This window comes from Carcharodon carcharias, chromosome 34, assembly GCF_017639515.1.
Source record: "Carcharodon carcharias isolate sCarCar2 chromosome 34, sCarCar2.pri, whole genome shotgun sequence".
Lineage (NCBI taxonomy): Eukaryota > Metazoa > Chordata > Chondrichthyes > Lamniformes > Lamnidae > Carcharodon > Carcharodon carcharias.
This window is the reverse complement of record NC_054500.1, coordinates 17,392,504-17,496,097: the sequence shown is the minus strand read 5'-3', so window position 1 is coordinate 17,496,097 and position 103,594 is coordinate 17,392,504. Positions and strand designations below refer to the sequence as shown.

At 44.5% G+C, this 103,594-nt stretch overlaps 1 protein-coding gene across 1 annotated transcript; it reads right to left on the bottom strand.

Annotated features, from left to right (window-relative positions):
* Positions 1 to 4,115: 4,115 nt before the first annotated feature.
* On the bottom strand, positions 4,116 to 39,270 carry slc1a5 (solute carrier family 1 member 5). Its single transcript, XM_041179185.1, has 8 exons — positions 38,485 to 39,270; positions 23,270 to 23,312; positions 21,993 to 22,082; positions 20,752 to 20,918; positions 15,342 to 15,575; positions 14,608 to 14,802; positions 11,294 to 11,428; positions 4,116 to 10,211 (listed from the first exon to the last, which is right to left on the bottom strand). Exons 1-8 carry the CDS (start codon positions 39,042 to 39,044, stop codon positions 9,977 to 9,979), a joined length of 1,659 nt encoding a protein of 552 aa, XP_041035119.1. The 5' UTR covers positions 39,045 to 39,270; the 3' UTR covers positions 4,116 to 9,976.
* Between the last annotated feature and the right edge of the window lie 64,324 nt (positions 39,271 to 103,594).

Here is a 103,594-nt window from a genome sequence, read left to right as displayed (position 1 = left end):
TCTAAGTCACTAATGTAGACTGTAAATAGCTGAGGCACCATACTGATCCTTGCGGCACTCTGCTAGTCACAGTCTGCCAACACAGTGATGTTTGTTTGAAAACCAAATTAAATCAGTCCTCCTGTCAGGCTTGCAAGCAGCAAATAGAAGGGGAAGGCGGCGGGGTGGAACCTAGAGACAAGTCACAGATCAGTGAAGGAGATTATATTTTAACAAGTGTCCAGGTGCCTCTCATGGGTCCCCCTGGTGTGGAGCTCAGCCATGCCAAACCTGTTCAATCTCTTCGTCATGCTGAGTTAACTGCTCCCAGTCAAAGCAGTAGTTAGAGTGCTACAATTTGGCCTTAGCACCTTTGAGCTGGTGGAGGGGAATTAATCAGGGTACCCACTACTCGAAAGTATGTGATATTTGGCCATTGAGTGGGGACAGGATTGAGGCACAGCTGTGAAGCCCCCTCCTCCAAAACGGTCAGCAACTCACTGTCTGAAGAAAGGTGACTTGGCTGAGGTATTGTAGGGCGTCCTGCCCTCGTGGAGCCTGTACCCTGGCAACAGCAAATGTTTGTAGGACCCATACCCTCGTAGGGTGAACACCCACAAAATCTGTACCCCAACAAGAGTCAGCACCTTCAGGAGAGGGCATTGGGCTTAGTGTCATTGGCAAAGAGAATGATTTTGTAGGGGGGGACATTCCAATGATTATTACATTACAGTAATGATTTACAGGCAACACATCAGGCACAGACTGAAAGAAGTTCATTGTGAAATGTCCTAGCAATGTTTATTTCTGAAGGCCTCATGACGGGCTGGCCAGAAGAGGGCCTTTGGATGAAAACATTCGCTAATTTTGTACTGCTGTTCCTGGCAGGGGTAATGTATTTTGCTGCAAGCTGATCTGCCACCTTAAGAGCCAGCTGCTGTTCGACAAACAGGAATGATTGGAAGGCTAATAAACTGAACTCATAAATATTAAGTTATAAATATATCTCACATGGGAGTTTCATGCGTAACCTATTTCAGGATCAGCTATGACTCCCAGAGAGAAACAGGGAGTGAATTGGAAGAGAGAAACACACAGGCAGAGACAACAAGCAAGAGATAGCAATTATGGAAAAGAGACTATTCAGCCCTTCCTGCCTCTGTCGACTCTTTCAAAGAACTGTCCAAATAGTTCCATTCCCCTGGCCCTTGTATGAGACACATGCATACGAAAAGGGAGAGGCACAAAAATGACCTGTGATGCAAACAGATGTAAGAATTTTAAAGTAGATTTTGCTATTATCATTTGCCAATCCCTACCTGCTAACAGGTTCTCTCTCAAAACCCTTCCAAACCCACGACCACTACCATCTCGAAGGACAAGGGCAGCAGATAGATGGGAACACCACCACCTGGAAGTTCCCCTCCAAGTCACTCACCATCCTGACTTGGAAAAATGTCACTGTTCCTTCACTGTCACTGGGTCAAAATCCTGGAACTCCCTCCCTAACAGCACTGTGGGTGTACCTACACCACACGGACTGCAGTGGTTCAAGGCAGCTCACCACCACCTTCTCAAGGGCACCCAGGGATGGGCAATAAATGCTGGTCTTGCCAGCGGTGTCCACATCCGGAGAATGAATTTTTTTAAAAATCCCACATATCCAAGGTTGCAAACCCCAAAAGTAAGAAGTATGGCTGCCCCTTTCGTCCCTCAGATAAGCCATCCCCTCTGGATGAGGTCACAAGTTTAATAGGCCACTCTGGTAGCTTGAATGACGGTAAGTTCAGGGAAACAATCCATCGGAGGGGACAGGGAGGAAGTTTTATTCTTAATATATTCCTGCATTGCAGAACAGTGACAACACTTCAAAAAGCACTTCATTGTGCCTTGTGAGGTTCTGAAAGGTGCTATATAAATGCCAGTCTTTCTTTGTGTCAGACACAGCTTGGTGGATAGCACCCTCACCCCTAAGGAGATACATACTTGCACTGGAAGCAGTTCAGAGAAGGTTCACTAGGTTGATTCCTGGCATGAAGGGGTTGTCTTATGAGGAAAGGTTCAGCGGGTTGGGCCATTGGAGTGTAGAAAAGTGAGAGATGATCTTATTAAAACATTTAAGATTCTGAGTGGCCTTGACAGGATGAATGCTGAGAGGATGTTTCCACTCGGGGTGAAATCTCAAATTTAAGAGTCACAGTTTAAAGATAAGGGAACTCTCACTTAACGAAGGGGGAACTTCTTCTCTCAAAGCGTCATCAGTCTATGGAATTCTCTTCCACAGAGAACAGTGGAGGCTGTGTCATTGAATATATTCAAGGCTGAGTTGGACAGATTCTTGATTGACAAAGGAGCCAAGGGTTATGGGGGACAGACAAGAAAGTGCTGTTTAGGCCACAATCAGATCAGCCACGATCTTGTTGAATGGTGGAGTAGGCTCAGTGGGCTGAATGGCCTACTTCTGCTCCCATTTCTTATGTTATCCCCAGTATGCTAGACAATATTGATCCCACACCAATCATTATTTAAACAATTATGTGGGCGTTATCACATTGCTGGCTCTGGAGCTTGCTGTGCACAAGTTGGCAGCCATGTTTCCTACATTACGACATTGACTACACTTCAAAAGGACTTCATTGGGGGTAAAGCGATTTGGGATGTTAGATGAAAGACAATATATAAAGTTTTTCCTTTTCATTCAACAACAAAATTGAATTTTCAGCTGACAACCAGCAGAGGGAGTTTCAGGACCGATCCACCTGCAAGAACGTGTATTTGCATAACACCTTTAATCTACTAAAACGTCCCTAAGCACTTCACTGTTAAGTGTTATTAAGCAAATTTTGACACTGAGACATATAAGGACAGGTGAGAAATAGCTTGGTCAAAACTAGACTTTGAGAGATGTTTTAAAAGAAGAGAGGGGTAGAGTGGCAAAGAGGTTCAGGGAGGGAATTTCAGAGCTTAGGGCCCAGGCAGCTGAAGGCACAGTTGCCAGTAGTGGAGCGAATAAAATCAGGGTTGCAGAAGATACCATAATTGAAAAAAATAGTGGTGATCTTGGAGGGTTGGACATGACAGCAGTCATTGCATTTCAACAGGTATTTGTTCAGCGTTAAGCACTGCGTGAGATCTTTTGATTTTTAAAGGATGTATATCAAAGCCAGTCTGGAGTTTCCTTACTAGTGGAGGCCCCATGGCATTGCTCATCATTAGTCAGTGATATGGTTAAAATGATGTTCTGAAAATGATGCCAGTGTGCAGCTCATTGTAAAATGTTATGTTTTGACTGACTATCAGGAGACGTGAAGCTAATTAGAAAGCAGACCACCTTCTAGAACCAAGAAAGAAAATGATTTGCACTGAAACAGTCTCAGGACACCCCAAAATGCAGTGTAGTCACTTGCACTGGTCTGGGCAAACCTGGTCACCAATTCATGCACAAAAAATAGATAAAAGGAAGCAATTAAAGCATTTTTGGTGGGTGCTGGTTGAGGGTTGAAAAAACGTCCAGCACACTAGGAGAAACTTTTTCTGAATTTTGTGCTTCCTACCCAATCACCCCATGTCCCATCCACCCCCCCGCCCACCCCCAGCTCCCCGCTACATAACCCTCTGAGAGGCAAAAAGCAGAGACAATGCCAGGACCAATATGGGAGAAAAAAGAACATTTCTGGAATGTTCCTCTGCCTCACGTGTTGAGAATCACGTCCAGGAGATCACGGAGACCTCAAGAGTACCACTTAATTTGTATTTATCTTCATCACACAGAAGGTAAGAAAAAAAAACATTGGAAATAGCAAGTCAGTCAGCAGCTGAAGGGTACATTAAAGTCTCATCTAGCATCCTGCTAAAGACCCCATGTCTTTAGTTAAAACAAAAGGTCAATAAGGGACCAAGGTCCTAGAATACAGGAGGCCACCAGAGCTGGAAGCATTAGCGCAAATGTAGCCTGTCAGGAAGGAGACTAGGGAAGCAAGAGAGAACAACATTTGGTTCCAATCCGTGTTGAGTCTTTTTGATAATCCAATTAACAAGTTTGTTTCTATCCTGTATAATACCTTGGATTAACCTGGTTTGGTCGGTTTTTGATGTTAATTGCAGCACTAAAAAAAAACACAATTTTTCCCAACTGGTTTGATTGGTGGAGGCATTTTTATTGTCCAGGCTTTTGATGAATTGTCCATATTGCCAAAACAAACTTCTGAGCCTAAGCCTTGACTCCACCCCAGCCTCCAGTCCATTTTCATACTCAGAGTGGGGAGGGGTCAGAAAGGCTGCCCAATCATATCTTTGCACAATTATAACATTTAAAAATACATTCACACACACACACACAAAATACAATTGGCCCGAATACAAAAGAGAGGGACACACTACCTTTCTAAACGCCAGTCAAATCAGTATCTGACACATGGGGAGTTGCTACACAGTCACAAAATGGAAATTTATAATGTACAAGGCACAAATGCACACAGGAAAACAGAAATACAACTGCATTTTAAAAAGCGCAAAACATGAAAGCGCTGATCATTATTACGCCCAGTTGTGAAGGATATATTGCCCCCTAGTGGAGTCAATGTACCCACACCTTAGGCCTAAACTTAGAAGCATCCAAAGCCTTTGGTCGACATGGACTGATAAGTTTGTACCTTCGAGCCTCTAGGGCCACAAGAATCCCTGCTCCCCATAATTCCCAGAAGCTCAAACTGTTGTTGTGAAGGCAAAGAGAGAAAATCCAAGGACCAATACAGGGGGAAAAAACCTCCACGCTCCCCAAAATTGAAACAGCACAAAATCACAGAGGCTGAGATGCACTGTGGGTGTACCTACACCATACAGACTGCATTGTTTCCAGGTGACTGCTCACTGCCACCTCTTCAAGGGCAATTAGGAATGGGTAACAAATGCTGACCTTGCCAGTTACACCAACATCCAATGAGGAAATAAAAAATGCTGCACCTCATGAGCCATGTTGTCAATATTTGATGACTGGATGGTGCCCATTAGCCTTAGTTTAGACACTCTTGCATTAGTCTATACACAGTTAGCAACTGTATGATAAGTTTCAAATCGCTTTATAGCCTTCTGGAGTCAACAATGACTTCAACCATTTACAATCATATCCACTGCTCCCACTGTTTCAGATAGTAGCTACTGGTAATGGCTCTGTTGTTGCCATTTATACCTCCTCTAGACTCATTTTTTTATTTACTTATCCCATTACCATCCATCTTCTGCCTTGCACCATCATGCCTTTTGTCATTTAATTTCTGCCATTGCATCACAAACCTTCTCTGGTGATCTTTCTTCCCCTTTCCCTGCGATGCTCAAAACCTGTTAAAAGCTCCAACTTCTTTCAGTTCTAACGAAAAAGCAGTGACACGAAATGTCAACTATGGCTCCCTCTCCAGAGATTCTCCAGCATTTTGTGTGTTTATAACAAGTATCAGGATCTGAGGAGGGAGAGGAGTCTGTGCATTTTGTGTTCGCATAACATGCAATGCGTGTCGTCATTGAGGCAATTTCATTGCCCTGATATATTTAATGTGTGATACTTTCAGCCGCGTTGCTTGGTTCCCAAGATGTGTTCCCCACACGGTGATCCCACAACCTCAATAGATCTTTCTTTTAATTCATTCATGGAATGTGGGCATCTCTGGCAAGGCCAGCATTTATTTCCCAGTCCTAATTGCCCTCGAGAGGATGGTGGTGAGCCGCCTTCTTGAATACATCTCAATAGCTCGTTGGGTCATTTCAGAGGGCAAGTTAAAAAGTCAATCACATTTCTGTGGATCTGGAATCACATATCGGCCAGTGGGCAAGGACAGCAGATTTCCTTGCCAGGAGGGCATTAGTGAACTAGATGGCTCCCTACAACAATCTAGTAGTTTCATGGCCTCCATTATTAATGCTAGCTTTTTATTCCCGTTTTATTTAATTAAAGAATTTAAATTCTTCTGCTGGCATGGTGGGATTTGAACTCGTGTCCCATATCATAATCCAGATCTCTGGATTACTACACCAGTAACATAACCACAATGTTACTGTACCCCTTAAAATGACCTCTTCAAAGACTTCTTGGAAGACTGTGTGCAATGGATACAAGGGGGGGATCCTGTTCTGTCTAGATAGGCTTAAAAGTTCCAATAGCAGCTCAAAACCTCAGAGTGAGCCTGTCACTGATGGCAAGGAACTACATGGTTGCAGCAGTAAGCACATTTTAAGTATAAGCCGTCTATTATTCATATTAGTAACATTGTACTAGTGTTATACAGCAACAGACCTGTAACCCCTGTACTGTACCCCAGTTTTATATAAAGATAGACTTGTACCTCCCAGTCCTATACCCTAGTGGTATAGTGATAGACCTGTACCCCAATGTTATATAGTGACTGAAATGTACAAGTACTGTACCCGTGTTAACAGTGGCAGACATGTATCCCAGTGTTATAATGACAAACCTGTACCCATCAGTGCTATATCCATGTTATACAGTGACAGTATTAAACAGCTCAATGTGCTCTCTCCTGAGACAACCCATATTTGAAATAAGCCAACCTTAATGGGTTCACATTGTTGAGTTCCAGTGAGTGAATAAGTTAAATTGTCATTTTGTTTCTTAAGGGAATTGGATAAATGCTGGAAAAGAGAAAATATTGCAAGGCCATGTGGAAAACTTGAGGGGCGTGGGATTACTTGGATAATTGTTTCAAAGAGCTAGCAGAGACATTATGGGCCAAATGGCCTCCTTTCATGCTACATGATGTGGGATTGTCTCTGTGGAATGATGCTATAGAGACAGGTGTAGGTCATTTAATGAGACTATAGCTGATCTCTGACATAACTCTGTAATCTTTGCCTGACTTTCCTTAATACCTTTGGTTAAAAAACAATTACTTAGATTTAAAATTCACAATTTTTCTATCAATCAGTTGGTGTTTGCAAAATAGAAGTTTAAATTTCTACCACACTGTGTGGAGGTGTGTTTCCTAATTTTACTGTTGAAAAGTCTGGCTCTAGTTTCTAGACAATGCCCCTCTCCCCAATCTAGTCCCAGACTCTTCATCGAGCCTATTTGTCCCCTTAATATCTTAAAAGCATTGATCAAATTATCTCTTCAACTTCTTAAATTCTACAAAGTACAACCCCAGTTTGTGCCATCGGTCCTCAACTTAACCCTCGCAGTCCAGATGTCATCCTGGTAAAACAGAAGCAAAATACCACAAAGCTGGAAATCTGAAATAAGAACAGGGAATGCTGAAAATACCCAGCTGGTCAGGCAGCACCTGTGGACAGAGAAACGGAGTTCCTGTTTCAGGTCTGTGACCTTTCATCAGTTCTGATGAAGAGGTCACATATCCGAAATGTCAAGTTTGTCTCTCGACAGCTGCCATCATTCTGGTAACCCTACTCTGCACTCCTGCTAAGGCCAATATATACCTCGAGCTTAAGGTCTGGTGCCCAGAACTGCTCGTAGCATCTCCAGATTTGGTCTAACCAAGGCTTCATATAAATAGCATAACTCCTACCCCCCTTGTATTCTAGTCCTTTAGATACAATAAAAGTCAGCATTCCTCTAGCTCTTGATTTTTGATTGGTCCATTTTTCAGCCAAAACCACAAATGGACAGCCTTGACTTAATTTTCTTTTGTGCTTCAAGACATTTACTTTCATAGGTCAAGAAAAATAATCCTCACATCTACAACATACGCATGCCAGTCTGTCCATCGGCAGACGACTCACACACTTGCTCGTGCTTTGCAATGTAATGTTTATTCCTTTAAATAGATCCCAATTTTCCTCCTTGCTGGTGTGTGCCAGTTTAAAGGAGAATTGGCTTAAAACGTTCAAAGCCTTTTCCCAGTCTCCTAAAACGTGCGGGAAATTCCCAGGATCCCAGGGAAGGGGATCAGCCAGTTATAAAACGAGTCCTAATGAAGGTCCGGGGCAGGGAGGGAGAGCAGAGTGGGGAGAGGAAGGCGGCAACATTAGTAAAAATGTTGTGTGTTGGGACGAAGGCGGACAGAAAGAACAGGATCTCTCCCCCTCCCCCACCCCACCGCTGCAAAAAGACAAAAAAATAGAAAATTTTGGAAATTGGGCAGGTCAGCAACAGAGAGGGGTTAATGGGCCTCAGTACCAGAGACTGACAGACCTGAAACGTGTGCTCCCTGCCTTTCAAGTGCTGACCAAACTCGGTGGAGACATTGGGGGAGACTTGGCCCTGAATCTCAGGTTGCCAACTCTGCATGGACACATCTCATCACATGACTTACTGCTGCCAATTCACCCCATCTGGTCAAGAGATTTTTTTCCAATCTCCAATATTTTTATAACTCAAGAACAAAACTGTTCAAGGAAAACAAAATTAATAAAAATAACCCACAATTCTTTTCGAAAACACTAGTAATGAACAGCTAGAATAGATTTCAGAGCAATTCCAAGTTTTCAAGTTTTATCATTTCTCCCTCCACCCTCTACTCCTTGCCCCGTTTTGTTGTGTTTTCTGCATCTTTCGTTGTCACTGCAATAATTATAATAGATCCTTAAAGGAGAGGGCTTGTTCCAACTAAACTCCCAAGTTGACAATGTGATGTTAAAAGAACAATAAATACCCTCTGCCCAAACCACCCCCCCTTGCCCTCTCTCCCCGACCCGAAGCCTGCGAAAATAAAGAACCTGCATTTATATAGTATCTCTCACAGCCTCAGGATGTCCCAAGGTGTTTGACTGCCAATGGAGTACTTTTGAAGTATCATCACTGTTGTACTGTAGCAAATGTAGCAGCCAATTTATGCACAGCAAGCTCCTACAAACAACAGTGTGGTAAACGACCAGATCATCTGTTTTGAAGATGTTGCCTAAGGGATAAATAGTGGCCAGGGCACTGAGAAGAACTCCTTGGGCTTTTCTTTGAGGTAGTGACTTGGAATCTTTTACATCCACTTGAGAGGGTAGACAGGGTCTGGGTTTAGAAAAGATGGGTACAAAAAGAATGACATCTCAAGCAGTATAGCACTTCTCTCAGGCCTGGCATTGGAGTGTGTCAGCCTAGACACTCTGCCCACAAGTGTCTGGAGTGGGACTTGAACCCATTCCTTCTGACTCAGAGTGGGAGCATGACCAACTCAGGATGTTCAGCTGAACTGTTTCTAAAGACTGCCTGGTGACATCCACGCAGTGACTACCCATTCACCCACATAACAGTCCACTGGATTCCAAAATAGTCCAGTGTGTGACACTTCAAAAGATACCATAATAAAGGCACTGTATAAATGCAAGTATTTGTTTTATTCCCCCGTCCCCCGCTTTGACTTTGTCTTCCTTTTCTTCCTGCCCTCTCCTCCACAAAGAAAGTCCCTTACGAAAGGAAGAAGGGGGATACAGACTGGTCATTCTGAGTATTAATTGTTCTCCCCACCTCCTCCTTTCTATGATAATTAAAAGAGAAGCACAGACACTAGCAATACAAGGAAAAGCCCACAACAGTAAGCCACAGCACAGCTGTGACAACATATAAGAGAGAGGAACTTCCAGAGGCACCATAAAACCCAGAGACAAATGCACTCCTGCTGAAGGCACTGTCAAGATACAGTGGAACTACAAGCCACTTCTAATACACTGTTGGTTTCTTTTTTTTTGGAGACAAAGATCAAAACTGTCCAAAGATGTCAAAGCAGATGCTTGTCAGAATCCCTTGCAGTTGATCATGAAATTTTGGAATTCATAAACCACCAGACCTCAGGCACATTATGGATTTCTAGGCCAAAGGATAGGTAGGTGGCGTAGAGTGACAATGATGGAGAAAATAATGCTAGGTATTGTCATTGACTTCTCAAAAGAAAACCTTATTCTCCCCAGTCACGCTCTTCAAACTTCCACAAGTTCATGTGAAAGGAAGAGGGCTAGAGGCTGAAGAACTTTCCAATTTTCCAAGCAGGGGATTCTGAAGTAATTGTCCATATGTGGATGCTCTGATCCACACAGCCAGGCCTCACATCACCGATTCCTTCTCCAGCGACCTACTCCCAGTTTCCAAGGTCACTTTCACATCTTCCTTGATCAGCGGTGATCCTTCCTCCTCAGACTTTTCCACTCCCACTGTTTCCGTTTTCACCTCTGCAAGCTCCTCCACCTGCAGCTTAGACTGCTGCTTGTCAGCATAACACTGGAGGAGCCCGGCTCCGAAAGCGTCGCCTTCCACATTGAGGACCGTGCAAGTGCGATCCCTGCAACGAATCAAAAACATACAATCGCAAAATGTCAGACGTGGCTAGATTGTGCAGGCTAAGCTCTTCTCAAACCATAGACACTAGCAGACTTCTCCTGCCACTGGCACTGAGGAACCATTTCCATTGGACACCATCAATCCTCAGGGGACAATGAGGAGCGTTGGCCAACTATTTAACCCTAGCAGGCATCACAAACGAGTACAAATGGTTGCTCAATATTCACTTTCCAGCCTAGCCTGGTGGGGATGCTGGTTAGCTTCAACAGTGGGCATTCTGGCTGATCCACCATTTATTGCGGTCTGTGCCAGTGTGTCAGTTGGAAGGAGATGAGAGGGGGGGGGCTAGGACTCAGTGCCTCAGTGCTCCAGATTGCAAGCTTATAATATTGTATGAAGTATATTTATTTATTTCAAATCATAATTTCTTGTTTGCTAACTGATGGTGGAGATGTAAAATGCTGTGGCCACAAGAGCAGGTCAGAGACTGGGAATTCTGCAGTGAGTAACCCATCTCCTGACTCCCCAAAGCCTATCCACCATCTACAAGACAGAATTCAGGAGTGCGATGTAATACCTTCCACTTGCCTGGATGAGTGCAGCTCCAACAGCACTCAAGAGGCTTGATCCCATCCGGGATAAAGCAGCCGCTTGATTGGCACCCCATCCACCACCTTAAACATTCACTCCTTCCACTACCGGCGCACAATAGCAGCAGTGTATAACATCTATGAGATGCACTGCAGCAACTTGTCAAAGCCTCCTACAACAGCACCTTCCAAACACATGACCTCTACCACATAGAAGGACAAGGACATCATATGCATGGGAACACCAGCACCTGCAGGTTCCTCTTTAAGCCACACAAAGTCCTGACTTGGAACTATATTGGCTGTTCCTTCACTGTCGCTGGGTCAAAATCCTGGATCTCCCTTCCTAACAGCACTGTGGGTGTACCTACACCACATGGACTGCAGCAGCTCAAGAAGGTGGCTCACCACCACTTTCTCAAAGGCAATAAATGCTGGCCTAGCCAGCGATGCCTGCATCATATGAATTTTTTTTAAAAAAAAGACTACTTACACTAGCCAGTCGACAGCGAGGACCAGTGAGATCTCTTGTGTGGGCAGCCCCACAGCCTCCAAGATGATAGCCAGTGTCAGCACACCTCCTGCAGGAATCCCAGCAGCACCGACGCTTGAGGCAGTGGCAGTTACTCTGTAAAACGATGATCAGCAAGATTAGAACGAGAGGACAGTGAACCAAGAATACTGGGACCTTCAGTCCCAAACCAGATGCACATTTCCCTATCTGAATGTGTTGGGTGTAGGTGAGCTGCCTTCTTCAATGTATTGGAAAGGCTTGCTAGGCCATTTTAGAGGGCAGTTTAAGAGTCTGGTGTGGGTCTAGAGTAATGTATGTGCCCTGGTTGTGTAAGGAAGGCTAGTCTCCATCCTACGGGACATTGGTGAACCAGTTGCATTTTATGACACTACAAAGGCTTCATGCTTCTGTATACTGATTTTTTCTTCTGTTTCCTTTTGAATTCCCATCCCCGCTCCAGTTCAAAAAAGGGCTAAGGCCAATTGTAGAGGCAATGATACAGGGTGCATGTGTGGTATAAACATGGTGCATGTGAACACACATATGCACATGAGGAGAGAGCAGAGTGTGGCTGGGGTGTGATGCATATCACAGTTCAGCAGCCTGTCAGCACTCAATGTTAGACTTGGCATCAGAGGCAGATTGGCACCTCCGGAACGATATGCCAAAAGGAGCCATTGCCTTCAATTGCCAACAGCTCACGATTGATGTGGTTGGCCCTTTTCGATCCAGCTTCCAGTGGCTGGATGCCGGTAGGGCAGAGATCAAAATTGTGCAGATTCCTTCTTGTACAGCCTTGTACAGACTGGAGGAGAGCAAGGGTGTTCCCCATTCCAGGCAGGTTTGTTGAAAGGTTTGTCATGGTTAAAAAATTACCATGGGAAATAATGATACAAGCTGCAAGTATTGACATCTAGGGTTTGACTGACTAATGTGAGTGGTTGTGAGTCACTAAGTAAACATTTTTCTGCCCACGTTTTCAAAAGCACAAATTTGGATTTACTTATTTTTTGGTAAGTTTCTTTTCCATCTCTCTCTCTCTCTGCTCCTTCACTTCAACTGTGATAACACTTCAAAAGTACTTCATTGGCTGTAAGTACTTTTAGGCATTCTGAAGTCATGATTAGTGCTATAGTAATGCAAGTTTTTCACTGCACTCATTGATGTCCTGTTTCTCGTTAACCATTTACACCCCCGTCTCCTCACTGCCTCAACAACAACTTGCATTTATACAGCACCCTTAACATAGCCTAACACACTTTACAGGAGTGTTATCAAACAAAATTTGATACTGAGTCAAAGCAAGGGTATATTGGGACATTGATCAAAAGCTTGGTCAAAGAGAAGGTTTTAAGGAGTGTTTTAAAATGTGGAGAAAGAGGTAAAGGGATTTAGGGAAGGAATTCCAGAGCTTAGGGCCCAGGTAGCTGAAGGCAGAGTCACAATGGTAGTACAATTAAAATCTGGGATCCGCAAAAGGCTGAATTGGAGGAGTGCAGAGACCTCAGCAATGTTTGTTAAAGGTGCTGTATGAATGCAAGCTGTTGTTGTTGAGGCAGTAAAGGGGAGGTATATATAGGACGGGTTTAAGAGGAATAGGACAACAGTGTAGGCAATGTTCCCCCTAAACTGTGCAGCCACACACAAAAAAAGGGTCCACACACACAAAAATAAATTGACTGTGCATTACAAAAACAATTTAGAGAATGCTTTGGTTGCAGGGCTAGAGGGGGTTATAGAGATAGGGAGGGGTGAAGCCAAGGAGAGATTGGAAAACCAAGGATGAGAATTTTAAAATTGACACGATGCCAGACCAGGAGCTAAATCAGAGAGCACAGGGTGGATAGGTGAAGGGGATGGTGCGAATTAGGATCTAGGCAGGTGATGGGTGAACAGGACAGAGGTAGCAGAGTTTTAGACAAGTTCAAATTTTTGGAAGATGGGTAGCCATCCAGACCATTGGAATGGTCAAGTCTAGGGGTCACAAAGGCATGGATAAGGGTTTCAGCAGCAGATGAGCTGAGGCAGGGATGGAGAAGGGAGATGTCACAAAGGTGGAATTAAGGGGTCTTGGTAATGGAACGGATAGCTGATCAGAAGGTCAGCTCCATGCACCATTCCCTACTGTAAATTCTTCTCCAGGACCTCTCAGTCTGCGACTCCTCTCTCCCCTCTCCCCTGGTCTCCCCTTCTGAAATATCTTTACTTGGCATTATCCAATCATTATATCGCAGCCTTTTAGGCCTGATGAAACCCTGCAATGTGACAGTTCTCCAGCTCCAGGATTGAACCCTTTATCCTGTGCAGGGTCAGAAGTGGATCCCATTCCTTTCCCCCCTAATGTAGTCTAATCCAGCTCCAAGCTGTAGGAGCACTCTCGCCTCCAAATCATAAGGTTCGAGGTTCAAGACCCACTCCAGGACCTGAGCCCAAAATCAAGGCTGATAGTGCAGCATACTCTTAAGCGCTGCACTGGACTGTCAGAGGTGCCATCCTTTAGCTGAGATGCTAAACCAAGGCCCCATCTAAAGAAAGTCAATGGCACTATTTTGAAGAGGAACAGGGGGAGTTTGGTGTGCGCAAAATTGGCTGCCATGTTTCCTACATTATAACAGTGGCTATACTTCAAAAAGTACTTCATTAGTTTAAAGTGCTTTGAGACATACCGTGGTCATAAAAAAAAGCTATATAAAAGTGCAAATTTCAACTTCAGCATGTTATCCGCTTGTGTATGTGTAGCTTACGATTCTCCACTTACAAATACCAAAACATTTGCCCCTCTCTCCTGTCCTCATTGTGTTGAAATAATGGCACAGAGACAATCCCTTTTCTCCTCCAGGACCATGTGCTGGCCCCATGTATCATCCCTGCATCTCACCACCGTCCCCCCCACCCTACAATAATTCACTTCATTTCAGCCCCAATTCCAACCTCGGGGATGCCCCACACAGTGGGCCTTAGCCCTGGATCAGTTCAGCCGCCAGATCTTCCTCCTCTGTCGCGGTTTGGTGTGAGATTTTCTGCTACATCGCTTAATATCTCCCTGCTTTAGAATCATACAGCACAAAATGCAATTCGGCCCATCGTGCCTGTTCTGGCCCTTTGAAAGGGCTACCAATTAATCCTGTTCCACTGCTCTTTCCCTCAAACCCCCGGAGATTTTGCTTTTCAAGTATTTATCCAATTCCCTTTTGAATGCTACTAATGAATTGGCCCTTTCAGGCAGTGCATTGCAAATCATAACAATTCACCTTATAAAGGCTTTATTTTTTATTTAAGCGAACAATACTCACAGTATCGTGATGATCTGAACAAAGTTGAGTGTGACATTGTTGAGCTGGGCGATAAACACAGCAGCGACACACTGGAAGAGGGCGGCACCATCCATGTTAACCGTTGCACCAATGGGCAGAATGAAGCGGCTGATTTGCTTACTGACACCATTATTTTCTTCCACGCACTTCATCATGAGGGGCAGTGAGGCAGAGCTGAGGGAGAGAAAGAGACAGGGAGGGAAGGGGTGAAAGAGACTAAGTTTCATTAAAAATAAGAACATCAGGAGATCAAATCCAATCTTAGCTCAGCACAATGTCAGTCTGGCTCAGTGTGTGGAATTCTGGAGTCAGAGGGTTGTGGGGTCAAGTCCACCCCATAGGCTCGAGAACATAATCCTGGCTGACACTTCCACTGCAGTACTGAGGAGGTGTGTTCTTGCAGGTGAGATGCTAAACCAACACCCAGCCTATTCCCTCAGGTAGATGCAAGAAACCCCCGGCACTATTCAAAAGAGCAGCGCCCAATAATTATCCCTCAACCAACACCATGAATAAACGCAGATTATCCTGGCCACTATCACATTGCTGTTTGCAGGCATTTGCAAATTGGTTGCCGCGTTTCCTACACTGTAACAGTGACTTTACATCAAACAAATCCTGCTGGCTGCATAGCGCTTTAGGGCATCCTTAAACCCGGGGGAAAAAAGAAAACAAATAATATTGCTCTCGCTCCACCTGGTTCTCCAACCTACCTGGATGCAGTTCCGAAGGCAGTGGCCAGGGCTGTGAAGATGCCCCACAAGAATCTGTAAGGATTTTTACGAGTAAAGATAAAGTAGATGAGGGGCAGGACGATTAACCCGTGAATGAAGTGCCCCACAATGCAGCAGCAGATGTACTTCCCCAGACTGGTGAAGAGCAGAAGGACATTTTCCATCTCCAGAATCTTCCCGGCAACCAGGAACATGATACCGAAAGGTGCGTACCTGACAAGGAAAGAGTATCATGTTACTGAGAGCGCTACTAGGGTGGACCCGTGCTCGAAATTGCCTCAGAGCCTGGCCTGTAAAGCCGATGTATTATTTGCATTCTCTTAATGTATTAATTACTTTTGAACCATGTAAATATTTCTTTATTCCTTTCATATTCATTAATGTGGAGTGTTACCCATCTCATGGTGGTAACATGGAACATCGAGATGAGGGAAGAACCCAGACTGAAGATATCTGAAGAACTGTGCTGAACCGCACCGTGGGCTCAAAATACAATGCATGATGGTTAATTTAGTCAAGGCAGAGCCTTGTCAGAATTAGCAAGGTCTGCAAAATGAATTTAACTGTGCAGGAGAACTGGCCTCGAACTGCGAGAAAGATAGACCCCTTTTGTGCTCGTTAGAGGTAGTAAAGATGTCTGTCTATACCAGCCTGGGGATTGTTAACAGTCTTAAGAGATAACAAAGCGGAGGCAGGCTGGCTCTATTCCTTGAATCATGGCCCAAGACATAAGAACAAGGGAAAAGACATTGATATAATTTAAAACCAATTAAATGGGCTTAATACAGGTTATTACCTTCTATGGCATGGGCCATAGTAAAGAAAAGGTATAAAGGGTCCACCCACATCTTTGCTGCAGTGGGTTAGAGTGATTCTAGTCAGTCACTCGGAAGTCACACAGAGAGAATTTGTCAGCAAATTGACCACCGAGACAAAAACAGAATTACCTGGAAAAACTCAGCAGGTCTGGCAGGATCGGCGGAGAAGAAAAGAGTTGACATTTCGAGTCCTCATGACCCTTCAACAGAATTGAAGGGTCATGAGGACTCGAAACGTCAACTCTTTGCTTCTCCGCCGATGCTGCCAGACCTGCTGAGTTTTTCCAGGTAATTCTGTTTTTGTTTTGGATTTCCAGCATCCGCAGTTTTTTGTTTTTACCATCAAGACAGACTGACTCACAGCGAAGCTAAGCAACTGGTATTATTGTGAATATGTACTATTACTTGGTGGTTTAATAAAGGTTTATCACCTTTAGTGGAACCTGCTGTTGATATCCAGAGTAGAGACAAGAGCCCTTAGACCAAGGAGAGGGTGTTGTAGACCCATCTTTTTGAATTCTAAAATTGCACTACTGGTTGGGTAACCCTTATCGTTCTAATGGCAGAGGCAAGAGAGCGTTAAATGGCTGTTGATTAACCACTATTGTTTCAAATCATTGATCTTAAGAATGATCGAAGTGCCACAGCAATAAGAAAAAAGGTCAGTTAAAAAGGCACTAAAATTATTAATAACAAATAGTTCTGAAAAATAATTGACAAGAGCGGTCATTAATCTGTTACTCATGCCACGCCTTAATGTATACATTCAAGCCAATCATCATTCAGTTTTTATTGTCCAAAACTTTGGGCCGTAAAGAAGATGGTCACCAATAATTCCAATGAGGAATTCAGAACAACATCTTTACCCAGAGAGAGTCGTGAGAATGTGGAATTTGCTACCACAGGGAGTAGATGAGGCAAATAGAATAGATGCATTTAAAAAGTCAGAGGAAAGAAGGTTCTGATGATAGAGTGGGATGAACTAAGGTAGGAGAAGGCTCAGGTGGAGAATAATATTGGCACAGATTTCTTAATCAGAATGGCCTGTTTCTGTGCTGCAAATTCCATGCAAGACAAAACACAGGACACCCTATTTAAACGTTTTAGCAAACAGATATTTCCAACCACCATGTCTCATTCTTGACCTTTCGAGCTCAAATCTTATCTCCAAAATTATTGACCTGGCTCTTCTCACATGGCTGCATTGTTCTGAAGTTCTCTCAGCTACATTTTCTTTCTATCTTTGCTCTTCCTGAGTTATGACTTTGCTTGGGTGCATCACTGTTATCGAAGATAGGCTCGAAGAGCAGAACATTAAACCACTTCTGACCTCCATGTGTCGTTTAGCCACAACTTCCGTAAATATTCTTACACTAATTCCTGATTTTATTTAATCTTCAAATTGACTTTTTCAGTTTGAAAGGGCAAGGATTAGTGCTGGCTTCAATCTAGCAAGCTAGAGCTCGCCAATTCAAATCCCACCATAATAAGATATTTGAGGGCAAATTAAATAAGTCTTAATTCATGGACAGGCACCAGAAAATAATGACCATGAAAAACTGCCAGATTGGTATAAAAACCCAACTGGTTCACTAACATCCTTTATAGTCAGGAACCTGCAACTGTTCCCCAGTCTGGGCCTACACATGACTCCATCCCATGTTAATTGATAGACTCCCAATGGATTCTAGTGTCCTAACTAGTTGCTCAGTTGTACAATCACTACAAATATAGGGTGCACACCCACTAATACCTTCTCATGAAAACTACAGATGGACAAAAACAGTCTTTCCAGTGATATCAGTAGCCAGAGAACACATTTTAAACAAAAAATTGACCTATGGTCTCATGGGGAAAGATCACACTGTTCAAAACAAAAAGTAGCTGAATTGCTGACAAATATTATATTGAGTTCTTCCCTTCTTGTCAAAATTTTATTAAGGCTTGCTATTGGTTAACTTGGATGAGACACAAGTATTTGAAAGTCCAAGGTTTAGCAAAGAGTAGGCAGCAGATTTGATGGAAGACTGAACAACACATTCTGGGGGTGGCGAGCTCACAAAGATCAATTCAATTGGTTGGCACAGAGATCCAAGGGCCTTTCCATTGCTTACCAAATTTGTTTACAATCAGACTAAAAGCACCGGCAAGGCTCTGTGGAATGGAACCCATCGGGATGGTTGTAGGATAAAACTTCTGTGCGTCACCGTGAATTGATCACAAACATTCAAAGGAGAATATGCTGAAGATTTTTGAGGAGTAAAATTCAGAATCATGACTCTGTTGACGGTAAACAGATCTGAACACCACTCCCTCCATCCCTGAATAATAGCCATATGTTTTATACTCCGGAAATCCAGTTGGTGAAGCATAGTACTGGAGCCATTCTCCGCTCGGTCGCTTTTATTTACAGAGTTAAACATTACAAGCTTACACCTCTGAACTCAATCACACCACAAATTCGATAAGCGTCTTTTTATGTGCTCAAGTGAAACCCCAGTTAATGCCCAACACCTGCATACACAGTTAACAATGTGGGAAAAGTACTGGCATCCAATAGTACACTAAGGGCTGCATCTTTCGGTCGGCAAGCAGGGAGTGAGGCCCGCTTGCTGACACGTAAAATGATGTCTGGCATGCATCCCAATGTCACCCCGCATCATTTAGATTTTCAGTTCGGAGGGGGTGGGGGGTGCGCAGCTGACCCAGCTGCACACCCGCCAAACTGTCAACAGCCACTTAAGGCCTTTGAAAAACTAATTAAGCCAATTAATGGACCTGCCCGTCTAACATTAAGGTTGGCGGGCAGGCCAGGAGACCAGGGGGGCTTCTGAAAAATCGTGAAACATCATCCACAGGCAGGATGAGGTTTCATGAGGGATTTAAGAATTTCAGAATATTTTAAAATAAGAGTTATGGACATGTCCCAACTTATGTGACAGTGTCACATGAAGGGACATGTCAGTAAAATTTTTTCTCTTCTTTAAACTGCTTTTCACATTTGAGCTGATCTCCCTGAGGCAAAGTGCTGTCAATTGCTGAGGCAATGTCCCCTCATGTGACACTGTGGCAGCACTTTGCCTCGGAGATCTGTGCGCTCTTTCACGCACATGCCGGCTCAGGGAATCTCACCCCACCCCCACCCCCGCACAGGGAGCGCACAGCACTTCCGAGCGAACATCACGCTGGATGGGCCTTAATTGGCCCGTCCACGTAAAATGGCGGCGTGCCCCCAATTGGGGGGCGCCGATCAGGAACCCACCCACCTGCGCCCGCTCCCGCACATCCCCCCAATGGGGGAGGGGGGGGGGAAATGTTGCCCCAACTCATCATGGCTTCTTCACGAGCATCTCTCAAACTTGCAACCTCCACAGCTTTGAAGGGCAGGAGTAGCAGGTGCAATGGAAGCCCCAACAATGGAAACACCTCCAAGTTCTCTTCGAAGTCACAGAGCCCATTCCAACTTGGGAAATATAACAGCATTCCTTCAATATTGGGGGATCACTCTCCCTGAGACTCCTGTGGGTGCACCTTCACCACACCACAACAGTGCAAGGCAGCAGCTCATTGCCACCTTCTCAAGGCTAAATGCTGGTCTTGCCATTAGTGCCAATATTCCTAGGCTGATGCCCCTCAAGCCTGCCCCACCATTCAATAAGATCATGGCCTCAACTCCTCTTTCATACCAACTCCTCATAGCCCTCAACTCCCCAACATTTCAAAAATCTACTTTGTGATCTAGCCTCTGGGGTAGAGAATTCCAGAAATTCAGTACCTTCTGCGAGAAGAAATTGCTTCACATCTCAGTTTTAAATGAGTGCCCCCTTATTCTGTAACTACATCCCCTAGCTTGAGATTTCCCCACTAGTGGAAACATCTTCTCAACATTTGCCCTGTCAAGCCCTCTCAGAATCTTGTACATTTCAATAAGAACCTCCTTCAACCTTCTACCCCTTCATCCCAGGAATCAACCCAGTGGCTCTCTTTTGAACTGCCTCCAATGCCAGTATGTCCTTTCTTAAATACAGGGACCAAAACTGTACACAGTACTCCAGATGCAGCCTCACTCAACACCCTGTACAGTTGTGACAATATTTCTCTATTTTTAAACCCTGACCACCTAGCAATACAGGCCAAAATTCCATTTGCCTTCTTAATTACTTGCTGCACCTGCATGCTAACTTTTTGTGTTTCATGCACAAGAACACCCAGATCCCTCTGTGCTGCACTTTTTTTGGAGTCTCTCTCCGTTTAAATAATAGTCTGCCTTTTGATTCTTCCTACCAAAGGGCATGACCTCACCCTTTCCTACATTTAACTCCAAGGGGCTGTAATACCATGCCCATGTGTCTGGGCCAGACAGGAAACATTGGTAGTCTAGCGCAGTGGAAAACGTGGACAGGACTGAGCTAGTTCTCGCTGTCACCAACACACACACACACAGCTTGCCAATCTGTGGAAGCACAGCTGTGTTGTGACAACTACACAGTCCAAGGAAGTTAGATTTTAATCCCACAACACTGTGGTACATAAGCACTCGATAAAACCAAGATACGGTGTGACCCACTTACCACATGATCCACGAGACCAGGACCATGGTGGCCTCGTTGAAGGAGCTGAAGAAACGGATCAGGTTGTCCCCTTCCGGCCCGAGCTTCCGCAGAGCGATTCCAAAGACAATGGCGAAGACAACCAGCCCCAGGATGTTCATACCATCCACATTGCCTCCTACAGGAATCTGGAGCAAAACGGAGACCATGAAAAGAAGATTAGAACTTACAGCTTGGGACTTCCTAAAATGCTTTACAGCCAATTAAGTACTTTTGAAGTGTCATCGCTGCAATGTAGGAAATATGGTAGGCAATTTGTGCACTGGAAGCTCCCACACAACAGCATTGTGGTAATGACCAGCTTTTTTTTTAAAGAAATGTAATGTTGGTTGAAGGATAAATATTGGTTCAAACACCAGGCGAACACTTCTCCTCAACTTTGAAGGTGAGAGAAATTGGGAAACATTAGATGCAAGGAGATTCTTTTCTCAGAGAACAGAGGAACTCTGAAATAGGCTGCTATTGTGTGTAGTGGACATCGATGCCGAATTTCTTCAAGCAAGAACGGAATCTGTTTCTGCCAGGGGTGGAGATCATCTTACAAAATAAAGAGTGTAGGTGTGTGGAATTATCAGGGGCAGAATGATTTCCTGAACCAGTTTCGATGGTTTTTTTTTTAATGGTTCAGTTGCCCATTCCAGGAGATCACATGATCTTTGGTGTGGTGAAAAATCTGTGCATTGTGAAGCACGGGTTATCACAATTGTGAGAGACAGACTGAAGGCACATGATCTTTTTCTGTCAGTGACCGTCCACACATCCCTAATCCAGGCTGACACTTCAACGTAGTACCAAGGGAGTGCTGCATGTCAGAGGTGCGGTTTCTCAGACAAGATGTTAAACCCAGGCCTTTCTGGTGGATGTCAAGTATCCCATGGATCTATTTACAGCACAGAATCAGGCCATTCAGCCCAACAGGTCCATTCTGGTGAAGAGAGAAGATATTCTTGTATCTTAGCCAACATTTCCCTCAATCAACGGTAGCAAATGAGTTGGCCATATGCCACATTGCTCTTTGTGGGAACTTGCTGTGTGAAAAATAGCTGCCATGTTTATCCATATACTAACAGGGACTGTACAATCTCGTAAAAGTAATTCACGGTGAATTAGGTGTGATGGGCACTATATGAATGCAAGTGCTTTTATAAGCGTACATGGACTCAGAATGGACCAGTTTTATTTGCCCTGTCTGTTGCACTCACTTTTAATTCTTCTTCAATGGTCCTGTTGATATTTCCAAACTGGTCAGTAATGTCCTTCGAGAATTTGATGACCTTGTAACTTGTAGCATACTGGGGAGAAAATACCATACATTCATGAGTCTCCAAAAGAAAACACTTCAACGATACAATAACTTTCATCAAAAGGTCGACCTCTTCAAGAAAAAAGAATTCTTTCCAATGATGTTGTGGATTTATTCAGTGTAGACAGGGTGAAGAAACGGCATTTCTCTGATATCCACACTCTCTCATCAAAGCCCATCCCTCTCATTCACTAACCCCTCGATCCAAGCCCTAACTATCTCATTGACAACGGTCCCTCTGGTACTCCCAACTCTCTCAAGCCCTCACTCCCATTTGAAAGTTATAATATTCTGAATGGACTTGACCGGATAGACACAGCGGTTGTTTCCCCTTGGCTGGGGAATCTAGAAGGCGGGGGCACAGTCTCAGGATAAGGGACCGTTCATTTAGGACTGAGATGATGAGGGGAAATTTGAAATTCTCTACCCCAGAGGGTTGTGGATGCTTCACTGTTGAATGAACTTAAGGCCGAGATAGATAGACTTTTGGTCTCTCGGGGAATCAAGGGACATGGAGAACGGGCGGGAAAGTGAAGTTGAGGCCAAAGATCAGCCATGATTATATAGTATAGTGCAGCAGGCTCGAGGGGTCGTATTGCCTACTCCTGCTCTTATTTCTTATGTTCTTAAGTCCATCTCTGCCATTCCTTAACATTCCTTTTTCCATTTTCAGGCTATGGACAACACTGGCAAAAGCAGCATTTATCAGTCATCCCTGGTCGCTGTGTGAAGGTGGTGAGGGGCCTTCTTCTTGAACTGCTGGTAGGTAGCGAATTTGATAGTACTGAGTACCTTAATAACTCATTTCATAGAGGAGTTAAGAGTCAACCACAGTGGTGTGGGACTGGAGTCACTTACCCAGACGGGGCAAGAATGACAGTTTTCCTTCCCTAAAAGACATTAGTGAATTAAAAGAGTTTTTAACGACAATCCTATAGTTTCATGGTCACTCTTACCAGGTTTTTTTAAGAAATAATTTTCAAATTCTGAACTAAATTCTCAAACTGCTTCTAGTCTAGTAACATAACTACCCTTTCAGCTAAAATGCTCCTTCCTCTATTTCGAAATTCCAATTTAGACAAATTAGACAAACACAGCATTCAGAGAATTCCAAATAATCTATCATGAAATAATTATCAGCCTCAATTTCTCCAAGCACAGTGAAACTTAACTCACCGACTCAAAAGCTGCTGACACAAGGTTAGATGGGAAGATGTTCCTGAAAGAAAAAAAAGAGCATAAAAGATTTTCTTCAGAAGATCCCGAACTATCTACACCACCTAAGTTATGTACCGCTCAGCAAGTGAAACATTACAAGCATATACCTCCTAACTCAACCACACCTCAGTTTCAATAAGTGTCTCTTCATACTGTTTTGTGTAAGTCTTTCTTTATACTCTTTTGAATATACCAATAAAATAAAATAGAACTAACAAATTAACTAATTAAAAAAATTGACAGCCCCTTAAAAGGGGTGCTGCAATGAAAGAAAACTTTAAAGGAAACTTAAATAATTAAATTAAAATGTTTCCAAGACTGATGAAGCACTCCAGCCCCTGCATTGCCCACCGGTCACAGAGGGCCTCCAGCGAAGCAGTGGACACCATGTGTTCCCTTTCTAGGAACACCCAGGCACAAATGTAGCCATGCAGGAGGAGCAGACAATCAGGCCAGTGATCTCCTCAAGCACCCACTGCCTGGACCTATTAATAGGCACTTTAGCCTGCCCCTGGGTCAGACAATGAGGAGGTCCTCCAACTTGCCCAACCCCTCCCACACCAGGTGACCAAAGATCAGGAACGTGGGGCTGAAGTACAACCAGAATTTGAGGAGCAGCCCCTTCAAATAGTCAAAAAGGAGCTGCAACCTCACGTAATCTATACACATATGGCACACGGACTCTGAGGCAAGTGTCTCTTTACACTCTTCAGCAAAAGCAAATAAACAAAAGGTCAAATTAACAAATCAAATTCAGGTCCCTTAAAGGGGCACTGTAACCAAAAACTAAATCTTAAAGGAAACTTAAGAAATCAAAATGAAATGTCGTTTTGGGGGCCAATGATGCACCCCAGTCCCAAATTAATTGAACTTACATTATACCAGCTGCCGTGGTGGGATTTGAACCCGTGTCCCATTAGCCTGTGCCTCTGGATCAGTAGTCCAGTGACATTACTGCTATGCCACCATCTGCCCAGTAAATTTGAGCTTTGAGCTTGGATATGTTCAACTAAACGTATTTGCTAAAGTGTAAAGTAAACCAACTGAAACTTTGGCAGTGGTGGTATTTGAACCAACACCTCTGCGGCAATGGGAACCTGAATCCAGCACCTTACACCACTCAGCCACGCTAGCTCACAAGCATCTCTTTATATATGCTCAAGTGAAACTCCAATTAATGCCTACCAGCTGCATATAAATTAGGCACAACTGATATATAATTAACATCCCAGGTATAATATACATCCCTCAACCAGTACCATACAAAAAAAATTATCTGATCATTATCACACTGCTGTTTGTAGGAGCTTGCTGTCTGCAAATTGGCTGCAACGTTTCCAGCATTCCAACAGTGACTACACTTCAAAAAATTCTTGGCTGTAAAGCGCTTTGTGATGTCCCAAGGTTATGAAAAGTGCCATGTAAATGAAAGTCTTTCCTTTGCATAGCCAAAGAAGGTTAAAATTTAAACATTCCCTGTTGGATTGTCAAGCACTATTAATGGTGAAAAACAGGTGAGCGAATCTGTGGACACAAAGTGAAGATATACAGCCAGATGCAGTAAAGGACTCCCATATATGAACAAAAGAGGGGGTGGGGGGAGAGAACTAAAATGAAATAATGAAAAAAAACACAAAAACCAAGAACTAAAAAGCAGAAGGTTACCCTAGCAACAGACAGAAATAATAAATGAGGAAGAAGCCAAAGAGCAAAGCTGTGCAATATCCCCACATATACAAAATAAAAGCTTTGCGTGCATCAAATGCCACACTGTTGGAATCTTTGAAGAGAGAGAAAAAAAAAGTCAGTCTTCCACTGCTGTTTCCACACCACCCCCCCACCCCCAAGAAGAGCCAAAGGCTTACAAGCACCCGCCAACCTACAGAGAAACAATTACCCTCTAGCTGACCCTACTCTTCCATCCACCCCTCCCAAAGTTGACTTGAAGCCACTTTTTTGACCATCTCCCCTAACTTTTCTATTATATTGCTGAAGAGAGAGAGACATGTTTCTGAAGCTTTTCGTCTTGCATTCATCTGGACAAACATAAGAAACCAAATTTCAAACAATCATACAAAAGTTGTCATTCTTGCATTTGTTCTGATGAGTGCAGGATGAAAAGCTTCAGCAACATATGTCCCTTTTCTGCAATTTTAAGGTTCTTCTGTTATAATGCGGTTACAATTTCACCCCTTCGAACATCCGAACAGGCGTTAATTTTGGTTGGTGGGAGGGGTTTGGGGATGCGTAGGTTAAGAGGGAAGGAAACAGCAACAACTCCTGCTCCTGATTGGGAGTCCATTGGCGAGCGTGCATGTGCATACACAGATATCAGCAGAGAACACTGCTAGAACACTGCTAAGTTTACTAGCAGAATAACCTGTCTTTGCCCACACATGGTCCTCTGGAACTGCACTTAGGCAGAGACCATGTTTTTAAAACTGGGATAATGGGTGGAAGTGGACCAACAATAACAACTATATATATATAAAAACAAAAAAACTGCGGATGCTGGAAATCCAAAACAAAAACAGAATTACCTGGAAAAACTCAGCAGGTCTGGCAGCATCGGCGGAGAAGAAAAGAGTTGACGTTTCGAGTCCTCATGACCCTTCGACAGAACTTGAGTTCGAGTCCAAGAAAGAGTTGAAATATAAGCTGGTTTAAGATGTGTGTGTGGGGGGCGGAGAGATAGAGAGACAGAGAGGTGGAGGTGGGGGGGTGTGGTTGTAGGGACAAACAAGCAGTGATAGAAGCAGATCATCAAAAGATGGTGATATTATCTAAACGAATGTGCTAATTAAGAATGGATGGTAGGGCACTCAAGGTATAGCTCTAGTGGGGGTTTTTTTTTATAATGGAAATAGGTGGGAAAAGGAAAATCTTTATAATTTATTGGATTGTTCCAGTGAAGCCCAACGCAAACTGGAGGAACAACACCTTATCTTCCGACTAGGGACTTTACAGCCTTCCGGACTGAATATTGAATTCAACAACCTTAGGTCGTGAGCTCCCTCCCCCATCCCCACCCCCTTTCTGTTTCTCCCTTCCTTTTTTTTTTCCAATAAATTATAAAGATTTTCCTTTTAATATCACCAACTTTAACTTTAACACCTATGTGTTCTATTGTACTATTGTCGTTGACATCTTTTGATGATCTGCTTCTATCACTGCTTGTTTGTCCCTACAACCACACCCCCCCACCACCTCTCTGTCTCTCTCTCTCTCCGGCCCCCACACACACACACCTTAAACCAGCTTATATTTCAACTCTTTCTTGGACTCGAACTCAAGTTCTGTCGAAGGGTCATGAGGACTCGAAACGTCAACTCTTTTCTTCTCCGCCGATGCTGCCAGACCTGCTGAGTTTTTCCAGGTAATTCTGTTTTTGTTTTCAACAATAACAACTAGTATTTGCATAGCACCTTTAACACAGTAAAACATCCCAAGGTGCTACATAGGAGTGTAATGAAACAAAATTTGACACTGAGCCACACGAGGAGATATTAGGACTGTGGACCAGAGGCTTGGTCAAAGAGGTAGGTTTGAAGGAGCATCTTAAAGGTAAGTGAGGGGGGTGGGTAGAGTGGTTTAGGAACCAGGATTTTTAATCACAAAACTGTCAAAGTGTAGGCTGCAGAGTTTTGCATTACTGTTGCTGAACTCTGGGAAGTTCTTTTTACAAACACTGCAACAGTTAAAATGCTTTACTCCAGTGTGAGGAAATCAGTTATTAAAAGGTAGTGATCCACCCACTCGTGACATACCTAACTTTGTCAACAATGCATGAGAATGTGTATTTACTTCCTGAATAAAGCACCAACTCTTTGCTTAGATATGCTGTTTAACAATGAGAGAATGGCGTGAGAAGCAGCCCATTCACTTCCGAACAAATCTGCATCATCATCATGACCTCGCCCCTTGATTTGATCTTCGGAATGAGGTGATTAACTGCCGGGAGAGCTGCCAAGGGGGAAATTGAATCCTGCAAAATTGCTCCCATTGTGGAATATAACAGGCGACAGATTGACATGGGCGATGTTTTTGGCACACTCACTTCTCCACCTAATATGCTGCTTTGTACCAGCTTCCACCTAATGGAGACTGGTTCAGGCAAGCAAATGTCAGTACAAGAGGCCATTCAGCCCCTCAAGCCTGCCTTGCCATTACCTGTTCAGTCTTAAAAATTTCAATTGATCCTCAGTGTCTGTACAGCATTAACGAGTCACCCCCAGGAGAAAAGAAAAGGGCACAGTAGCTGGAGAGAGGCATAATCCAGGGAGATCTCTGACCCTATTAGCCCACCAGTTGAATGAATTCATAGATTTTAATCACATGACCCCAGTGTTGCAAAGGATGAATCTGATCATGTTGCCGTGGAACACTCCATTCAGTTGGAACATGCCGCATCACCTGTCCCTTGTGGAAAAGTTTTGTGATAAAGACCTTTGGCCACAAGTCCAACAGCCAGTGGTCCACTTGCAATGCCTTCAAGACCCTGCGGGAAAAGGAGATGCTGGATCCTGTCAGACGGTTCCCTGCCGACCTGTTGTTCAGCAGAACGTCTCATTGATGGAACTTTCACAAGCACCGACACGTAGCTTGATGGCTAGCAGAGCCCTCCCCATCAGATCTTTCCTGAACGCCCCAAGCTACCCTTGAGGCAGCTACAGTGGGGAAAAGACCATCGCCTGCCTCCTCCTGGGACGTGTCTTTGCAAAGCAGGTCTGGCAAGAGATGCAGTGGCTTTAGTTGAGGTTCATCTCAAGTAGCCCCACAATGCATGACTCTGTACTCTATGGTCCGGTCCCAGGGGCGGTTACCATTCACAGGTAAACATCAACCGCACTGGAGGACCATCAACTCAACGAAAGGTGCTTTTTGACCTGCCCGAAACTTTTCAGTCTTCTAGTGCAAAGAGCAGTTGATGACAGAGTGTTATAGACTGGCACATTCCATGGTCCTGGACTGGATTCTGAGGGACACACTAAAGCTTGGATGTGACCACCACAAAAACTCAGTGGGCAAATACCAGACTAATGCCCCCTTGCCACAGTACAATGAGATGTTGAGCTGACCACACCTGAGAATGTTCGACATGAAAAGTAAACATATACTGTAAATATACCTGTGATTGTAAGTGTAGTGAGGCACCTCAAAGTGCCACATACTGTATTGAAAATTGAACCGCATAGCACTTTATGTAAAATATGGACTCATGTCATCTGCTTTTGCAAAATGCTATGAACAAAGTATATTTTTGAGAGCTCAAAAAGGATTTAAAATCGCAAAACCTCCTGTCTCTAATTACCCTGTCCAAATAGTCTTTCCTACCCCAACATCTTTTAACCACAGTGAGAAGAGGTATGAATTTTCCTCCTAGAGGGAGTGGTTGCAATGTGGAACTTGTCACCACACGGAGTAGTTGCAACAAATAGCAGAGATGCATTTAAGGGGAAGCTGGATAAACTCATGATGGGGAAAAGATTATTGAAGGATACATTGAAATGAAAAAAAAAGAGGGCAGGAGGAGACCATCGACCAGCTGGACTGCATGGCCTCTTTCTGTGCTGTAAATGCTACGTAGACCGAAAGCTTTCTCTCCCCAGGTGTCTCTTGCAGCAGATTCCATCTGTAATATCTCTCATTTTTAACTACTCCTGAAACTTGGCAATCCTAACCTGTTCCTCACAATCCATGGACGACACAAGAGTTGTTGTATCAATATTGAAACACCTACTGTTTATGTTTATGGCCTACAACCATCGTTTAACAACCAGAGGCCTTCCTTTTCTTTTACGGGAGTATTTACTGATGCTCTTACCCTCCAGTTTCTCTTCCTTTTGCCTCTCATACTGCAAATGCTAGCTGGGATACTGCCATATAGAGTGGTTAAAGCACGGAAGGCAGCCATTCGGCCCATTGTGTCGGTGCCAGCTCTCTGCAAGAGCAACCCCCTTAGTCCCCATTCCCCTGCCTGTTCCCTGTAGCCCTCCAAATTTTCTCTTTTCAGATAATTATCTAATTCTCTTTTGAAGACCTTGATTGAATCGGCCTCCACCACACACTCAGGCAAGCTACTCACTGCATCAAGGTTTCTCATATCGACTTTGATTGTTTTGACAAACACCTTAAAATCGCTGCTCTCTGGTTCTTGATCGTTCCACCAATGGGACAGTTTCTCCCCATCTACTCTGTCCAGAACCCTCATGATTTTGAGCACCTCCATCAAATCACAGAATTGTTACAGCACAGCAGGAGGCCATTCAGCCCATTGTGTCTGCATCGGCTCTCCAAAAAAGCATTATGACTCTTAAACCTTCTCCTTGAAGAACAGTCCAAGCTTCTCCAATGTACACACATAACTGAAGGCTCTCATCCCTAAAACCATTCTCGGAAATCTTTTCCTCTCTGAAGCCTTCACATTGCTCTGAAGTGATCCCCTCTTCTCTAGTCTTCAGCCTTTTGAAATCACAAGTTTGACATCTTCCTCGAGTAACTCACCCTCTCACTTTTTCCTTCAAAACACAACAGCTTGGTGTAATAGCAATGCCTTTAATAAAGACCCTTTAACAGGCGGTGTCATCATTGATGATAGCCTTCAATTTGGTTTCCCAGTTTTAAAAAGAAGTCTCAGAATCCTTCTTGCTTTTCCTTGAATCCACACCAACATACCAATGTCCTTTTGGTGGACACCAAGTGAGGCCTAGGTAATGAGTTAGGAGGACTCAGTTGCCAGGTTTCCTGTATTCAAATGCCTTTTACCTCTGCTGAAGTGCGCAACATAAGACCATTTTTGGACCATAAGGTCTTGCTCTGAGTACACGGTCAGTATACTACTCTAATAAGATGCCAAAGGCATGTCCTTGGAAATACAAGTCCATTGTTTCATATATCTCTGCTTCACAGGGTATGGGGACAATGGGCTAAATGGTCTCTAGATAGATAGATTCTATGTTGCATGTCAACTGTGACCCATTAGCGATGGCCACACCCAAGTCCTTTTGCTCCATTTTTTGTTCATTCATTCACGAGATGTGGGCTTCACTGGCTGGGCCAACATTTATTGCCCATCCTTAATTGTCCTTGAGGAGGTGATGGTGAGCTGCCTTCTTAAACCGTTGCAGTCCATGTGGTGCAGGTACACCCAGAGTGCTGTTAGGAAGGGAGTTCCAGGATTTTGACCCAGCAACAGTGAAGGAACGGTGATATATTTCCAAGTCAGGATGGTGCGTGGAAAAATTTTGGCTGCCCTCCCTTGTGGACTTGTTCAAAAATCGGTGCAGATTCTGTTACAACAGGAATGCCAAAATCCCCAGGCCTGCTATTTGCTGCATGGACATTTCTCTCATGTCACAATAGCATAAATTAAATTGCTTCATCAGCATCAGACTTCCCATGTAAGTAAAACAAATTCTTCCACAAGCAAATTTCATGCTCACTGTTGTGGCTGTCGGCACCTGGGCCTGCCCTTCTGCTCCTGACCTGAGCACATCATTTCAGCTGGCACTCCTAGTGCAGTACTGTGGGTGTTCTGCATTGACAGAGGTGCCATCTTTCAGGTAACACATTAAACAGAGGCCACTGCTGCCCAATCAGGTAAGTGTAAAAAGATCCCATGGCACTTACTTCACACAACAGCAGGGAAGTTCTCAAAGGCATCTTGAGGCCAAAATTTATCCCTCAAACAGCATCACTAAAACAGGCTATCTGGTCATCAACGTACTGCTGATCTTGCTGTGTGCAAATTGGCTGCCAGGTTTGCTGCAGTATTACAATAATATCTACACTTCAAAAAGTATTTCATTGGCTGTAAAACGCTTTTGGACATCCTGAGGTTGTGAAAGGCACGATCTAAACACAAGTCTGTCTTTTCTTTCATTTAGTTGTTTGATAGTTCAGAACTTGAGTATTGCTGCAAGAAGACATGTTGTTGAAGCTTTTCACCTTGCAGTCATCAGGATAATTCACAATACCAAATGTCAAGAGAACAACAATTTACACTTCACGAGAAGACTGCTGTTGGTTGGCAACTGGACTCTTGATAGGCAAAGGCATTGCCATGGAGAATGTCAGTAAACCGTTGACTGACAATTAATTGCTTGAATACAAACCAGGCAGGTTGACTCAGATTGGTCAAGGCATTGCCCTGGGAAATCAACCAGAGAATGGCTGTCACCTGCTTTGTTTAGTTAAAACAGGTGCAATGTGTGTACATGTTCTTTCTGTCTGCAAAGAACAGGGTTTAATAGTATTAATAACAGTTATATTTTTTAACAGTATTAATATATGGAGCGTCTACCACACGCAAGTGGGCCACATTACAAGCCCATGGATTTTCTCACCCAAAGTCACCATGTCGCTGACCATTAATATAACAGTGCATATACCAAATGTATTACACAATCACCCGTCCCTTGAGAAGTGAAGGAAAATGTTCATTCAAATTAGCAGATTTAATGTAATCAGCAAGAGAGCCAAAGGGAAGAAAAGGAGGGGTTTTTTTTGAGCTGTTATGATCTGGATCGTACTGCCTAAAAGGGTGGAGGAAGCAAATTCAATAATTTCCGTAAAAAGAATTGGATAATTATTTGAATAGGAGACATTTGCGAGACAATGGGTAAAGGATAGGGAGGTGGGACTAATTGGGTAGATTTCTCAAGGAGCTGGCACAGGCACGATGGGCCAAATGGCCTCTTTCTGTCAACCGCCTAAATAGCCAAGTGGTTATGGTACTGGGTTTGTAACCCCAAGATCAAGAGTTCAAATCTCACAATGGCAAACTATGAAACAATGTAACTTCATCTGAATAGGAACAGATGGAAACATGTTTGTACTCGAAAGAGTTACACGTATGAGCCTAAAACCCAACTTCAGATGGGCATCTCAGTGTCATTACCAAAGTTAACTTGATCAGACAGCCAAGTCAGAAAGCAGACAGTACACACACTGACTAATAATAGACCACGAAACTGAACAGTTGCTAGCCACAAGAGTTTTGATAGTTCAGGGGTGAGCAACTGAAAAGGTTACAAGAACACAGATGAAGCAACTTCTCGCTGTGGGCATGAAGATGGCACAGTAGACAGAGGGAGCTAATCCACATGCTCTGCCCAGAGAAAGAACAGGGTAATACAGATTTACTTCTCTGTAAACTAATACTGAAGTTCTGAAGTGTTACTTGACTGTTTACCCAATTTAATGTCACTTGACATTTATTAGCTTTCATGAGTAAATCCCACTTTTAAATCACAGGGACAGGATCAACTTTGCATGATTCTGCTGCTGATGTAAGAGAGGCAGGTGTTTCATTTGTACAGCGATCTTCCACATTCTCAAGACACCCCCCGAAGCCTTCCCCAGCCAATGAAATGCAGTCGCTATTGGTGTATAGGCTAATTAGGAACAGGAGGCCATTCAGCCCCTCGAGCCTGCTCTACCCTTCAGTTAGATCATGGTTGACCTGCACCTTAACTCCATTTGCCAATCTTTGGTTCCTTATCCATTGCTGCCCTTACCCAGAAAAAAAACTGGGTATGGTAAGATCCCACAAACAGTTCATGAAATAACAAGTTAAATCTTTGAACAACAGTAAAATCTTTAACGTCTATCGGACCTTAGGGTTGCCAACCCTCCAGGATTGCCCTGGAGCATCCAGGAATTAATAATTAATCTCCAGAGCACTGCTGCAGGCAAAGCCCAGGAGGAAAATCAAATGGACACAATAAATTGTGCATTTTTCATTTAAAAAAAATGTTAGTTTACTAACAATAAAAATACTAGCAATGGGGAAAAAGGCTGTCTGTTAGTCAGAAATCATCCAATCAACAAACAGAGGCCAGGGTGGCATTTCAACTGGAAAGGAAGATAAGATCACCATGATGTTGAACAGGTTGGACAACCAATCATGAGGATGGAGCAATCGGTAATGTGATGAAACTTCCTGGAATACGTGGAACCAGACTGGTCACCCTTAACCTTAACAGATAGATATCTGACCTTTGAATTAATGTGAAAAAGGAATTAGATATATACTTGAAAAGGCAAAGAATACCCTTCTTCTATGCTGTGCAATTCTAATATCTCATCCTAAATTTGATGAAAGGGATGTGGGAGATTATCCATAGATCCATTGGGGCATGTTAATTGTGTTTAATTATATGCAGGCAGGGGGGCATTAACTGGGGTTTCACGAGCAAATTTCGAGAGACATTTATTGAAACAGGGGTGTGTTTCAGTCAGGAGGTGCATGCTTGTGATGTTTCACTCCTTAAATAAATGTTAGACTGAGTAAAGATTGGTTCCAGTACTATCCTTTCTGGCTTTCTGGATTAGAACAATAAAGGAGGTACTCAATCCTTACATTTGCATTTCTATCTTTTGGTTCGCACTACCATCTGAATCACCCCGAAGAATTATGGCCTAGTAATATAATTCACAAATTTTCAGCAAGCTGTTGCTATTGTCCTAGCTTCTTTTATCATTGGTTACATTCTTAACTATTTAATCGTAGCTACAGAATCACTTGCAATGGCTTCTCTTCATGTTCTCACACCGTTACCTCCAGTGTCCCCCAAGGATCGACCCTTGGCCTCCTCCCATCTACAGGCTGCCCCTTAGCGGCATCATCCGAAGGCATGGCGCTAGCTTTCACATGTGCATTGACGGCACCCAGTTCTACCTCATCCCCACCTTTCTCGACTCCTCCACTGTTACCACATTATCAGACATCCAGTACTGGATGAGCAGAAATTTCCTCCTGTCTCAGCTCATCTGCTGAAACCCTCATTCATGCCTTTGTTACCCCCTAGACTTGACCATGCCAACCCACTCCTGGCTGCTCCCCCACATTCTCTGTAAACCTGAAGTCATCCAAAATTCTGCTGCCCGTATCTTAACTCAGAGGAAGTCCTTTTCCCCTATCACCCCTGCGTTCGCTGACCTACACTGGTTCCTGGTTAAGCAACGTCTAGATTTTAAAATTCTCACCCTTGTTTTCAAATCCCTCCAGGACCTCACCCCTCCCTATCTCTGTAATCTCCTCCAGCCCCACAACCCATGACAATATCTGCGCTCCTCTAATTCTGGCATCCTGTGCATTCCCTATAATTGCTCTGCCATTTGGCGGCCATACCTTCAGTTGCCTGGGCCCCAAGCTCTGGAATTCCCTCCCTAGCCCTCTCTGCCTCACTTTCCGTTTTTAAGACGCTCCTTAAAACCCACCTCTTTGACCGAGCTTTTGGTCACCTGTCTTAATATCTCCTTACATGGCTTAGTGTCATACTTTGTTTTATAATGCTCCTGTGAAGTGCCTTGTGGCGTTTCATTATGTTAAAGCTGTGATATAAATAGTTGTAACAGAGAGGTCAATAACCACAGGACATTAAAGCAATTAGAAGGATTAGAGGTGCACTGAGGAGAATTTTTTTTTCCCACCCAGAGGATGTCTGGTAGTCCTTGTCTGAAGGGGTTGGAGAGGCAGAAACCTTCATCGCATTCAAAAAAGTACTCTGATATCTACTTGAAGTGCCATGACCTACAGGGTTATGGACCAAGAGCTGGAAGGTGGGATCCAGCTAGATAGCTCATTTTTGACCAGCATGGACATGGATTGAATGGTCACTCTCTCTCTCTCTCTCTGTTGGCAATCTTTCCATGTTTTCTATCTTTCAACTGGGTACTCTCACAAATGCATACACTGTCCAAGGTGGTTCACAGGTCAGTGATCAAGAGCCAGAATGTTAGTGGTATGTTAATTATATTGTTAGAATACATGGGTGAAGGGCATTTATAATAGAGTACTTTGAGCATATATAAATAGGGGATAGCTGGGACACTGGGTTGTATGAGAGGAGAGCCGGAAGACTAAACAAGTCAATAAACTCTCTTAATAAAGAAAAGTTCTGTGGCTTGCTTTTGACTTCACCAATCAGCTTGGATCCTATTAATACAGGACACTAGACAAATGCCCCCTCCATGGCAGAGGGGCACTTGTCCTCAAGTTTTGAATTTTTTAAACAAGTTCAACTCCAACAACAAATGGAACCAGGTTATTGTAAAGTTTGATTTCCCAGTGCTGATCGTTTAAACAGAAACCCTAATAAACCCTGTTGGTGCTGACTTTGGCAAGTGAGAAGTAGGATTTTATTTTAAAAACCTGGCCTTCTGATGACCACCATTCACATCTTGATATTTAGCAGCGGCACCCACCCACAAAGAAAGCACCATCAGTTCCCATTGGAACTGCCTGATTAAGTCAAGCAAGGATACAGAAGGATAATTCACTCGCAATAAACTCTTATCTATTTTAAAAAGAAAGATTTGCATTGATATGGTGCTTTTCATGTCACAAAGTGCTTTCCAGCCAATGAAATACTTTGGAAGTGTCGTCACTGTTGTAATGTAGGAAATTCAGCAGCCAATTTGCGAGCTCCCACAAACAGCAATGTGATAATGTGCAGAAAATCTTTTTTTTGATGATGTCGGTTGAGGGATAAACATTGGAGAGGACACTGGGGAGAACTCCCCTTGCTTTTCTTCAAAATAGTGTTGTGGGATTTTTTAAAAATTTATTCATTCATGGGTGTGTAGGTGTCACTGGCTGGGCCAGCATTTATTGCCCATCCCTAATCGCCCTTGATAAGGTGGTGGTGAGCTGCCTTCTTGAACTGCTGCAGTCCATGTGGTATAGTTACACCCACAATGCTGTTAGGGAGGGAGTTCCACGATTTTGACCCAGCGGCAGTGAAGGAACGGTGATATATTTCCAAGTCAGGATGCTGTGTGGCTTGGAGGGGAACTAACAAGTGGTGGCACTTACATCCACTCTAGGAGGCAGTTGGGGTCGGTTTAACAACTCATCCAAAAGACAGCACCCTCCGACAGAGCAACACTCCCCTCAGTACTGCACTAGAGTGTCAGCCTCAATTTTTAGGCTCACGTATCTGGAGTGGGACTTGGACCTGGAGCCTTGTGACGCAGAGACGAGTTTGAACAGTAATCTGCCTGGTCACAAATCTTACCGTTAAATTGCCTTTATTACCCCTGCCTTATTTTTAGTGGTTTTGTTATTTCTATATAAATGTGTTGTTAACCAAGTAAGTTAATGGAGCCAGTTGTTGTGATCTGGAACAAACTTTCAGAAGCAGCTATTCAATAGTAACATTCAAAGGGGAACTGGGTGAATTTTTTAAAAAGCGCATTTGTATCATACCTTTCAAAACAAAATGTAACACTTTTGTAATGTAGCAAATATTTGAGGCAAAAACATTTGAAGGGCTTTGGAGAAGGAGCAGAGAGGATCTGAACTGACTTATGAGAAAAGGTTGGACCTCTAACCATTACTTTAGAAAAACGAGAGGCGATCTTATTGAAACATAAGATCCTGAGGGGACTTGACATGGTGGATGCTGAAAAGGATGTTTCCCCTTTTGGGCAAGGCTAGGGGCCTTTTTTTTTTTTAAAAGGAAGGGGTCTCCCAATTAAGATAGAGATGAGGAGAAATGTTTTTCTCTCAAGAGGATCTATAGAATTCTCTTCCAGAGAACAGTGGAGGCCCAGTATTGAATATTTGTAAGGCGGAGTTGGATAGATTCTTGACTGACACAGGAGTCAAAGAGTAATAGGGGGTAGAGAGGAATGTGGAGGTCCCAATCAATTCAGTCCTGATCTTATTAAATGGCAAAGCAGGCTCGAGGCTCAAAATAGGAACATAGGATTTAGGAGCAGGAGTAGGCCATTCAGCCCTTCAAACCTGCTCTGTCATTCAATAAGATCATGGCTGATCTGGTTATATGCAAATTACTGCGGATGCTGGAAATGTGAAAAAAAAACAGAAAATACTGGAAAAACTCTGCAGGTCTAGCAGCATCTGTGGAGAAAGAAACAGAGTTAAGGTTTCAAGTCCGCATGACCCTCCTTCTGAAGACTCAAAGCGTTAACTGTTTCTTTCTCCACAGACGCTGCCAGACCTGCTGAGTTTTTCCAGCATTTTCCGTTTTTGCTTATGGCTGATCTGGCTGTGGTCTCAACTCCATACAGCACCTCATCTTCCGACTAGGCACTTTACAGCCTTCCGGACTGAATATTGAGTTCAACAATTTTAGATCATGAACTCTTTCCTCCCCTTTTTGTTCCAATAATTTATATAGATTTTTCTTTTCCCACCTATTTCCATTATTTTTAAATTTATATCCATCCTTTGTTTTATCTCTTAGCCTTTTTAGATTCCTTACCCCCACCTCACCCCACCCCCACTAGGGCTATCTGTACCTCGCTTGTCCTGCTTTCTACCCTTAATTAGCATTTTCGTTATATATCACCACCTTCAACACCTCTTTGTCCTTTTATCTGTGACATCTTTTGGTTATCTCCACCTATCACTGGCCCTTGATCCAGCTCTACTTGTCCCACCCCCCCTTAAACCATCTTATATTTCACCTCTTCTATTTTTACTTAGTTCTGTTGAAGGGTCATGCGGACTCGAAACGTCAACTGTGTCCCTCTCCGCAGATGCTGTCAGAGCTGCTTGAGTTTTTCCAGGTATTTTTGTTTTTGTTTTGGATTTCCAGCATCCGCAGTTTTTTTTCGCTCTTATCTCCTCTAATTCAGATTCCGGAGTGAGGGTGGGACGAATTGGAGAGCTTCTTCAGCGCTGGCAAAAAAGGGGGCGGTGGGCAGACTGGCCTTCCGTAATTGGCTGTTTGCCCGGCACAGTGACATCTCACATAGCCTTTGGACGTGTCTCCCTGCCCACTCACGTGGCAGACACGATTGCATCAGACACGCGTTGGAGCCATTGATCAAGGTTGTTGCAGTATTTCGTTTACAATCCGGAGGCGGCTTCCCAAAAAGGAGAGAAGAGAAAAAAAAATGTATCGCAATGAAACATGGGCAGCGAGCCCTGGTCACATTAGCGCCAAATAATTACTTAAATTGAAATTCCATTAAGTCATTCAAACTCTCGTCACACTTCCCTCCCCCCTCCCCCCCCCCGAATCACGATGTATCCTTATATACAAACTTTAATTGAGTTATATTTTATGAAACCTCGAATTAAGATAAACCTTTGCGGATGTTGATTATTTAACCTTTTTAAGCGGAGTTGGGTGCAATGTCCGGGGTCAGGATGCCCCCCCGGGGGGGGTGTTATTTTTGTGTGTGTTTAAAATTACCTGGCGAGGTCCAGAAAGGAATCGGTGATTTCTTTAGGTTCTGGCAGCGAGTCTTCCAAGCCCGGCAGCGGGGCGCTAGCCTTGGCGCCGTCCCCCGGCTTGATGATGAAAGCCATGGTTACTCCAATGGCCGAGGCAAGGAGGGTGGTGAGGAAAAAGAAGAGCATGGCCCAGCCCCCCAGCTTGCCCAGGGCTTTGGGGTCCAGGCTGGCGGCGCCCGACACCAGGCTGCAGACCACCAGGGGGATGATGATCATCTTCAGCAGCCTGAGCAGCAGCTCCCCGGGGAAGGAGAAGTAGAGGACATGGACCCGGCTGGGCTGCAGGCTCTTCACCGACAGACCGATCACCACGCCGGTGATCACCCCAGCCACGGTCAGGATGACCAGCAGGTTGGACAGGACGAATTTCTTGAGTTTCTTCACCTTGCCGGCGGCCTGGGGCTTCCTGGATACATTGTTGCCGCCGCCCGACACATTGTTACCGTTTGTAGCCTTCTCGTCCAGGTGAATGTCACCATTCGAGATCACTTTCAGATCATCACCTCTTAAGTCAGCCATTATAACTCTTGCCTGATTTATCTGAGAACCACTTCGGGCCAGTTCGCAGAACGGTTCTAGATATATACTTCTTCACCTATATCGATTAAAAGAAAAACGCCGGCCCTTTCCCTTTCTCCGTCGAGGGCGAAATTCGCCGGAGGTACGACACAACTGCGAGCAGCAGCAAATGTGTTTGAAACTGACTCGCCGGGCCAGTACCACTCGGTCCACATTTCAAGGGTGGGTGTCGATATCATGTGTTGCTATCATTGGTGGGAGGAGCGCGGAAGGTATGACGCCAATCCCTTTCCCACCCACCTCCCCCCCCCCCCCTCCCGTAGAGGAGATTCGTGAGCATGGAGAGAACGCTATGTCCCACATCCCGCCACAGGGCAACGAAGGTAGAATTGCAGAGCCATAGAATCATGAAGTGGGTACAGAACAGAGGGAGGATCATTCGTATTAAAAAGTGGAGAAAGACCACCGTCTTAAGACTTTTCCGCCGTGGTTACATTGTAGAACCCCTCCGGCTCTAAGCCTGGCGTTGAGTCTACAACTGTAAATGCCGCATGAATCGCAATTGTATTCGGGCACCTCAGGGCAACATGCACTATGAAAAGTTGAATAGATAACACCTCCCTTAATGTCCAAATTGAAATGATTTGGAGTCTGCTTTTATACATTTAATGCACAAAGTATATTTTTGGGAAAATTAATTTAAAAAACAGAGAGTGCTAGAAAAACTCAGCAGGTCTGGCAGCATCTGTGGAGGGGGAGAGAGACAGGGTTAGCTTATGCTGTTGAAAAGGGGGGGAGGGTCAGGTTGAGCAAAAGGGAACGTTAAGGATAGTTTAGAGGGAAGGGCAGATTAAATGACAAAGATGCCATAGAACAAAAGACAAAGAGAGTGGTAATGGTAGTAGTAAAGGAATAAAGCATTGGGCCAGAGAGGGTGTTAATAGCAGAATAAAAATCAGCACTGTCTGAAAGCAAAACATGAGAATAAAATACCGACTGGGACTAGGGGAAAGAAAATACAAAATGGAGGACTGAATTCATGGTCTGAAGTTGTTGAACACAGTGTTAAATCCAGAAGGCTGTAAAGTGTCCAATCGGAAGATGAGGTGCTGTTCCTCCAGTTTGCGTTGGGCTTCACTGGAACCTTTTAGCAGGCCGAGGACAGACGTGTGGGCATGAGAGCAAGATGGCAAATTGAAATGGCAAGCGACAGGAAGGTCAGGGTCACACTTGCGGACTGAGTGAAGGTGTTCCGCAAAGCGGTCACCCGGTCTGCGTTTGGTCTCCCCAGTGTAGAGGAGTCCGCATTGTGAGCAGTGAATAAAGCAGACTAAATTGAAAGAAGCACAAGTAAGTTGCTGCTTCACCTGGAAGGAGTGATCATTCGTCCCATCATGTCTGTGCCAGCTGTCAGCAAGACCAAATCACCTGGTTCTATTTCCTCCCAACCTGGCAACTTTTTTTCTTTTCAGCCAATTCTCTGTCACTGTCATACGGTAGGAAGTACAGCAACCAATTTGTCCACAGCAAGCTCCCACAAACAGTAATGTGACAATGACCAGATAATCTGTTTTAACCAGGCTCATTGAGGAATAAGTATTGGCCAGGTGCCAAAAAAAAGAAAGATTTGCATTTATGTAGCACTTTTCACAACCAATGGACATTTCAAAGCACTTTACAGCCAGTTGGTACTTTTGCAGTGTAGTCGCTGTTATAATTTGGGGAATACAGGAACCAATTTGTTCACAGCAAACTCCCACAAACAGCAATGTGATAATTAACAGATTACCTGTTATAGCAATGTTGATGGAGGAATGAATATTGGCCAGGACACCAGGGAGAACTCTCCTAATCTTCTTCAAAATAGTACCAGGGGATCTTTTACATTAACCCAAGCATATTTAATGCCTCCCGAATCATACATTACAGCTAATGTCCCAGACATCAGGCCTGGGTATGTCCTGTCCCACCGACAGGACAGACCCAGCAGAGGTGGTGGCGCAGTGGTATACAGTCGGGAGGGAGTTGTCTTGGGAGTCCTCAACATTGACTCCATGGAGTCTCGTGGGATCAGGTCAAACATAGACAAGGGAATCCCCTACTGATTACCACCCACCTGCCCTCCCTCAGCTGATGAATCACTCCTCCACGTTGAATACCACTTGGAGGAAGCACTGTGAGTGGCAAGGGCACAGAATGTACTCTGGGTGGGGGACTTCAATGTCCATCATTAAGAGTGGCACGGTAGCACCACTACTGACTGAGCTGGCCGAGTCCTGAAGGACGTAGCTGCTAGGCTGGGTCTGCAGCAGGTGGTGAGGGAACAAACAAGAGGGAAAAAAAACCTACTAGAACTTTCCCTCACCAATCTACCTGTCACAATACATCTGTCCATGACAATATGGGTAGGAGTGACCACTGCACAGTCCTTGAGGAGGCAAAGTCCCATCCTCACACTGAGCACATCCTCCACTGTGTTGTGTGGTATTAGTGCTGTGCTGAATGGGATAGATTCAGAATAGATCTAGTAGCTCAAAATTTGGCATCCATGAGGCGCTGTGGGCCATCAGCAGCAGCACAATTGTTTTATGTCTCATGGCCCGATATGTCCCTCACTCTGCCATTACCATCAAGCCAAGGGATCAACCCTGTTTCAATGAAGAGTGCAGACGAGAGCATGCCAGGAGCAGCACCAGCCATACCTAAAAATGAGGTGTCAACCTGGTGAAGCTACGATGCATGACTACTTGCGTGCCAAACAGCGGAAGCAGCAAGTGATAGACAGAGCTAAGCAATCCCACAACCAACAGATCAGATCTAAGCTCTACAGTCCTGCCACATCCAGTCATGAATGGCGATGGACAATTAAACAACTCACTGGAGGAGGAGGATCCACAAAAATCTCCATCCTTAATGATTTGGGAGCCCAACACATCACTGCAAAGGACATTTGCAACCATTTTCAGCCAGAAATGACGAGTGGGTGATCCACCTCGGCCTCCTCCTGAAGTGCCCAGCATCACAGATGCCAGTCTTCAGCCAAATGATTCACTCCATGCGATATCAAGAAATGGCTGAAGGCACTAGACTCAGAGGCGTGAGTGCTACCTACTAAACCATGGCTGACACTCATAACTCCCCTATTCTTCTTTGAAATAATGCTGCCTGATCTTTTACTTCTGCCTCAGAGGAGCAAAGGGCCTTGGGCTTAACGTCTCATCCAAATGGCAGTGCCCCCTCAGTACAGCATTGGGTGTGTCAGCCTGGATAATGTGTAAGTTCCTAGAATGGGTCTGGAAGCCACAATCTTCTGATTCAAAGACAGATATGTTACCCAATGAGCCGCAGGTGACCCTGCATAAGGAGTAGGCAAAGTTAGAAAGACTAGAAACTTAAGAATGCATTGTTTCGTGTTAACAGCCTCTTTATTTAGCAAGTCAAGTTAAAGGGGAGGGAGGAGAGAGATCCTGTTAGATTTATTGATATCTGTGTATATCTGAGGAATGCTACCACCTGTTAACTCTCTCACACCTTCACATACCTTGAATTCATGGTTTGGTTTTGCTGTCCTCTGGGGAAGGTGGATAGAATACCAAAATATGATTCCAAAAGACCAAAAATTTAGAAACCGGAATATAACAAAAATGGAATTCGACTAGAGCAGTGATATTTTATATTGATTTAACACATCATTTGTTAATTTCTACATATTGAACAATTATATCTTTGCATATTACCATGTATAAAATTCTAACAGGACCAGACAGGGTAGATGCAGGAAGGATGTTCCCGATGGTTGGGGAGTCCAGAACCAGGGATCACAGTCTGAGAATACGGGGTAGACCATTTAGGACTGAGATGAGGAGAAATATCTTCACCCAGAGAGAGGTGAGCCTGTGGAATTCGCTACCACAGAAAGTAGTTGAGGCCAAAACATTGTATCAAGAAGGAGTTAGATATAGCTCTTGGGGCGAAAGGGATCAAAGGATATGGGGAGAAAGCGGGAGCAGGCTATTGAGTTGGATGATCAGCCATGATCATAATGAATGGCGGAGCAGGCTCGAAGGGCTGAATGGCCTCCTCCTGCTCTTAGTTTCTATGTTTCTATGTATGGAACTTTGTGTACGTATATATTAGATGTCAAAGAGTTTCATCGCTCCAAAACCTCCTAAAGTGATTCACACATGGTATGACTTTGAAGGCCACTGAATGTAATGTAACGCTTCTATCAGTGAGCTGAACGAGTAAGTTAACAGGATATACACAAAGGTCAGTCAGGGTGTTGTGTAACCCTTCAGCAGCACTGGGCTGTGATCTGCTCATTCCTGGTGATGGGCTCACACCCGAACAGTTATCATAACCTGTCCTTCTTTGAATTACAGCCATGGGATCTTCCTTATCCATCTGTGAGACTAGACACAATCATGGTTCAACATCACAGCCAAGGGATAGTATCTTCAACAGTGCAGCACTGGTGTACCACCCTAAATTTATATGCTCCCTGTGAAGTGGGACTCAAACTTCTGACTCATATGAGTGAGTGCTACTAGCTGTGCCATGGCTGGCACTAGTGTGAGCTTAGAGAGTGAATATAGGCAGACTGTTTGATCATGATGGTCAGTTCTGGCATCTGTACACTCACACTTTGTTAGAGTGCTCGCTGGACAGTGATTGGAAGCAAGAACAATGGCTGATGTTACTTTCCCTTCACCCAGAGGTGCTGAGGCAAATTGTAGCATTGCCACTGCTGGCCCCATTGACTCAGCACAGACTGGGAATCAAACCTATAGATTTATATCTGTCATTTTACATTGATCTAATGTCTTTCATGACCTCAGATCATCCAAAGCATTTTACAGCCAACAAAGTACTTTTGAAGGGTATCCATTCTTCTAAGAACTCTGGAGGAGAATTGGCACTGGTACAATTGGCCAATTGGCTTCCTTCTGCAGGGAAAGTTTTATGACTCTATTTCTGTTGGCTTTAACATTCCTGGGTTAGGAGGGGAAAGAAATTGGACAAAATAATAAAAGCAAAATGCTGCAGATGCTGGAAATCTGAAACAAGAACAGAAAGTGCTGGAAGAACTGGCAGCATCTGTGGAGAGAGAAACAGTTAAAATTTCGAATCCAATATGACTCTTCCTTGGAAATGAAAAAAGAAATTGGTCATTCTCCTTGGTTCTATTCCCACTGCACTTCTTCCTTCTGTGCTTGGCTCAGTGCCTCATCTGATCAGGAGGGAGAAATTGGAACCTGTTTTCTGCGCCCTTCTACCTCGTTTTCCTCATCTAAGACACTCCTTAAAACTTACCTCCTTGCTCAAGTTTTTGACCATCTGCCCTAATAGCTCCTTATGTGGTTCAGTGACGCAGCTTGTCTCATAATGCTCCTGTGAAGCACCTTAGGATTTTTTTACATTGAAGGTGATATACAAATTTTATGTTATTGTTGTAAAAGAGGAGCAAGAATGACCAATTTGGTGCCCGTAGGTGCCTGAAATATGCTTGGCACCATATTGGTTCAGGACAGTTGTTCCTATTGGCTATCCTTGAAAAGGTGTTAGACCACTTGCATACACCATATACTGATGAGGGGCCTAACGCACGTTCAAGGATCCTGCTCTGAAATGGGCCAAAACCTAGATGGTGCTTGGGCTGCACAAACTCCCAACTAATTTGCTTGGCGTTAACCAGCAGTCCTTTAAAGGAAGCCAACAAATTTCTCCCTACTGTCCACACCACCTCATGTTTTCAAACCTTACTTGCCTGGTGTCCCAGCTAATATTTATCCCTCAACCAATATCACAAGCAGAGATTATCTTGCTGCTGCTTGTGGGAGCTTGCTGTGCACAAATTGGCTGCCGCATTTCCTAGATTACAACAGTGACTACACTTCAGAAGTTTTTAGTGGCTGTAGCAGGCTTTGGGATGTCCTGATGTGGTGAAAGATATTATATAAATGCAAGTCTTTCTTCCTTTTATTTGAAATTTGAGCACATAATCCAGGCTGACACTCCCGGTGCAGTACTGAGGGAGTGCTGCTCTGTCAGAGGTGCCATCTCTCAGATAAGATGTTAAACTGAGTTTCTCCCCTTTCAGGTGGATGTAAAAGATCCCATGGCATTATTTTGAAGAAGAGTTCTCCCAATGCCCTGACCTGTAGTTATCCCTGAACCAACATCATAAAAAAACAGATGAACAGGCTATTTATTGCTCCCTTCACAGAGGCTGACTGACCTGCTGAATATTTCCACCATTTTCTGTTTTTATTTCAGATTTCCAGCATTCACACCATTTTGCTAAGCTCTTTGCTTGAAGGCAGGTCCAACCTACAGTACCACACCTCCACCATGAGTAGTGCAAGTAGGCAGGTCCCAAAACCACCCAGAATTGGGTTTTGAATCCTGTGCTGTTGACACCACTGTGACCTACACTGGCCATCCAGCTAGTTGGACCCTCCAAAGGAGCCTGGGTTGCTGTGGTAACATGCACTTTTACAAGCATATTGTAGTCTAGAGCTTTGGATAGTGATGATAGAGGCTCCACCATTCTTTCCATCACATGACTGATCAGGAATCTCTCCCATCCTTACCACCTGCCATTGGCATGTGTTGGAAGGAGTTACAGGTTGATACAGGTCACACAACGAATGCACCTTCCTTGGCCATCAAGACCTGGAGTGGGACTCAAACCTGGAGCTTATGGCTCAGAGGCAGGGACACTGACCCACTGCATCATTGCACCACTGGACCTCCATTCAATTCCTTATCTTATTGCATAAATGTATATTTGCTGATGATAAACACAGAATTCATTCAGATTGGCCTTGAACAGTGTTGCTTGATGTTTATTGAATAATGGAAGGGAGATAACAATGGCTTATTAACTCTAACCAGGAAGCTGAAACATACTCAATAGCAAGCAACCAGCAGTGCGACCATCAATTGCAGAAAATCTTTGCAAGGGAAAAGTGAGGCACTACAAAGATCTACAATTAGCCCGAGTATCCCTGTGGCCCAAAGGGGAGGAGACACAAAACCAGGTCCCTCGTCCCTACCCTGTTGGTATTGGTGTGGAATGGAGGGGAGCAGAAAGGATCAGGCTCAGCTGTGATGCCCTCCATGTTTGAATAGCTTGCCAAAACTCACAGATAACGAATGGCTGCTTAGGGGAGATGCAATCCCTGTGGACTTGTAGCCCCTGCAAGAGCCAGAATCTACAAAAGAGGAGGGAAGAACATGACAAGGAGGAAAATAGAGTTAACATTGAGACCTCCACTTTAAGAGGTTCACTCAATTCAGAGTCCAACACATGGCAAAAGCAGACGGAATGAATAAACTCACAAATTAAAGCCATCAGATACTTTTTGAAAAAACCTTCAAAGTGAGATAAATTTGTAACTTCCATTTCTTAGCAACAACTTTTCTTCTAGGAAGAATTTGGGCTCATTTTCCAAGGCACTGGTTCACTGTCACGGTGTAGCAAGTTCAACTGCTTCTCTTATGATTTTCAAGCCAAATGTTGTTCACGACCTTCGCCGTTCCTGCCTGCCCTTGTGACGAACTGGCACTGCCTGCTAACCAGCCTCACGGCCAAATGGTAGTTTGCGTGTGTTACTCGCCAATGATTACCGACAGGCTCTTTGAAGGAGGCATCATGGTTGAAGCCAATCCTCACTCCTGCTCTTAAGTTCACTTCCAAGATGTGAGTTACTGATCAGAGATCAGGAGCAGGAACGCTAACCAATACCTCCTCTCTTTGTGGGGTCAGAGTCCATCTGCTGCCCTGTTTTTGCATCCCACTTAGGGTGAACTAAAGTAGTATTCCAGGATTTTAAGAATATTTCCTACCTGTAGAATCCTGGTTCTCAACAGATGAATACAATGAGTCTCTGGGGGTGTTTTTAACACGTTACATCAATTGTCAACACGTTCATGGTCTAATGCCTTGATTTTAAAGTTATCATCCTTGTGTTCAAATTCCTCCATAGCCTTCCTCCTCCCTATCTCTGTCACCTCTTCCAGCCCTACAGCTCTCTGAGAACCCTGCACTTCTCCAATTCTGGCCTCTTTGATCATCCCTGGATTTTAATTGCTCCACCGCTGGCGGCCGTGCCTTCAGCCATCCCTGGGCTGCCAGCTCTGGAATTCCCTCCCTCAGCCTCTCTGCCTCCCCCTCCTCATTTAAGAGCCTCTTTAAAACCTGCCTCTTTGACCAAGCTTCAGGTCACCTGCCCTAATATCTCCTTATGTGGCTCGTGTCAAATTTGGTTTTGTTTTATGCACTTGAGAAGTGCAAGTTGTTGTTATTTGAGAATATATATGCACCTGACCAAGATTTTCTATGTGTTGCAATCCGGCCCTTTTGTTACATCAGCTCTCATTCAGTATTGCTCACTACCCATGGTGACATTTAGTCAGATTTTAACAGCTTCCTCTGAAAGCCAAACTTTGTACCATTGAATGACTCTGAACTTTCAAGCATGAATCTGTTGCACTTTCTGAAATCATTTTCCAGGTGCACTCCAGTACGTCAGACTACAGGGGTTGCTACATGAGAAAAGATTAGCTTCCATCTATTTCTGCCATCCTTGTCAGTTAGATTCACAGAATCACAGAATTATTACAGCACAGAATGAGCAATGCACCTAGTGCCACTCCCTGCCTTCTCCCCATCACCCTTCATATTCTTTACTTTCAGTGGATAAACCATTTCCTTTTTGAATGCCTCGGTTGAACCTGCCTCCACCACACACCGTCAGAGAGTGCATTCAAAACCCTAACCATTTGCCGCATAAAAGTTTCTCTGTATGTCTCCATTGCTTCTTTTGCCAATTACCTTAAACCTGCGTCCTCTCATTGTCGATCGTTCTGCCAATGGGAACAGTTTCTCCCTACCTACTCTGTCCAGACCCCTCATGATTTTGAATACCTCCTCAACTCTCCTCTCAGCCTTCTCTTCTCCAAGGAAAACAGTCCTAACTTCTCCAATCTATCTACTTAACTGAAGTTTCTCATCCCCAGATCCATCCTTGTGAATCTTTTCTACCTATCTTTAATGTCTTCATATTTTTCCTAAAGTGTGGCACCCAGAACTGGAGATAATATTCCAGTGTTTTATACATGTTTAACAGAACCTCCTTGCTCCTGTACTCCATGACCCTATTATTAAAACCTAGGATACTGTATGTTTTATTAACAACTCTCTCAACCTGTTCTGCCACCATCAATGATTTATGCACATATACATCCAGGGGCCTCTGTTCCTGCACCCCTTAGAATTGTACCCTTTATTTTATTATATAACAATAATGGAGTTGTAGAATAATCACACCACCCAATCTCTTATTAATGAGTCCACAACACACCCAGGCATAGGTGAGGAAAACCCTCAGTGACAAAAAGCTTTGAGAACTATAGGTTCAAAATCATCTATTCCTCCCAAGCATGCAACACTTTCGCATGCGCCTCAAATATCTTAATCCAAAATGAAATTTTCCGGAAGAATCTATCCAATGTTCAGAAGCCGGCAGTCAGAATGCCTGAGTATTAACAGGCTATTTGACTACAGAGTGCATCACAGCTGAGCCCTTTCATGTTTTTTTAAAAAATGCTTTTGTATCCCCCATCCCCTCTCCCACCCCTCCCCACCCCCAGTCCTTTCTAGCTTAGGAGAGCTCAGTCAAACTGTGGTTGCGGTTGCTCTGGGCATGGTCAGCTAACACAGCACAGGTCAGTGATTGGGCCTGGGATGTCCTGGGCATCTTGCACACCAGGCACCATACTGAGCTGTGGCTGAGGCTTTGAGGAGGAGGTCGTGTTGAGCAATACGGCTCGTCTAGATTCAGGTTTATCCTCAAGGCATTGTGCAAAGCAGTTGTACAGACATTCCTGGACAGATTCCAGAGTTCCAGCAGTTTGGAAAGAACGTGCTAATGTAAAACATTCCACAGATGCCTCAAATTGGTCAACAGTGCTCCTAATCCTTGTTTCGTTGTTTATTTTTCCATCACCGTGTCCAATGTCTTCTGGAAGTTCCAACCCATAATTAACAAAAGACAGGGCCTGCATTGATCCAGCATATTAGCACATCATTGAGGTATTCCAAAATGCTCCACGACCAGTAGATTGCTTCGGAAGTGAAGTTGTTGCTTGATTGGCAAACACAGCAGTCAATTTGCAAGACAAAAACAAAAATACCTGGAAAAACTCAGCAGCTCTGGCAGCATCTGCGAAGAGGAACATAGTTAACGTTTCGAGTCCGAATAACCCTTCAACAGAACTAAGTAAAAATAGAACAGAGGTGAAATATAAGCTGGTTTAAGGGGGGTTGGGACAAGTAGAGCTGGATCAAGGGCCAGTGATAGGTGGAGATAATCAAAAGGTGTCACAGACAAAAGGACAAAGAAGTGTTGAAGGTGGTGATATTATCTAAGGAATTTGCTAATTAAGGGTAGAAAGCAGGACAAGCAAGGTACAGGTAGCCCTTTTGGGGGTGGGGTGGGGTGAAGGAATCGAAAAAGGCTAAAAGGTAGAGATAAAACAATGGATGGAAATACATTTAAAAATAATGGAAGTAGGTGGGAAAAGAAAAATCTATATAAATTATTGGAAAAAAGGGGGGGGATCAGAGAGGGGTTGGGGATGGAGGAAAGAGTTCATGATCTAAAATTGTTGAACTCAATATTCAGTCCGGAAGGCTGTAAAGTGCCTAGTCGGAAGATGAGGTGCTGTTCTTCCAGTTTACGTTGAGCTTCACTGGAACATTGCAGCAGGCCAAAGACGGACATGTGGGCATGAGAGCAGGGTGGGTTGTTGAAATGGCAAGCGACAGGGAGGTCTGGGTAATGCTTGCAGACAGACCGAAGGTGTTCTGCAAAGCGGTCACCCAGTCTGCGTTTGGTCTCTCCAATGTAGAGGAAACTGCATTGGGAGCAGCGAATGCAGTAGACTAAATTGAGGGAAGTGCAAGTGAAATGCTGCTTCATTTGAAAGGAGTGTTTGGGCCCTTGGATGGTGAGGAGAGGGGAAGTAAAGGGGCAGGTATTGCACCTTCTGCGGTTGCATGGGAAGGTGCCATGGGAGGGGGTTGAGGTGTAGGGGGTGATGGAGGAGTGGACCAGGCTGTCCCGGAGGGAACGATCCCTGTGGATTGCCACCAGGGGGGATGAAGGGAAGATGTGTTTGCTGGTGGCATCATGCTGGATTTGGCGGAAATTTCGGAGGATGATCCTTTGAATGCGGAGGCTGGTGGGGTGATAAGTGAGGACAAGGGGGACCCTATCATGTTTCTGGGAGGGAGAGGAAGGTGTGAGGGGGGATGCACGGGAGATGAGCCAGACACAGTTAAGGGCCCTATCAACCACCATGGGTGGAAAACCTTGGTTAAGGAAGAAGGAAGACATGTCAGAGGAACTGTTTTTTTTTTTGCAATTTGCAAGGTCCCAAAATCAACAAGTGTGTGCATAACCATTTGATCTGGTATTTTGTTGATGAGGTAAGGTGAGAGCGGAATTTTAACCAGGAAACCGGGTGAACTCCTTGGTCTGTTTCCAATAGTGTCAAGGGAGATTTTCCTTGCATACAGCCAAGGATGGCCCCAGACCCTGTCTCAGATGCCTAGTGAGTTGTGCTAAATCAGGGCAATTGCAACACAATTAGATAGCTCTTTCAAAGAGCTAGTATAGGCACGATAGGCCTAATGACCTCCTTCTGTGCTATAAAATTCTATAATTCTGCAAGTGGCATCAGCGCTCCTGGTCTAGGGATGGAGACGGAATGGGTATGGGGCGTGGTGGGGAAGGGGAAATCAGTTCGGCTCCCACTCCTGAACCCTGTCAGGTGACCTCTGTTAGTAGTGTATCCGTTGTGTTTAATTATATTCGGGTAGAGCATATAAAAGAGACCCTTACTGAAACTGTGGTGTGGTTGAGTTAGGAGGGATATGCTTGTAATGTTCCACTCTATATGTATGACTGGCTGGCTCCAGTGCGATATTTCCAGATTAAAGCAACCTTGCCTAAAAAGATGAACATTGAGCTTCGCTGTGAGCCCTTCTACAGCAAAATAGCTTGCTGACACTTACTGCCTGCCCTGCTGTTCAGTCCTTTTTGTAGTTCTGGTGATGGCTCCTCTGGTTGTTATCTCTACTACAAGGTTCTGGACTTGTGAAAGTTCATGAAGAGATAAGGAGAGGGATGGACAGAGAGAGAGAGAAGATATCACAGAATCAGACGCCACTTTTACATTTGTCACTTCGTTCTGTCAGCTATGGCTCAGTGGGTAACCTTTTTGCCTTAACTCAAGAGATTTCTGAGTTCCTGGCACCAAGTGCCCCTGCAGTGGAAATGGCAAGGTTGGAGCTGCTTTGGCTCAGTCTGTAGAGCTCTTGCTATGGGTCACAAAACTCTTGAGTTTAAGTCCCACTCCAGGATTTAAACACAAAAGTCAAGGTCAGCACTCCAGTGCAGCAGGAGGCCTAGAAAGTGCTTCGAGACATCTTTTTCCTTTCCATAGTCCCATTCCAGAGACCTGAGTTCACAATCGAGTTGATACTCAAGCCAGCAGTGTCTGACATGCCATTACTGACACCAAAACAATTACTACTTTACTGTGATTCACCCTCCATCTGCAGGCACATGCTGGGACAGGGGTAGATGCGAGTTTGGAGTCATGCACTGTGGCAGCCAGCAGTGCCTGACATGCCGTTACTGACACCAAAACAATTACTAATTTACTATTATTCATCCTCCACCTGCAGCCACAACTTAGGAATCCATCAACGAGCGCAAGATTGGCCCTGCTTGTGTCATAGTTTCTACAAATCTCTGGTGAAGAACAGAGCAAGTCCGTGCAGCAACCTTGCAACGAGTTAATTAAAGAGGTCTTGTCATCTGAAAAAAAAATATCACCCAGGTTTCCTTTCCCTTCCAGCAGTTTTATTCCTGCTTTTCTTCTTTTTGACATTTTTCTGGGGTTTATGAATTTCAACTTTGGGAGATCAGAGGAGGGTGAAAACATAAACAGGAACAACTTGAATTTCCGTAGCACCTTTGACACACCGCAAAACATCCCAAGGCACTTCACGGAAGCAGTTATCAGATGATATTTGACACTAAGCCATATATAGGTGACCCAAAGCTTGGTCAAAGAACAGAACTCAGTACGCTCTCTGTGGTTCAGTAAAGTAGCACTCTTGCTTCTAAATCAGAAAACTATGGGGTCAATTCTCACTCCATGTCTTGCAGCTAAGGCTTACGCCACAGTGCAGTATTGTGGGAGAGCTGTGGTGTCTTTCAGATAAAATATTAAATAATATTCCCTGTCAGGTGGACTTCAGACATCACAATTGTGAAGAAGAGCAGGGGTCTCCTGGCTGATACTTATCCCACAATCAACAACATCACTAAAAACAGGTTATCTGGCCATTATCTCATTGCTGTTGGTGGGAGCTTGCTGTGCACAAAGATGCTGCTGTATTTCCTACATTACAACACCTCAAAAGTACTTCATTAGCTGTATAGTGCTTTGGGATACCCTGTGGTTTCAAATGGTGCTGCATAAAGACCCTTTTTTTATTAAAGCAAGCAATTGAGGATGGTCTAATCCAGTTTTTATTCTATTATGTGCCTTTTAATGTGCGTGAGGAGGTGCCCGACATTGAAGGATTGATGGCCACTGCATATTCTCTGAACATCCTTTTGGGATGTTGTATGTGTGGAAATAACACAAAAGGTTCCCAAAATTCACAAACATAAGCAGGAAGTGTTATAATAGGGAATGAGAGTGTATGACAAGCAGGATGGAGGTACCAAAGAATCATCCACAATTGCAGTGCACAGCTGTGAGAAACCAAACTGAAATTCATTTGTGTTTCTCTGATGGTTCACCTAGAAGTGCTTTTGTCTTTAAGTCAAAAACCCAAGCACCCCTGAGCCTGTAACCTAGGCTGACATTCCAGTGCAGTATAGAGGGAGCATTGCACTGTCTCCAGATGCGATGTTAAACCAAGGTTCGGTCTGCCTTCTCAGGTGGATTTTGAAGATCTTATGTCACTTTCTGAAGAAGAGCAGGTTCTCCCTGGTCTCTTAGGCCAACATTCCTCCACCCAGCAAAAATAGTCCAACTCATACACCTCCCGTTGTTTGGGCGATCTTGCTATGTGCAAAGCACTTGCCTAACACTCCCAATTCATCATTGGTGACACCTTGAGAGACATTTCTGAGAGTTGTAATTAGGCACTATATAAATGTAAGTCCTTCTTTCTTGATGTTTTAATTTACTTGTTAATTTTTTTTCCTTTTCTTTGGTAACTATTTCTCCACCAGTCTTGCCCCTTTAAAGAGTCCATGACAGGACCTCATGTCTTGTCCTGATAATGTGTCAATATTATGGATTCACTGGGGGTTAATGTCATGGTTGAGTGTGGGCTAAGGGACCATGTATCTGCAATTAGGGCGACAGGGTCCGGAGATCAATCTGCCTGACCGATGACCACTGATTTACACTCCCAATTTACTCAGCTCTATAGTGAGAACTCAAAAACAAATTTATCCACCACCTCTATGAGAATTGTTGCTTTCACATTTCCTTAGCTTGAAGATGCATGACAATCAAGTGAATCACATCACAATATATAATCATCTCATGTGTGTACATTATTGTGGTAAGAATGATGCTCCCTCTCTCGCCAAAAGAATAAGTTTTTCCAATTACCTTTCCGTTAATAATTTTTTTCCCATTTATTCTTTCATGGGATGTGGGTGCCACTGACATTTGTTGCCCATCTTTAATTACCTTTGAATTGAGTGACCTTAAAGCCATTTCAGAGAGTAGTTAAGAGTCATCGCTGTGGGTCCGGAGTCACGTGTAGGCCAGACCAGGTTAGGACTGCAATTTCCTTCCCTAAAGGACATTAGTGAACCAGATGGGTTTTTACAACAATCGATGATGGTTTCATGATCACCATGACTGAGACTAGCTTTCAATTCCAGATTTTATTAATTGAATTTAAATTCCATCAGCTGCCATGGTGGGATTTGAATCCAGGGTCCCCAGAGCATTAGCCTAGACCAATAGACTACTAGCCTAGCATTACCACTATCCACCATCTCCCCATCAGATAGAGTGTCCCTAATGGCAAAGTGGGAGGTTGGATGCAATAGAATTACTTGCATTTATATAGCAACTTTCCCAACCTCAGGCCATCTCAAAGCACCTTACAGCCAATGATTTAAGTGTAGCCACTGCTGTAATGTAATGTAGGAAGTGTAGGAGTCGATTTGCACAAAGCAAGCTCCTACAAACAGCAATGAAAGAAATGACCTGAGCGGCAATTTGTCATGTATAACCTGAGGCACTAGGTTATTTGATCTGAGGTTGGGGTGCGGGTGGTGGTAGGGGGTGCGGGTGGTGGTGGGGTGGTGTGGGGGAGTGCAGACAGCACTGTCAGTGGTGGCTTAATTATGTTGTTAAAGATACACAGGTGAAGGACTGTTTAATTAAGTACTTAGAGCACATATAAAGGCAGCCTGCTTGGACACTGGTTAGTAAGTAGAAGTTACAGATATGTAATGTTGCATTCTGTAAATCAAGGAGAGAATTTGTGTCTAGATTCATATTTCATCATCTGGCCTGGGATCCAATTGAGAAGTACCACAGCCAATCCTGACCACTCCTGAAGCCCACACATGTATGGTTTCTACCTGGGGTCACCAGATGGTGAGCAAAGCCTGGCTGTTTTTCCCTCTCCTCTGGCACTGGAATACTGAGGAAAATCATCTTGCCCTTCCTACCATCCTAACTAGATCAGTTAACCTGTCATAGATCTAGGGACCAAACTCATAGCCTCCAGAGCTGTATGGCCTCCCCATTGAATTCTAAATGGTTTCAAATATATTCCAATTAATTATATCAAACACACAGTGTGGAAACAGGCTATTTGGCCCAACTGGTCCATGCTAGCATTTGTACTCCACACAAGTCACCTCCTACCCCTCTCCATCCCACCCTATCAGCATATCCTTCCGTTCCTTTCTCCCTCATGTGTTTATCTAGCTCCCCTTTAAATGTGTCGATGTTATTCACCTCAACTACTCCCTGTAATTGTAAGTTCCACATTATCACCAGTCTCAGGGTAAAGATGTTTCTCCCGAATTCCCTAATGGATTTATCCATGACTATCTTATGTTCTGAACTCTAATTAATTTCTTTTGCCCCCTCCCCCCCTCCCCTCCCCACCCCCCACACACCAACCCCGACACCCACCCTTTGGATGTTCATCACCCATCACTCTTTCTTCCCAGCTCCTCAAAAATCTCTTTGTGCAACACCCTGTCCCTTCCCCCTCAGAGGATTACACAGGATATGCAACACAGAAACAGACCATCCAGCCCAACCAGTCCATGCCAGTGTTTATGCTCCATACAAGCTTCCTCCCACCTTTTTCTCATCGATTCTCTCACCATAACCCTCTATTCCCTTCTCCCTCATATGCTTGTCTGGCTTCCCCTTAAATGTATCTATACTATTCTCTTCAACCACTCCCTGTTTTATTGAGTTCCATATTCTCACCCATTCTTTGGGTGAAGAAGTTTCTTCTGAATTGGATTTCTTGACGATTATCTTAAACCAAAGGCTTCTAGTTATGCCCTTCCCCACAAGAGAAAACATTCTCCCTGCAGCCATGCTTAATATTCATCGTAATACAATTGCTATTTTGTGCAGAATTTAGCCTGGATTGAGTGATGGGGATTTAAAGAGACATTAAACAGGGACAGAAGCCAATGTAAACATATGGCTGCAGAGGAATGCGGACTTAATCCTACACTACAGCTGTGTGCTTTTCTTTCCAGTTGTTCTAGCTCCTTCCTCTGTCTGCAAACATCCGTGAATGAATCATTAATGACGTGAGCATCATTCAAGACTGCCTTGTGTTCTCTGTCCTCACTTCCTCATTGGAAGATATTTTCAGTGTCAATGAACTATTAATGAGACAGAATGTGATGCAGACAGATTGTGTGACTAGAATTATATTTTAATAGCCATGAATTTATAATTATGATTCCAGCGAGAGAGGTAGAGTAGGAAGATATTTTCCAGGCTCTCAGTCTCTGGTTTAAACAGAATGATGTTTCATTTTTGAAACCTTTCCATCTGAATCCTGCCTGTTTCTGACACTTACCCTGGCAAAGTTAGATTAGTTTTACCTTCGAAAATTACTCCTTTTACGCCAGCCAGAGTAGGGGTGGGAGTTGGGAGAGGGTTCGCTGTGCCTTGTAATTAATGCTAAACTATGGACAGTGCTTAACTCCCAATCCAGCTCCTAATTTCACATGCTGGCTATGAGACTGGGGGAGTGAGAGAAAAATTCTTATAAGGTTGCCAAAGGAAGAAATAAAATCCTTACCAAAATTATAAAAATAGATACCTGGTCATTATCACATTGCTGTTTGTGGGGGCTTGCTGTGCATAAATTAGCTGCTACATTTCCTACATAACAACAGTGACTGCACTTCACAAGTACTTCATTGGCTGCAATGCGCTCTGGGACGTGCTGAGGTTGTGAAAGGTGCAATTTAAATGCAAATTCTTACTTTCAAGCCTTTATACATTAAATTCTTGCACTAGACCCATACTCCTGCCCCACAAACCTTGCCTCCTGATGTGATGATTTTGGGTCATACTTTGCTATCATTGTTTACCACTGTAAATTGCTCAGTCACTTCCCATTCCCATTCACTTTTTCCAAGTAAACTGTCACAAGGACTCACAAGAACACATTGAGAAGAGGCAAGTGTACCAGTTGTTGGAATTTGGGCGCAATTAATCCTTTATCACCTTTTCCCAAACTTTGAAACAATTTGAAGTGATACCTTATTGATGTCAATGGTTTATTTTATTCAGCATAAGTGGGTCTTGACACATGCTGATGACCAAAGCACAGCAACATTCCCATTGCACTCTGGGTAGAAGCACATATCTCCATGTAATCACTCAGTGATGCGCCAGTCAATGTGGCACACACACATGTGGTCCCTCTGCCAGCCCTGTTCTCCTATGAGAGTCTGTCTGCGGGATGGTCCCAGCCCTCCTCTGGTTGAATTGCGCTCTCTCCCTGCCCAGGGAATCCTTTTCTCATCAATCTTTTTCAGAGAAAAGTCTATGGAGACTGGTTCAACTCAATCACCGCTTAATTTGAACTGCAGAACCTAATTGTAAAAGATGTCGCTGAACCAGATATGTAACCACCCAAGCCAGGTCAAGTTCTTAAACTCTTAGACTTCCCACACTCAGGCATCTATCAGCTTGTAAATGTTTGAATGCTAGTGCCTGGACAGATGGCCTTGGCACCCCAGTTATTTTGTCCCAGAAGAGCTGCACCTGAGCCTCCAGGTGATGCTTATCATTCAGTTCCCACACAGCAAGCTTTACTGGATTACTGCTGGAGTTTGCCCTTTTCCAACTGACCTCTTTTATGGGTCAATAAAACATTTGGTCAGTGAAGGCCCAAATCGGAGTTTTCTATCATATACCACCTCTCAGCTGCTTTTATCCAGAGTGTATTACAATCAGGATCAAAAGCATAGTTCCAGTATAACAACGAAATTAAAGAGAATGTACAGTCATCATTATATTTAAGTTAGTTTTCAATAATTAGCAAAAAAAAAACAGAAGCAGGGATTTCCCTGGATGTTTACACTGCATGGTCAGTCAGGTCTCATTCATTGTTCCAGATTTCAAAGCCCTTTCCTTCTGGTCCAGATTCCAACATGGATATACTTCATGGTCATCACAGATTTGGTTCAATTGCTATTGTTTTGAGACACTTTATGCAATAAATTAAACACAATATTGCTCGTTTCTTTCAAAGTGCTCCTGCTTTTGTCAGCTTGTAGTCAGTCAGCTTGTAAATAAATTGGACTGTTGGATTTAGCCTGAATGCAACAGTCTGACAACGTGGCATATACTACCTTTCAAAGTAGACATTAAAATGTGTAGGGCAGTCCACACAGTGCCCAATGCAAAGTGCCAAAGGAAGGGCTCATTAGTCATGCCATGGGAGGTCCTGTGGCATGCTATCTCATTTATATAGTAGAAAGCTGAAAGCTTCAATTGACAAGGTATGGGTGTCTTTTTATAGGGACTTCCTTCTTGTTGTTACAATGACTTAAGTGTTCTGGCAGAAAACCCAAACTGTAATAGGAGTGGTCATCTGAAACTCAGGGACCACCCTTCTCTTCATTCAAAGAATAGCTGGTTGCCAAGCAACTGTAAATAAAATGCTCAGTTTGTGTTTCTGCTTGGGCAAAACTGGTGGAAGGAGGGCAGGATGACATTCACCTCCACATGACGTCAAGTGTACTAATCCTGGCATTATTATAGGGGTCAGGTTAATTCAAGTAATTAAGTGTGACCCAGGCACCTCTGATTCACAGTTCATCTGTTGTGGGTGGGAAGCAGGGACAAATGTGTTGCTGCAGCTTTAAAAGATTGTATCTCCTTAATGGGATCAGCTCCATTGTAATGGATCAGGTGTTCAACATCAATTTGAATTTCATAATAAGGGCTGGCAGGTTTGCAAAAGAACAGAGAGCCCACAGGTTCTAGGGAGGAAGAGATGTTGGAGAAAGTAAAGCAGAGGGGGGTGGGTGGGTGGATGGGTAAAGGAAAGGGTTAATCAGACTGCCCTGAAGTTTATTGGATTTTCTTTTATTCTTTTGTGGGATGGGCATCACTGGCAAGGCCAGCATTTGTTGCCCATCCCTAATTGCCCTTTGAACCAAGTGGCTTTCCAGGCTATTTCAGAGTCAACCACATTGCTGTGGGTCTGGAGTCACATGTAGGCCAGGTAAAGACAACAGATTTCCTTCCCTAAAGGGCATTAGTGAACCAGATAGGTTTTTACAACAATCAATGATAGTTTCATGGCTGCCATTATTGAGACTAGCTTTATATTCCAGATTTTGTTAATTGATTTTTAAAAATTCTAATTTCCTCCGAATGCAGGAAGCATGGCAGCTAATTAATGCACAGAAAGCTCCCACAAACAGCAATGTGATAATGGTCGGATCATGTCTTGGTTGGGCCCAGGACAGCATGAATATCTGCACTGCTCTTCTTTGACGAGTGCCATGGGATATTATAAGAGCAGCAGGGAGCGTGGAGAGAACCTCAGCTGAATGGCTCATCTGAAAGACCAGCAGCGCAGCCTTCCCTCAGCACTGCTTTGGCGTGCTCAGCCTAGATGTCGTGCTGTAGCCCCCGAACCGTCAGCCTTGTGCCTCAGCGGCGGGCATGCTACTGACTGAGCCATCTAATGTGAGGGAACGCAAGCAGTGCTGAGAAGCCTGACTTTTTTGCCCTACCCTAGCCCAGGAGCACTCAGAACCTAAGCTCTCACCTCTGCTGGATCACCTAATTCAGTGGAAAGCATGAATCGAAGTTGGATATTTCATAGCTTTATTTAATTCTGTTCTCAACCTAAATTTTACACTTCCAGCAAAAAGCAAAACCACAGCAGCACAAGGGGAGATTGATGCTTTGATGTTACTGAGCCCTATGCAGCTAAAAATATAAATTCTAATCCTGTCAGGACTGATCAGCAAGGCTCCGGTAAATATAGTCCAGGACGGCGGTCTGTTTAAATTAATTTTTTTTTTCTCACTATGGGGTGTTTAATCTTCTCATCTGTCTTTCCGTAAGTCAGTTCAAAAAAGGCACGCCGGAGCATCAATGAGCAGCCACAGACACAGCTACGTCTTTTGAATAAGTGCTGCCCTTACTCATCGTGGAGGTCAATCACTTAAAAAGAGACGGTGATGCTAAAGTATGGTACCTTCTGCAACCTGCCTTCACAGTAACCTGGCTGCTGAATTGGGGCGGAGAACTGGGTCAACACGAAATATAACCAGGTTGTACAACTGCAGCTGACTTGCAACTGGCAATTCTTTTCACCCATGACCAAACTGAGAACCACCTTCCCATCAACCCTCCCTCTAAGTTGCAGGTGCCCGGCTGCACAGCAACTGGGAATGTGCCACACAATCTACGGCCCCTCTAAGACGTGCGAACGTGCAGCAACTTCAAAGGGATCACACAGTGCAAGAACCAATGGCGCAGAGCAAAGGCAAATTAGAGGGAACATTTTCACCCACTCCTACCCCAGATCTGTGAGCCTATTAGACCAGGAAAGTCCAACATTCATTTCTTCACCTGCGCTGAGGTATGTGATTGCAGTTGGAGTGTGGGTGAGGAGGCTACAATTGGCCTCGACATCTCTGATCAAAGGCAGAGAAAGTAGGAGTGTGATTGGTAAAAATACTTCTGCTAGAAAATGTGTGGTGTGTGTGTGTCTGTGTGTGTGTGTGTGAGTGTGTTTGTGTGTTTGTTTGCCTGTGTGTGTTGATTGATATAGAATCATAGAGTCATAGAGGTCTACAGCACTGAAAAAGGCCCTTCGGTCCATTGAGTTTGCGCTGGTCAAACAAGTACCAAACTACATTTTCCAGCACTAGGCCCATAGCCTTGTATGCCATGGCGTCGCAAGTGCACATCCAAATACTTCTTAAATCTTATGAGGGTTTCTGCCTCTACCAGCCTTTCAGGCAGTGTTTGTATGTGTTCGTTTGTTTGTGTATGTGTGTCTGTGTTTGACTGTGTATTTATGTGTGTTTGTTTTCCTGTGTGTTTGCCTGTGTGTGTGTTTGCTTGTGTGTGTGTGTTTGTTGGTGTGTGTTCATGTGTCTGTTTTTATGTGTATTTGTTTGTCTGTGTATCTGCGTTTGTGTGTGTCTGTATGTGTTCATGTGTCTGTGTATGTGTGCTTGTTTATTTGTCTGTGGTTGCCTGTGTGTTTGCTTATATGTGTTGTTTGTCTGTGTGTTTGTTTATGTGTGTTTGTCTGTGTCACAGTTGAATAGCTTGGTACCACTCATTGTCCAGTCCATAAGTGGGGATGGTATCGGAGGGTCTCTCAGCACCCCTACTGCAGAAAGAGAGAAAAAAGGAGATAAAAGGGGACCAGCAATACCCAGCCTTTTTCCACCTGGCCAGGGAGGAGAGGCGGACGTGCCTTAGGTCACCTTTGTCACTGCGAGTTCGATTGGAGATGAAGTGATGACATTTACTGATGCGGCTGTGGAGAAATAAGCAAGAGTTTTGGCAGACACTGTTTTCCTTTAATACCCACAACAGCTGAATCAAACTACAACATGCCCAGCTTCAATTCCACTTTAATTATGGAGATCAGATGTCATGTGCCTGGGATGAGGTCTACGTTTTCAGTCACCAGTGTGGACGTGGTCACGATGACCACATGCTCCAGCAACTGGTCTGAATTCTCTTTGCTTGGTGGACAATGGCAGAAGCAGAGATTCAGACAGGGGGTCGATCAACACCATTGAGTACTTGAAATATTCTTTGTGCATGCACACTTCAGTTTGCATGTTACTGCTCGTGTGCGAGTGTGCGTGCGTCTCTGAGTATGCATGTAAGTGTGTGCACGTACATGTGCAAACATGTATGTGTGTTCAACGTGTATGCATGCAGGCAGATGTGTGTGTGCCTAAAGCAGGGAAGGACTGATTAAAAGTTAGAACAGAACGTGTCCCAGTTTTACTTGACCCTTCATCAATAGAATGCAGGTGTTGCTGACAAGGCCAGCATTTATTGTCCGTCCCTAATTGTCTTTGAGAGATGGTGTTGAGCTTCTTTCTTCAATATAACTTGTTACGAATGCAATGTTTATTAAATTTTTATGTTTTAAACTGTCTCTTTAATTTAAGGTAAAATGAGGTAGCTTTGTTCTTAAGGAGGCAAGGGGGCTGAAGTCAAGAGTTACAGAGAGCAAGGTGCAAAATGTTTACATATGAAACAAAGGCAAGAGTAGGTGGGGCTGACTGTGGGAAGACTTTCTGCCTCCGAGTTTTTGGACAGAGAGAGAGAGAGAGGTCTCACAGAGACACAAGGCTGGTGTGGTCGGCAGAAAGGAGACTGTGTCTTTCTGTGGACTACCAGGCAGAATGCAGGAGGAGAGATGGTCTTTGGTCTAAGAGATGCATCCCATGGCAATCTAAGGAATTGCCGGGGAGAGCCTTACTGAAGGTATTCAAACGGTTACTTAGTAGTACAGAACTTGAAAAGAGAGATATGTTGTTGAAATTTTTCATCTTGAATGCATTAGGACAAATACAAGAATGCTAAATTTTAAACGATTATGCACCCTTTTCTCCTGCAATATAAATCGCAGTGATGGTTTGAAATTTGGCATTTTTGCATTTGTCCTGATGTGTGCAAGATGAAAAGCTTCAGTAAAATGTTTTTCCTTTCAGCAAAATGATGATATTCAACTTGGAAATTCCCTGAAAACTGAGAGAAGCGCCTTTTGATGGTCGCTCAACACTATGACTCAGTGAAACGGGGAGAAGTGAACCCCATGGAAGCTGGGAGTGATATTGGACTGGTTCCTGCAAAAACTGAAATAGGCAGTGGAGCATAACTGTGGCATGGAGTTTTCAGTTGTGTTAAAAGTTAAAGGGCAATATATTTTCTGTAGTTTAGTCTGTTAGATGCCTGTTACGTAGTGTTTAGTTATGTTGATTTCTGTTGGTTTGTTACAGTAAATGCATTAAAACTTGAAACCTTATCATGCAATTGTTTTAAGTTGGTCACTGGGAATTCAAACCTCTTTTTAAAAGTCGTTAAATCTATGGGGATTGTTACAAGTGAGCTTGCTAGGCCATTACAGTGGGTGGCTAAGAATCAATTACGTTACTGTGTGAGTTTGGCATCATATATAAGCAAGTACAGCTGACCTTTGCTAAAAGGTCAGACATGGGGTTGTTCGTTGATAATTACATAATGTTCAGCACCTTTCGTAACTCCTCAGATACTGAAGCAATTTGTGTCTAAATGCAGCAAGACCTGGACAACATTCGAACTTGAGCTGACAAGTGGCATGTAACATTTGCACCACACAACTGTCAGGCAATGACCATCTCCAACAAGAAAGAATTTATCCATTTCCCCTTGACATTCCAATGTATTACCATTGCTGAATCCCCCACTATCCACATTCTGGGGCTTACCATTGACCAGAAACTGAACTGGACTAGCCATATAAATACTGTGGCTGCAAGAGCAGGTCAGAGGCTGGGAATCCGCAGAGAATAACCCACCCCCTGACTCCCCAAAGCCTGTCCACCATCTACAAGACACAAGTCAGTAGTGTGATGGAATACCCTCCACTTGCCTGGATGAGTGCAGCTTCAACAACACTCAAAGTTTGACACCATTGAGGACAAAGTAGCCAGCTTGATTGGCACTACATCCACCACCTTAAATATTCACTTCCTCCACCACTGACGCACAGTGGCAACAGTGTGTACCATCTATAAGATGCACTGCAGCGACTCACCAAGGCTCCTTCAACAGCATCTTCCAAACCCATGACCTCTACCACCTCGGAGGACAAGGGCAGTAGGTACTTGGGAACACCACCACCTGCAAGTTCCCCTCCAAGACACACATCATCCTGATTTGGAACTGTATCGCTGTCTCTTCACTGTCACTGGGTCAAAATCCTGGAACTCCCTCCCTAACAGCACTGTGGGTGTACCTACACCACATGGACTGCAGCGGTTCAAGAAAGCAGTTCACCACCACCTTCTCAAGACAAGAAATGCTTGTCTAGCCAGTGATGCCTACATCCTGTGAAAGAATAAATAAAAAGACATTAGTGAACCAGATTGTTTTTTGTACAACAATCTGGTAGCTTCATGGTCACTGAAACTTGATTTTATTTAAATTCTAGATTTATTTAATTAAATTGAAATTTCATGAACTGCCTTGGTGAGATTTGAACTCATATACTCAGGAGTATTAGTCCAGGTTCCTGGATTAGTAGTTAAAAACAGCCACTGTGCTAATGTCCCCAAACACACATGGGATTAGAGTGAGCAGCACCAGTTTACAAGTGAGGGCCAGAACAGGCATGATGGGCCAAATATCCTCCATCTGTTTGTAAGCTATCTGATATGGGGGCACAGAGATTTAAATTATGAGGACAGATTGAATAAACTAAGCTTGTATTCCCGTGAGTTTAGAGGATCAATGGATATCTGTCCTCCGGCGGAGGTGTCAAGAATACAAGGGAACACACTTAAAATTCGAGCCAGAGCAAAATCAGTGAACATTTTAATCACATAAAGGTTAGTGGAAATCTGGAACTCTGTCTCCCAAAGGATGTGGTGGCCAGGGGTGTTTTCAACACAGATTCTTTGTTCAGTAAGGATGTCAAATGATATGGAGCAAAGGCAGGAAAGTGGGAGTTCAGATACAGACCAACTTGGATCTAATTGAACAGCAGAGCAGGTTCAAGGGGCTGAATGGCCCTATTCCCATTCATACATTCCAACCTATTTTGCCCATTTTTTAGTAAATGTTGCCGCTGTCCACACTGAGTCTGGCTATCATAGCAGCAACATTATTTACAGCCACTGGTTTTGTGTTAGCACACAGATTTGATCTGCCAATGTTTAATATCAGTATAAGGCAGAACTTGTATACCTTAGAGTAAACAACAACTTACTGGCAATGAGACTCTCATTCCTGAAATCTAATCAACATTTCACCCTGTGTGTCAAGTACACAAAGATTTTGGTAGATATATGATATAGAAACCAGCGACACTTCCTGTAATTTAGTCAATTGGTGACCTGGCAACACCGTGGTTCCTGTATCCATTCTAAATTTTTAAAAATACAATAGACGAAGGGTGCTAAATCAGGCAACTCAAACAACTACAAAAAGCACTGATAGAACCAGCGCTTCAGTGGAGGAAACTAACGTGTAGATAGTTGGTTTTCCTGTTAGAAAGCATGGGTGGGAGGTCTTTCCTGCTGCTGAACTCATGTTAAGAGGTTCAGAGTGCATTGACTGGAGCATCCAAAATGGTTAAAGAGCCCAATTTCTCACCCTGGGTCTTTAACACAAGTTCATTTTTATGTGAACCAGGTTGCAGGTTTCTCACTGCCGGGTTTCAAAGCTGTGATTGAGAAGAAAGAGAATTACATGTCTAGTGAGGTGGTGGTGGTGGTGGTATAGCAGTAAGGTCATTGGTTGAGTAATCCAGTGACTCCAGGCTAATAGTCAGGGGACGTGGGTTCAAATCCCACCACAGCAGCTGGTGGAATTCAAATTCAATTAATTAACAAAAGTCTAGAATTGCAAGTTTGTCTCAGTAATGACACTATCATCATTCTGGTTTTTCTAATGGAAGGAAGTTAGCTGGTCTGGCCTACACATGTCCCCAGACTTTTAACTGCCCTCTGAAATGGCCTAGCAAACCACTCAGTTTAAGGGAAATTAGGGATGGGCAACAAATTCTGGCCTTGCCAGAGACGCCAACATCCCATGAAAAAATTGTCTTTGCGCCTTTCATGTCCTCAGGTCATCCCAAAGTGCTTTACAGCCAATGAAGTACTTTTGAAGTGGTTACTGTTGTAACATAGGAAACACAGCAGCCAATTTGTGCACAGCAAGCTCCCACAAACAGCAATGTGATAATGACCAGGTAATCTGTTTTCGTGAAATGAGAACAGAAAATGCTGGAAAACCATCTGCGGGTCTAGCAGCATCAATAGAGAGAGAAACAGAGTGAACATTTCAGGTCTGTGGCCTTTAATCAAAACTGAAATATATTTGAGATGTAACAAGGAACAAATACAGAGGCAGGAAAGAGGGAAAGAGAGGAAAGAGCTAAAGAGAAGCTCTGTAATAGAGTGGAAGGCAGGATTAAAAGATAAAAGGGATTCTGGTGTGAGGCAAAAGTATTTGAGAAAATAAAGAAACAGAAGATAGGCCTTTTGAATAAAAGTAAGTTTTGTCAAATTCCCCGAACTTGTTCCATCATTCAATTAGATTGTGGCTGATCTGTAACTTAACTCCACCTATCTGCTTGATTCAATGTTCCTTAATACACTTGCCCAGCAAAAATCTATCAGAAATAAAAACAAAACTGCTGGAAATATCTGTTATTATCATTGTGGGTCTTAGATTGGATTGTCCATGAACTGGATTCACAGATGCTACTGGGGGCAAGGCTGTTGGAAACTCTACCTTTTATTGAACATTCTACTAACTATGCACAGTGCAAGGCTTAGCACGAGGCTCTACATAGAACTATCTCTCAGCATACTCTGATGTCATGTGACCCTACATCACTAATGATGTTGACTGTCTATTTACATAAATAACATAAGCTCTTTATATTATATTGTCATCCACCACCCACCCCACCCCACCCCGAGTCTCTGACTCTATTATATGCATTATTTACGTTATTCTACATCTCCCCCTGAAGTATCTGGGTGGAATTTTCCGTGCCCGCTGGCATCAGGCATGTTAAGCGGCTTGAGCAGACAAAATGGTGAGAAGGTCAAAAATCTTTTTCACGACACCATGAAACCAGTTGCAATTGTCCTCTCTGCCTGTCAATGACAGTCCACGTTTCCTGCTGTCGGGTGTCGGGAACTTCATTGTAATACATCTGTATATCATTATGAGGCCTGCCATAATCAACCCCCCATGCTGGATCATCCGCCCACATTGGTGTGAAAATACGCTGAAATGTTTCACAGTAGCATGTATAAGGCATGCACTTGGCGGGCTGCTCTAGGCTTGGGACTTCGAGGTTTGTTTGCCTACCTTGCTTCAGGCAGGACTTGCAGTCATCAGCGCCAGGCTTTTTAGGGGGCTCCCAGGAGGTCTCTACCTAGCAGGAGTGGGTGGCTTTTCAATGGCTGCAGGGCTAAGGCGTGTTTGGGGAAGGGGGAGAAATGGCCTCAGGCAAGTGAAGAGGTTGCAGGGTGAGGGCTGTATTGGAGAAGGAGGGTATCCCAGGGTGTGTGCGGGGGCACTTGTTGATCTGTGCATGTGGCCTCAAAATGGTGAGGGCTGAGGAGGCAGTCTCCAGAGGAGATGAGGCCAGATGGAGATGTGAGGGTGTGTGTGAGAGAGTGAGTGGTGATGCCCCTTGAGCTGGCAGTGAGTGAGGTGCCAGTGAATGTGTGATGGGCTTGTGAGTGTGTGAGTTTAGAGTGCTGAGATGGTTGCCTTACCCTGGCAGCACAGGTCAAATCATTCATCCTCTATCTGCAGTGGATGGCCAACCTCTTCTGTGCAGCATTGGCACTGACCACCACTGCCATCGCCTACCGAGCTGGATTGGTGATGTTGCTGCCCCTCCTGCGGCCAGAGCGGGCCTCCAAGGGCATCCGAAAGGCACTTGAGGGATGCGTCATTAAACCTGGGGCTGCAGTCTTCTTGCCTTTTGGGGCCATGTTTTCTTTGCAACACTCATGGGCTGGAAACACTGAGAGGTGCGTGCATGGGTATACTTTAAATGTGGCGCCTGGCGCGATGAAGCAACAAGGTGACGGCATGGCGTGCGAATCGGAACCCGTCTGCCATCGGGAATGCATAATTAATGCGGCAGGATTGGGGCAATATGGCGTGAGAAGCCACCATTGCGGCCGGCGGGTAAAAGGTCGTTTTACCCGCCCACTACCACACTTAGTTCAAATCTGGGATAATTCTGCCCTCTGTCTTCATCCCTGGTTCACAGAGATAAACATTGTGGTGGTTTCACCAATCTCCCTGACTTTGTTCTCAGGTCTCTGAGAGGTTGTATAGGATTCCACTCCTTCATGTTCTCTCTTGAACTCTGTGCAGTTGTATATGAATCATCGGAGACTATTGGTTCTCTGTTCAGGATGCCTTCCTGATCATCTGGATAGTTGGTCCATTCCATTGATGGTTTTCTTCTTCTACCAGTGCGTTTCTGTTTCCTGTCACTATTCCATTTTCAGTGTCTACAAGATAAGATTACAGATTTAGTGTTATTTTCCAAGATTTTGCCTTCTCAATTCTGGTCATGAATCCAGACTGATCCATCTGGTTGGAGTTCTGGTAAGTCTTATACCCTGTAATGTTGATCATAGTTTCCGGTTTGATTTGCATGATACCCATCTTCCTCCTCCCTTACTCTCCCTATATCTGCTGCTTTGATACATGGCATAAGCGTGTGTGGAAGAACAGGATGTTGAGTTCGTTGTTAACTCCCCACCATAAGTTGGGATAGAGCCAAGCCATTTGGAAGTGCTGTGGAACGGTGCTAAGTAGATATCATCCCTTTTCTTCAACAAAGCTTTTACCGTCCTTGCTCCTCTTTTGGCCTCCCCATTAGCTAGTGGGCATCTGGGTGACCTAGTTGTGCAGACAAGTCCATAGTCTTCAGTCAACTTCATAAAACATTCATTTGCAAACTGTGGGCCACTGTCTGAAATAATTAGATCTGGAATGCAATGTCTGGCAAAAAATTTATTTTAGTAATTTAATGACTGCTTCCAAAGTTGGACCATGAAGACGTTTAACCTCAATCCGTCTGGAGTAGTAGTAAACAACTATGAGGAATGTCTTCCATTGGAGCTTGAAGAGATCCATTCTGAGACATTCCCACGGTCTGGAAGGAAATGAGGATACCCCAAGTAGTTCTCTTTGCTCCTGGCAATAGGTTGCACAAGTAATGCAGCTCAAAATCATTTCCTCTAATGATTTTGCGATCCTTGGCCATCAAAGAGAATTTTGTATTCTAGCATGACACTGTAATAGGTAGGTGTCCCTGGTGTATTCTCTGAAGAGTCACAAGTCTGAGGACTTTTGGCATGACCAGTGTCTCGTCATAAATCAGCAATGCTGTCATTACTCAAAGTATTGTTTCAGGATGAGATCGTTTGGAAGATGTTCTGGCCATCCAGTGATGCAGCATTCTCTAATTTTAGCACATTCATTTGCTTTTTGCGCCTTTCGAATTTCATTCAGCCTCTGTGTTGTTGCTGGCAGGAATTTTGTAGTCGATGACGCTTGTGATTCGACATCTTCATTGAAATTGATGTCCCCCTGTCCAGCCTTTTGAACAGGAATGTGTGACAATGTGTCTCCTGTTGTTTGTTGTTTTACCTTGGAAATGTTTGTCTATCGGTTTCTTGCTTGATACAAGCTGTTCCTCCTGGTAATGAGCTTGTGGTTCCTTTACCTGCTGTTCAAGGGAAACCTTCCTGCTGGTTTTCTCCAGGCTTTCACCTTGTTCTATTAGGTTTTGGTGCTCCCACTTCACAGCACTTGTTTCAATTTTCTCAGGACCTCTGAATAATTTTGGATATTCTTTCCTGAATTCTATCGTTTTTTTCTCTTGGCTTCCCTATTCATCCACTTTATAGATGTGTTGTAGATCTGTACAAGTTTTTTGACTTAACAATGAACATTCTTGGTTGTGGATCACATACAAAATTTCTGAGATTTCTCTTCCTTTTACTGAAGTTTAGCAGTCAACTGACCCTTGACCTTCAGTTGAATGCCTCCTGGACTGTGCAGTTGTATGGTTGATGGCTGGAGGACATCTTGCCTTGGCCACTGTTCTGTATCTGAAAGAATTGAAACTCCTGCTCCAGTGTCTAATTTGAAGCTTGTTTTATATCCGTTGAGCATAACATCTGAGTTCCAACAGTTCCCATTTGATCCTGCAATTTCTCTCAAGAATAGCATTTCATTATCTTTTTTGTCATCAATTTCTTGAATGCTACCTGGTCTTTTTTTTTTAATTCATTCATGAGATGTGGGCTTTGCTGGCTGGGGCAGCACGTATTGCCCATCCCCTAATTGCCCCTTGAGAAGGTGGTGGTGAGCCGCCTTCTTGAACCGCTGCAGTCCATGTGGTGTAGGTACACCCACAGTGCTGTTAGGGAGGGAGTTCCAGGATTTTGACCCAGCGACAGTGAAGAAGCAGCGATATATTTCCAAGTCAAGTTGCTTCTCCTTTAATGTTAGGAGTAGGAGCTTTTTGCTGCAGCATACTGATTTAAAACGTCCTCCCCCTTTACAGGAATGCCACTCTGCAACTTTGGCAGGGCATTCTTTGTGCCAATGCAGCCTTTTCCCACCACCGAAAGAACACTGAATAATGGCAGCCACCACATCCTGTTCACTCTTCCCCTGGTTCCCAGTTTCCACCATGAGATTTATTTGTCACTTTGAGTAAATACCTGGTTTTGCTTTCTCACTTTTGCCTGCTATGTTAACTGTGTAGCTTTCAACTGGGTTAAATTTTCCCTCAACTGCAGAAAATCTGATAAAGTCTTCTCTATGACTTCGATAACAATGCAGTCCTGAATTAATTCACCTTTCATAGCTCCATATTTGCAATTCTCAGCTAGTCGATATAAATTGTTAATGAAGGAATCAACTCTCTCCTGGTCTTTTAAGTACGTCTATTGAACTTTTCCCTTTCTCTAATGGTGCTCCTTCTAAGACCAAAATAGGTGTCAAAGACTTTGATAACCTCTTCATATGTCGCTGTCTCCTTGTTTATCCCCTGTCTGACCGTTGCATCATCCACACTACTGCCTTTGGCATAGAGAAGGGTACTGACCTGTTCCTTGCTAGTCTTCTCTGCTAGTCCCGAAGCTGTTCTTTACCTGGAAAACCTACAATGCCAGTTTTTCCACTACTTGGCTTGAGTCAGGCTTTTCACATGGTCGAAGCACTCTAAAAAAGGTAGAATTTTCTCCATGCCTCTTTCCCTCACTGTAGTCTTTCTTCAAGTTCTGTTGACAATTTTCCTGCACTGTCTTTGTCCCACAATTTTTTCCCTTGCTGCTTCTTCCAGTCGCTAGGCTCTTTACTTGATGTTTTTTCTGTTGTGCCTTCTCCTGTCGCCATCTGTTGTCATTGTTGTGCGTCTTAGATAGGGCTGCCAATCATCTGGATTTACAGATACTGCTGGAGGCAAGGCTGTTAATAAAGTTTGCCTTTTAATGAACATTCTACTAACTATGTACATTACAAGGCTTAGCACGAGGGTCTACATAGAACTATCTCTCAGCATATTCTGCTGTCATGTGATCTTATATCACTGATGATGTCTATTTACATGTTTAACATTACTTCTTTACACCACAAAAAACTCAGTGGGTCAGACAGCATCTGTGGAGAGAGAACCAAAGTTAACCTTTGGTCTGTGACCCTCCATCAAAACTGAAATATGTTTGAGATGTTAACAGGGTTTTAAGCAAATACAGAGGCAGGGAAAGAAGGAAAGGGAGGAAAGAGCTAAAGAGAAGCTCAGTGATATGGCGGAAGGCAGGAGTGATTAAAAGGTAAAAGGGATTCTGGTGCAAGGCAAAAAAATATTTGAGCAAATAAAGAAACAAAAGATGGGTCTTTTGAATATAAATAAGCTTTGTCGAATGACCTGAACCAGCTCCGTCATTCAGTTAGATTGTGGCTGTCCCTGTATCTTAACTCCACCCATCTGCCTTGGTTGGGGAACCAAATCAAATAGGAAAATCAGCCAGGATTTGCCTTTGGTTGCGGGAGGAGTGTGTCACACCCCAGTTTTCCATCTCTCTACCTCCTGGGCTGGCGATACAGGGAGCATTGGAGCAGGAATGCTGCCTTCCTTTTTTCATTCATTCACAGGATGTGAACATCGCTGGCAAGGTCAGCATTTGAGAAGGAGGGGCTACCTTGAGAACCGACTTGTGAGGCCATTTCAAAGTTAGAGTCAACTGCATTGCTGTGGATCTGGAGCCACGTGCAGGATATATGGCACAGAAGCAGGCCGTTCAGCCCAACCAGGAGGTTTATGCTCCACTCGAGCCTCCACCCACCTTTCCTCATCTAAATCTACCATCCTAATCTTCTATTCCCTTTTCCCCCATGTGCTTGTCTAGCTTCCCCTTAAATACATTGGCCAGAATTTTCCCATCGGCGATTTAGGGACAGGGCCCGCTCAACGATGGGAAAATGATGCGGAATGATGTCGGGAGGAACCCCCGACGTCATCCCAATCCCTTTAAATTCTTAGGAAGGCGGGTGGACAGAGAAATCAGCTGTCCGCCCGCCGACCTGTCAATGGCCAATTGAGGCCATTGACAGGGTAATTAAGATAACTAAAGAGCTGCCCGTCCAACCTTAAGGCTGGCGGGCAGGCCAGGAGCCCTAGTGGGCTTCTGATAATACATGAAACCTCATCCACTAGCGGGATGAGGGTTCATGTCCGTTTTTAAAAAGTTTAATAAAGTTTATGTCCTTTATATTAACATCTCCCATCTCGTGTGACATTGTCACATGAGGGGGACGTGTTAATAATATCTTTAGTTTTCTATTTTTTAAGTTTTGTGCACTGTCGCAAATCTCCCTGAGATACCACTTAGTCTCAGGGACCAGTGCGCGCATGCGTGAAAGAGCGCTCTTTGACAGCTAGGGAAACCCTCCCCCACCCCGGCACAGGACGCGCTCTTCCTGTCGGGCAGGGCACTGGGTGGGCCAAACTCAAAATGGCGGCGGGCCCTGTTTCGGTAGAAGGGGTCGGCTGTCCTCCTGCCGCCAAGCCAGTGGGGCCCGCTCGCCAACCAAGGGCAAAACTCTACCCATTAATACTATTCACATGTAGGTTGGACTAGGTACATGTAGGCCAGGCTGGGGAAGGACAGCAGATTTCCTTCCCTAAAGGGCATGAGTGAACCAGATAGGTTTTTGTGACAATCTGGTACTTTCATAGTCGCATCACTTTTCAATTCTAGTTTCTATTTCATTCATTTAACTCAAATCCCCGAATTGCCAGGGTGGGATTTGAACTCATGGGCCTCAGATTCTTAGTCCAGGCCTCTGAACTACTTGTTTACACTGCCAAACATACTCCTAGCAGGATCACACCAGAGGTAAGAAGTTGGAGGCCGGTTATGATGTAATCAGGAAGGCAAGGCGAAAAAACAGAAGCAGGTAGCCATGGTAACAGCCCTCACCACAGTGATGTTCACCAAGTGCCTGAGTGCGATGTTAAAGGTGCTGTATAAAGTGTCATTTGCTTCTTGCCTTATTTCATTGCTTACAAGCATCAAATTCAATAACTTTGGGGCAAGTTCATGCACGAGAATGTCTAAAATGTTTTTACCAAGCCAGGTGGGGCTGGGGGTGGGGTGGGGTGGGGGAGCCAAGGGTTTATGGTGAGTTCTCAGCTTGTTGAATGAGGTAGACCATGTAAACGTTTCCTGCTGTAGCCTTTCACTCTGACTTTTGACTATAGGTGTTCAATCAGTAAGGAGCCTGTGTGGGCTACAGCCTGGGAGAATAGACAGCTTGCATTGCTCACACAACATTCCAACTGCCTTTAGTGAATCATGAAATAATTTTAGGAATTGTGCGTGCCTTTTCCAGCAAACCCCCCCGAGCCCTCCGCACAATCTCTTTATCCTTGGAATGACGTCAGTCCCATCACTATGGTAATAATGTGACTTTCTAGCCTGTTTTCAGCCCTCTTGCTTTTGAGAAGTCCTGCTTGAAATGTGACACAGGGTTGAAATTGTGCAATCTTCCCTGATCACTGATTGCTTGGTAACCTGTAAGCCCCCTTTCTCCTATGGCACTGATCTGATATCCCAACCAGTCTATTCCCATCCTCCTACTCACTCCCCACACCCCTTAATATCCCACCCAGTGCTATCCCACTTTCTCCCTCACTCCCCACACCCTTTAATATCCCACCTAGTCCTATTCCACTTTCTCCCTCATTCCTCTCACCCTTTAATATCCCACCTAGTCTAATGCCAGTCCCCTGCTCACTCCCCACAGCTGTTATTATCCCACCCAGTCCAATCTTTTTCTCCTGCTCACTCTCCACACTCATTAATATCCCACCTAGCCTAATCTATGCCACCCTGTCTGATCCCACTCTCCTGCTCAGTCTTGCACGTTCTACTATCACACCCAGCCCAATCCCTTTCTCCTGCTCACTGCCTACATCCTTTAATATCCCACCCAGTTTAATCCCACTCCTGCTCACTCACGCCCAGCCCAATCTCCTTCTCCTGATCACTCCCCACACCCTTTAACGTCCAATCCAGTCCTATCCTACTCTCCCCCTCATTCCCTACACCCTTTAACATCCCACCCAGTCTAATCCTACTCTTTCCCTCATTCCCCACACCCTTTAATGTCCCACCCAGTCTATTCCCATTCCCCTGGTCATTCCCCACACCCTTTACTATCCCACCCAGTCCAATCCCTTTCTCCTGCCCACTTCCCACATCCTTTAATATCCCACCCAATCTAATCCCACTCTCCTGCTCACTCCCCACATCCTTTAATGTCCCACCCAGCTTAATCCCACTCTCCCCCTTACTCCCTGTACCATTTAATATGCCAATCCATCCAATCCCACTCTCCTGCTCACTTCCCACGCCTTTTAATATGCCACCCAGTCTAATCCCACTCTTCTGGTCACTCCCCGCACCATTTAATATGCCACCCAGTCTAACCCCACTCTTCCCCTCACTCATGCACCCGTGGAGTAGTGGTATTGTCGTTGGACTAGTAATCCAGACACCCAGTTCAAGGGAAATTAGGGATGGGCAACGATGTCCACAACCTACGAAATAATTTAAAAAATAATATCCCACCCAGTCCAATCCCACTCTCCCCCTCATTCCCTGCACCATTTAATTTCCCACCTAAACGAACGCAACATCACTAAAATTAGATTACCTGGTCACCTGCTGTTTGTGAGAGCTTTCTGTGCGCAAATTGGCTGCTGCATTTCCTACATTACCACAGGGACTACACATCAAAAACACTTTTTGACATCCTATAGGTGCTATATCTTTCTTTTAACTAGGCAATGGAGAGCTACAAGGGTGTGATATAGCTTCATGACAGGGCTGAGGTAGCGATCTCTTGATTACAATGGTATTACATATGGAGAATAAGTGCCCAAGGTCTTTGACTATGAAAGGTCCTCAGAGCTGACCCTCATACTGACCTCACCCAATTACCACAGGGTTCTGGGGATGGTGGTTGGGACAAGGAACCCTGGGTGATTTTTTATTTCCTACACTGATCCATGGGTATGGAGGCGAATGGAGATGTCCCTACCATAACAAGGCGTTAATGAGTGCTACATGTCTGTTTTCAATCAGGAGAGTAAGTCAGAAAAACAACTTCATTTCTGAAGGCTGAAACGTGTTTTCCACTCCTCATCAATTATGGCCTAGGGGGCTCTCACTGGTATTTGGCTTTTTAATGGTTCCATCTGCCAATCTGATAACAACCAAAAATGTGCATTTATGTCAGACTTTGAAAAGGCAGGAACATTTTAATAAAGGTGAAGGGTAAACCAAAGAAGGAGGGTGACCAGAAACAGCTTGTAATTTTTTGCGTAGAGCACGGAGGACTTTTCCATGCGGGCTTCTGAATCCCACCATCATGGTCCAGTGCGGGGTCAGGAACCTGCGCCGTGAGGGAAACAGTCACGCAATGGGATTTTCCCTGGAGCGGTCGGTCAATGGCCGGAGGAGGGGCTCAATGTCCGATTAAGGATGGCAGGTGGGGTCTTGAAGCTGGGGAGCCAATCAGAGGTCTTCCAGCTTGAAATGGGAAGCAGGCTCATGCATTGGAAGCTAAATAAGCGAGACGGCACTTCAAAATGGAGGCGCCCTCTCTCCAACCTTTCAAAAGCCATTTAAACTCTAAAATGGCAATCGCAGCCAGGCCACAATTGTGTGGGGGAGGCGGGGAGGATAGAGTCCTTCGAAAGGGCACCCTGTGGCTGCCTCTGCATCCATACAGGCAGTGAGGGCCCTTAAGCCTGCCTAGAGCACTGTCCACCCCACCACCACCACCACCACCACCACCCCCTGCACTGCTGCCGGGAGGCCACATCCAGGCAGCTAAACAGGCCCCCGCCACCTGCAGGAACCTGGAGGCTGACTGGAAAATCCATGACTTGCTCGGATTGAGCTACCCGCCACATGCGGGTGGATAGCCCTGCCAGAAGCTCCATCCCATCTCCGTGAAATTGGCCCAGGGGCAGGATTGAGCCGCAGGTTATTTTCATTTTAGCCAGTGGCGCTTCTCATAGCATCTGGCACCATCACCGTTCCTGGCCCAGGCAGGGCCTAAAAATCAAGCCCAGCAAGGCGAGCTTTAAGGTGGCCTCACAGGAGGAGAGGGTCCTGGAGGAGTTTTGGAAGGGAATTCCAGAAAATGGGACTAAGGTTTGTCAAGGCAGAGCCACCAATGGGGGAGGTAGGTTTGATAGACGGGAGGCCCTGTCAGAGGAAAAGCAAGGTTGGAGTGATTAAGTTTCAGAAGTTAGGTGGAAGAACAAATTATATCTATATGACGCCTTTAACATAATAAAATGCCCCAAGGAACTTCACAGCAGTGTTATAGCACAAAGTGTGACACCGAGCTTAGTCATAGACATAGGTTTTAAGGAGGAAACCGAGCTTGAGAGCTCAAGAGCTTTGGGGAATAGTTCCAAAACTGTGGGTCATGACACCCAATGGGGTCACAGAGGTCACATTTAGGGTCACGAGCTCCCTTTACTCCAGGCAGCAATGGTGTATGTGGAAAGGAAGACCACCCACTCTGGAGGCACTGGCAGTTCAGCGCTGGACTGGACTCACTGGGTCAGTGCCATCAAACAGCACAGGGAGGGTGGTGAGCCCGCAGCGTGCTTTAGCTTCAGATAACACTTTTAACAGCGACTGCCGAGAGGGCCCGACTTAGCAACAGGCAGAAACTGACAGTGTCCGGAGTGAGGGAAAAACTGGGAAGTCATCCGGCTGAGCCGGGAAGACAAGTGGCGGCTTCAAACTTTACTGTGTTTCTGTTTCTGTTGTGCAGGCTCCTTACCCGGGATAGCAAGTCCCTGGCAACTAGACCCAAAGAGAAGGGGATAGGGAGTGATGAGTGTATGTCTGTGCAAGGGAGGGTGGGGGAACATGGGTTGGGAAGAGGGGCAGCTGAATAAGTGAGTTGGGATAATGGTTGAGAAGAGGGGCTCCTGAATGAGTGAATGGAGGGAAGGGGGTTGGGAAGAGGGACTGGTGTTTGTGTTGGGGGGAGAGGGGTAATTACATGACTACAATGTGTTTGAAAGAGAGGAGAGGGACTTCACTGAGCCTTCTATCACCAGGGGATATGGAGAACATAAAATAATATTTTTACAAAGTACTTTAAAAACACAGCTTTACATATTTATGTGATGTGGAATTATGTGTTGACCTATAATATGTGAGCTTTAATAATTATATACTGAATGTTACTATGCTTTATTGCTGTATTGTTTTCGCTCGGTCTGGGGTCTTGTTAATTTTAAAGTGTTAAACTCAGGTCACATTGGAAAATATTTTGGGAAGCACTGACTTGGGACTTAGACAGCTGAAGGCACGGCCACCAGTGGTGGAATTATTAAATCAGGGATGCTGAAGAGGCTGGAATTAGAGAGCGCAGAGACCTCGGAGGGTTGTGGGGCTGGAGGGGATTACAGAGATAGGGAGTGGTGAGGCCATGGAAGGATTTGAAAACAAGGATGAGAATTTTAAATTCGAGGCGTTGCTTAAAGGGAAGCTATTTAAGGTCATCAATGATAAGGGTGATAGGGGAACGGGACTCGGTGTGAGTTAGGATATAGGGCAACAGTGTTTCAGATAGCATCAAGTTTACAGAGGGTATAGAGTGTGGGGGATGGCCAGGAATACATTGGAATCCTTAAAACGGTGGAGTGATAGGAGGGCTACTTCTCCCATCCAATTTTATGCCAGGAAGTTCCCCCCTGACTATTTCATTCAAATGGCCATTAATCACAGTGATCCCTGAAAATTAGTGCCTGCAGGCTATTGGATATTCAGGTTTGACACAGGAAGCTATTGTGATTCCTGTTCTTCGTGTGGTGCTAGACAGTTTCTGAGCCAGAGACTGGCTCAGTGGTCAAAGAAAAGGATCAGACAGTCTATTGCTACCATTAAACTCTTCAACAGTTTTGGCAGCATTGAGAGCTAGAAATGGTGGTTCCAATTTCAGAATAAAAACATTAAAATGGTTCCCTCACTGTCACAGGGCAGTTACAGGTGTTACCTCCGAGACTGCTTCCACCCACAAGGCCCCACTCACATCTTCCACTTCTCTGACACTGGGTTCCTCCCTAACCATTTCACACACACACAGTTCACACTACAATCCTGGTTCATACGTATGCTCCTGTGAAAACATTTTAGGTGGTACACTATCCTGTGTGTAACACTCCCCAGCCAAAATACTTACCTACATGTTCTACAGTCTGTGTGTTAGCCTTTGTAACGTGAAACATATATTTGACTTAACATAGCACACTCTAGTCTGGGTTACCCTGCTGTACACCCCTACTGTGCCATTGTCTGCTGACACTCTCTAGCCAAGCTCATTGTGTGAAAAATGGGTTGAGGATCTGAGGGCTCCTAGAAGCTTTGGTGCTGGGACCTCACATGAAGCTTTTGGGAAGGCAGGGTAGAAGGATATGGGAATTGTCGGCGCTTTTACTACATTTTAATAGTGATCACCGTTCAAAATTACTTTATAAAAGATCTAGACCTTGCTGTGCAGGGGACAGTTTCAAAGTTTGCGGATGATACAAAATTTGGAAGCATTGTAAACTGTGAGGAGGACAGTGCAGAACATCAAAAGAACATATTCAGGGTGGTGGGGTTGGCAGAAGGTGGCAGATGAAGTTCAATGCAGAGAAATGTGAGATGATTCATTTGGTAGGAAGAACATGAAGAGACAATATAAAGTAAGGGGTACAACTCTAAAGGGTGTGCAGGAGCAGAGGGACTTGGGTATTTATGTGCATAAGTCATTAAAGGTGGCAGGACAGATGGAGAGAGCAGCTAAAAGCGTACAGTATTGTTATGACCACCCACAGGCAAGGTCCCCCAATTTATTAACTTCCTGAATGGGATCTTCCAAATTTTGATATGCTTCTGACTAAGGAGGGATGAATTGGCTCCTCTCCTTTATTCAACCCCCTTGGTTGGTCGCAACAGGGGTAATTTAAAAGCGATCCCTTCTCCCACCCCCATGGATACTTTTCCCAATCCAAATGTATTTATTTTTTAGAAGGAGCCAATTTAACCAGGCTTTCTTGAGTTCAAGAAACAGTAGGTTTATTAGTTACTAAAACTCAAGAAAAATAAAAATGCAACACACACACACACACACACATACAGACACACAAGAAATGAGAAGTTAAGAGTCAAAATAAGAGTTCAAAGAATATACAAATCAGCCTTTGGCTTGTCCATGAGGTGTAGATAGTGGTATGTTGCGACTGTTAAGTTTCATTATTCCCGTAGAGCTGACTTTAGCAGTTTTGCAATTAATTTGAAGATGTCTGGTTCTGCAGGGTGGCTGGAAAGCTGTTTTATGTAGCTCCTGCTGAGCTTTGCCTCCAGCAACAGAGAGAGAGAGAGAGAGATCTTTATCCTGCAAGCTGCAAGGGAGGTGACTAGCTTGTTCTTTTACTTGCTGCCATACACATTCACACACCAGCACACACTGCTTTTTAAATGATTTTTTCCTGTGTATTCTGGAAGTGAAAAAAGTCTTTGACACGCACCTACAGTTCATATTCTTTTCATCTCAGACATTTACACATTCTGAGATATAAATCAACAGGAGATGGATTTTGGATGTCTGCTGAGATGTGCAAATCAGTCCTTTGACTCTGCAACCACAGGAGATTAAAGTTCAGATTTTTGCATTTTTCCTATCCCCCTTTTAAGTGTCTCTGCTTGAAGTAGGCCATTTACACCTTTTCAAATGCGACATTCTTCCATGTTCTCGCAGGACAGGTCTGTCAATATAATCCACATAGGAATTTTCCAGAGGTGGTCACTTTATATTATCAGCCACCTTTTGCTCAGTGCCTTTATTTGTATCTCTTTTTTAAAAAAATACACAGGTTTTCCCTAAAACGTTCAAATTGCCCATAGGTAATTGGTACTGTTAATCGTAACAGTTTCCTAGGCTTTATTAATAGGGCCACAGAATACAAGAGCAAGGAGGTTACGCTGAACTTGTATAGGACACTAGTTAGACCTTAGTGTACAGTAGTGGGTGCCACACTTTAGAAAGGATGTGAACGCATTGGAGAGAGTGCAGAAGAGGTTTACAGGAATGGTTCCAGGGATGACAAGCTTCTGTAATGAAGATTTGGAGAGGTTGGGGCTGTTTTCCTTGGAGAGGAGAAGGTTAAGAGGACATTTGATTGAGGTCTTCAACAGCATGAGGGGGCTGGATAGAGTAGATAGGGAGAAACTGTTGCCCCGCTCGTAAAGGAATCGAGAACGAGAGGACACAGATTTAAAGTGATTTGCAAAAGAAGCAAATGCGATGTGAGAAAAACTTTTTCACACAGTGAGTGGTGAGGGTCTGGAATGCACTGCCTGGAGGTGTGGTGGAGGCAAGTTCAATCAAGGCATTTAAGAGAGCATTGGGTGATAATTTCAATATAAACAATGTGCAGGGTTACGCAGAAAAGGCAGGAGAATAACACTGAGTCGCAATGCTCATTCAGAGAGCCGGTGCAGACACGATGGGCTGAATGGCCTCCTTCTGCACCATAACAATTCTGTGATTCTGTATTTCTGTGAAATGTTTAACTTGGTTTCTTTCAAAAGTACTTTGTTTGCTGTAAAGTGTTTTGAGATGTGTAAGGCTGCGAATTGACTATGGGAAGAATTCAAGCAGGGTTGTTGAAACTGAGGGTCAGTGGTGAGCGGGCGAGATACATCGTAACAACTCAGAAAACCACCGTAAGCATTTGCTCAGCTAATCTTTTCACAGTTGAATAGACCCGACCCTCTATTTATCACTTTGGCTTTAAATTTTAAAACAAAGGAGTTTGTTTAAACTCTGTCTCAAACGACTAGCCACAGAGCGGAAAGGTAATGAGGCATGTCATGTGCCAATCATTCTGCGCTCCATTAATCTCTTACCCTGAATAGAATCCAAGGCAATTAATTCAGTTCTCAAAACAGTTCTTACTTTTCAAAGGTCAGGTTACTGGACCACTATTAACGAGAGATTAAAGGGTTTAGAACTCTACTCTCCCCTAATCTCCTCTCACAGTCTGCCATAAATGAGCCTGAAACAGTTTTGACAAGATGTCACTGTTGACTGTTTAATCAGGCCGACACTCAGGCTCTCATAACCAGCAGCCATTTGAAGCAGGGGTTACGCTGGGACTTGGAGCTTAGTTTTCCCACACCGTATGAGAGATTTCCAGATACAGTAGAGTCGGTTTACTCACTAACTCGTCTGATTTGAAACGTGAGACAAAGGCCGATGCTGGGAATCTGAAATAAAAACAAAGAATGCTAGAGATACCCAACAGCGAGGAAGTTTCTGTGGAGAGAGGAAAACAGAGTTGACGTTTTAGGTCAGTGAGCTTTCACCTCAACTGGATGATGTTAAAGAAGAAAGGCTCGCATTTATATAGCACCTTTCACAACCTCAGGATGTCCCAGAGCATTTGGCAGCCAATAAAGTACTTTTGAAGTATAGTCACTGTTGTAATGTAGAAACACATAGGCCAGAAACTTTTCTCCTCCCTCCCAGAAACATGATAGGGTCCCCCTTGTCCTTACTTATCACCCCACCAGCCTCCGCATTCAAAGGATCATCCTCCGCCATTTCCGCCAACTCCAGCATGATGCCACCACCAAACACATCTTCCATTCACCCCCCCGTCAGCATTCCATAGGGATTGTTCCCTCCGGGACACCCTGGTCCACTCCTCCATCACCCCCTACTCCTCAACCCCCACCTATGGCACCACCCCATGCCCATGCAAAAGACGTAACACCTGCCCCTTCACTTCCTCTCTCCTCACCGTCCAAGGACCCAAACACTCCTTTCAAGTGAAGCAGCATTTCACTTGCATTTCCCCCAACTTAGTCTACTGTATTCGTTGCTCCCAGTGCAGTCTCCTCTACATTGGAGAGACCAAACATAAACTGGGCAACCGCTTTGTAGAACATCTGTGGTCTGTCCGCAAGAATGACCCAAACCTCCCTGTCGCTTGCCATTTTAACACTCCACCCTGCTCTCTTGCCCACATGTCTGTCCTTGGCCTGCTGCATTGTTCCAGTGAAGCCCAATGCAAACTGGAGGAACAGCACCTCATCTTCAGACTAGGCACTTTACAGCCTTCCGGACTGAATATTGAATTCAACAACTTTAGGTCTTGAACTCCCTCCTCCATCCCCATCCCGTTTCTGTTTCTTCCCCCTTCCTTTTGTTTTTTCCAATAATTTATATAGATTTTTCCTTTCCCACCTATTTCCATTATTTTTAAATCTTTTATGCTCCCCCCACCCCCACCAGAGCTATACCTTGAGTGCCCTACCATCCATTCTTAATTAGCACATTCTTTTAGATAATATCACCAACTTCAACACCTCTGTGTTCTTTTGTTCTTTTGTCTGTGACATCTTTTGATGATCTGCTCCTATCACTGCTTGCTTGTCCCAACAACCACACCACCCCCCTTCACTTCTCTCCCCCCCACCCAACCCCCCACCACCACCACCACCTTAAACCAGCTTATATTTCACCCCTCTCCTTGGATTCACCTAGTTCTGTTGAAGGGTCATGAGGACTTGAAACGTCAACTCTTTTCTTCTCCGCCGATGCTGCCAGACCTGCTGAGTTTTTCCAGGTAATTCTGTTTTTGTTTATGCCAGAAACTTACCTGTGTCAGGCGGGAGCGGGTGTGGAGCCGATCTCCGCCTGTGCGCTGCCATTTTACACGGGTGGGCCAATTAAGGCCCGCCCAGCGTGACGCACTGCTGGTAGTGCTTCCAGTGCTACCTGTGCGGGCGGGGGAAGGAGGGAGAGTTGGGGCCTGTGATCTTGCACGCATGCTCGCAAAAAAGCACAGAAATCTCCCTGAGGCACGGAGCTGTCTCAGGGAGATTATGTACATATTGAAATTTTTTTATAAAGAAACAGAAAAATTATTTACACATGTCCCCTCATGTGAGCTAGGACATGTTTGTCAAGTTACCAACATTTATCTATTGATTTTATTAAACCTTCAGAAAACCTCATCCAACCCGTGGATGACGTTTCCTGAAAAACGCAAAGGCTGCTCGGGCTCTTTGCCTGCTCACCAACCTTAAGGTTAACTATCTGAGTTACTTCTCCAATGGCCTTATTAATAAGCTCCCAATGTGATGATGGCCAGATAATTAGTGATGATGATTGAAGAACACATATTGTCTGGGATACTGGGGAAAATTCCCCCACTCCTCTTTGAAATAGTGGCATGAGATCATTTACATCCACCTGAGATGGCAGACAGATTAATGCCTCATCCACAATACAGCACCTCTGACAGCATAGCACTCCCTCAGTACTGCAAGAGTGTGTCGGCCCAGATTTTGTGCTTCAGGCTCTAGAGCAGGACTTGATTCCACAACCTTCTGATTTAGAGGTAAGAGTGCCACCCAATGAGCCATGGCTGACATCAGGGCCAAGATCCACCAAAATGAACAACTTTTAAACAATGCAAGGCCAATGAAAATGAAACAGGGAAAATACGAAAGAAACAAAAGATGTTTTTTCAACTGTTCATGGGATGCAGGTGTCGCTGGCTGGGTCAGCATTTGTTGCCCATCCCTAATTGCCCCTTGAGAAGGTGGTGGTGAGCTGCCTTCTTGAACCGCTGTAGTCCATGTGGTGTAGGTACACCCACAGTGCTGTTAGGGAGGGAGTTCCAGAATTTTGACCCAACGACAGTGAAGGAACGGCCAATATAGTTCCAAGTCAGGATGGTGTGTGGCTTGGAGGGGAACTTGCAGGTGGTGGTGTTCCCGTGTGTCTGCTGCCCTTGTCCTTCTAAATGGTAGAGGCCGTGGGTGTGGAAGGGGATGTGTTAAAGGTTACAGCAGAATAGTAGTGGGAAAGGGAAACCTAGCAAAGAGAAGGCTTCCACAAGACAGGATTGTAGTGGAGGAGAGGCAGGTAGAGCCCAGGGTGGGTGTGAGGAACACCCACCCAAAGATTAAAGGCCATCAAACAAACCCTCACAATTGTCTCATCATTCCTGCCTCTAGAAATTCAGTTTTGTATTTTGTGCTTAATCCTTGTTTCTACATCAGAACACTTCATTCACCACAAAACAACAAAGACTTGTATTTACATAGCGCCTTTACTGCAGTCAAACATCCCAAGGAGCTTCACAGCAGTGATTATCAGACAAAACTTGGCACCCAGCCAGATAAGGAGATATGAGGAGAGGTGACTTAAAGCTTGGTCAAAGAGGTAAGTTCGATAAGGAGCATCTTAATGGAGGAGACAGAAGCAGAAAGGCTTAGGGAGGGAATTCCAGGGCTTAGGGCCCAGGTAGCTGACGGCACAGCCACCAATGGTGGAACGATTAAAATCGAGGATGTTCAAGGGGGCAAAATTAGAAAAGTGCAGATATCTTGAGGGTTGTAGGGAAGGAGGTGGTTACAGAGGTTGAGGTCATAGAGTGATTTGCAAACAAGGAAGAGTATTTTAAAGTTGAGGTGTTGTTCGACTTGGATCCAATTAGATCAGTGAGCACAGGGCTGTTGGATCAACGGGCCTTGGAATGAGTTAAGACATGGGCAGCAGAATTTTGGATGTATTTGTGGGGAGTGGAAGATGGGAGTTTGGCCAAGAGCTTTTTTTGAATAGTCACAAATGTAAAAAGGTCCAATTAAAAAGACGTGGCATTCAGTGTGAGTATTAGTTTTCCATTTTAGTATGATTCTTTTTAACTGTGAAACAAAGGCAAAATTTGATTCCTAGTTATCTGGCCTCGGGGATCAGCTTGTGACTTATTCAAACTCTTAGAAAAACAAAGAACAACTTTGTTCTATTCTTTATCAAGATCTAATGTTCGAGTTTACAGGCACCCTCTGTTCCTGATATCCAATATCAGCTTATCTTATTAGCCCTAACTCTGACACTGATAAAGAGTTGGAACAGAATGTTAAAGGGCCGGCGAAACTCATTTGCCACATTGAGCCCATTCCTGTACTGTGGGGTCTTCAAAATCAAATCTGGCTCAACACAACTCTCAGCTTAATTTGTCATCCAGAGGACAACATCGCAGGTAATGCAGCATTCCCTCAGCACTGCCTCATAGTGTCAATCTAAGTTACGTGTCGGTGTGGGACTCAGACTAGTCAGAATCAATATCGTACCAAAGAATAAAGAATTTCCATTGTTCCAAAAATTGGAACAAGGGCAAAATACCGCAGATACAGGAAACCCAAAATTAAAGCAGGAAATGCCACTCAGTGGATCTGGGAGCGTCTGTGGACAGAGGAACAGATTTAATGTTGCAAGCTCAATAGCTCATTAAAGCTGGAGGATATTTTAAAAATTGTGACATAGCGTTTTTCACCACCACAGGACGTCCCAAATCTCTTTACACCCAAAGCAGCACGACATTGTCCAAAACAAATCAGCCCATTTTGGGGTTCACCACCTTAAACATTCATTCCCTCCACCGATGCACAATGGCAACAATGTGTGTACCATCTACAAGATGCACTGCAACAATTCACCAAGGCTTCTTCAACAACACATTCCAAACCCGTGATCTCTACCATCTAGAAGGGCAAGGGCAGCAGACGCATGAGAACCCCTCCACCAGCAAGTTCCCCTCCAAACCACTCACCATCCTGACTTCAAAATGTATCAGCCGTTCCTTCACTGTCGCTGGGTCAAAATCCTGGGACTTCCTCACTAACAGCACTGTGGGTGTACCTACACCACATGGACTGCAGCGGCTCAAGAAGGCGGCTCACGCGCCACCTTCTCAAGGGGCAATTAGGGATGGGCAACAAACGGTGATGCCCACATCCCACGAAATAATTTTTTAAGAAGTACTTACGAAGCATTGTCACTGTCCCCATGTAGGGAACTCAGTAGCGGAATTGCCCACAGCAAGCTTCTACAACCAGTCACCTGACAATGACTAGGTAATCTAGTGATGTTGATTGAGGAACAATGACTAGTTAATTTGTCTTTTTGTGATGTTTTGGCATATATTGACCAGGGCACTGGGGTGATCATTCCTGATCATCCTTGAATAGTGCTTTTCCATCCGTCTGCGAGAGTGGGCAGAATCTAGGCTTAATTCTCCACCTGAAAGATGGCACCTCTGCCAGTGCAGCACCTGGGGTGTTATGTTGGTCAAGTGATGTCCAAAAGTGGAAATCTAGAATCTGACAGAGAGTCATTTTAATTTTTAGTTAATAGCCAAACGCATTAATGGATTCCTTGGCAGATGCTGATGGAATCAACACTGGAACATAAGATGGAAAACCAACAAGCTACTGGGATAACACTCTGGATTGCACTGACTATGATAGCAGCTGCCACCCAGTGTTCTTTTATCATAATTAGCAAAGAGCCAGAAGGGAAATAAGATGTGGTGTTTTCTCAAGTTTGGGCGTGGGAAGGGGTATGGAGTGGGATCTTATGAGTCAGTGATGACAGAGAGTAGCCACTGACAGTAATGCCCCCCTCCCCACCAATAATTGATGCTAACCCTGGCATCTTGCCATTGGGGGGAGGAAATGACAGTGTTGCTGGAGGCAAATAGGCCAAGCTCAAGTGTAGTACAAGGTGCCAATGCCAGAGCCACGCATAATTGCTGTTGAGATGATCTCATTCCTCTCAGTTTGCCTACAAATGGCTAGTTTTATACAGGTTGCCACCAAGCCCACTTGAAAGATAGAAAGCACTGGCATTTATACAACCTCGGGGCATCCCAAAATGCTTTACGGCCAATTAAGTGATTTTTGACCTGTAGGCAAGTGTAGGAAACACAGCTGCCAATTTTGCACAGCAAGCTCCCACAAACTGCAATATGACAATGACCAGATAATCAGTTTTATTGGTGTTGGTTGGGGGATAACCATTGGCCAGGACACCTCCGCTACTCGGTTTCAGAATAGTGCTGTGGGATCTTTTGTATCCACCTGAGAAAGCAGACATAGCCCTGGGTGTCAGCCATCCCTCAGTTGCTAGTACTCTTGCCTTTGAGATGCAAGGTCCTGGGTTTCTGGAGTCCTGCTCCAGGGATTGAGTAGAAAAATTGACACTGATGCCCCATTGAGGTACTGAGGGAATTCTGCACTGTTGGAGGTGTTTTTTTGAATGAGATCTCAAACCGAGGCCCCATCTGCCTGCTTGGGGGGATGTAAAAGACCCCATGGCCACTATTTCGAAGAAGAGTGGGCGGTTGTCTCCGGTGTCCTGGCCAATATTTATCCCTCCATTAATATTACAAAAGCAGATTATCTTGTCCATTATTCACATTGCTGTTTTATGGGATCTTGCTGTGCGCTAACTGGGCTGCCACATTTCCTACTTTACAAAGGTGGCTACATTTCCAAAGTATTTCATTGCCTTCGTGACATGGGGTGGATTTGAAAAGCATAAAGTGAATGCAAGTCTCATCCAAAGGGCAGCACCTCTGAGAGTGCAGCACTCCCCCTGAAGCACAAATCTAGATTTAAGGCTCAAGTCTGACGTGTGACTTGAACCTTGCAGCCCTCTGGATCAGAGGCAAGAGAGTGACCCATTGTGCCTTGGCTGACACCGAATAAGGATTCAATCAGATGTGACAGTGAAGCCCTTCATGGTGGCTTAGCCCTTTATACCTATTGTCCGAGCAGGCCTGGAGTGTCCAACACTAATTTATAGGGGGGGTGGGGGGAAGTTGATGGGGCTGAGAGATGGAGAAAAATAGAAATAAGTAAAAATAAAATTGAGACAGTGCAGAAAGCAGTGCAGCCAATTGCGAAACCATGACATTTTATCACAGCCAGAAAATATAGTCATTGATTTTATCCTGGTTGCCATGGCTACATCCACAGGGACCAGTTCGGTTGCCTAGTTAGGGTCTCCTGTTCATTGACGACAATCTGGTTGCTAGGCGATTGTGGGTGAGCAGCTGTCATATTGAAACCGGGGTCAGGCTTGGCTCTGCTCGCTTATGGAGAGATTGTGGTCTGGAAATTGGTTGGTGGTGGAATTGGGGACCTGGTCCTGGGTGTGGCACATGCTGACATGCAACACCCCACCGGCGCCCGGTGCCAAATTGGTCGGCGGGGCATGATGAGCGGGTGGTCTCAGACTCACAGGCAGCTCACCCAGTGCCCGGGAGCGCGAGCAGAGAAATCGCCCACTTGGGTACAGACTGAGGTCGTATCGAGAGTTTGGTTTGGTGTGGGGGGGGTGGTGGGGGAGGTTGGGCAGGGTGGAAGGGAGCGAGGCAATTGGGATGTGTTGGGAGCTGGGGTGCGCTGGTGTGGGATGGTGAACGGAGGAGGGGATGAGGGAACTGGACAGGAAAATATCAGCGGGAAATGGCTTTTGAGGTTGGCAGCCCTGCCTTGTGATGCCTCATGTAGTTGAACGGCCTCTTACACTTGAAGACCGACCACACGTTCATTTGCTTGGTGCCCTCATTAAAGAACATTCACCCTCCTGTGTGCAATGGTGCGACTAATTTCCTTTGTCTCTCAGAGGCTGCTTTGTATTCAAATAGATTGGGTTTGAAAACATGAACATCCTTCTTAACATTCCACACATGCAAACTGCAAATGACATCAGCTGGTTGCCATAGCTACCATGGGATCAATCAGGACAGATGTATAGAGTGTACAACTCTGCCAGTTAAAGCAGACAGCATCCTCGATAAAAAGAGAGGTTTGGCAAGCCAGTCAATTAGTGTTGTCCCTCCCCCTCCTCCTCCTCCCACTCCGCAACCCTCCCTCTGACTGATGCCGGGGCTCCAGTTTTATAAGGTTGTCCTCCAGTGCCCGCCCAAGCCGCCGCTCACCACATTTGAGTCCAGACAGCCCATGTCACAGACTATTTGACTAAAGAAGGTATCACAACTCAATCTGGTCTTATTATCCCTCACCTACCCCTGTGCACTCACTACAGTCTGTTCTGTTGGCGGGGGCGGGGGGGGCGGGTTTGTGTGTGTGTGTGTGTGTGTGTGTGTTTCTGAAGGGTTAAATTGGGCATGAGTTGTGATGCCCACATTGATCAAGTCTCCTTGGTAACCATCTGTCCTGGCTGACCTATGAAGGACAATTACCTTCATAATTACCTTAGCGGAGGGTAGGTGGCATTCATTGAACCTCAGCAAGCGTCGATCCTACAGGACGTGGTTGGGGTTAGAGGCAGCGTGTAGATTTTGGCCTCAGCACCCTCTGGTTTTGGAAAGGAAAATAATCCAGGCTTCCTGTGACTGATTGAACTATCCAATGACCCGTGATGGAAAGTGCCTATATCGAGTGATGGTCTTGGACCCCAAGACTAAATATCTTGTTAACAATGACTGTCTCACATTCATGTTAACCCTTCATTACCATGTTCCTCTCAAACATTGTAACCTCCTCCAGTCCGACCACCCAATCTCCAAACTCTCCTTTCCCCTGAGTCTTGACCTCTGTGATCCTCTTGCTAACCACCCAGCCCATTTTTTCTTCCAAGGCAAGGCCAGCATTTGTTGCCCATCCCCAATTGCCCTTGAACTGAGTGGCTTGCAAGGTCATTTACTGAGGATAGTTAAGAGTCAACCACATTGCTGGGGGCCTGTAGTCACATGGAGGCTAGGCCCAGGTAAGCATGGCAGATTTCCTTTCCTAAAGGGCATTCGTGAACCAGGTGGGGTTTTTTTATAGCAACAAATGATAGTTTCGCAGTTACCATCACTGAGACAAGTTTTCAATTTTACATTTATGAATTGAATTCAACTTCCACCAGCTGCCATGGTGGGATTTGAACATGTGACCGCAGAACATTAGCCCGGGATGCTGGATTGCTGGTCCAGTAATCTTATCACTACACCATCAATTCACCATCTCACCATTGGCAGCTGAGCCCAAATTATCTGGGCCTCCTATATGGGGATTTCCTCTAAGTCCCTCTCTCTGTCTCTCTCACCTCCTTTGAGAACCTCTATATTAATAATAAGGTCACTGTACCGGTAATCACTGAGCCCAGTCTAATGGTGACTATGAAACTAACATCGATTATCGTAAAAACCCATCCGGTTCACAAATGCCCTTTAGGGAGGGAAATCTGCCATCCTCACCCAGTCTGGCCAACATGTGACTCCAGACCCACAGCAATGTGGTTGACTCTTAACTACTCTCTGAAATGGCCGAGCAAGACACTCAGTTCAAGGGCAATTAGGGATGGGCAACAAATACCAACCTTGCCAGTGACACCCACATCCCATGAATGAATAAAGAGAAAAAATGTTATTGTCAACATTCAGTCCAGAGGAATGGGTGAGAAATGGGGAGTGAGATTGGAATGTCAGCCCAACCTGGGGTGCAAAAAAAAAACAGGGTAAGTAGAGGGTGGTTTGCAAGTCTAGGAATAAATGGGTTGTGGGAGGAAGGAATAAAGTGGTGGGGGCTGGCAAAGGGAAACAATTAATGGGTGGACAGAAATCGTATACATGATGCAACGCTGGTCCTGCTTTGCAACAGATTCAGAGAGGATGTGACAGCTCAGGGAACCTGTGGGTGGCGTTCCCAGAACCAGTCTTGTGCTTTTTCTAGCTCTCTCTCTCTCTCTGTCCCTGTCTCTGATCGTGCTTTGTGCCTCACTGTCTCCCTCTGCCCATATATATTCACATCACTGAAACATATTTTTATACATATTTCAAATTTGATTTCAATTATCTGTCTAAATCTAACTAGATATTTGCTGGCTGAGCTCTCCTTGTGACCCCTCCATGTCCTGTTTAGTATTTTTTGACCATCCCCTCTTGAATTGTGTTTCTGTAGAAGTTGATGTTTTTATTTTTAAGAAATGAGTTGGTCTGGAGGTTAACCTGCTCTCATGACTGTTCAATAAACAGAAGCTTTGTAAAAAGTTACTCCAGAGTGTGCCAAGGTTTATCGCTTTACCAACATCACTAATGCAGTTGACTTGGGGTGATGGTGACATAATGGTAATGTCGCTGGTCTAGTAATCCAATAGACCCAGGCACTGGGGACATGGCTTTAAATCCCAACACAGCAGCTGGTGGAATTTGAATTCCGTTAATAAATCTGGTTTATAAAGCTCGTCTCAGTAACGGTGACCATGAAACTAGCATCGATTGTCATAAAAACCCATCTCGTTCACTAATGTCCTTTAGGGAAGGAAATCTGCCAAACTTACCTGGCCAGCCCTTCATGTGAGTCCAGACCCACAGCAATGTGGTTGACTCTTAACTGCCCTCTGAAATGGCCGAGCAAGACACTCAGTTCAAGGACAATTAGGGATGGGCAACAAATGCTGGCCTTGCCAGCGACACCCACATCCCATGAATGAATAAAGAGAAAAAATATTATTGTCAACATTCAGTCCAGAGGAATGGGTGAGAAATGGGGAGTGAAATTGGAATGTCAACCCATCCTGGGGTGCAAAAAAAACAGGGAAAGTAGAGGGTGGTTTGCAAGTCTAGGAATAAATGGGTTGTGGGAGGAAGGAATAAAGTGGTGGGGGCTGGCAAAGGGAAACAATTAATGGGTGGACAGAAATCGTATACATGATGCAACGCTGGTCCTGCTTTGCAGCAGATTCAGAGAGGATGTGACAGCTCAGGAAACCTGTGGGTGGCGTTCCCAGAACCAGTCTTGTGTTTTTTCTAGCTCTCTCTCTCTCTCTTTCTGTCCCTGTCTCTAATCATGCTTTGGGACTCACTGTCTCCCTCTGCCCATATATATTAACATCACAGAAACATATTTTTATACATATTTCAAATTTGATTTCAATTACCTGTCTAAATCTAACTAGATATTTTCTGGCTGAGCTCTCCTTGTGACCCCTCCATGTCCTGTTTAGTATTTTTTGACCATCCCCTCTTGAATTGTGTTTCTGTAGAAGTTGATGTTTTTATTTTTAAGAAATGAGTTGGTCTGGAGGTTAACCTGCTCTCATGACTGTTCAATAAACAGAAGCTTTGTAAAAAGTTACTCCAGAGTGTGCCAAGGTTTATCGCTTTACCAACATCACTAATGCAGTTGACTTGGGGTGATGGTGACATAATGGTAATGTCGCTGGTCTAGTAATCCAATAGACCCAGGCACTGGGGACATGGCTTTAAATCCCAACACAGCAGCTGGTGGAATTTGAATTCCGTTAATAAATCTGATTTATAAAGCTCGTCTCAGTAACGGTGACCATGAAACTAGCATCGATTGTCATAAAAACCCATCTCGTTCACTAATGTCCTTTAGGGAAGGAAATCTGCCAAACTTACCTGGCCAGCCCTTCATGTGAGTCCAGACCCACAGCAATGTGGTTGACTCTTAACTGCCCTCTGAAATGGCCGAGCAAGACACTCAGTTCAAGGACAATTAGGGATGGGCAACAAATGCTGGCCTTGCCAGCGACACCCACATCCCATGAATGAATAAAGAGAAAAAATATTATTGTCAACATTCAGTCCAGAGGAATGGGTGAGAAATGGGGAGTGAAATTGGAATGTCAACCCATCCTGGGGTGCAAAAAAAACAGGGAAAGTAGAGGGTGGTTTGCAAGTCTAGGAATAAATGGGTTGTGGGAGGAAGGAATAAAGTGGTGGGGGCTGGCAAAGGGAAACAATTAATGGGTGGACAGAAATCGTATACATGATGCAACGCTGGTCCTGCTTTGCAGCAGATTCAGAGAGGATGTGACAGCTCAGGAAACCTGTGGGTGGCGTTCCCAGAACCAGTCTTGTGTTTTTTCTAGCTCTCTCTCTCTCTCTTTCTGTCCCTGTCTCTAATCATGCTTTGGGACTCACTGTCTCCCTCTGCCCATATATATTAACATCACAGAAACATATTTTTATACATATTTCAAATTTGATTTCAATTACCTGTCTAAATCTAACTAGATATTTTCTGGCTGAGCTCTCCTTGTGACCCCTCCATGTCCTGTTTAGTATTTTTTGACCATCCCCTCTTGAATTGTGTTTCTGTAGAAGTTGATGTTTTTATTTTTAAGAAATGAGTTGGTCTGGAGGTTAACCTGCTCTCATGACTGTTCAATAAACAGAAGCTTTGTAAAAAGATACTCCAGAGTGTGCCAAGGTTTATCGCTTTACCAACATCACTAATGCAGTTGACTTGGGGTGATGGTGACATAATGGTAATGTCGCTGGTCTAGTAATCCAATAGACCCAGGCACTGGGGACATGGCTTTAAATCCCAACACAGCAGCTGGTGGAATTTGAATTCCGTTAATAAATCTGGTTTATAAAGCTCGTCTCAGTAACGGTGACCATGAAACTAGCATCGATTGTCATAAAAACCCATCTCGTTCACTAATGTCCTTTAGGGAAGGAAATCTGCCAAACTTACCTGGCCAGCCCTTCATGTGAGTCCAGACCCACAGCAATGTGGTTGACTCTTAACTGCCCTCTGAAATGGCCGAGCAAGACACTCAGTTCAAGGACAATTAGGGATGGGCAACAAATGCTGGCCTTGCCAGCGACACCCACATCCCATGAATGAATAAAGAGAAAAAATATTATTGTCAACATTCAGTCCAGAGGAATGGGTGAGAAATGGGGAGTGAAATTGGAATGTCAACCCATCCTGGGGTGCAAAAAAAACAGGGAAAGTAGAGGGTGGTTTGCAAGTCTAGGAATAAATGGGTTGTGGGAGGAAGGAATAAAGTGGTGGGGGCTGGCAAAGGGAAACAATTAATGGGTGGACAGAAATCGTATACATGATGCAACGCTGGTCCTGCTTTGCAGCAGATTCAGAGAGGATGTGACAGCTCAGGAAACCTGTGGATGGCGTTCCCAGAACCAGTCTTGTGTTTTTTCTAGCTCTCTCTCTCTCTCTTTCTGTCCCTGTCTCTAATCATGCTTTGGGACTCACTGTCTCCCTCTGCCCATATATATTAACATCACAGAAACATATTTTTATACATATTTCAAATTTGATTTCAATTACCTGTCTAAATCTAACTAGATATTTTCTGGCTGAGCTCTCCTTGTGACCCCTCCATGTCCTGTTTAGTATTTTTTGACCATCCCCTCTTGAATTGTGTTTCTGTAGAAGTTGATGTTTTTATTTTTAAGAAATGAGTTGGTCTGGAGGTTAATCTGCTCTCATGACTGTTCAATAAACAGAAGCTTTGTAAAAAGATACTACAGAGTGTGCCAAGGTTTATCGCTTTACCAACATCACTAATGCAGTTAACCTGGGGTGATGGTGACATAATGGTAATGTCACTGGTCTAGTAATCCAATAGACCCAGGCACTGGGGACATGGCTTTAAATCCCAACACAGCAGCTGGTGGAATTTGAATTCCGTTAATAAATCTGGCTTATGAAGCTAGTCTCAGTAACGGTGACCATGAAACTAGCATCGATGGTCATAAAACCCACCTGGTTCACTAATGTCCTTTAGGGAAGGAAATCTGTCAAACTTACCTGGCCAGCCCTTCATGTGACTCCAGACCCACAGCAATGTGGTTGACTCTTAACTGCCCTCTGAAATGGCCGAGCAAGACACTCAGTTCAAGGACAATTAGGGATGGGCAACAAATACCAACCTTGCCAGCGACACCTGCATCCCATGAATGAATAAAGAGAAAAAATGTTATTGTCAACATTCAGTCCAGAGGAATGGGTGAGAAATGGGGAGTGAGATTGGAATGTCAATCCATCCTGGGGTGCAAAAAAAAACAGGGTAAGTAGCGGGTGGTTTGCAAGTCTAGGAATAAATGGGTTGTGGGAGGAAGGAATAAAGTGGTGGGAGCTGGCAAAGGGAAACAATTAATGGGTGGACAGAAATCGTATACATGATGCAACGCTGGTCCTGCTTTGCAGCAGATTCAGAGAGGATGTGACAGCTCAGGGAACCTGTGGGTGGCGTTCCCAGAACCAGTCTTGTGTTTTTTCTAGCTCTCTCTCTCTCTCTCTTTCTGTCCCTGTCTCTAATCATGCTTTGGGACTCACTGTTTCCCTCTGCCCATATATTTTAACATCACTGAAACATATTTTCATACATATTTCAAATTTGATTTCAATTAACTGTCTAAATCTAACTAGATATTTTCTGGCTGAGCTCTCCTTGTGACCCCTCCATGTCCTGTTTAGTATTTTTTGACCATCCCCTCTTGAATTGTGTTTCTGTAGAAGTTGATGTTTTTATTTTTAAGAAATGAGTTGGTCTGGAGGTTAATCTGCTCTCATGACTGTTCAATAAACAGAAGCTTTGTAAAAAGATACTACAGAGTGTGCCAAGGTTTATCGCTTTACCAACATCACTAATGCAGTTAACCTGGGGTGATGGTGACATAATGGTAATGTCACTGGTCTAGTAATCCAATAGACCCAGGCACTGGGGACATGGCTTTAAATCCCAACACAGCAGCTGGTGGAATTTGAATTCCGTTAATAAATCTGGCTTATGAAGCTAGTCTCAGTAACGGTGACCATGAAACTAGCATCGATGGTCATAAAAACCCACCTGGTTCACTAATGTCCTTTAGGGAAGGAAATCTGTCAAACTTACCTGGCCAGCCCTTCATGTGACTCCAGACCCACAGCAATGTGGTTGACTCTTAACTGCCCTCTGAAATGGCCGAGCAAGACACTCAGTTCAAGGACAATTAGGGATGGGCAACAAATACCAACCTTGCCAGCGACACCCGCATCCCATGAATGAATAAAGAGAAAAAATGTTATTGTCAACATTCAGTCCAGAGGAATGGGTGAGAAATGGGGAGTGAGATTGGAATGTCAATCCATCCTGGGGTGCAAAATAAAAACAGGGTAAGTAGAGGGTGGTTTGCAAGTCTAGGAATAAATGGGTTGTGGGAGGAAGGAATAAAGTGGTGGGAGCTGGCAAAGGGAAACAATTAATGGGTGGACAGAAATCGTATACATGATGCAACGCTGGTCCTGCTTTGCAGCAGATTCAGAGAGGATGTGACAGCTCAGGGAACCTGTGGGTGGCGTTCCCAGAACCAGTCTTGTGTTTTTTCTAGCTCTCTCTCTCTCTCTCTTTCTGTCCCTGTCTCTAATCATGCTTTGGGACTCACTGTTTCCCTCTGCCCATATATTTTAACATCACTGAAACATATTTTCATACATATTTCAAATTTGATTTCAATTACCTGTCTAAATCTAACTAGATATTTTCTGGCTGAGCTCTCCTTGTGACCCCTCCATGTCCTGTTTAGTATTTTTTGACCATCCCCTCTTGAATTGTGTTTCTGTAGAAGTTGATGTTTTTATTTTTAAGAAATGAGTTGTTCTGGAGGTTAATCTGCTCTCATGACTGTTCAATAAACAGAAGCTTTGTAAAAAGATACAACAGAGAGAGCCAAGGTTTATCGCTTTGCCAACATTACTAATGTAGTTGACCTGGGGTGATGGTGACATAATGGTAATGTCACTGGTCTAGTAATCCAATAGACCCAGGCACTGGGGACATGGCTTTAAATCCCAACACAGCAGCTGGTGGAATTTGAATTCCGTTAATAAATCTAGCTTATAAAGCTAGTCTCAGTAACGGTGACCATGAAACTAGCATCGATTGTCATAAAACCCATCTGGTTCACTAATGTCCTTTAGGGAAGGAAATCTGCCGTCCCTACCTGGTCTGGCCTACATGTGACTCCAGACCCACAGCAATGTGGTTGACTCTTAACTGCCCTCTGATATAGCCTAGCAAGCCATTCAGTTCAAGGGCAATTAGGGATTGGCAACAAATGCAGGCCTTGCCAGCAACTCCCACATGCTGTGAAGGAATAAAGAATTGCCAGGTTGCTACTTGTGGGATCCTGCTGTGCGCAGAATGGCCACCGCATTCCCTTCATTATAATGGTGACAGCGCTTCAAAAAGTACTTCACTGGCTGCAGAGTGCTTTGGGACATCCTATGGTTGTGAATGGCACCATGTAAATGAAATTTTTCCTTTCGGGAAACAGGAGGAGGCCATTTAGCCCCTTGAGTCTATTGCACTCCAATCAATGAGATTAGGGCAGACCTGCAACCTTACTCCTGCCCTTGCCCTATATCCCTTAATAGCTTTGGTTAACAGAATCTATCGATCTCAGACTTAACATGAAGTATTGATGAAGCATCAGCTCCGTTTGCGGAACAGCATTTCAAACTTCTACCACTCTTAGAAGGTTTTCTATCTAAACCCACAACAGCCTGGCTGTAATTGTGTGATTATGTGCCCTAGTCATACATTCCCCAATCAGCGGAAATAGTTTCTCTCTACTCTATCAATTCCCCTGAATATCATTTTCACTTTTACTGTAACATGTCTCTGTTCCTGTTGTTATATAAGAACATAAGAAATAGGAGCAGGAGTAGGCCATTCGGCCCCTCAAGCCTTGCCTGCCTCTCAATAAGATCATGGCTGATCTGTCCCAGGCCTCAACTCCTCTTTCGTGCCAGCTCCTCATAGCCCTCAACTCCCCAATATTTCAAAAATCTATCTACCTCCTCAGTGATCTAGTCTCCACAACTCCCTGAGGTAGAGAATTCCAGACATTCGCTATCCTCTGAGAGAAGAAATTCCTTTGCATCTCAGTTTTAAATGAGTGCCCCCTTATTCTGTAACTATGTCCTCTAGTTTGAGATTCCCCCACTAGTGGAAACATCTTCTCAACATCTACCTTGTCAAGCCCCCTCAGAATCCTGTAGGTTTCAATAAGATCACCCCTCATTCTTCTAAACTCTATTGAATAAAGGCCTAACCTGTTTAGACATTCTTGATAAGTCAACCCCTTCATCCCAGGAATCAACCTAGTGAATCTCTATTTGAATTGCCTCCAATATATCCTTTCTTAAATACGGGGACCAAAACTGTAGACAGTACTGCAGGAGCAGCCTCACCAACACCCTGTACAGTTGTAACAAGACTCCCCTATTTTTGAACTCCAACCTCCTAGCTTTGAACCTGGTTTTTAACATGGGATGAGACAGGATCGGAGAACCACAGCACAGTCTGCTTGAGAAATACTGTATCCTTTCTGTCCTTTTCTGTTCCTCAAAGTCAGTGGCGTACCAGTCACCCACAGCCCGATGTCCTAGTCATAGGCCACACTGCTCTATCCCAGATTGTGGTCCCAAGGAAGTGTCATAAGAGAGGAACTGGGGGCTAAAATTGGATCACCCCTGAAAACAGGGATCACAATGCACGACTAACCCATGCCTGTTCACTGTAACAGCACGACAACTTTGTACTTCACGCTCAATTGAGTTTAAAAAAAAAATTCTTTCATGAGAATGCGGGTGTCACTGGCAAGACCAGCATTTGTTGCCCATCCCTAACTGCCCTTGAACTGAGCTGAGTGGTTTGCTCGGTCATTTCAACTATGTTGCTGTGGGTCTTCAGTCACATGTAAGGTAGACCAGGTAAGGACGGCAGGTTTCCTTCCCTAGAGGGGACAAAAGTGAACCAGGTGGGTTTTTACAACAAGCGATGATAGTTTCATAAAAGCAAAATACTGCAGATGCTGGAAGCCTGAAACAAAAACCACTGGAAAAACTCAGCATCTGTGGAGAGAAAGAAAGAAACGGAGTTAACATTTTGAGTCTGTATGGCTCTTCTTCAGCGTAGTTTCATGGTCACCATTACTAAGATTAGCTTTCAATTCCAGATTTTATTAATTGAATTTAAATTCCACCAGCTGCCATGGTGGGATTTGAACCCACAGCATTAACCTGGGCATTAAGCTAGCCCAGTGATATTACCACTACACCACCATCTCAATCTCATAACTCCCTGGCATAATTTAAAGCTGACCTACACTCCTTAAAAGGGCAACTGCACTGTGGCTTGACCAGGTGCTGACAGTCACACAGGAAGTGAATCTGACCGAGGAAAGAGTGAAGAATGGCACAACATGGGAGAGAATGGGCTCTGGGGTTTCCAGGTGCTTCACTGGATTCCATGGTGGAGGATGTGGAGAGAAGGAAAGATGTCCTGTACCTGCAGAAGGCGGGAGGCCCTCAGGCACACAGTCAAATGGCAGAGGAACCAGATATCCATGGCACCCAATGCCAAGAGTCACACCCCAGGGACCTGGATGCAGTGCCACGAGGAGTTCAATGATCTCACACAAGTGATAAAGGTCAGCGAATGCAACCCCCTACCAACTGAACCACTATCTCAGAGACCCTTCAATTCACTGCAACCCATCACCTCCCAAAATTCTCCATCAGTCAGGACTCAGATCTGACTTTCATACGCTCCACCGTACACAAAATCACATGCTTAGCACTTCTGCAATCCTCCTCACACAGCTTGTACAAACCACCAGCTATTCAAGCATGACAGACATATCAGCCAAACAGGTTGCCTGACATCTACTGACACACTTCACTCTCTTGCAGGACAAGGTTGCGCACAACAGGAGGCAGCAGGAGCTAATGGGACTTGGGCAGGCTACCTTCCGCAGCACCTTCCAAATCCAGTGCATGCACGGGGGACACCGCCACCTGGAAGTTCCCCTGTGAGCTACACACCACCCTGACTTGGAAATATATCGGCCGTTCCGTCGGTGTTGCTGGGTTGAAATCCTGGAACTCCCTCTCTAACCACACTGTGGGTGTACCTCCACTACACGGGACTACTGCGGTTTAAGAAGGTGATTCATCACCAGTTGCTCAAGGGCATTTAGGGATGGGCAATAAATGCTGACCTAGCCAGCAACGCACACACCCCATGAACAAATGCGAAAGAAATGCCAACCTGCACCAAGCCTTATCACCAGTTGATTTTTGTCGCCCTGCAGATCTCAAATATAAAATAGAATGAATATATATCAGCAGAATATAACACTGCCTAATTTCACTCATTCCTCTGAAACAATGACACAGATTTTGTGATGGTAATGACAGCGAAACTGCTAGTGCTTATTCTCATTAAATCCACTGAAACCGACGGCATCTTCCAGAATCTGCACATCTGCAGAATGACAAGGGAATTCAGGAGTGTCTTTAAAAGGTCAACACTCCTCTGGAGGGTATGCTGCTGAGATACCCTCTGCAGGCTGCAATCGCCATTGCACTTATGAATTGATGAGAACTCTATCGCTGCTAGCCTCTCTGTAAGGACCCTGGAAAAAGTCGAATGTTGTTGAATGGGGTGTAACTGGGTGTTGAACTGCACAATAACTTCAGAATTACGACCAAACACCTCCACTGACCCCAAAAAGCTAATATCATATTTGTGCAATGTCAATTTTCTCCAAAAGGATAAAAAACTCCATAAATTTTTAAAAAAACACCTTTAAAAAGTTTCTCGTCTTGCATTCATGAGGACAAATGCAAGAATGCCAAATTTCAAACAATCACAGCAATTTAAACTACAGGAGAAAACTGTGCTGATCAGTTGGCAGTCAGACTCTGATGGGCCGAGGCTTTGCTACGGAGAAAGCAACAGGTTTCCCAAGCTCTTGGTTAATTCAAAAAAAGTTGCAGGTGCTGCTTGCAGTTGGCATATGGCAATGCCTCGGCCAATCAGAGTCAACCTGCCAGCCAATCAGCACCCTTTTCTCCTGTAGTATAAATTGTTGTGATAGTTTCAAATTTGGTATTCTTGTGTTTGTCCTGATGAGTGCGAGACAAAAAGCTTAGGCAACACGTCGCCCTTTTTAGCAACATACCTTTTATTTCTTGTTTTAGATGCCTTTATTTTAGCTTGTATCTTAATACACTCACAGTCATTTATTCTGTTATGTGAATACTTAAATTAAACATCAAGGATTTTAAGTGCGTTTAACCTGCTGGGCTTGCGGTGTGTGTGAATGTTTCAATGCATAAGCCGTTTATCTAATTGCTAACATCATTGATACTGCATGACATAGCATCCCCTTGACTTGGTGATGGATTTAAACTGTCATCGGGAAAGGGGAAATCCACACCACAGATACCACTAGATCTTTGTGGGTAGCTTTCTTCAGGGCCAGAGTCGATCCCCATTGCTTCAACGCTGACCCCAAATTCCAGGACGATATGAAATTATTTTTCCAATGCTGGTGTGGGCGATGATGAGACACAATCTGTTTGCTTGCTCCTTCCAGTAGCCTTTAGCGCCACCTCTAGTTCAAAGGTAGGGTTACATCATCAGGAGACCAGTGTAAAATCTTACGGCAATATCAACCGAAATATATATTGCACTTTTAATGTAATGAAACATCCCAAGGCGCTTCCCAAAGTATGACACTGAGCCACATAAGGAGCTGTCAGTTCAGATCACCAAAAGCTTAAGTAGTATCTTAAGGGAGGAAAGCAAGGTAGAGAGGCGGAGAGGTGTAGGGAGGGTATTAGAGCTTAGGGTCCAGGCAACTGAAGGCACAGCCGCCAATGGTAGAGCGATTAAAACTGGAGAGGCACAAGAGGCCTGAGTTGGAGGAGTTTAGATATCTCGGAGAGTCGGGGGTTTGAGGAGATTATCAAGAGAGGGAGGGGTGAGGCAACGGAGGGATTTGAAAACGAGGATGAGAATTTTAAAATCAAGTCATGACTTGACTGGGAGCCGATGGAAGTCAGGGAGCACAGGGGTGATAGGGGAATGGGACTTTGTGCATGTTAAGACAAGGGCAGCAGAGTTCTGGATGACCCCAGGTTTACAGATAGTAGAATGTGGGAGGGTAGAATGGGCCCTCGGCCCACCTAACCTGCGCTGGCTCAGGCAGATATCGGGCCACTTTGATGCTTCGCTCGTGTAGGGACACTTGTGTTTATCCCTGCCTTGCCTCCCGGCCCCTGCACGTTCTGAGTACGCTGCCTTCTTGCAGGAGGTGCAGGTTCCACAGGCTTCTTTGGCCAAGCGGTCACTTCACACTAACACTAACCCTGTGATCCGAATGTTGGTGAGGTAATTGGCAGGTCGTGTGATGGTGGGAAGGGAGTTGCAGCACAACTGAGGCCAACTCTCGCCAAATTTAGCATCACCTTAAATATCAACCATGGTTGAGTGGGTGTCACACTTGCCCTGAAAGTCCCACTTCACAGATATGAACACAAAAATCTAGGCCAACACTGTTGGAGGAACTGTCCTTTGGATGAGATGTTAAACGAAGATCTGCCCTTACTGGTAGATGTAAACAAAATACCTTTGGATAAGAAAAATCTATCAATCTCAGGTTTAAAATTGACAATTCATCATTTGCAGAAGAGAATTTCAAACTTCTACCACCCATTGTGTGTAGAAATGTTTCCTAGTTTCACTTCTGAAAGGTCTGGCTCTAATTTTTAGACCATGAGTCCAAGTCCTAGACTCTTTGACCAGCGAAATAATTTCTCTCAAAAAACAAAAAACTGCGGATGCTGGAAATCCAAAACAAAAACAGAATTACCTGGAAAAACTCAGCAGGTCTGGCAGCATTGGCGAAGAAGAAAAGAGTTGACGTTTCGAGTCCTCATGACCCTTCGACAGAACTGAGTTGACCAGGTAATTCTGTTTTTGAAATAGTTTCTCTGTCTCTAATCCCTTAACACCTTAAAATATTCAATTAAATCTGCTCTTAAATTGCCAACCATCGCCCCCTGGTGTTCAATGGCATTACCATCACCGAATTCTTTAATATCAACATCCTGGGGGGTTACTATTGACCAGAAACTAAAATGGACCAGCCATATAAATACTGTGGCTACCAGAACAGGTCAGAGGCTGGGAATCGTGCGATGAGTAACTCACCTCCTGACTCCCCAAAGCCTGACCATCATAAACAAGGCACAAGTCAGGAGTGTGATGGAATACTCCCCACTTGCCTGGATGAGTGCAGCTCCTACAACACTCAAGAAGCTTGACACCGTCCAGGACAAAGCAGCCCACTTGATTGGCACCACATCCACAAACATTCACTCCCTCCACCACCGAAGCACAGTAGTAGCAGCGTGTGTACCATCTACAAGATGCACTGCAGGAATTCATCAAGGCTCCTTCGACAGCGCCTTCCAAACCCACAACCGCTACCATCTAGAAGGACAAGGGCAGCAGATACATGGCAACACCACCACCTGGAAGTTCCTCTCCAAATCACTAAATATCCTAACTTGGAAATATATCACCGTTCCTTCACTGTCGCTGGGTCAAAATCCTCGAACTCCCTCCCTAACAGCACTGTGGGTGTACCTACACCACAGGGACTGCAGCGGTTCAAGAAGGCAGCTCACCACCACCTTCTCAAGGGCAACTAGGGATGGGCAATAAATGCTGGCCTAGCCAACGAATCCCACATCCCATGAATGAATAATAATTTTTTAAAATTCCAGGAAATATAATCCGAGTATGATTGTGTGTGTGTATGTGTGTGTGTGTGTGTGTTGTTGACTGTGAGTATGTTTGGTGGCCTAGAAATATGTTTGAGAATGTCTGCCCCTTTCTGTTTGCTTGTGAATGGATGTGTCTGAGAGTGTGTGTTTGAAATGTCTGAGCTAGTGAGAGTGAGTGTGAGTGCACATGCTTGTAGGGGGGTGAAGACTGGGTGTGAAGCTCCCTGTCAAGCCAACTGTGAAAGAAGGGCACAGTATATGAGGCTGGAAGGAGCCCGTGGACCCACACTTGGCTAAGAAGCAGCATCTGCTGGAGAGGAAGGGAGAGAGCGCGCTGACAAATTTCAGTTTCTCCTCTCCCTC

What these genes read in the sequence shown, in the direction of transcription:
- slc1a5 (XM_041179185.1), bottom strand. Translation starts at nt 39,044, where the DNA reads ATGGCTGACTTAAGAGGTGATGATCTGAAAGTGATCTCGAATGGTGAC. An exon ending in CTGGTCTCGTGGATCATGTG is followed by an intron (nt 15,576 to 20,751) that starts GTAAGTGGGTCA and finishes TTTCCTTGTCAG; the next exon opens with GTACGCACCTTTCGGTATCA. An exon ending in GCCTTCGGAACTGCATCCAG is followed by an intron (nt 14,803 to 15,341) that starts GTAGGTTGGAGA and finishes TCTCTCCCTCAG; the next exon opens with CTCTGCCTCACTGCCCCTCA.